Source organism: Sabethes cyaneus, chromosome 2 (assembly GCF_943734655.1).
Source record: "Sabethes cyaneus chromosome 2, idSabCyanKW18_F2, whole genome shotgun sequence".
In the NCBI taxonomy this organism is placed as follows: Eukaryota; Metazoa; Arthropoda; class Insecta; order Diptera; family Culicidae; genus Sabethes; species Sabethes cyaneus.
The window spans coordinates 105,137,084-105,281,262 of NC_071354.1; the positions used below are offsets into that span (position 1 = coordinate 105,137,084).

Sequence of the window (144,179 nt, forward strand, 5' to 3'; positions counted from 1 at the left end):
ATTCAAGCACATATTTTGAAGATATGCTGTTTAAGCTAGCGGAAGACGAAATTCATTCTGTACCTTGGTGACAAAGGAATGCATCTCTTTTGTTTACTGTTGTTCTTTGCCTCATTTTCAAGCACCAATACACACATAACTGTAAAACTCTATAGTGTATAGTCTGTTAATTCATGACAGACTTAAATGAAGATAGAATTAACAAAAGGGCGAATGTCGCAAGCGTAAACAAACCGAGTGAGGGTTGATTTTCCTATGCTGGTCCAGCAAAAAGTAACTCTCACCCGTTTTGTTTACATTTGCGACATTCGCCCTTTTGTTAATTCTATCTAGAAATATCATGACTCATCACCCCATTGACATCTCTATATCGAGCTGCAGTGAACGTCAGCGACAGCATGTTCGGGGCTCAAAATTTGACAGCGGGCCCAAATCAGACTGCTGGCAGTTGAGTGAAACGCAGTGCTGACATGGTATCTCATTTTCGCACACACGAGATGTTGGCAGCGAAAACATGGTTGCCTGCCTACGGGGTGTGACTCATCAAACTTAGCTTGGTGTCATTCAAATATTACATAACGAAGCAAGGGGTTGGGGATTAGAAATACTCACAGTAAGAGATACGCGGAAACTAAAGCCAACGATTTGGCATCAGTGTACAAAAACTGCCAGCATTTGCTGCGGAGCAATCCAGCTTTCCCAGGGGCTTGCGATGGGTGCCATGTTTTTGTTGCCAACATCTCAGCACATCTCGACAAGGTTGGCAGCAAATCTACCTGTCAGACGGGCGCTATTTCTTGCATTTCTTGAAATAGCGCCCTTCGTTAAGTCGACTGTCAAACACCGTTCGTTAAGATAGGGATAGCACCCCGCTGAGCTTTCCACGAGCGATAATGGCGGATATTGAGCACCAGTGGGCACAATCTTTTGACATTCATTGGAGGAGGAGCGTCGAGTTCGCCCTGACGGAGTTACTATGGATACATTCATGATTGTTTGTTGTTCGAATGTAAAAATGTAAACATTGTTCAATTTTGCAGAATGCCAGTGTCGCTGCGGTGCGCGTGGTAAACATCATACCCCAGATAACACAAAATCGTAATAGAAAGTTCACATTAAATCGTTTTCATGTCAATTTCACATTGGAATTGCATAATGATTAGATTATGTAAAACCGAAGTGAATATTTAGTTGTTTTACAGTCGTGCGTGTCTTCATATATAATTCATGACTGTGAATTATAAAGCAGTATAGACGATTGCAATATTTGATTATATCTTAATCATATATTCAGAAGTATTTAGTTGCGTGTTATAAAAACTACGCAAAATAGAATTACAAATAGTTATCAAAATTTTCGCACGTATATCGCCTCCACATTGGTACATATACGTTCTTATATGGCGTGAAATATAACTTTTTCGTTCAGATATGATTTCGTATATCTCAGTTGCAATCGAGATATACAAACAAAATGGTTTACTGGGACATGTTCAGATAATGTATTTACATTATATATGCATATGTGTGTGCCTGAGATTCATCAAAAGAGGAATCTCATTGTCAAACTTTGACAACTAGTTTAAAATCTCAAATATGGCTGCCAAGTAATATGATTGGAAACTTCGCTTGCGTCAAATTTCTGAAAAAAAATCGGTGCAAAAGGACGCAGTTGTAGGATTCAATTCATCCGCACGAAAAGAAAAAGAACGTTTAAAAACATTTCATTGGCATGAAAACAGCGATGAGCGCACTGATGACAGCACCAACCAGCGCACAGATGAAGAACAGATAAATAACAATGAGCAACTTTGACAATGAAGTTCCCGATTCACAGACAGATGTTAGCATCATGTTTACCACAATAAGTCCTGTAGAAAAACAGCGACACTGGCATTCTATATACATTGATTCTACTAGTGTGACTTGATTGTTTTCAACATGATCCATTTCAGTTTTATTTACATCAATTTTGCACAATAGAGCGATATATCTTTCAACTTAATCAGTGTAAAATGCATTGCAAAGTTTTACTGTGTCCGAGTATAATATTCAAGGTGCGTGACAATAGCTTAAGTAGATTTCATAACTATATCAATACTTGTTAATCAAACATTTAAGCAAACAGTATGTGGGTTCGATTGGCTCCCTTTTGACAATTCTCGCTGCTCGATTGGCTTCCAAGATGGCTGCTTCCGCGTATCTCTAACCTCTGAGTATTTCCACAGAGAACAGACATCCAAGCGAAAGGTCCCCACTTGTATAAAACTTATGTCAAATTAGTTGGGAAACTATCCAGCTGTCCACGAGCGATAATGGCGGTTATTGGGCACAAGTGGGCACAATCTTTTGACATTCATTGGAGGAGCGTCGAGTTCGCCCTAACGGAGTTACTATGGAAACATCCATGATTGTTTGTTGTTCGAGTGTAAAAATATAAACATTGTTTCATTTTGCAGATCAGCTGAAGTGGAACATAATTGAACGGATTCAAACTTTTGTAGTGGTTTGTGGCCATAATTTCCTGAAAGCACCGGCTCAGGATACTTTCTACAATCATGCGAATTAAACATTCGAATGCACTCAGAGGCAAACGTGAACATTGAACTTCATATTAGTCGAACCGTTGCCAAGTTTGCTCTCGAACAGCGTCTCGTTTTGATAAGAAACTTTCCGCTGCGTATTTGGCCATTCTCCCTGAAATATCCGAAAACTGCGAAGCCACAATTCATAAAACTTGTCCGTTCAATTATGTTCCTCTTTAGCTAATCTGCAAAATTGAACAATGTTTACATTTTTACATTCGAACCTTGATTCGAACAACAAACAATCATGGATGTTTCCATAGTAACTCCGTCAGGGCGAACTCGACACTCCTCCAATGAATGTCAAAAGATTGTGCCCACTTGTGCTCAATAACCGCCATTATCGCTCGTGGAAAGCTGGATAGTGATGATGTCGCTAAAGGCGCATAAAATTCTAGACTAAACTCACAACAGCTAGCTTCTGGCACTAGCATAACGCATACAGTCCATATATACTAGCGCCAGAGGAGCCAAAGGTTGTCAGTGTGCAAATTAAAAGAATCATTTAGTTGGGAAACTATAGCGATGGTGACGCTAGCATATTAAGTAATTTTAATTTGAAATTTTATCCAAGAATTCGCGAAAAATTTGTTCCTGAATGGATGTCTGTTCTTAGTGGCTAAGCTGCTCATTCTAAATGTGAAATTGGCCTTGCCAGCGTTGCTGATATTGTTCAGGGTTTTGCGTGAGAAAAAAAGAAAAGGAAGTATTTTTACTTTGTCAGCACTCACGCGTTGACAGTTCGGCACGCGATTTCCTGAAAGTGCGAGCAGCCTACAAAATCTCTTTCAACGCTGGCAAGGCCAAATAGCGTTTTTTTGCTTTACGTAATATTTAACGGCTCCTTTGCCAGATTTTTTTAACCAACAAATTCGAGCAGCCGGACTCCAATCCAAGATCCAACTCTTTCTGGTTTTCGAGTAGCTGCAACAGTTGCATCTGGCATCTCTGCCGTCAACGCGAAGAAAATTTCCAAGGCGTCATTTTGCTGCTGTCGTTTGTCTATCGTGGTGGTTTGGAAGTAGAAGTTTTTCATTTATTTCGGCCGCTGTAATCTAGATATTTTATATTCCCAATTAATTATGTCCTCCCATGGTCGCAACGAGTGTCGAATCTATGTCGGCAATTTACCTCCAGATATACGCACTAAGGACATTCAAGATTTGTTTCACAAGTTTGGAAAAGTTACATTCGTTGATTTAAAAAACCGCCGCGGGCCGCCATTTGCTTTTGTGGAATTTGAAGATAATCGGTAAATTATAGAATTAATAAAAAGGTTAGTGTCAAGCTTACAAAATTTTCGTTATATTTTTGTAGAGATGCGGATGACGCAGTAAAAGCACGCGATGGCTACGATTATGACGGGTATAGACTTCGAGTGGAGTTTCCGCGTGGCGGAGGTCCCGGTAGTTATCGCGGAAGCCGTGGTGGAACCAGTGACCGAGGTAGTGGCAGGGATAGAAATAATCGTGGTCCACCGGCCAGACGGTCGCAGTTCCGAGTTATGGTGACAGGTCTGCCGGCATCCGGCTCGTGGCAGGATCTCAAGGACCATATGAGAGAGGCCGGCGACGTTTGTTTTGCCGATGTATATAAAGACGGAACTGGAGTTGTAGAATTCTTACGCCATGAAGATATGAAGTATGCCATAAAAAAACTTGACGATTCCCGGTTCCGTTCTCATGAGGTAAGCAATAAATCGGAAATAGTGGTGGCAGAATAAGGGTTTATTTCTTAGCAGATATCATATTAATTCGAGTGTTCGGTGAGCAAATGGTTGTGGGTAAAAATCGTTATTCAATAACACGTTCTATGTTTCGCAGTTTCGCTTACAAATGACTTGGTCGGATCCGGCTAATTTTAAGCTCTGAGACTGAGAGTCTAATTATGCTATACTGACTCGTAGTCTACTTACTACCATTTGAATGTTTTATACAAGTTGGCTCAATTAAGTTTAATTTATGTTTGTTTATTATTTTACAGGGAGAAGTAGCATACATCCGTGTGCGTGAAGATTCCTCCGACGATCGACGTGGCGGCGAACATCGTGATCGGTACGATACGTTAGTATGAATTGAAACGTTTTTTATGTCCTGCTTTGCATTTTTAGGTCTTACTCACCTCGCAGACGCCGTGGCACACCAACTTATTCTCCAGTTCAACGAAGCTTTTCACGGTCCCGTTCTCGCTCTTTCAATTACTAGAGCTTGTGAGACAATGCTACACCAGTCATTCGAATCCTGCTGGATGGATTCCAAGTAAATTGACGATTTTTCTGATTATTTCAAAATTAAGAAATTATAAAATATCTATCTACTACGCATATTCCGCCACCATGCGACAAGTGTGTCACTGTAATAACTTGAAATACTAATTGAGCGCAATTTTTGAAAACTCAGGCAAGCTAGCTTCAAGGAATATTTTAATCATTTTAGTACATTCCTAAGTTACGACAATTCAGTTTAAGTTCATTAAAAAATTATCTTCTATTTGAAAATCAAGTATCTGCACGTATAACTATTATCAATCATTCAGACTGAGGCGGAAGCTGCGGCATATTTTCGTAGATTGTAAAATATCTTAAATGGGAAAAGGAGAAAATTGATCCTATGAATCATTGAATAATATCTGTGTTCTGATCTCTCCTTCTAGCCTGTGAAATGCGACACGAGATCTCTATCGAAAACTGGATTGGATGATTTATTTCTTTTATCCTTATTCTATCTTCGTACTTGCCTTGTTTTCACGTTACATTCTAAAACCTGTTTCTTCTTTTTTTAAACAGGAAAATGGAAACTTCTTGCTTATTTTTTGTCTGACATGACGCGAATGTTTCCTGCTAGGAATTTGGATCAGGAACCAAGGAATTTCTAAGATCTGTAAAAGTCGGATGCCCCTTTACTCGTTTACTATGCAGGATGCATTTATTTCGTCTTATGGAATACTGGACCCGAACAGGATAGGATTCAGGTTTAGCAACCCAAGCGGTCGTACATATTCGTCTTTTCACTATCTGGAGGAATCGGAATTTGGGATTACAGGATAACTGAAGCAGGACTTTCCGTTTTTTTATAACTGAGTCATTTTCTGATTTGCACACAACTTCGCGCTGTTTCTTCTGGTTTTTTCCTATTTATTAAACTGTAGAGTGGAGTAACTACGCTTGTATTTGTAAATATGTTTTATCGTCATAAACATTACGCACGTAATTGATTGTTATTACGATAAAACATCATTCTTCTTGAGAGCGAATTACTTTATTCTATAGTAAGTTTTCGCCTATAGAATCATTGTTGAGTATGTTAGTTCAGTGTCTGTTTTAAGTGAAACATAGAGGAAGATTTGCACAATCCGCATAAATTTAAAACAATGGTGGTAACAGTATATTATGCACGCTAAAGTTGCGAATGAATATTCATGAGAATAATTTAGAAACCGTGGTATAAGGTGTCGAATTTGAGAAACGTGCAAAACAAAATCAAGATGGAGTTGCTGTACAATCACAAAGGATCTATATTGGAAATGGATGGAAGGATGGACAGTTAAAAGCAGGATTCATTTAAAACTAAGCATTAAACTCTTTGGAATAATGGAACATCAGCACGAGATTACAGATGGATTATAAACATGCAACTAATAAAAACTCAAACAATGGTTCTATAGGTGAAAAGTGGCTAATTCTTAGCGATTTTAAAGCTTGGAATTGTTGAATTAGTTTTGTATAAACAAGCTTCGATTTGCAAGTTACGGATGGTGGTCTAAGGAATTTGCCAATGATAGGATTTTGCTCTCGTGGACTACGTGGGATACCGTCTTTTGGGACTTGTCTTCAGGAATGGAAATTAACAATTTTGCCTCACACTTATTCGTTAAGTCATTATGGACACCGCGGGAAAAGAGATCTTGTGTTCGTTCGCATTTTGGCAGTACCAAGGAAATGTTGGAAAGGAACGTTGCCAGAGGAGAAAGGAAGGAGCAACTGGTGTGTATTAGCTTTATTTCTTATTTTTCCTCTTTATTTAGCATTTTTAATCTCTCTTAAATTTTTTACCTAAATCTTTGATTTCAACATTTGGCATTTTAACATTCCGCTGTTTGCAAAAAGCGATATTTGTTGGGAAAATCGCTTTTGTAAACAATAGCGGCTAGACTTGGTTTGAACGTTTTCTACTGCAAGGCACCTTGTTTTTATTTTTTACAAAAACTAAATTACACTTGCTAATTGATCTTTTAAAAGTAGAGGCGAGCATGTAAATTTTGTTTATATAAAATCATACATCCATACATCATTTTTGTCCATTTTTACCGTACAGTCGATCTAACTGTATGAAAGCGTTTTTCACCGTGAGGAATGTAACGACAGATTTTAGAGTAATAGTTATTTTCAAGGGCAAGGATTTCAGGATTAAAACTTTATGGGTGTGGCCGTTACAATCACAGATTTGTCCGGTCTTGAAGTTTATAATTTCAACAGATCCGAAATTAACTTCCTATATCCCATGTATGTATGGCTGATTTTTCGTTTTTGGTTATCTACGAAGTTTACCATAAAACAATTCGTTAAGCGTAACTATGCAGCCTTTAGAGCAATTCTGTCACTACGTTCTAAAACAAAAATATACATAGTCAATTGTCTTAAAACGATTAGCTGTTGATTTTAGTATCGAAAATTATGTATCAGCTATGCTGCCGCTCTCCGCATAACAGTCCCATTTATATAGGAAACTCCATAGAAAATGCGACGGTTATGCAAATAGCGGCAGTATGCTACCATGGGATAGAAAGAGTTAAAAATGAGGACCAAGAAATATCGTCGCTGCTCGTCAGATTAAAACTGCCTGTTTGCTCTTGAGAATAACTAAATGAAGCATACTTTTCAACAACTAGAAACTACGAAAAACTTCTCGGTGGTTGCTCATGGTAACATTGAGAATAAAGAGATTTCAAAAATAATTCTACACGTTTGTTAATAAAGAAATATCACATCCAGAATGGCCCTCCCTTGGGTGGGTGGTTCATCGAGTCCTTCATCAACCGCTTATATGTTAGTTCTATGTGTAGAATACTATGTAGATAAACTCATCTTAGTTGTAGAATGTAGTTTTGTGCGATCTAACTCCATGTGTAGTTGTGTCAATCAAAGCGGAGTTGAGGAGGAGGTCTGACCAGCTCAATTTGAAGGCACCGGGAGGGTCCACTAAATTTTCTGGGGGTTGCTGGCCGTGCTTACATGGCGCGCCCGCCTCAGGTATCTTATAGGTACGTTCAGTGGGTTCACAGTAAAATCGAAGCTAAAGCCTACCCACTTCATTTCCCAAAAGAACTGTCAAATTCATCTATGAGCATTTGACAACTCGTAGAGGGATGAAGTTCGTATAGAGGTGGTAGGGGCAATATGGGCCACCTAAGTAAAACACGTCATAAAACATGTAGCGCGTAATCAAAATTCTGGTAATTGCCATAAACTTACGATTTGATATGTCTTTGATAAATTAACAATGTTAGAATAATGATTAACTATAAACATCCATCAAATTTGAATGTTTAAAAAATGATACTTTTTGCTTCGTTCAAAAATCATACGGGGCATAATGGGCCACTCTACGGGGCAATATGGGCACTTTAGTTGAAGTTACCATTTTAGCCAGTTTTTACTAGAAAATAACTTAAAAGATTATATCAATACAAAGAAAAGAGAAATGGTGACTATTTTCATTTCATTTAGCGGTTGTTTTAGGATTGTTTTTATTTACCGATTTTTTTTTCAGTTGTACAACATAGACAACATGGCGGTTTAAGTGGCAGGTAGATGAAAGACACCACTTTTGCTCTGTAACCGCTATTTTCGAGTTGATTGTTGCGTGCAATCACGCAGCATTATACTTGACTGTGTCATTTTAATGTTTCCAGCGTTTATTGGTTATGTACAAATACATTGCCATGTTCATTATGCCCCTTATAGCTATGCTAATCAAAAATAATTATAATAATGCGATAAAACAAAAAAATATCTCAATTATACAAAGCGATTGTTCATATATGGTAATAGTAACCATATATGGAGCGGAGAAGTCCAGAGCACGCAACAAATAGCTATAGAGATTATTTTGTGGGTTGCAATTCTTATAGTATTTTTACAATCCTGAGTCGGCTTAAAGTAGTTATGGGCAATACAGCGATAAAAAATATGCACACACAAGTATGTGTTCAGGCGTAGAAATACGCATGTGTGGGTGCGCATATGTGTATAGGTATGGACGAGATATGTGTTAGTAAGCATAGTGATAAGCCAATACTTTCTTCAAGCCTGTTCTCTATTCATATTAGAATTTGACTTAACATCTACTTTTACAATCACTACCGTTGTTAACGCTTCTGTTACTATCACCAGTAATGTTTTGCCTTTCATCATCACTATTAGTAACATTTCCTGTAATATTGGAATTACTCAATGGTTATTATACAACCAAACTTCATTGATTGCGCTAAGTTTAGCGTAGGTTCTAGTTCTTTTTTTTCTTTTTTGATAGTTTTTGACAAAGTAAACTAGGGTATGTTGCTGCTTCGTCGTAATTGCCTATTCCCGTCCTATCCAACACAAATTATTAAAAATATCAGCGATTTTTATGACACATAATGCAAAATTAGTTATTCCCTAATATTTTAGTTTGTTGACTCAACCACACCAAAGTGAGCTGAGATCTATTTAAATGCTTTTGACGTAGGACTACGTCTTACGGCAAGTTTTGAGATAGGGTGTCATTCCAAAAAATCGAAAAATACGAGCGTCACGAAAAATGAAAGGTTTTGAGCGCTAATAGCTTAGCGGTTTTCCGATCGATTTTCAATATTTTTACACCAATCGATCGGAAAATCTTCTAAGAATTGACCCAAATGAAGAAAAGTATGGATTCTTGATGTTGAACTATTGAAAAATTGAAAATAATGAACCTATGTTGTACCAGAATTCTCGCTTCGTGATTGGTTGGAAGATTCTTTGCGATGATCTAAACCTATACCAATTTAATATCTGTGCTTGGGAAGTAAACCAAAACAAGTGACAAAGTTCTCTCATTTCAACAAGATTTCTTAACACCGCGGTTAAATCTAGACCATTTTGATGTCCTTGCTTGGGAAGTATGCCAGAAAGAGTGACAAAGCCACCTCGTACCAACAAATTTCTTACGAACGCGATTAAACCTAGTCCAATTTGATGTCTGTGTTAGGGAAGTGTGCCAGAAAAAATGACACAAGTTCGTCGTCCCAACAGATCGCAAATTCTTTACTGCGAGACGATTAAACCTCAGCTAATTTGATATCTGTGTTGGAAAAATGTACTACAGCTGTAGTGTTCGGTTATAACACGACACTGTATGAATACGCATACTTGCCGTTCCATTAGAAGTGTAGTGAAAAGATGTGCTGTTGATAAAATAGGATTAAATTGGTAAAATCCCTTCAACGTGGGGAACCATGGGTAGTAAAAACAATCTTTAATTTCAGTAAGGTAGCAGGAAAGCAATAGTTTGTGTTCTTGATTTTGTTAAATTGTTTTCAAATGTACAATCTTTTGAGAATTGAACGTATGCAATGTTACTACTTTGATAAATGTTACATACAACGCATGTAGCATGTATATATGTTGCATATAGCATGTATACATGAAGAATCGAATGATTACAAGCATGAATACATGCCACTATCACTACAAAGACACTTACGTAGTCCTGCGTCACCTATATATGCGGTCGTGTCTTGTACACAACCCCTGATTTTTTTTATTAAAGAATTCCTAGCAGCCAAATTGACGAAGAAGAAAATGTCGACTAATCGTTTCAATTTCCGTCATTCATAAAATGAAAATAACCCACACAACTTGCATGACCCGTAGAAATTTCGCAGAATAACATTTGTGATAATTACAATAGATCAATAATGTTGTGGTCAAAGTGATAAGCCCATATGAAAAAAAAAACACATTTGTGATGCCGTCCTACACAAATACATGCGCGCTAGCTTCGTAAACATTATTGTGATTTTTAGTTCGGACGATGATAAAGTTTGAAGGACGGATTTTAAAACGGTACGACGAATTTAAGATATAAAGTCAGTTGCGTAATTTCAATAAAATGCTTTAATAATCGTTTTTTAGTGAATTCAAAGAATTGAAAGTTAGAGTGGCTTTCCTTACTACGACGGGAATTAGAAATGAACCCTTGATAGAAATTCGGAGAGAATTACACTGGACGCACACGTCATTCAATACCTTGCACGCACGGGGAAGAAACTACCACCACCCAACCAAGGATAGTTACAGCAGAATGGCTCAGGACACACTACTAAGGCAAGGCACAAATGTCTATACTTGATGGAAGCAAGGCAATGATAAAGCGGTCATTGGGGATGGGAATAGGAACTCCTATTTGATCAAGGTAAAATCCATCATAAAAAGGTAAGAGGAACGGAATATGAATACCCGAACAACAGGTATGAAAAACATATATCTTTATCTCTTAGCTTCAAACGTTTGCCATTTTATAGAACATTGATAACTAGACTACGTGACTATTTGACCATTCACTTGAGACTTGACATTGTCTGATCTTGGAATCTCCAGAGTCAATTCGCTACTGCGTTTTATTGGCTGCCGTAAGCTGCCTCGGCAGGCAGAAATGACTTGGAGACTCCGATATAAGATCACCCCTCGGGCCTGGTATAGAAGTAATGCGCTCATCAGCGTCCAACTAGTAAACCCCCCACAGATTACAGATTACAGAATGTTAAACACGTTTTGAACATTTTAAAAAACCTATTTAAAAAAAAAATTTTTGCCCAGATAATCGAGTCCGACCACCACTTACAAATACAATAAAAATAAGCCTCACCGTGGATTCTTATCAAATATTCTTATCGTAGTTCTTATCACCCTTCATTCATCGTCATCGAAAACTCGCACTAAATCGTTTATCGTTGCTGGGTATTTAGACACAGCGCACTGCTTCTTTTGTTGTACATAGGTTATGATACATTGGTAGCAGTATACGTACCTTGAAATAATATATATGTGTAAATACATAACATAAATTAGAAACAATTATTATAATAAGGTACATTACCCAGAGACCGATACTGCTGTCGGTACTATCCATTTTTGAAGACACAGAGGACAAATGTTCTTATATCTTTCACTATTTAAGTCTGTTTCCGGTGCTTCTGGAACAGGTAACCTAGATAAATCACCCATATTGGCTTCGTTTTGCCACCACTCGATAAATTGCAGGAAAAAAGCAGATAGTTCAAGTGACTTCAACAGGAATATGCTCCAGATTGTTGCTAATCTGGAATAATTAAACAATTTGCTCTCAAAACGCGTTTTCTCAAACGATGCTTACTTTACTTGTCCCGATAAAACATCCTTGAGCGTCCAGGATTCTTCTTCTTCCGTTAGATAAGTAAGAGTCAATCCCAACCACCACAGGACCGGCGAGTGTGTTGAGCTCTTCCCGGCTAAATATAATACGCAATGATAGAGCTTAATAGCTTCAAATAAAGCCTTTCCGTATGGAATAAGTTGAAGAAATTTTCGCTTTTCATCCGATATGGTTTTCCCATTGTCATAATCATTTTTCCATTCCTGTAACATTTGCTTAATTTTGTTGTAAAAATATGGTGCTATGACTAAGCATACTAAAGACCACCGCTCCCTATTTTGATTGAAACTCAATGTTCTCTTTGAAATCCGCGTTAAACCGTAAAATATTTCTGCCAATGAACCGCCCTTGTTTCGCAGGTAATAACTTTGTACGATGCAATTAAACAATGCATATATTTCATCGTAATACCTCAGTAAATAGCCGAAGGTATTGGGCTTGATAGTTGCTAGAAACTAAAATAAATAACACTTTTGTTTATTTTATGGCAGTTTAAGATATAACATCTCACATTTGCTACTTTTTTTAGAGCTGGATAAAAAGTTGCATTCAGTGAATCTGCAGCTACAACTTCAAATATCGACGGACGTGTTTCAATATTTTGCGTTATATGCGCGCCTTTTGCAGCCATCGAATTGATTTTTAAACTTACTGTTTCAATATTTATATTCCTTGTATTATATATAAGCGAGTCTGACAAGTATACCGTATATTATTTACATCACGTTAGGCTGTGAACAAGGTTTGGGTTTTTCCCTTTTTTCCAGGGGCTTGCGATGGGTGCCATGTTTTTGTTGCCAACATCATCAGCATATCTTGACAAGGTTGGCAGCAAATTTACCTGTCCGACGGGCGCTATTTCCTGCATTTCATGCAAATAGCGCCCTTCGTTAAGTCGACTGTCAAACACCGTTCGTTAAGATAAGGATAGCACCCCGCTGCTTTTTTCCGTCTCGGTTGTTTACTACCCCGTAACAAAGTGACAGTTATTAACAGTTTCCCATAACACCCGCCAGTGTCAAAAATGTCGCGACGATCGTTTTTACGTGTCGTTCAAAATTGACGCACTTTCGATTTCCAAAGGAAATGTTAATTTTTGTTACGTTAAATGTGAACGCAAAAAGCTGTCTGGACAACAATTTGAAAAGTGCGTATTGATTATTTCATGTTTTCGGTAAAACTGCTTGAATTCTTGGTGGGTTGTATGATTGCTTTGTTTACAAGATAAAAAGCGATATTTATTACAAGATTGTCACTCTTGTGTACGAGTTGTCTGGTGTAAAGTATTTAAATATTGCGTGTTTCATTGAAAGTTATCCGCTGCGCAATTCGAAATAAAATGCTCTTTCATGATTGCTGGATCGATTTTGTCGTTAACAGAACAAGTTAAGCAAAATTCAAGAGTCAATCCAAGCAATAGAGATCGTTGCAGTTGTACAAAAAACACTCTGTTACATGAGAGAACCAAATAGAGCATGTTATTATGACAGAAGAACCAGTTATGCTGCTATTGTCATTACCACCGAAACGTTTTGATACTTGACATAATGTTGTCAGTTCGTAAAATACTCTATTGAAATAATAAACCAATTCAAATCTTATATGCACAAGGGATTTTTTGCCAAAACAAATGATAATAAACTCTTTCTTCGATATTTACGCCGCTTTCAAACATCTGTCGTGAACCATGAACCAGCCGTTTTAGGTACACGCTAAGAATCGGTTACTTTTTAATGGGTAAAATTTGACCCATTTCGCACTTCATGTTCTTCCCCCCAAAACTAAGTACTGTGGTGAATACCCACCGGCTGGTTAATAAAAGCTGTTCTTAAAAAAAGGTAATTTTTACTCATAATAAGATGCATTCACAGTTCTCAAAAATGAGAATTTTTTGCGCATTACCAGTTGCACTGCCAGTTCTTAAAAATAGGTATGTTTTGCGCATTAAAAGATGAATTAACAGTTCTTAAAAATGGGTATTTTTTGCGCAATTTTAAATTTTATTAAAGAAACTCGAAATTAGGTACTTTTTCCGCAGTTTTAAGTAAAGCAATTTTAGGAATGAAGAAACCAGTATTTTTATTTAGAATTTTATAAATAATTAAATTAAATTATAGTTAAAATATTTATCGATTAAATCCGCTGGTTTATGGACAAAGTTATAGAGTATTTCCGCTTCACCGAATAAATGTTGTCGAAGGAATTTCTTTGCACTGCTCCGCGATAAAGCTACGTGGCTATAGGTTGAAGCTTTTCCAGGGTCGCTGCATATTGTAGACTGGACCAATGTTGCTTGATAATGATGGTGGCTCCGGTTGGGTACCGTTAGTTTGGTGTTTTGTATCTACAAAATGATAACATTAGATGTGATGGAACAAAATAGTAAAAGTTCCAAAAGAAAAGAAACTTACACATGATGGTGATAGATTTGACTTGCTTCGGATCGGTTGACTTCGGTGGTATGCGGACGATGTCTGGCTCAGGGTCGCACGTCGCACCTTTCGCTTGAAGTTCACACAAGTGAAGCAGAAGATCACCGCGTGTAACGTCGGTAATTGAAGCGATGCTAGTCTGGCAGTTCAGCGCTCAACAGACTTGCATGGACCGCTGTACTGCCGGTGAATGAATCACGGGGGAGATCGTTGTCGTACTTCCGTCCATCATTTTCCTGAATCCATACGGGTGGGCGATTTCAGATGGTCACGTGCACGTAGCTGTATTTTGGCGCTGCAGCTAGAGACATTAAAAATATGCAAAAAAAACGTCAAAATACATTAAGCAAAAAGGAATGAAGACAAGTTATTAATTTTCAGCTGCTTGATGGAAATTTTGGTGTACAGATTTGAAATGTAACCATTTATTTACAGCCCTAAACGTTTTCTCTATTATCGATACTTGTATTCACAGTACCGTTGAATCGAACGTGTCTATAAAACATTGGACCACAAGACATCTATTGTCATCTATTTTAGACCGCGGGTTGCCCCCAGCACGGCTAGTTTCGTCCCTGAGGCTAAACGATAACCAAAAATAAATAATCACCTAACAAAAATAGTTATTTCCATGCATTTTTGTCAGTGCCAAAAAATAATTATTTAGTTGAAATTAGATGTTTGATATAGCATGCCGGATTATTGTATTTTGCATGAAAACTTCTGAAACATAGACTTTTGACGTAGGACTACGTCTTTGTTTACTATACTGGGACTGGGTAGCACTTTGTGAAAACGAAAATAGAAATGTAACATTTGAATGAAAGATTTCAAATGCTAATAACTGCTAAACTACTGAACGAAACTGAACAATTTATACGTCGTTGGACAGATAAAATAAACAGCAATTTTATGGAGGGGGTAAAAGAGCAATTTTATGGAAGGCGTAAGAGGGGGGGGGGTCACCGTCCAGTTAGCTTCGAGGTACGATGCTGGTCTAACAAGTCAGTCATCGTATGTTCGAAACTCGGTAAGGCGGTTCTTGCTAGATAGTCAGTAGGATCGTTGCACTTGCTCCGTAACCCAAGGCTTTGCTTTGCTAAGAAGGAGGGCTCCTATACAAATGAAACACAAATATCCTCAAAACTCGAGAACTAATCAAGCAAAAGAAACCAAATTTGGCATGTGAGGGTTTCAAAAGGCAAGAAATTTTTCTATGGTGAATTGAGACCCGTTCCCACTCTAGGAGGGGGGCTCCCATACAAATAATATACAAATTTCTTTATAACTCGAGAATTAATCAAGCAAATGGAACCAAATTTGGCATGTGGGGGTTTTTGGAGGTAAGAATTTTTTCTATGGTGTACTGAGACCCCTTACCCATCTAAGAGGGGAGGCTCCTATACCAATGAAATACAAATTTTCTCATAACTCGAGAACTAATTAAGCAAATGGAACCAAATTTGGCATGAGGGGGCTTTTGGAAGCAGGGGTGAGACCCCTCACCTGAAGGAAAGTAATAGAGGTCAGTAGATCTAGGAAAATAAATAAACCTAGATAGAGGTGATCTCTACCCCCCCCCCTCCCGCTGTGGCCGGCTACACTCGCGGCCTGTGTCCGTCTCGCCCTGAATCATCTTATGTTACTATTGATAGTTTCTGGTGGTCTTGTAATTGACTAATGTTTTACGAAAGAGTCTAAAATTTCTCGAGTTCGATTAGTTTTTGAGTTACGCAAAAATTTCTGTTTTATATGTATGAGAGTACTTATCCCCCTACCTCAGGGATGAGGGGTCTCAAACCATCATTAAAAAAATCCTGTCTGCAAAATCCCCCACATGCTAAATTTCATTCCATTTGCTTGATTAGTTCTCGAGTTATGCAGAAATTTGTGTTTCATTTGTATGGGAGACCCCCCCCCACCCACCACCCCCTCACCCCTTAGTGGAAGGAGGAGTCTCTAACCATCATAAGAACTTTCCCTGGCCCCAAAACCACTACATGCAAATTTTCACCCCCCTTGGTTCAGTAGTTTTCGATTCTATAAGGAACATCCCGACAGACAGAAATTCTTTTTTATAGGTATAGATTTCGGAAAAAGGGGGCTGTCAATGGTTAAAAATCAATGTTGGATGTTATTTTAAAATCCAAGATGGCAGATGACTATTCAAAATATTCTGGCTACTTTGCATGAAAACCTATCAATATGGACTTTTTGGAATAGGATAGACAGTCAGAGGTCAAAAATCAATATTCGACATATAGATGGCGGATCCAAACTTTAAAATTTTGAGCACAAGTTTGACGTGATCGGCTCCCAGCCGGCATAATAAGCCACGCAATGAACAAAATTGGCACGAATAAGGTGCATAGTGTTCTAAGCGACTTACCCCTGGCCGTGAGGCAAGTGCAATACTTTGGGGCGACGCGGCATATATTGGCGATGGCGATCCCAATGTTTCTTCTAAAACAAATTCGGAAAACGAGTATGAAGGAATGGAATTTTATTTTATCTTACTCGCTTGTAGGTAAAGCTATAGGCTATGTTTGCTTGAATGAAAAGGATAGTAGGATAATTTTGAATTGGGAAAGTAGGTAAAACATTGGTCTTATCTCTCTTTTTATTAAATATTCCGTTAGATAACAAAATGACATTTTTCACGATAATTTTTTAAATATTGGTTAAAAAACGGACATCTACACTGGGTAAAGTAGACCCAGATCCTTAATAACATTGGCGGCCTCGCGGGGAAAGTAGCCTTCTGAAACTCAACACATTGCTAACATTTTGGTTATTACTTGTTTCATCGTGACTTTAGTATAAAAATAGACAATATTTGCATTACTTAACTGTTCTAACCACTAATGTTCAACGTATGTGTTGTTTAGTTTTGTGGATAGTATAATTGTTGCTGTTCCAAGTTGCGTATATAGATTGTGCTGTCTAAATCATTCAGATAATGCATTGACTAACTCTCTTATTGTTTGAATGTGACATGTTTTATTTATTACTCCTCCTTTGCTATTTTCTGCAAATTGTTATTCAAAAAAAAACAAAACTGGTTACTTATTTGCCTTTTGATATAAATTGCTGCTTATTTTTTATTGTTTCTGACGACCAAAAGCTTGGATCGCAGTAATAACTATTAATTGTTGCTGTATATGGTTTATCGAACTCACTTTTAACAGAGGAAAAATAACAATCTACTCCCGGTATAATAGTAATAGAGCGGTCATTTGAATTTGTGTCGCATTCTACAGTAAGGTAAATGTGTGTTTGGGTCTGTTAAGTGCGAGAAGATGGCACAGAATCATTTGAAATTATTTTCAAATTTTGTTTTTAGATACCGTGCAAGCACCATATTCAAAACAGTGCCTAATTCTGAACAGTTGCAAATTTTTCATAAATATTGACAAAATTGCAGCCATTTAAACAATTTAATCACTACATCTGATTATTTCCTGTTATTAAAATGGTTTAAATAGCTACTGTGTTACCTGACTCACTGCGAATATGCGTTGTGTTCGTGGGATCGTGTTGGTTCGAAAGTTTTCGAAAAATAGCGCCCTTGTATCGAAAATAACGTTAATTTTGATCACTTCAACGTACTTCAACGTTATATTTCATGTGCCAGTAGTACGCAATAATTGTATTGTAAAACTGAATTGTTATTTATGCAACTTTTTACAAATTAAATGCAATAACAGAAGCACAACTTATAAAAAATCGTTTGTTATCGATATTAACTGCATATGCGTTATAAACGAATAAAACGTATGGTTACGTTTTATTTCAATAATACGCATATTCGCAGTGAGACAGGTAAAATAGTAGTTTTGTCAATATTTAAGAAAAATTTGCAACTGTTCAGAATTAGGCACTGTTTTGAATATGGTGCTTGCACGGTATTCAATTAATAATATCGTTGTTGCCGTTGTTCTGATTTGAGCACTCGATTCGATTCTCGCTCGCTGTCTAAACTGGTTTGTTTCATTTTCATTTTCATTTTTTAGCGCATAAGGGGGTCTATAGGAGACCAAGTCGCCAGTAAGAAATATCTATACTTTCCATGCTGCGGTAAGGTAGAGGGAGCGGTTTGGCATCTCAGAATAATCTTGCTGATCGAGTGAATCCTGGTGCCCGATGCCAGATAGGAAGTTAATAGATAGGAGAGTAGTGGATAGCTGAGAAAAGTGTTGAATATAAAAACAGAATGAGATTGCAGCGTAAAGATGATGCAAACGCCGTGTAGTTCTCTGATCGAAATGCTGTTGGGGGCACATACCCTACCTTGTACCTACATACCTGCTATACAGGGCACCTGGAGAGGCCGTCGCTACCAACCTCCGTTTGCCGGTCCTATTTTGTATCTGTTGCGGTTAATCTTCCTTCCTGTCTATCTTTTCCGTTCCAGTTCAAGGGGGGGTTGGCTACTTTGGCGCGTCCTCGGTACCTGTTATGACTCGACAATTCTCATCGTTATTGAAAAAGAAAGTAAAATGGTGTGAGCAAAAAAAACAGTTTTATACACATAGTGATAGTCTTACATAAAGAACAAAAGGAGGAAACTAAATTGTGCAATAATACATATTACACAGATTACTAAATTATGCTAGTAATATTCTGCACACTAAAATCTAAGCGGCTGTTGAAAGACTCATCGAACCACTTATTCATACGAGGGGTTCTGTCTAAACTGGTTTGTTTTGATTAACAATAAATTGTTGTCTCTCAATGGCAAAAGTGTTTGTTTAGATGATCTACATACAGGTGTTAAAAACAGAAGCTCCGATACCAGTAACTATCTCTACCATAGCACGGGCGGGGAAAGGGGAACACATGTTGCTGCAGCTGTTTTTCATTTTTCTATTGTCCATCTGCTGTGGTATACACAGCCGGCGGCGTATAGTCTCTATTTACACTGGCTACCGAGGATTAGTTTTAAAATTTACCTAAATTCATAGATCCATGTATGTCCGTTATGTTTTGATCCGGTACCAAAAAGTGCTCCTTCCATCTCATAAAAACGCAGTAACTTTTCTTTCACAGCATCGTAGTCAAATACGCTGCAACTGCTACTGCAGCAACTATACCACCAGAGGTGTTCGGTTTACCGTCGAAATATGTCGCTTTTAGTTCCGCTGCCGCTACCTCGATTGGTGGAGAACTTTCCGCGACTAAGTCAGCTCTCTCCGCAAGAAACTACATCGTCGTTTTCTACCACCGGTAGCAGCAAACCTATTTGTTGTTATTGCCATAGACATGGCAGAGCACCGCTTCCGTCCGCTCTTCCGCCTGCTGCTGATTCTGTGCTGCATTGCGCATTCTGCTTGCTTAACTTCGACGGCTTTCCCGGAACGAAGTTTGCTGAAAGGTACTCTGCGCGACCGGCGTAAACACTGCGGCTATTTTTTGAAAACTTTACCGCATTACCACGAATTTTGCAGCGAGGAAAACACACACATCACAAAAAACACTTATTTGGTGGCTGCTGCTGCGCTTCTCTTCAAAATATTCAAAAAAATCAAAAAAGTCAACATGACAATAGCACCAAACCACCATTCAATGCGCAAAAAACTGACAACTGTTAGGAAAGTAGGAAACGAAAAAAAAGAGAAAAAAAAGAGTTGCCAAATTACCCATAATAAAGTTCATGTGTAACTCCTTATTTTTTGGGGTGCGGCCATATTGAAAAAAGTACCCATTTTTGAGATCGCGGCAGCAACTTTTGAGTTGCGGCTTTTTTAGTCAAGCGATGGGTAATGCAGTTTCTCCGTGTACGTTTGATTAGTATGGGAGCTGTCACATTGTTACCGGGTTGGTTGTTTTAGAGTGACTATATACAGAGTGGCGACAAGTCATCCCAAATGTATGCAATGCGGTTTTTTCAAGGTTTTTCTTTCTCTTTCCTGCATACGCGTTGGATAGGTCGTCTGCTCGATTGGAATGACACTGACAGATAATTATCATTCCAATTTTGACATTGTCGCCACTCTGTATAAAGTCACTCTAGGTTGTTTAACTCAGAGCTCAAGCGGGGTACGCTGCTGAAAAGTAATGAGTAAAAAGATAGGACAAGAAATGCTCAAGAAATCGATTTCGTTTACGATTTCTTAAGCAGTACGCACTTCATAAGAAATATTATTTCACGTTCAGATGGCGCAGTTTTACATGCAGGTGAATTAAAACGTCACTTTTCCGTACGGAATAATATCCGGCGCAATTATTACCACAAGAAAAAATGACAGGTGGTTGCTTGCATTGGAGTTGTCAAAATTTCTTCGGTAAAGCGGGGTACGCTGCTGAAAAGAAAACAGCTCAAGAAAAAATCTTGCTATTTACCGAAGAAATTTTGACAACTCCAATGCAAGCAACCACCTGTCATTTTTTCTTGTGGTAATAATTGCGCCGGATATTATTCCGTACGGAAAAGTGACGTTTTAATTCACCTGCATGTAAAACTGCGCCATCTGAACGTGAAATAATATTTCTTATGAAGTGCGTGTGGGAGATAAGAATAATAATAATAATTAATGATGAATAAACATCATGAACTAGAAAAAAAATAATAAAGCGATTCACATCGGTCTGCTCTGACAACACTGTCAATGCAACGTATTATAGTCCAATATGGCAACGGTGCGTCAGCTGCCGAGCGATGCTATATAAACGGACGTCATCCATGTGAATCCTCATTCTTGTGACGGATTTCGGAGAGGAAGGATCTCACCCTCATGGACCAGCAGCAGGCAGCGAAACCAGTGGCCCCTTTGAGGGTAAGACCACTGCTCAACCGAAGGAGGCAGAACCACACCGGCGGCGCGGTACTCTGGAGTGAGCAGCAAATCTGTCTCGGAGCACGACAATGGCACAGCAGCTCCCTCGTAAGTCAAAAGCGGTAACTATGAGTAGAGCGCTAACCGACGGAAGGGCGGTATAGTGCATTAATTTATTTTGCTAGCCGACGGAAGGGCGGTTAGCAACATAATGAATAATACCTTACCCGACGGAAGGGCGGTGTAATGGTTTTGATAACTATCCGACGGAAGGGCGGTTAGTAACATTATAAACAATACCTTACCCGACGGAAGGGCGGCGTAATGGTGAAATTTATCTTGATAACTATCCGACGGAAGGGCGGTTAGTAACATTGTGAATAATACCTTACCCGACGGAAGGGCGGTGTAATGGTTTTGATAACTATCCGACGGAAGGGCGGTTAGTAACATCATAAATAATACCTTACCCGACGGAAGGGCGGTGTAATGGCGAAATTTATCTTGATAACTATCCGACGGAAGGGCGGTTAGTAACATTGTGAACAATACCTTACCCGACGGAAGGGCGGTGTAATGGTTTTGATAACTATTCGACGGAAGGGCGGTTAGTAACATTATAAACAATAGCTTACCCGACGGAAGGGCGGCGTAATGGTGAAATTTATCTTGATAACTATCCGACGGAAGGGCGGTTAGTAACATTGTGAATAATACCTTACCCGACGGAAGGACGGTGTAATGGTTTTGATAACTATCCGACGGAAGGGCGGTTAGTAACATTATAAATAATACCTTACCCGACGGAAGGGCGGTGTAATGGCGAAATTTATCTTGATAACTATCCGACGGAAGGGCGGTTAGTAACATTGTGAACAATACCTTACCCGACGGCAGGGCGGTGTTATGGTGAAATTCATCTTGATAACTATCCGACGGAAGGGCGGTTAGTTAAGTTTTCTAAGAGTATGAATATTTCCACTATCCGACGAAAGGGCGGTTAGTATATTTTTTGAGTGTACCAATACGGTTAATGCATTGCTAATGGTTAATGGTGAAAAATTGTGTAATGATGGTATTAATAGTCAAAACTGTTAACTGACGAAGAACAGTCTAATCTACAAGTTTAGATTCGCGTCACCTAATGGAATGTGGGAATAGGTGAGATATTAACTACCCGGCTAAAGAGTGGTCAGTTAAATTTTCTTCAAAGTAGTTAGGAAGTCATGCCCTCTTAGCAAGTAGCTGGTAGGAACCATGTTTTCAATGTTAGCGTTTGCATAATAGAGATATCAATATTATCTCTTTGCTTCACACAAGTTAGCTCTTCGGCTGTCAGTGGAGATCATGTCAGTGAGCCCATGAGCGATGTTATTTTCTAAAGCAATTAAGAGAACGGTGTCAGGTATCTGGTTTTTATAACACTAGTGGCTGGTTGCGAAGCCTGTCGAATAGGGACAGAGAGCCAAACTCCAAACACGCAATGTAGCTGCGAAACTTTAGAAGACACTAATATTTCAGAAAGGAGCAAGAAGTCCAGAAAGATCTAATATCAGACAAAATCAATAATAAAACGTGAGAGGAATTGACAAACAAGTAAGAAACACACGCTTTGAAAAAAATCATGTCAATTTACATGCACATAAATGGAGCATTGCAAATAATCATAAAATTACATGTTATTTCACCTAACGGCTGATTTATTATATTTGGATTGATGTAAAAATACATCTTTAAAAACGGATTAGGCTATTTACGTCCAATGTGAGATTCATTTTTTCGTTATGTGCAGTGAAACAGCAGTTTATAAATTGAAGGTTAGTTGCCGATTCCCTTCTTCTTTTGTTGCGAAAACGATTTTAAATCCAATATTGAAGGTGTAAAAGAGCATTAGAAAAATAACACTTTTCCACATTGATCCATCGCACACAATTTTCGTTAAGAGTAGTGAAGTAGGAGAATGTGGGAGATAAGAATAATAATAATAATTAATGATGAATAAACATCATGAACTAGAAAAAAAATAATAAAGCGATTCACATCGGTCTGCTCTGACAACACTGTCAATGCAACGTATTATAGTCCAATATGGCAACGGTGCGTCAGCTGCCGAGCGATGCTATATAAACGGACGTCATCCATGTGAATCCTCATTCTTGTGACGGATTTCGGAGAGGAAGGATCTCACCCTCATGGACCAGCAGCAGGCAGCGAAACCAGTGGCCCCTTTGAGGGTAAGACCACTGCTCAACCGAAGGAGGCAGAACCACACCGGCGGCGCGGTACTCTGGAGTGAGCAGCAAATCTGTCTCGGAGCACGACAGTGCGTACTGCTTAAGAAATCGTAAACGAAATCGATTTCTTGAGCATTTCTTGTCCTATCTTTTTACCCATTACTTTTCAGCAGCGTACCCCGCTTAAATAGCAAGATTTTTTCTTGAGCTGTTTTCTTTTCAGCAGCGTACCCCGCTTCAGACTAGAAATACTCAGAGGTGCGTGAGAGATACGCGGAAGCAGAGTTGCCACAAATACAGATATTTGTGCATGCTTAAATTTGGGACTCCTCAATTATTTCAGCTGCTGTGATTTCCGGCTCTGCTAATGCTCCTGAATTTTAAAGTACTCCATAAACTATTTATGTTATTTAAAGGATTAGATCGAGAAAATAACACACTCCGGAGAAAACGTTAAGGTGCCAAATTTATGCATGCACAAATGTCTGTATTTATGGGCATGGGCAGCTCTGCGCGGAAGCAGCCGTCTTGGGAGCCAATCGAGCAGCGAGAATTGTCAAAAGGAAGCCAATCGAAAACGCATACTGTTTGCTTAAATGTTTGATTAACAAGTATTGAAATAGTTATGAAATCTACTTAAGCTATTGTCACGCACCTTGAATATTATATTCGAAGACAGTGTGTATAAAGCTTTGCAATGCATTTTACACTGATTAAGTTGAAAGATATATCGCTCTATTATGCAAAAATTGATGTAAACAAAACAGAAGCGGATCATGTTGAAAACAATCAAGTCACACTGCTACAGCTTTTGCTCCGCAGCAAGTGCTAGCAGTTTTTGTACACTGATGCCAAATCATTGGCTTTAGTTTCCGCGTATATCTTTTAAGGCCCGCGCAGAATTGGTACTTTATGGTAGCGGTTGCGTAGATTTGACAGATTATCTGTCAAACTGTATGGGCGAATTGTCAAATTAACGCAAACGCAACCGTAAAGTACCAATTCTGCGCGGGCCTTTACTGTGAGTATTTCTTATAGCTCAGACTTACCCGCTTAGGAAAAATTCGGATGCCTGGCAGAAATCGGACAGAATCAATATGGCGCCGGCAAAATTTGACATTCAGAACCGCCCAGGTAACCAATAAGCATTTCCAATGCAATTTAAATGCAAACCAATAAGCATTTAAGTTGCCTTAAATGCTACCCAAATGCTATTTTGGCAAAATATGCGGCTACTTTACTGCTAGCCCGCTTATAGTGCTGACAATGCTTATTTGCAGCTTGTTACCGACAAGAAGAATTTAAATAGAATTGTGGATGCCAATTTACAAGTTATGCAATCAAAATGCTGATAAACAGCAACCTGCATTATAAAACGCCAGGGATGCTAATAAACGATTGATTTACTGCTTATACTAATGCTTATTGGTTACCTGGGCGGTTCGTCTTCTTCGTTTTTCACTCGCTCTTCTGTATGTCAAAAATGACATTTTAAAACGGGAGATACGTGCTTCACACGATGCTGCCTAATGTTGCAGTTCCGGATTACAGGTAAGAAAATAATATTTAACCTGTTTCTGCGGGATTTAGTTCCTGTTTTTAAAGCCTCACGAAACATTTTAAATGGTCGATTCCAATAACGTGCGTGCTCCGTCCATTCTTTTTGTTTGCAGATCGAAGGTCCCGCTCATCTGGTTTCAGCTTCTGAAATGCACCGAAAACTAACAAAAATAAGCTGAACGTAAGAATGAACAATAAAGTAGTGTAAAATGCGCAGATGTATGTATGTATTGTATTTATTTTTGATGACAGCTTTTTTTAATCAAAAAGTTACGCAAAAAACACAAACCGGTTGAATCGGTTCTGTTCGACATGGCTGACAGAAATCGAACAGAAATCTGGCAGACAAAACCGTTAGGCGAAATTTCTGCCAGAATCGGTTGTTGCATTTCTGCTAGTTTTCACGGGTTAAGCGGGGCACGCTGCTGAAAAGTAGTGGGTAAAAATATAGGACAAGAAATGCTCAAGAAATCGATTTCTTTTACGATTTCTTAAGCAGTACGCACCTCATAAGAAATATTATTTCACGTCCAGATGGCGCAGTTTTACACGCAAGTGAATTAAAACGTCACTTTTCCGTACGGAATAATATCCGGCACAATTTTTACCACAAGAAAAAATGACAGGTGGTTGCTTTGTATAGGAGTTGTCAAAATTTCTTCGGTAAATAGCAAGATTATTTCTTGAGTTGTTTTCTTTTCAGCAGCGTACCCCGCTTTACGGCGGCCAGAAATCCGGCAGAATGCCTGGCAGAAAAAGTTTTTCGCTGCCAGATTTTTGTTCGATTTCTACCGGACGCGCCTAAGCGGGTACCCGCATAGTCAAATACCATACGCCAACGATTTTCCCTATAATTTTCTAACCATCTGCTGTATAATCAGATAACCATATGCGGATTATACCCAGCAATGGTTTGGACTATGTGGTAAATGGTAAACTGAGAAATAACCATTGTATGAACTAGTCGTTAGGTTTGGTTACCATACAAAAATGCTGATTTTTGCGAACAATTTTTTTGCCATACCATACTTGGACAATAGGACATATAGTTAATGAAATTGTACTAAAACGGTTACATATATGGTATTGATATGTTATTTCGAAAACAAACGATTTACATTGAATGATAGAGACAATGATACACATATTGTCGTCAATGGTGCAAGTAACATTAGTGTAATGGTTTTGATATGGTTAAGCGATTATACAGTGAATCGTTTGCTTACACTGTTTTATGTTAAAAATATTGTTTCAATAGTAAGAAATATAGTAAGAAATTAGTAAGCATCACATAAATACTATTTATTTTCTTTTATAACAGCCTATTTTATAATGAACGTTCCACGGCCAATATCATATCTGAAAAATCTTGTGCGTCGGAGTGGCGACTGCCTGGTTGTGTTTCGATGAAGTTTAAAGCGTTTAACCATTTTCGCACTAGCCGCTAGATTTGACATCTGTTGGTTAGAATACTAATGTGAATTATTAATTAAAACAATTCATAATGCTTTACCTGCAATATTAATAGTGTTTTCGCCATCTACAATTAAAAGTTATGGATGCACAACTTCCCACACCAAGAGTGTATAACAAAATGGCTGTTACTTGCGTTGCTGCCAAATAGCATACCACGAATAGCAACCGTTGAAAATATGGTCAGAATTTCGTTCTTACTATTTGTTTAGTACTAACTGTATACAATATCGTACCCCAATGGTTAAACCTATATGAACTTCAATGGTAGCAAATAATATGCAACTTTATCATGAACAGTAACTATTGCTCATACAATACATTTATAATACCCAACGTTTCATCAATAGTTTTCGATTATGCGGGTAGGACAGGACATGACACGTTGTAGCGCAAAGTAGCCAACTTGCTGTCAAAAAAGAGCCAGCTTCCTGATTGTCTGATTTCATGGGCGCAACTGTAGAAACAAAAATTCACAAGGGAAGCGGAAAAGTGTTGCTGGAAACCACAGCAAACCCTGAAACAATCAAGTTTTTCACGTTACTATGCGTTTAAAGAGTTTGTTTATCGTGGCGTGTTAACATAAAACAAACTAAATCGAAATGTAAGTATTATTCGATCGGATTGGATCTATTTTTGTGTAATTAGTGATTGTAGTGTCCTGTTGTCTACTCTTGAATACTGCTTGAAGTAAAGTGACTGTTTATTATTTCCATATGGTAACGGTGCCATATTCGCCGCCTACTCACATGCTTCAAATACTACACTATATCTCTCTCTTGTTTTATTTTAATTAAATTGATTAGATTAATGCATTATTTATTTAAGGTTTTCACAACTTTTAACATTCGATATCGACTATGCAGATCCAGTTTCAATCAATATTTATTTCTCTCAGTTCTTTTTTTTTTCTTTTTTTTTTTGAATTGTAAAAACGTCTTGTGTTACCTGCTTTTCACGTTCTATCCACCTTTTCGCGTGCTTAATGGCGGCTGGTGGGCACAACTTTTGGAAAATATTTAAATGCTTTTGGCAACTTTGCTAACGTACACTTGACAGTTTTCCAAGGAGGAAAATGTCAACTTGACGTAAGCAGAGTTGCCAAAAGCATGTCATTTTTCCGAAAGTTGTGCCCACTACTGTTTTACCTGACTCACTGCGAATATGCGTATTATTAAAATAAAACGTAAACATACGTTTTATTCGTTTATAACGCATATTCAGTCAATATCGATAACAAACGATTTTTAATAAGTTGTGCTTTTGTTATTGCATTTAATTTGTAAAAAGTTGCATGAAGAACAATTCAGTTTCACAATACAATTATTGCGTACTACTGGCACATGAAATATAATGTTTAAGTACGTTATTTTTAGTGATCAAAATTAACGATATTTTCGATACAAGGGCGATATTTTTCGAAACCTTTCGAACCAACACGATCCCGCGAATACAACGCATTTCGCAGTGAGTCAGGTAACACAGTAGCCGTGAAGCCCTACACACTTAGTTTTTATTCAGATCTTCGGTAATTTATTTTGCGGATTTGATCAGCATATTTGGAAAAATGCTGAGCAATTCTGTAATTTTTCAAGGAATGCTGAGTATCGTCACTACTTGACATTTCTTAATACAGATCTTCATCAACCGGTGGCGAGTTCGTTAATATTTTTTGCTGTATTTTTTCGCAAAGCGATTCCATTTCGTAACTGTCAATAATTCAGCAATTGTTTAATGAACTATCAGTATTTATTACGGGATAGCCCGCAAAAGCTATGCTGAGATCAGAAAAAATTGCGGGAGTTGTCATCAAGCATTTGTTAGCTGTCAAAATGAAGCGCAATCAAGAAAATACTTTATTGCGTGTTTAAAGTGTGTGGAAATTGTTCAAAATATGAACAATTATAATTCTTCTTAAGAGTTAAGTGGCGCATAGCAGAGCTTCGCTACGTTATTTAACCTTCTTTATATAAGGTATGCCAATTTATTATGTAATTTGTGTTTTAAATATATATCCCTGCATATCTCTCATTCAGTTAATATTGATTTAAATTGTAAATCTTCATTTCCCTTCTCATTCAAAATTTTGTCATCATAAAACAAAGCAGCAAATGCTACTTAGTGCTTCGGTGCAGACTTCGCAGGTAGCTGCAGAGCTACAGGACGATTGCGGGGCTGGTGCTACAGATAGGTTAACTCGGAACAACCTCTTTTAGTCCAGATTCCAACATGCGGCGGCTGGCAGAGCCATATCTCGAGGCCAAGTTAGAACCATATCTGTGCATCATAGATCCTATATAATTAATTGTATTTATTTTTAAGACATGATTTCAATAAAAATATTTTTTTAATTTATGACGACAATTCAGTACACATTACCGAAGTATCAGCACTATAATTACGGCTTTCAGCAATAATTTTTGCTGAGAGATTTGTTAATTTATACTGAACAGTCCGCAATTTTTGACATTTCATAAAAATATTTTCATTGCCGAGTGTTCGTCAAGCAAATTAATTACCGAACTGACCACCGAACGTTCAGCAGTTCTAATTTCGTCAAAAAATTACGGTGTTCGGTAAAAAAATTTAAGTGTGTATGTATATTTTTATAGAGCTTTAACTAACCGCCATTAGGCACCCGCGAAGGTTACACTCAACCAAAAGACCACATACATTTTACGTGTAAGTGCACATACTTTTAAAATATCAGCATTCATATGAGTTTTATCATGACCATCTATTATTCAAATAGTAAAATATTAATATTCAAGCAGACAACATATACATTTTATATACATATACTTCATAGTCATATGCCTTTCACATAACTGTCACGTGATTGTCAGGTGTGCAAAATAAATAGTTGATATAAAGTAATTTTCATGTGCCGTTCACATAGTTTTCACGTGACCTTCAGGTATGCAAAATAGATAGATGATGTAACATATTTTTCATATGCCGTGCACATTGATGTCATGTGATAGTCAGGTATGCAATACAGATTATGTAACTTGATTTTCATGTGCCATTCATATAACTGTCACATGACTGTCAGATATGCAAAGTAAATAGATGATTAACGTATTTTCTATGTGCCGTTCATATCCAGCTTTTTACGCGCTATAATGGCGGACGCTATAAATTGTGTTCGTAATATTTTAACAATCTTTTTGACAACTCTGCATCCATCAAAACTGGGCACTCTTCTCATGTACGGCAGTGTTGCTTTTTCTTTCGTTTACGCAAAAAAGGAGAGCAATAGTTTTGTTTACATTTCGCACAATTTTGCTCTCCTTCTTTGACGTAAACGAAAGAAAGAGCACGGTAGTGTTGCAAGAGAAAAGTGTCAGATTTGATGTATGCAGAGTTGTCAAAAAGATTGTTCGCATATTACGAACACAATTTATAGCGGCCATTATTATAGCGCGTAAAAAGCTGGATAGTTATCACGTGATTGTCATGTATGCAGAATAAACAGCGACGAGAAAAACATTTAAGATGGCGTCAAGTGATAGTGAGGCAAATGAATTGTCTTTAAATTGGTGTTTCGCAGGCAACTTACTGCACTTTTTCAAAGGTAAATATAAATTATTATTCACATAAGCAATAAAATACATTTATATCAATGATTTCAGGATTTCGTTTATCTTGTTGGAGTTGTCGCACAATATTATTTGGAGCCAGGAAAGAAGGTAGACAGCGAATTTCTGTAGGTACTTGTGATCACAGTCCCGACACTCTTTAGGCTTTAGGAAAAAGGTAACTGTTCCTCATATTTCAATAATCAATTTATAAAATAATTACCTTTTTAGGAAAAAACAATATTTTATTACAAGGCGGAAATCCGCCCCGTAGAAGGATATTCATTTCTGCTTTCTTGGCGATGATAATTAATTGCTAAGCTGCGACGTTTGCAGCTAAAAAGCGATTGGAGCTGCTGATTTGTTGAAAAGTTTCAACACAAGGAATACAAGCCAAGGTATAAATTCATCAACAATTTAAAGATATTATGTTACATATTGTTTTGTATTTTCCAGATACGAAACTTTGTATCGCGTTACTTCTCCTGCTTCTCCTAAGCACCGTATTACCACCAACGCTTGCAGCGTCCAGATCGAATCCAGATACAAAGTATTCACCTGTAGAACAGGTGGTTTCAGACTAATGCTGAGGCAAAAATTAGGAATAAAACAATGACAATGTAAACATGAAATGTAGGTATATCGTTTTTATATATACAATTTTAAATAAACTTTATATCATCAGAAAAAATCCGTTTTTTTAATATTCGACAAAACAACTTTTAATGTCATTATTTATGGAATTGTCCGTTTCGCATGAGGCAGATAAGATGTATGTGACGTTCAACTAAAAGTTAAATGAAGTTCTGACACAAGGTATCTGCATTTCACGTAACTTATATGTGCACCCATAGATCATATTAATGTAATTATTTACGTGAAAAACAGATGATATTTAGGTGAAAAGTATTATGGAAAATATTTATATAGTTTTGCACTTGAAACGTAAGTGATTATTTTTTTGAGTGTATAATTCATCGCGGATGGGAAATTGATAATATACCGTGTGCCCCCGTTGGTATGACCTTCTTTAATCTGAACATTTTTAATCTGTACCCCGGTGGTATGAATGCGTTCAGATTAAAAACCGATCAAGCGTCACACACAATTGACGTTAAAGTTGACCGGTAAATTAAAAAAGTATAAGGGTCCATGCCTACTGTGTTACCTGACTCACTGCGAAATGCGTTGTATTCGCGGGATCGTGTTGGTTCGAAAGGTTTCGAAAAATATCGCCCTTGTATCGAAAATATCGTTAATTTTGATCACTAAAAATAACGTACTTAAACATTATATTTCATGTGCCAGTAGTACGCAATAATTGTATTGTGAGACTGAATTGTTCTTCATGCAACTTTTTACAAATTAAATGCAATAACAAAAGCACAACTTATTAAAAATCGTTTGTTATCGATATTGACTGAATATGCGTTATAAACGAATAAAACGTATGTTTACGTTTTATTTTAATAATACGCATATTCGCAGTGAGTCAGGTAAAACAGTAGTGGCACGGGCGCAGGCTTGAAGTAGGACTACGAATGTAGAGCAATTCGTCTCCCAATGCCAAATCCGGTGATTTTTGTACGAATTTCATATAATAGATTCCCCAGTTGCGCAGTAACGGAAGGTTTACTTGCGCTGTTGTATTTTGTATAACACCTGTGAACCGTTGACTTTATCTCGGTATATCTCGGGAATCTACTGTGTTACCTGACTCACTGCGAAATGCGTTGTATTCGCGGTATCGTGTTGGTTCGAAAGGTTTCGAAAAATATCGCCCTTGTATCGAAAATATCGTTAATTTTGATCACTAAAAATAACGTACTTAAACGTTATATAACATGTGCCAGTAGTACGCAATAATTGTATTGTGAAACTGAATTGTTATTTATGCAACTTTTTACAAATTAAATGCAATAACAAAAGCACAACTTACAAAAAATCGTTTGTTATCGATATTAACTGCATATGCGTTATAAACGAATAAAGCGCATGGTTACGTTTTATTTCAATAATACGCATATTCGCAGTGAGTCAGGTAAAACAGTAGCAATAAATAAAATTACTGTTTTCAGTAAGGTTGATCCGCAGACAAATGGTGGAAATACAACCTTTAAAATTGCCAATTTGCCACCGATGTGTCTCGAAAACTGGCTGTCCGAAGCGTCGCAAGCTAGCTGCTGCTGGCTGAAGTTTCGCCAACGAAAGTCGGCGACCGACTGATGACGCACACCGAGGCAAAGGCAAACAATGTTTCAAATACAAGATACAACCCTTAAAATTGCCAATTTGCCACCGATGTGTCTCGAAAACTAGCTGTCCGAAGCGTCGCAAGCTAGCTGCTGCTGGCTGATGTTTCGCCAACGAAAGCCGGCGACCGACTGATGACGCACACCGAGGCAAAGGTAAATAAAGTTTCAAATACAAGATACAACCTTTAAAATTGCCACCGATGTGTTCCGAAAACTAGCTGTCCGATGCGTCGCAAGCTAGCTGCTGCTGGCTGATGGTTCGCCAACGAAAGTCGGCGACCGACTGATGACGCACACCGAGGCAAAAGCAAACAATGTTTCAAATACAAGATACAACCTTTAAAATTGCCAATTTGCCACCGATGTGTCTCGAAAACTAGCTGTCCGAAGCGTCGCAAGCTAGCTGCTGCTGGCTGATGTTTCGCCAACGAAAGCCGGCGACAGACTGATGACGCACACCGAGGCAAAGGCAAACAAAGTTTCAAATACAAGATACAACCTTTAAAATTGCCAATTTGCCACCGATGTGTCTCGAAAACTAGCTGTCCGATGCGTCGCAAGCTAGCTGCTGCTGGCTGATGTTTCGCCAACGAAAGTCGGCGACCGACTGATGACGCACACCGAGGCAAAGGCAAACAATGTTTCAAATACAAGATACAACCTTTAAAATTGCCAATTTGTCACCGATGTGTCTTGAAAACTAGCTGTCCGAAGCGTCGCAAGCTACTGTGTTACCTGACTCACTGCGAAATGCGTTGTATTCGCGGTATCGTGTTGGTTCGAAAGGTTTCGAAAAATATCGCCCTTGTATCGAAAATATCGTTAATTTTGATCACTAAAAATAACGTACTTAAACGTTATATTTCATGTGCCAGTAGTACGCAATAATTGTATTGTGAAACTGAATTGTTATTTATGCAACTTTTTACAAATTAAATGCAATAACAAAAGCACAACTTACAAAAAATCGTTTGTTATCGATATTAACTGCATATGCGTTATAAACGAATAAAGCGTATGATTACGTTTTATTTCAATAATACGCATATTCGCAGTGAGTCAGGTAAAACAGTAGCTGCTGCTGGCTGATGTTTCGCCAACGAAAGCCGGCGACCGACTGATGACGCACACCGAGGCAAAGGCAAACAATGTTTCAAATACAAGATACAACCTTTAAAATTGCCAATTTGCCACCGATGTGTCTCGAAAACTAACTGTCCGAAGCGTCGCAAGCTAGCTGCTGCTGGCTGATGTTTCGCCAACGAAAGTCGGCGACCGACTGATGACGCACATCGAGGCAAAGGCAAACAAAGTTTCAAATACAGTAGACTCTCAGAAAAGTTAACTCTCTGAAAAGTTAATTGTTCAGAAAAGTTAAGCGTATATCAGCTCTCATGCAACGCTCTAAAAAGTTAATTTTTGCCTTAACTTTTCTGAGAGTTTGAATTTATTGGTTGTCCAAGCGTTTCTTCACACACGTGTGTTTACCCTCTATCTTTATTTCTCATTTTTCGGCTTATTGTCACCTTTCCACAGTTTCATACAGAGTCGCATCATAACTGGGATTAAATTAAACTCTATCGGACAGTTGCAACAATAGTTCAATACGGGCATATAGTTACTTCAGGATTTTTGGAAATATACTGGAAAAGCGCAAACTCAGATTGAATTTTAAATGCAAAAGAAGGAACAGCAAGGAACTAAAAATTAGCGCGAACGCTTATTTTTAATCAAAACGTAGACTACGAAAAAACAAAAGTAAACTAGTGTAACCGACTGTTTTAAACTTAGTGAAAGGTATTATTTTATAAAAAACTATGAAACTATAATTTCATAAAGATATTGCTACATATTTCTTTCCATCACAACTTCCAGGTACATAAAAATATGTATCCTATATCCCGGAATGCATTTTTAGCTTTTGTATTCATCATTTTCAATGACTTTTAGGACTACTCAGAAAAGTTAATAGTTCGGAAAAGTTAATCGACCGATTCCCCAATCGATCAACTTTTCCGAGAGTCTACTGTACAACTTTTAAAATTGCCAATTTGCCGCCGATGTGTCTCGAAAACTAGCTGTCCGGTGCGTCGAAAGCTAGCTGCTGCTGGCAGATGTTTCGCCAACGAAAGCCGGTGACCGAAGAAAGTAAGGAAAGGAAGTTTAACCCATAGCTCATCTCGTATATATTTCTGTCATCCGTGCTAGGGAAGCACTGACGCGGGAAGGCAAAAAAATGCAAATAATGAAATATTAAATATTCGACTCATATTTTCTCAATTATTAAACGTCTGTTAGGGAAACATGTAATCTACTGTGTTGTAATGGATTTTTTGAAAAATTTCCAATCGATTGATACCAATATCTCTAGAATCTGTTGACGGATGACTGAGTTATAAGCGTGCAAACCATAACCACTTTTCGTTACATGTTCCCTTTTCGTTTTTCTAAAGTGCACCCCAATATAGAAATCAAAGAAGTAGTCCTACTTCAAAAAAGCAAAAAATCTTAATGGGTTTCCTCTTGCTCAGGAGCTTTGACAATATAGCTCATATGCAACTTACCTCTCTCCAGCACTCAAAATAGACCATTTTAGTCAAAGCCGCTGAGCCAATTTCGTCTTCTACAAACTGAACCTTTAGAATTCGCGCTTGTTTGAAATGTTTTCAAAACGTTTGTTTTCGTCAAATCAAAACAACAAGTTCATAGGGTGCGCGTCTTGCGCGTGTGTGAAAATGAATAGAGTTACCAAATATTCAGATTAAAAATGAACTCGCCCAATCTGAACGACCTGTTTTTCATATCAGCGGGGGTTGAGTGTAACCGACGCGGGCGAAACCATCGCCAGAATCGTCGCGGGGACAAATATCATTTATTTTGTCAAGTAAATCAATATCTTACGTGTTAGACAAGCATAATATATACTTACAACTTACATACAGCCAAGCAGATTCTTTCTGCGACGGTTTCAAGCTATCAAAAAAGTGAGCAGCGCGTTTTGTTACCAAAGAAACGGTCTACTTTGCCCACGTTCCATATCATACTTCATATTGGAAAATATATAAAAAAAAGACTTATTGGCAACCCGGGTCACATCCGTATCAGCTAGTTGTCGTGGATAGAGTGACTGTATACAGAGTGGCGACAATGTCAAAATTGGAATGATAATTATCTGTCAGTGTCATTCCAATCGAGCAGACGACCTATCCAACGCGTATGCAGGAAAGAGAAAGAAAAACCTTGGAAAAACCGCATTGCATACATTTGGGATGACTTGTCGCCACTCTGTATATAGTCACTCTAACCGCCGCAACAGGATGAAAATTAATGTAAATAACCGCAATAGTGTTACTCGATTAGAAATATTCGAATATTTTTTTCATTTATTCGATTAATCGAACGATTATGAACGATTAGCGGGCATTATTCGGGGATTATTCGCATTCATATTATTTCCTTTGAACTATTCGATTAATTCAACTACTCGTGCTGGCAATATTCGATTAAAAATTATTCGAATATTTTTATAGTTATTCGATTAGCTGAATTAATCGAACGATTAACGGACATCACTAGTCGTGGATCGTGGACCACGATTCGTGGTATCAGCGGCGCAGCGGTATCAGCAGTGCTCGGTCACCGGCGTCAGCAAGGTCTGTTTTTATACGATTTGCGCAGTTTCAAGCAGCAAACGAGCAAACAGTGACTGGCAAATTTGATTTGATATTTTCAGTTATTATTCGATTTATCTCAGTCGTTTTTGGACCAGTGAGGCAGTGAGTGATAATGAATGACACAGCAGGAAAGGTAATTTTGCTTTAAATGTTTTAGCGTCGATTTGTTCGCTCGGTACTTTGCACCAAGTAATTACTTTGAAGGGTAAAGCTGCTTAAGATTACCTTTTATTTGTAATCCATGTAGGTTATTTCGTGCAAAGCTGCGGTTGCATGGGAACCCAAAAAACCACTGTCAATTGAGAATATTGAAGTGGCTCCACCGAAGCAAAGCGAAGTTCGGATAAAGATAGTCGCTTCTGGAGTCTGCCATACAGACGCTTACACGTTGGACGGCCATGATTCGGAAGGAGTTTTTCCTGTTATTCTTGGTCACGAGGGAGCTGGAATTGTAGAAAGCGTCGGAGTTGGTGTAACTAAATTTAAACCAGGCGATCATGTAATTCCCCTGTACATTCCGCAATGCTTTGAATGCAAGTTCTGTAAAAGCCCAAAAACTAATCTGTGCCCGAAAATTCGTGCCACGCAGGGAAAAGGAGTACTTCCAGATGGCACAACACGTTTCACCTGCAAAGGTAAACAAGTTTATCATTTTATGGGAACTTCGACATTTGCCGAATATACAGTCGTAGCTGATATTTCACTATGCAAGGTTAATGAAACAGCGCCACTCAACAAGATTTGCTTGCTAGGCTGTGGAATTCCTACGGGATACGGAGCTGCGTTGAATACAGCGAAAGTTGAAAAAGGAAGCAGTTGTGCAATTTGGGGACTTGGAGCTGTCGGATTAGCAGTAGCAATGGGTTGCAAAGCTGCAGGAGCCACACGAATTATAGGAGTTGATATCAATTCTGACAAGTTTAAATTAGGAGAACAGTTCGGTTGCACTGAATTCGTTAACCCAAAGGATTATGACAGATCGATACAAGAAGTTCTTATTGAGATGACAGACGGTGGGCTCGACTATACGTTTGAATGTGTGGGCAATGTGCTGACAATGCGTGCTGCGTTGGAGTCATGTTGTCGAGGATGGGGAGTGTCAACCATAATCGGTGTTGCTGAATCCGGACGAGAAATTTCTACACGCCCTTTTCAGTTGGTCACTGGAAGAACTTGGAAGGGAACTGCTTTTGGGGGTTGGAAAAGTGTCGAAAGTGTACCTAAGTTGGTGAATTCTTATTTAAATAAGGAGCTAATGGTGAATGAATTTATCACACATACAATGAGAATCGATGAAATTAACGATGCATTTACTCTAATGCATGGAGGGAATAGCATTAGATCTGTAGTTGAGTTCTGAAGAAAAAAAACGGATCAAATTTTGCTGATATATATAAATACATAACGTTGCGCACAACCATTAACATTTACATTATATAACCTCATTTTTGAAGTCGGTAAATTTTTCGTTTTTGTCTTGATATATGCTGATCTGGTGATGGTGAGCTAAAGCATTTTGAGTTGATATAATGATATGGGAGGCCAGTTAAAAGTGGAGAAAAGGATACGGATGTCTTTACAAATATTAGTCAGGATGCCTACATTCGAATTTTATTATTACTATACAAACCTCTGTAAACAGCTTCGGTGGCGCCCCTAGCTTAGGAAGAAATTGTACTTTGCACTCACATATCTATACTACTTAACTCTGAGATTTCGGGCATTTTGTACGAAAAATTAGCTTATTTAAAAAAAAATCAGACGAACTAGCTTCTGACTAAAAGCGTCAATAAAAAAGAAAATTGTATAGCTTCAAAAAAAATTTTGGATTCGTAAAATTAGTTTTTCTTTTTCAGATGTTTTATGTGTATGCGTATCTTAAATATGTGTATTTTTAAGGAAATGTCGAATATACCACTTCCAAATAGTAAGCAGAAAATTTTACGTCCTCAAAACGATATCAAGAGCAAGACGTCTTGGAGAAATGTCCTTATATCAATTTCCTGCGAGTAGTAAAACCAAAAAGAAATGCTTTAAAATGCTCGGCTATGATTGTTCAATAAGCAACACGAGCCACCTTTTTATCTATCCGCAATATTTTTCGTTTGATTTCTTAGACTTTTAAAATGTTGACAATCTATTTTAGTAGTACCCAGCCTTTTTTGGTTCGCGAACCCCCTGGTGGCTTTCCGTATAGGGTAATTGATCTTGAATGGACCTATTTAGCGCTTTTTAACACCACCACTCGCACTCCTGCTCAATTTACTCGTCATTTATAAATAATATGCAGTGATGTTACTATTTGTTGGAAAGTACCACCTTTTTTCTACATTGTTGTATCTTGCGAACAGGCAGCGGACGTGATATTAGCCGAACATCAACTAGTTATGCTAACGCGAATAATCGAATTAAAACTATAACGTATATTTAGTAAAAGATATGATTTATCACGCTAACAGCAACTTTTTTATGTAAGTCGTTTGACGGCTGATCGGCTTCTGTCGCAGTGACAGCGTAGCTGTCAGGAAGAGCCCAGTGATGAAACAGGGAACGAGCAATGACGTGCTCCCAGTTCTGCTCCAGTTGCCTCCAACATCTCCCCTTTAAGAGCGATGGTAAACGTTCAAGCGCGGGGGTGCTCTTCTAGTCCTCAGAGAACGTCGTGGTTGGTGTACCAAAGGAGTGCTAGCGATAGTAGGTTGATGAGTGGTAGGAACGGTTGTGGAATGAAGTTCGCCCAAATCTGCGGGGCGCACCTGGCTTATCGGAACCGTTGGTGGTGGTGGTGATATGGACGGGATGTGCCGATCTACTTCCGCACTCTTCGTAACTGCAGACGCAATTTCAGACGTAGTGGGTTGCACTGACGCAGCTGTACTTGGCAACTTCCAAGCTTCCAGCAATACATCCAAAGGAAGCTGGTATTTAGGTTTATTAAATGCACTTCCACTACGTGGCGATGAACGGCTCCTTAACTGGTTCACATGTGATCGCACTAAGCGACGCTTTTCTGTCTCCACGTTATACATGACTTTCCCAATTCGTTCTACGATGGTACCAGGAACCCACGACCAAGTATTTCGACTGTAAATCTACGTACACAGCATCCCTTTTGTTGAAGGATCGACTGCTTTCGTGTTGGTCTTCTTCCTTGAATAGTTGCTGGCGATCTGCTGGTGGTCGTAGCAAATCGAGATGGGTTCGGATTCGACGTCCAAACAAAGCTTCTGATGGCGATACTCCATTCGGTGCATACGGATTTGGAGTACTTCGGTACGTCAGCAAAAACAAATCTAATGCTTCTTGTAGTGGGCCTTTCCCTTCTTGAATCTTTTTAATTCCTCTTTTGAACGTATCGACAAACCGTTCCACCATCCCGTTAGACTCCGGCATGCCTAGCCGTGCGAAAAGACTTCGCAAAATCTTGATGGTAGCTGTAGTTGTGATACGGTTTGTTTGCACTATCTCGGGCCACTTGGAGAAAGAGTCCACTACCAGTAGAAAATAGTCCCCGTCGACTGGTCCAGCGTAATCAATATGCACTCGCTGCCATGGGCGTTGCGGCTTTGGCCAAGGTACAGGTGAAACACGAGGTGATGACTTTGCAGCAAGTGTGCATTGCGAACACGCTTTCACCATTTGTTCAATTTCAGCGTCTATCGCCGGCCAGTAGACATAACTTCGAGCGATGGCCTTCATTCTTCCCACTCCAGGATGACCGATATGCAGTTGGTTTAGACAGCGCATACGTAACTGAGTTGGAAGGACAAGTCTCTCCGAAAAGTACACATCCTTGTACGGTCGTGAGCGATTCTCGACGGTTATAGAATTGCTGTAACTCACGATTGGATGTGATGGCCTGCTTGGCTGGCCAGCCTTGATGGATGTACTGGACCACCTTGCTGAGTATCGGATTGCTCCGCGTACCATGCTGAACTTCTCTGAAATGGAGCGGAAAGACGTTGAGGGAATCGAAAGCTACTAACCCAACATCCTTTTCGAGGGTGACAGCTGCGATGACATAATCCTCATCCAACCGAACATGTTGGTTTATAAGCCGAGACAGCACATCGACGTGACCGAACTTCTCTGTGGCCACGTATTCGATCGTAAAGTCATACATGAGCAGCATCAAGGCCCACCGTTGCAATCTATTGGCGGTATACACGGGAATACCTTTCTTTGACCCAAAAATACGAAGCAACGGTGCGTGGTCAGTTTGTAACCGGAATTTGCGGCCGAAAATCATGCGATGAAACTTCGTGACCGCAAATATTATGGCTAAGCCCTCTCGATCAGGTTGACTATAATTCCGTTCTGCTGGGGCGAGGGATCTGGACGCATGTTGGATAACTCGCATTGACCCATCGGGAAAACGGTGACTAATCGTGGCTCCCAAGCCAACGGAGGACGCATCGGCAGCAACGATAATTTCCAACTCCGGGTTATAATGCGTTAAGAGCAGGTCCGACGAAAGGATTTCTTTAAATTTGTCGAACGCTGATTGACACGCCGATGTCCACTTAAACTTTGTGCCTGCCTTCAGTAGCTCGTCCAACGGGAACCGTAGAGCGCGCATGTTAGGCACAAACTTGCCGTAATAGTTAACGGCCCCTAGAAAAGCACGAACGCCGGACACGTCGACAGAAGGAGGCATTTGCCTAATAGCGGCAACCTTAGCAGGGTCCGGCCGAACACCATGTTGATCCATCAGATGCCCCAGATACTTAATCTGACGAGAGCCAAACGAGCACTTCTCCAACCGGATGGTAAACCCAAACTCTTGTAGACGCTCGAATAGTGCTTTCAGATTCTCCCAGTGCTCTTCTTCATTGCGGCCGCCTACGATGATGTCATCGAGGTAACCGCTCGTGTGCTGCAGACCTGCTAGCATTGCATCGACGACTTGCTGAAACGCTCCCGGTGCTGCTTTCACTCCAGGCGCCAAACGATTTACCTTGAAGATGCCCCTGTGGGTATTAATAGCCAGGAGTTTACTGGTGGCTTCGTCGACTTCCAGCTGAAGGTAGGACTCGGACATATCAACAATGCTAAACACCTTGCAATGAGCCAGTTTCACAAAAATGTCCTGGGGAAGCGGTAGCGGATACTGATGTGGTTGTAAAGCCTCATTTAAACCAGTGGAGTAGTCTCCGCAAATTCGTATGCTGCCGTTTGCTTTCCGGACCACTACTATCGGAGCTGCCCACTCAGAGTAATCTACTGGTGTTATTATATTCATGCTCTCCAACCGATGCAACTCATCGTCTACTGCGCTGTACATAGCGTACGCCACCGGACGTTTAGGACGAAAAACTGGCATTTGATCTGGCTTTAATACGAGCTTCACTGTAGTTTTTATACATTTACCTAGCTCGGTACTGAAAACTTGTGGATACTGAGCCTTAAGACGATCCGCTAAGGATGGAGAAACGGAAACTACGTTGCAAAATGCATTCATCGGAACCGAATCTAGATGGAATGCCTCGATTAAGTCAAGTCCTAAGATATGTAAATCTTTTTCCGCGACGAAAATCGTGCCTACGTGTGTTACCCCGTTAACACTTATTGAACAGTCGAACTGTGACACCAGCTTGAGTGGGTCACCCGAGGCTGCTTTGGCATTCACTGACGGTGGCTTTACTTGCGGTCGTCCTAGCTGCTTCCATGTTTGTACGGATATGACACTAATGTCTGAAGCGGTATCAAACTGCATCCGAACGGACACACCATTTAACATAACGGGAATAAACTTTCTTCTACCCCGCACCATGTCAACTGATACTCGGACGGTCTTCGTATCTACCGTCACGCGCTGGAACTTCCGTTTGTAGTTCGGACGACTCTTCCGTGCACTTCCACAATAGCCTTCTTTGTGGCCGAAACGCTTGCAATCGGAACACTGATGACTTCTGTATGTACAGTCCCGACTAAAATGCATTAACCCGCATGTCCAACATGGACCGGTTGGCCTTTTCTCCATACTGGACGAATACTGCTTCGGCGAATTGTCCTTATTCGCTACCGACTGTTTCCGGAACTTATGGAATTTCTGCTGTCTTCCGCTGATGACGTTGACCGCGTTCGAACTGCCCTCGATCATAGCCGTATCATGACGTAGATTCATTAACCGTTGGCATTCGGTTGACAACTGCTCCAAGGTGACATCTCCTCTTTCTTCGATCTTGCTAAGTAAACGGGTGCGAATCTCAGCATCACTTTCAGCTTTCAACCCGCACACGAACATCAAAGACTTAAATTCCTCCTCTGACAGTTTCGCCAATTCGAATTGTACGCAGCTCTTATTAACACGACAAGCGTAAGACAGGTAGTCCTCTGTTGGAGCCTTTGCGGTCTGCAAACACCGGTAACGCTTACTAACCATTGATTCCGCTGCTCCAAACAAAGCTTTCAGCTTTTCCACAACCTGGCTGAAGTTAAAATCCTTGGGAGCCTTTGGCAGAATAAAACTAACGAAGCGTTCATGCTCGGCTGCTCCCAACTTCCGGACCAATAACCTCACTTTTGTTGCGTCATCTAACCTTGCAGCATCCTTTGCGAACAACTCATCATACCGCGAGAACCATGCCGCGAACGTTACACCTTCCTCAATGTCATATCGAAATTCCTTGATATTAGCAGCGACCGAATCAAGGATCGTTTCCGGGCTCTCCGGAACCTGCAGTCTGATATTCTGAATCGCCTCTCTATTCTGCTGCATGAACAATCGCTGATGTTCCTGTGCTTCACGTTGGCTAGCAATAAGCTGATTCGTGACACTTTGCTGCTGCTGGAGCTGCTGAAGAACCTGCAGAATAAGTGTTTCCACCGGAATCTGCTGTTGCTGATCCATGCCTTTTGTAGGTTATAATACCGCGTGGGAAACCGTGATTTTTTTCCTTGCGATTTTTTTCACTACGCGAGCGAACTGAAACCACGAACCCGAGTCGCCACTGTTGTATCTTGCGAACAGGCAGCGGACGTGATATTAGCCGAACATCAACTAGTTATGCTAACGCGAATAATCGAATTAAAACTATAACGTATATTTAGTAAAAGATATGATTTATCACGCTAACAGCAACTTTTTTATGTAAGTCGTTTGACGGCTGATCGGCTTCTGTCGCAGTGACAGCGTAGCTGTCAGGAAGAGCCCAGTGATGAAACAGGGAACGAGCAATGACGTGCTCCCAGTTCTGCTCCAGTTGCCTCCAACATACATTATCAGTACTTTAAAAATGTATAATTGATGAAACTTTTATTAAATATATCGTTTTTTGCCAAAGCCATTTTTTGATCTTGAATTGAAACGATTTTTGATTTTGAAATGGACCTAAATTAGGATTGTCATAGTTTCTTCCATGAAAATGAACAAAATAATAACAATGAATTTTTTTTGATAGTACAACTATACTACTGTTATTTATTAATAGGACACAAGGTTGAACAGCTTTTACCTTTCTTATACTCTGTTAGAAAGGTATGAAAGTCGGTTGAAAAATTTGAAATCGGTCACAGTCACCGAGGGTCTTGTTTTTATGTCAGCCCAACAATTGAACAATGTTTCAGTGACTTGATATCGATGTGAAGTAGTAGAGGTGTGGAACAACGTACCGTTTGTTTGTGTTAGCAGCGCAAATAATGTAAACAGCAAGGGTGACGTCAATCTCGCCCTATTCTTCTACGGGCATAAAAAAAACATAAACAGCAGCCGTACAACGATGACACTAACACACCTATACTTTTTAGCGTATTACGAACACAAACATGCTGCGTTTGCCGTACCTAAGTAATAGTGTACATAGACTTGATATGCGTTGTGTATGTATCTGTGTGTGACATTTGTATATTGGGAATTTATTATTACCTGTTGTTCAGATATGGTTGAAACGATTTCCACGTCACATAAAAATTATGTCGCCTATTAGTTTCAAAAATTTAATCCATTCATTAAAAATATGTAATATAACTTGTATTAAACGTAGTTTATCAAGTACAGTGGGGTTCGAGTTTTTATTTAGTGACTACATATTTCGAAAGGTCAGACTTTTACTGACGTAGGACCAGGGATGGTTCGATCACTTTGACTCAATTTTGATTCATTTGACAGTACCGTCTTAAGGGGGCCAAATATGACAAAGTTATATATGGGATATTTTTAGAACAGCTTAATATCTATAATTTTGCTGAATAAAGTTGTTGTATCTTTTGTAGTTACGGCGCTACAATGCTAGTATCTTATCAGTGACTAAATGAACGTTCATTTAGTCACTGATGAGTTACTAGCGTTGTAGTACCGTAACTACAAACGATACAGCAAAGCTTTGTTCAGAAAAATTGTAGATTAAAACTTGTTCTACAAATGTCCCATATATAATATTGTCATATTTGGCTCGGCTGAAACGATACTGTAAAATGAATCAAGATTGAGTCAAAGTGATCGAACCATCCCTGCGTACCTGTAAGTTTTGGCAGGTGAACATTGACAATATTTGAAACATTTTTTTTAAATCATCAAGCATCAGGAAAGGGATCATTCAATAATGACGTCCACTGCTTATGGGGTGGAGGGGGGTGTCAATTTTGTGACAGGTTGTGACAGAGGGGGGGAGGGGGTCTAGGCAAATGTGACATCCATTGTTATTGTTAGAGTAAAATGTGACATCCGCCGAAGAAAATTTATTCTCAGAAAAAGGCTACAAAAACTCATCGATTTATTTCGATTTTCGAATTTATCTTACTTCAGAAGATCGCAAGAGGACCCGACATCGTCGAAACAAATAAATAAAGCTGATTCTCTCCTATCTTCTCTTCACTCAAAAAGCAACTTGTTTCATTTGTTGTACAGAATCTTTCAAGCAAGCTTCAATTGATGCTGGTAATTGTTTCAGTTGACGGCGCCGAAAGTCGGGCACGATTTACCTATGTTACACTAGATTAATTATACCATGCGTTACATTAAAGGGTACATGTAAATCATTTTCAGTTCATTTGCAATCAAAGTTTCTAGCCTTTTATTGTCAATTGCAAGGAAAATTGTACCATCCAAAGTACGATATCGCTCATAAAAGTGCTATTTTGCATTAAATCGTTTCGGCATCTTCGGCGCACTTTTTCGTTATCTTCCAAGCAATAATCCAATAGTTATAATCCAAGATGAATTTTATAGCACCTTGCGTCAGAGGTCGCTCATTAGTTGGCAAACATCATGGAACATAGACGAGTTGGGACGATGGCTACATTCCATCATTCCTAAGGTATCGACGAAAGCATGGTTCAAGGGATTGAATGTAAGTAGAGATTTCATTCGCGTGATGTCTATCCAGCTTTTTACGCGCTATAATGGCGGACGCTATAAATTGTGTTCGTAATATGCGAACAATCTTTTTGACAACTCTGCATACATCAAATCTTACACTCTTCTCTTGCAACACTACCGTGCTCTTTCTTTCGTTTACGCCAAAGAAGGAAAGCAAAAATGTGCGAAATGAAAACAAAATTATTGCTCTCCTTTTGCGTAAACGAAAGAAAGAGTAACACTGCCGTACAGGAGAAGAGTGCCCAGTTTTGATGGATGCAGAGTTGTCAAAAAGATTGTTCGCATATTACGAACACAATTTATAGCGTCCGCCATTATAGCGCGTAAAAAGCTGGATACAGAGTGGCGACAAGTCATCCCAAATGTATGCAATGCGGGTTTTCCAAGGTGTTTCTTTCTCTTTCCTGCATACGCGTTGGATAAGTCGTCTGCTCGATTGGAACGACACTGACAGATAATTGAAGATAGAATTAACAAAAGGGCGAATGTCGCAAGCGTAAACAAACCGAGTGAGGGTTGATTTTCCTATGCTGGTCCAGCAAAAAGTTACTCTCACCCAAGGGGTCGGACACTCAGCACATAGTGCCCCGGCACTGCAGAAATATCAAACGGCACACCTCTAAAGCCTTATAAAAATAACATTTATAGGGCTTTACACACCTCCGGTTCAATTTTACATATGAAATGGGAGCACTGCCAGTTGTCAAAATCATCTCGCATGGTTGCCAGGTCTATCAGATTTTAACAAATTTAACAAATCTTGCAGTTCGGCACTTTCGGTACAGCACCGGCACAGTTCGGTTCGTTTCAAGTCGCCTAACATAAAAACGGCTGTGCCGAGTGTCCGACCCCATGCTCTCACCTGGTTTGTTTACATTTGCGATATTCGCCCTTTTGTTAATTCTATCTAGAATTATGATTCCAATTTTGACATTGTCGCCACTCTGTATATAGTCCCCCTAGTATAGTGAATTCGGGACTTCGAAAATAAAAGAGAGTTTTAGGCCTGTTCGCACTTACACGAAATCCCGTTCCGAATTGTCAAAACTTGCATGAAAACAAAAGCAAAAATACTTCCTTCTCTTTTTTTCTCACACAAAAACCAAACAAATATCAGCAACACCGTCATAGCGAATAGAGCCCTTGGAGCCCTTGCTTAAAGAGCTAGCTAGCCTAATTTATTTAGTAAGTATCAAAATATCGCTACATATTTGTTGCATAAAAATGTCTGCAGTTCAATGCGATTATGAGCTTGATATTGATTTGAACCATGTATGTCGCATATGCGTTTCGCAAACGGATACCAACGAGCATATGTTTAACATATTCTCGAACATCATTGTTGATGGTTTTCTAGCAAAACTTCCAGATATCATATTGTTCTGCGTGGATATTAAGGTATGCAATATTAATTTATATAGGTAGAATATATTTAAACAGAACTATATTTTAGGTTGTTCGAAAAAATGGAATTTCTTGCAAAATATGTCAAAATTGCCGAGAAACACTGCTGAAATTTTACGTTTTTAAACAGAAGTGCCAACGTACAGAACAATTACTGCAACAGGCTATTCCAACTAGTGATGGTAATAATCGTATAGCAGTTAATTCTGCAGAGGCTTCAGATGAAACACAAGTTGGACTCCCACTCAAATTGGATGAAGAAATAGTTGAATTTTTAGACGAAGCAAATTTCTATCATACGCAGGCGACAAGTGATGAATCGAATTCTGAGACTAACCAACATCGTCAGTCGGATGAGAATTTTGAGAGCTCAAGTGGTAACCCGGATCAGTATTCAGGGAAACATTGCGAAACTGAATCGCTTTCTATAAGTATAGCTAATAATGATCAAGATAATAGAGAACGCGAACCAGAATTACAGTTAAACGATAAAATGATGGTTCGTTTAAACGCAGATGAAGCTCACACTATAGATGCGCATAGTTCTGCGTTTAGTAAACATTGTGATACAAAAGAATATCTCCAAGAAGTATCTTCAAAGGATCACGAAAAACTCAATAATAATTTATTGATTTGTACAACATGTGGTAGAAAGATTAATGGAAAAATGCGCCTTTTGCGGCATATGAGACAACATGAGGGTAGTGCTAACATTATTGATGTTTTTATGTACTATATCTGTGAGATTTGTAAGATGGTCTTTTTAAAACGTGATAAACTAAGTGATCATTTGCGCCTGAATGAACATCCCATGTTAACGAAGGACAACAATAATGATAAACCATACAACTGCAGTGTTTGCTCTGAGAAACATTGTAGGTTGGATGACATGAAGCAACATATTCTGTCCCATTTAAAACACTTTTCTTGCCCTTTCGATGGTTGTGGTTGCGAGTACAGTTCATCTGCTCGACTAGCAAACCACATTAATAGTAAGCATATAGAGTATGAGTCATACAAATGCTGCCATTGTGGTTCAGACAAATTCGAGTCTATGTTTGAATTACAAGAACACCTCCGTAAAAAATGTACGGAGAAGAAGTTTCACTGTCACCATTGTGGTACGGTATTCGAATTTTGTGTAATTCTATAATATAATAAATTTTTTCCTTACAGATAAAAAATTTTCAACATCTAGATCATTAGCACAACATCTGAGGTGTTTGGAGAAACGACACTGCTGCATCGAATGTGGAAAATTTTTTGCCCAACCTGGTGAACTTACATTACATTTGCGAACACATAATGGGGATCGACCATTCTAGTGTACCGTTTGTGGCAAGAATTATCGTACTGCTTCATTTAGGACTGCTCATATGGACTCTCATATTAATGGCAAGACGTTTGAAGTAAGTATCGAGAAAAAAATGTATAAAGCAATTTCATAAACTATAATTTTAGTGTCATTTATGTGGCAAAAAATTGCAATCACGTACCTGCTACCGTAATCATGTGAAGCGTCATTCGGAAGAGAAAAAACACGCTTGTGATGTTTGCGAAAAAAAATTTTACACAAAATATAATGTAAAAGTGCATAAAGCGAAAGTGCATAAATTAAGTACGGCTAAACCATAAAAATTACATATACATAAGTATTTTGGTTATTGGTTAAGGCATATTTGAAGAGGTATTTTGTACTTTTTCGATGTAAAACTAGTAATTATTATGCTGCCGGCAGCTGAGCGCGGTACACTCTAGAATAACTTTAACTCGCAGAAAAAATTCAGCCAGGACTTCGCGAATCAAAAAAGGTTGGGAACCACTGCTCCAGAAAGCAGTTCCTTTTCCTTGCTGACCGGGAACGAACGAAGTATCGAATAACAGATATATGCAAAATTAAATGAGATCGTACATTCGTAACTACGCAAACATATTGCTCACCCTAGCAAACTCACTCAAGGCGTACAGCAATGCGGATTTAACGTTTGAATTGAAAATTCGGGATTTGGTATGTAGAGTTGTTTAATAATTCTCGACTGATTCGTGTTAAGGATAGTGATACATATTCATTAAATAGCTTTTATGATTGTCACTATGAAATCGATTTGTACTTTATATTACGTAATTCCAGTTCAACATCATAATAGACAATTTATCACCTTTTTGAATATTGAAAATACCCATACCTTTTCTTTAAACATATAATAATTAATTATAATTCAGTAAAGAAACTTAGCAGCGAATCTGGGAAGAGTAAATGCACTGCGGTGAATTTCTGTCGTATAGTATCGAAGTTTCATCCGATCAATCTCTTCATCCGTGAATGTTTTAGTGGGTTCATTTAGTTTCGTATCCTGTAAAAAACATATTTATTTACATTTGTACAATTGTACAATTGTACAGCAACCTACTTCATTCAAGCTAGCAATGAAATATCCAATTTGTCCGGACGGATAGGACGGTACTGATGCTAAAGCGTAACCAGTAACAGGGAAATGTTTTCGGATGTGGTTCAATGTGTCCTTGACGAGCGTCTTATCCACCCAAAATGAACCACCTTGTGAACAAATAATTCCATTTGGTTTTAAAGCTTTTTTGGCAAGTCCGAAATAAGATTCATTAAAAAGAGATTCGGCTGGTCCAATCGGATCACTACTGTCGGTAATAATGACGTCGAATTCACCTTCTCGCTGTTTCATATATTCGAATCCATCGCCGATTGTTAACTTTAGTTTAGGCGAATCAAATCCACATGCCATAAATGGAAGATATGTTTTAGATAACTCCACCACTCGATTATCGATCTCAACCTGATGAACCTCATCTACCATTGGGTGTTTAACGACTTCACGAGCTACACCTCCATCTCCTCCACCCACGATAAGTACTTTCTTAGGGTTTGGATGACAGCAAAGTGGAAGAAATGCTATCATCTCCTGGTAAGCAAATTCGTCTCGTTCAGTACATTGAATAATTCCATCTAACACCAATACAGTTCCGTATGTATAGCTGTAATAAGAAATTTCTATGATTTGTCGGAATATATTACGTTACAAAAACGCAAGAGAGGGTATGCATTTACAAATATAACCGTCATTTAACATATGTTCAATATTGAACACATAAAAATAATGAACACTCCATAGCATCACATTCGTTAGAATAATGTCTACATGTTTTCCGGAACTTTTAGGAATTCAAGAAATATCTTTACACGCGTTTCAGTTTTAATTTATAGACACGCCTGTGCGTGAATACATTGTTTTAGTCTTTCGTGTTAATTGAAACTGCAATACATAAAAAAAGATATAATTTAAAAAGGTAAGCAATAGATCACATTTTAAAGCCCTAATTTAAACTATTATTTTAACTAGTGCGTGCCTGACTGGACCATGCGCTAAATAACTGCTAAGTACTTATTATCAGCGCAATAGACAATTGAACATGTGTTTCTAAGCTAATCTCAACAAGTGTCAAGAACTCTTAACCTTATAAACTTACGTATCAAGTATCTTGATGTCCTGGTATTTTGACCGTTCTTCATGAAGTACTTTTTTGACTTTCAGTGAAAAGCACTGACCTGGCCATAGTTGATCGGAAATTTCACTGAACCATTCTGAGGAATCCATCGTCGCCACTCTTCTGAAATATGTATCATGTTTTTATTACGCTATTTAATACTACAAACTTCCTGTGAATTTTTTTTATATTGTTAACATTACACAAAACGCGATTATAATTTAAGAGGTCTAAACCTTCAAATTTATCGAATTTTTTCTATTTGTATCATCAGATACTCACAAACTACAGCGGTGTCTCTAAAGTCTTAACCGATTGAAGCGAAAAGTAACACTACCTTTCGTTGGTTACTGTTCTGTAATGCGATCCCGATAACTAACACCACGAACACCACCGAATCGAACACAAATATTGATAACGACACTGACACACACGGCTTGAGAAAAGTCAAGATTGTATATACCGTATATAGCTGGAATCACACTGACCGTCAGCGAACATCATCGGCAACGTATCGTAACGGAACGTCAGTGATGGTCGCATGCATTTTCAATGAGCGCATCGCATTCACACGAGTGCCTTGACGTTCCGTTATGTGACGTTCCGGACGCGTGTGAATTCGTACATTGAAAATCTTGAAAATGCATGCGACCATCACTGACGTTCCGTTACGATACGTTGCCGATGATGTTCGCTGACGGTCAGTGTGATTCCAGCTTATATACCGTTATAAGCTGGAATCGCACTGACAGTCATCATCATCAACGGCAACGCCACGGAACGGAACGTTTTTTTTTTCTTCTGTCCCAGATGTCAATATCATTCTGGTGTGTTTTGGGCACCCCATCGGCAGGCAACCATGTTTTCGCTGCCAACATCTCGTGTGTGCGAAAATGAGATAGCATGTCAGCACTGCGTTTCACTCAACTGCTAGCAGTCTGATTTGGGCCCGCTGTCAAATTTTGAGCCCAGGACATCCTGTCGCTGACGTTCACTGCAGCTCGTTATAGAGATGTCGATGGGGTGGTTTTGGGCCAGTTTCTATGACTATAGACACTTAGATTTTATCACCGAGCACGGTAAAATAAATTGCCGAGATCCCAACAGCTGAGATCTCGGTGAAAATCTCGGTAAAACATTGAAACACCGAGATCTTGGAAATCCAAAACATCAAACAACTATCAAACTTTACCGACAATCTCGGTATTATTTTTCCAAGATATCCGGTAATCAATACTGAAACTCGGCTGAAATTGCCGAATATTCGTAAAGCGTAAGCGACCCAAACTGTCGAATTTTAACGAGATTTTCTGTAAAACACTAGCTGAAAATGCCGAACTACGGTATTAATATGCTGAAAACTCGGTATTTTTAAAGTTTATGAAAATCAATAAAATTTTGAATAAAACTATTATAATCAACCAATATGCGCATTTTCTTATTTTAAACAATTATTGTTTAACAGTTTAACGGTGTAATAGTATTATAGTTAATAGTATAAACTTTTGAAATATAAAGGCAAAGTTAAAAGAAATATAAAGGCAAAGTTAATGGTAGAACCACGTAGAACGAGCAAATTTTTCACCTGTAGTGGTTAATTTGCCTATTGAAAAAATTGTTGCTCTGTTAAACACAAAGAATTGCTTGTCGTTGGGCATGCAGTTGGTGGCAAATACATCGTAACATTCGCATAGTCTAAGAAAGCCTACTACTGCATGGCAACAGCCAACGGGAATGTTTTATTCTTTCCATGAGATGACGCATTGGCCTCCACACTGCAACATCTCACCACGAATTATTAGCGCTGGATTCACGTTATGGGTTGGGAGGGAATCGTCAACCTAGAGAAATGTTATTCATATTTTATCTTCCAAAATTCAGTACAGTAATAAAAAAAACTTACTCCAATCCATTGCATTGGTTCAAAGGTGTTGCGGTTGCATCACGCGTGCGCTTACAGCCTCTGGTAGGGTTCTTAGACCGGATGATAGCCATTTTAACTTTACCGGTAACAAAACTGCTGTCCATCGCGCACAGTTAATTTTTGACATTGCTTTCCGAAATCTCGGTAACACAGTTTGTGGCTTTTTTCAGTAGCATTTAACGAAATTTCGTTAAAACGATATTGAAGTACCTAGATTCGGCACTTTATTTTACTGAGCTCGGGGGTTTACTGTTTTACTGATCTTCTCGGCAAATAAGATTGCAGTATCTCGGTAAATAAGCTTCATTTCCGATATCTCAGTAAAATAATTTTCCAAGTTACGGATTACGGTAAAACGAGAAATGTTTACCAATATCACGGGAAAACAGGCCTATTTTTGTGTAGTTCGGTATTTTACTTTACCGAGACTTTATTTTGGAATTAAGTGTGTATGCCCTGTTGTATATAAGGTATCGGTTGCTTACGGTCTTTTATATTTCTAGACCGGTTTCTTTTACAAAGTCTGTAATTTCTTTATATAAACTTGTGTTTTTTGTTTTAAATACATCTATTAGTTTTTTGTATTTTATGAATGAGTATTTTATGCGTATGTTGTTGAATTTTGTACAGTGTAAAATAAGATGTTCGGCCGTCTCGCTTTCTTCACATATTTCGCAATTTGGGTTCTCCGTTATTTTCATTTTGTGTTTCCAATACTTGGACCAATCATGTCCTGCCATTAAACGATTTAGTAATCGAACTTGTTGTCCATTCAGTGTAAGACCAATAAACCAAGGTTTCGCTTTGATCTCTGGTTGCAACTGGAAAAATGTTTGTCCTTTCTCTTTGGCGTAGTCATTGTACCATGTATTAGTTTTTAGTGTTTTACGACTTTTTAATATCCAGTAAGCATCTTTGTAAGAAATTTTATTTTCTAAGATTTGACCATCTATTGTACCTCTTTTTGCTAATTTGTCTGCTATGTCATTGCCGATCACTCCAATGTGACTAGGTATCCATTGTAATGAGATGTTCCACTTATCTGCTGTTTCCAATATTTCATCTACTATTTCTTCGCGTTCGTCCTGTTCTTTTGCCAACTTCAAGATTTCACAGGCTGCTCGTGAATCTGTATATATCACAGCTTCCTGCAGATTGCTTTCTGCTATAGTGTATAGTGCTACTTTGATCGCAATAAGCTCTGCTTCCGTAATGCTCACTTCGTTCGCAAGATGGTAAGTTATGCTTTTATTTATTCCTTCTACGTAAATTCCAATTCCACATGAGTGCCCTTCTTTTGATGCATCGGTGAACATGAACACTTTTGTGCGTCCTTTATAGGTTCCATAGGGTGTTTGCAGAGTGCATTTGTATTGGAGATCTGTTGGGCAGGCAAAAGTGACAGCTCCATATAAAACACACGGGCTGGGAAGAGCAAAATTTCTTAAATGATTTGTTTTCTTAATTTAAAACAGAAATTACAAATTGCTTCATACATATGGCAAGGTAATATATCTGTTTACTAAATCAAAAAATTATTTTCAACAAATAAGCTAAGACGCGGTAGCAATGATCAAAAATGTAACTATGACCTATGTTAGCGGGATAAAATTAAACAAATATCAATAGCCAGCAGTTGCTTTCGGCTAAGAAAGCAATTTATTATGCTAAAACCAATTTTATATTCCGTTACTTTCAACTTGGCCTATGCCGTATTTGCTTCAAACAACAGTATATTTGGGACACCAATTTAACGCGAATTCACCGAAATCCTAGTTACCAAAAGTCAGCATATATTTCAGGGAACATTTGTCGGTTACTTTGACTTTTAGTTGCTTTAAAATGATAAATAAATAATTTTAGAAAAAATGATAATTTTATCCAGCACGTTTTTGCTGCTTCGAATAGGAAAATATGCAATGTGTGCCCTACAGATGTCTTGCATGTGTGTGTAGCAAAAGCCCTATTTCTCACCATTGAGTATTTATTTCTATTGCCATCCAACAGACCTCATAGTCCACAGACAAGTGAAGATAGAATTAACAAGTATATACTTAGTATTGGCGCTGGCATTGCGGGTTATTTACAGGTTATGTTCTGTTTTGCTATGTACTGTACTACAAATGTCAAACTTGTTTACATTTAACTTGTGCAGATCAATAATAATCATACAGCGTTGGTAGGTTAAACACACTTGATTCTTGCGAAAAATGGTGCGGAAATACTACGTACCCAAGTAACAACGGTAGCTGAATTGCAAGAGCAATGGCTGTTTACGGGTCGGTTTAAGGCGATCAAAGCTGCATAAAGTAAGCACTTAAATGGTGTTTAAATAAGCGATGTTTAAGCTACTTTAAGTTTTTCAAATCAGTTCTCTCCCAAAAGCTGATAAACAAGCTTAATAGCGGATTTTTCTGCTAAACAATCTGCTTCTCAACAGCCATAAACATCAAACCGTTTTACGGCTGCTTAAAGGTGTTAAAATGTAGAGTGGAAGCTTTCATTAGGCTCACAGCTTTCAAACTACTTTAGGGCTGCTTAAAGGTGTTAAAGTGGCTTTACATACTTCTACAGCCTGAATTCGTTAATTGGGCCACGACTGCACTCCAGCTGATTCGCTAATTGGGCCGACTGACAGTTGTTAGAAAATTCTAAACTCGAAAATTCCATACAATTTTGACATTCAAGTTGTCACATAGCCCAATTAGCGAACGCCCAATTAACGAACCGCCCAATTAACGAACCACCAATTAACGAAACTTTGCTGTACCAAGTTTTTTTTTCGGCTCACAGTACACTTATTGTCAGATCATAGAATTTCGCAATTCGGCTGACAGCAAAAGCTTATCCGTTATCGACATTATCGACTGCTTCACGCTAGGCGGGTTAGGCTTCAGGTGTAAAGATATTCTCACTGTCTGTTCTGCAGATGCAAATGGGGCGGATCATACGGTGAGTGCTTATGGATCAAAAGATGGCTTGTTCAATTCCCGGAAAAAAGACATGCATTTTTAATTAGCTAGCTTACTTATACGAATTAAAGTTATTCGAAATTGAAAATATCGCGTTCGAAACATGTTTACAGCAAAATAAAAAAAAGGCCGCGTTTCATTTGTTAAATTTAGAGTTTTTTTTGGCTGCATAAAGGTTGATTAAGCGACTGGAAAAGCAGATTGCAAAACTATTTCTCGTTCTAAAAATAGAATTGACAGCATTGCGCAAATTGGCTATTTAAAAGCGCAAAAAAGTTTCTATTAACCCTAGAGCGGTCGCGCTAGTGTACTGAGTACACGCGTTTTCGAAAAACGCGAAAAAATCATCGAAATTGTAATCAAATCACTCCAGGTTTTGGTTGTATTCGAAGATCTACTCTTCCTCTTTCTAATGATGCCAAAATATAGAAAAAAGAAATAAAAAAAGTGGTCGAAAGATGCTTGTAAAAATGGTGTGTCCGCGCGCGTGTACTCAGTACACCAGCGCGACCACTAACGTAACTTTTTTGAAATGAAAAAAGTTACGCAAGCGGTCGCGTCGTGTACTGAGTACACGGCGGGCAATAACTCAAGTTTGTGAATAGTTAGAAGGTTGCGACTTTCGACAAAGTTGCTTATCTAGTTAAGACACATCCCGTGATATACAACAAAATTCGGAACTGATTCGCTAGATGGCGCTAGATGAAGCAATTAAATTCATTTAAGAATATTTTAAAACCGTAATGAGCTAAAAGGTTACTATTTACTACAAAGTTGTTTGTAAAGCCAAGACGCATTTGGTAACGACCTCTGAAGTTTGGAACTAGTCCGCTAGATGGAGTATACGGTGAAATTTAATTCATTTGGCGATATTTCCGAACCATGACGAGATAGAAGGTTGATGTTTTCGACAAAGTTGTTTATCATGTCAATATGCTTCCGATGAAGGTGAATTAAATTCGGAATGAAGTAGTAGTAGGTGGAGATGATGAGAAAATCAAATTATTTTCGGAATATTGCGGAACCATGATGGCATAGAACACTGCTGTTCGCTACAAAGTGGTTTCTGTAGTCAAAACACGTTAGATAACGTATCGTTGTCCTTTTCATCATCGATTGCGTTGTCAATTCCAGTCAATCAACAGCTATTTTTATGGTTTCCTGAAAGAAGCAATTGATACGTATTGCTTCAACTTTTATCAAAAGACAAGATGAAGAGCACAGACTGATCAAAATGCTTTTGACGAAGTAATTTCGTCGTCTACATCGTCTATATAGAAATATCACCAGAACAAGATTCCTGGAAACCCGTGCTGCGTTTCCATCACATTCTTAAAAAAATATTTTAGAGTGTTTGAGTCCCTATTCTTCCCAGGGTCGCTAATAGGTTTATTCGAAAACCTGGCAAACACGAATAAATGTCAAAATCTGGCGATCAATTTGACCGATGGGGAGGACTTTTTCGGGAAATGTCTTGCCAGTTTTGATCAACGCCGGTACAAAATGTTGTCTGAAATTAGGAGCGATGACTCCTTTGCAGAACGGAGAAACAAAAATCTGGCAAAAATCTGGGGCATTACCAAATATCTGGAAGATTTAGAACTTTGTCTGGCATGCAATAAAAAATCTGGTAAAATCTAGATTTATCAGCAAAGCAAAACCATGCATGGATATAAACGTCCTTCAGAACTTGATCCTTCTTTATCGATAGATATCGCTGCCGGTTATTAGAGTACAGGAAAATCACTGGGCTAGTGCAAAGATCCTATTAACTCTGAAGCGGCACCGCTCAGTCGAGACTCGAACATACGACGAGTGGCTTGTTGGGCCAGCAACGTATCCCGGAGTTAACTTGGCAGACAGGCATAATGGCAACGTTGATGCTTGCAATTATTAACGTGTGCGTGATGATAAAATCAAAGCTATTTGTTTTGCTAACGCGACAACACGACTAAAGTGCACTCTCTTGATACTCATTTCAAAACAGCTTGCTTTTTTCATTGGGCTCGAATTCTTTACTCTTTCCTTGTATTACGTGTGTGTTATTTCCTGTATGATATAAGTGACCGTAATAAGAATATTATAGAATTGTTAGGAATCTAATGTACATTTTTCATTCTCATTATCATAGCAGGAAATAAAACAAACAAATGCTCGTTTTGTATTGTTTTATGGTAAGTGTCAACATAATTCTAACATTCTAATGTTTAAAGCATTACCTCAACATACCATAGCAAGCTTCCCTAATAACATACTCATTATAAAACTGTACAACTAATTGTTATACAACTAATGTGAGTCATTAATAAATTGATTTAAATAAAAGTATCGTAAGTTTGCTACTTGGGTAAGTTGAATAAGTATCATGTATCCCTAGGTGATATGTGCATTATTCAGTTTGTCAACATTGTCGATGATTCACAAACTCTGTTTTGGGAAAATCGTCAAAAGAATACTATTTACAAACATTTTGGTGTTCTTTTCCAGACCAGATAAGCCATTTTACCGTTTATTCGACATAAGCTGAGATATCGCAAAAAGAAATATGATTTTACCAACTGCGACATCTAGTGGGACAGTTCTGAATTTGACCGATCATTTTCAAATTCGTCTTGTCTAGACACACAACTTTGTCAAAAACCGCCACTTTCTATCGTATCATGGTCATGAGATATCATCATAAGATTATAATTTGACCACGCGCGCCACCTACTGAGACAGTTTCAAACTTTGTTATGAATTTCCAAATGTGTCTTGTTCGAACAAATAACTTTGTAGAACACAATAACAGTCTATCTCGTCACGACTCTGATATATTAGTCAGCTGCAGACGTGGCTGCTGATTATCTAAACGGTAAGCGGTTCCGGCGGCATCGTTTTATAAGTCTGTTAGAAACGGATTGAGTCCCGAATGGATGCGGACAAACTGCCGGTGCTTTCAATTGTCGAGTTGATAACGTCCTGCACGACAATTTGCAGCAGATTTTTACCGGTTAGTTGATACATAATTTCAAATATACGCCAAATAATGTGGACTACCGCTAGCTTCATGCGCTGTTGTTTTTTTCCATCAAGGGAATTGGTGAAACTTTCCACAATTGAGCGCTGGATCGTACTTTCATTTAACCGCAACCCAATAAACTGACTGAGGCAGATATTCGACAACTTCTCGGTAGTAAACATAATCACAAAGTAGTAAACATTAGCACGAAAATATCCTAAATGAAAATAACTGCTGCTTTAGCGACCTATTTCGGCGTGATAACCGGTAACTCTGCGGGCGGCGGCACAGACTGTACTTATTCCAACACAACACCAGCAGCTGCTCCAGGCACCCTCAGCGATTTCGAAATAGATAGAAATTAAATTTAAGCACGGTCGAGTGTTTGATAAAAGGAATCCGATTATACGATTTACACTATTCCGCAAACACCGACACCGAACAGCTGTTTTTGGTAAACGTAAACATACTTTTGACACTTGTCGCTCAGAAAGTGCTGGCTGCAGGTAGAGTGACTATATACAGAGTGGCGACAATGTCAAAATTGGAATGATAATTATCTGTCAGTGTCATTCCAATCGAGCAGACGACCTATCCAACGCGTATGCAGGAAAGAGAAAGAAAAACCTTGGAAAAACCGCATTGCATACATTTGGGATGACTTGTCGCCACTCTGATGTATATAGTCACTCTAGCTGCAGGCAATGAGGTTTAAAAAGGTGTGGCAACTTAAGACATTTGATGGTATTAGTAGCGAAAAATCAGAAAACAACGTCAAACTACTAAAACAAACCGCGTCGGACGATGGGGTTTGTTTTTGGAGTTTGACGTCACGCTTCATCGTGATTGGTCGATTTACGATTCCACCCACACCATGATGAAATTTCTTCATTGCACTAACACCACTTAACTAACATTGCCACACCTGTATATATCACATTGGGCTGCAGGGGCTTGCGATGGGTGCCATGTTTTTGTTGCCAACATCTCAGCACATCTCGACAAGGTTGGCAGCAAATCTACCTGTCAGACGGGCGCTATTTCTTGGATTTCTTGCATTTCTTGCAATAGCGCCCTTCGTTAAGTGGACTGTCAAACACCGTTCGTTAAGATAGGGATAGCACTCCGCTGGCTGGCTGCTTGCTGAAGACCTGAAGATGATTTCCCAGGAAAACAATGGGCACGCTAGCGCCACTACTTGTCTAGAGGCCATCCCGACGGGATGATCCCGTTGCTGTCTGATATCTTTTTTGCCTACCTACCTAAAATGAAACATTTCAATATTGGTAGTTCCGTAGTTGGGTACGCAAATTCACAGGTTCACATTCATCACAGTAGTTGCGGTAGTTGCTCGCGGTAGAGTGACTATATACAGAGTGGCGACAAGTCATCCCAAATGTATATGCATTGCGGTTTTTCCAAGGGCATGGTGTGTTGCTATCTCTTTTTCATGTAGGAGTGAAGAGAGTAACTTTCAAATGGTTCTCGGTAAAGGGGAAATCCCAGCAAATTTTTTGGTACCTATCAAAATTAACAGTTTGGTACCTATGCGTGAGACATCGAAAATGTTTGAATTTGACAGCCACTTCACCCCGTAGGGTTTTTCCGGTTTTTCTTTCTCTTTCCTGCATACGCGTTGGATAGGTCGTCTGCTCGATTGGAATAACACTGACAGATAAATATCATTCCAATTTTGACATTGTCGCCACTCGCCACTCTGTATATAGTCACTCTAGCTCGCGGTAGCTCGTGCTAGTGCGGTTAATTTTTTTTTATGTTTACGAACTGAATTTTGAATTTCAACTTACTTGTTTAGATCGTAATTATTAAATATTGCGGTTATTTACATAAATTTTCATCCTGTTGCGGCGGTAACCCGCATCGTCAATCACCGCAACGAGAACAAGGAAAGGTGGCCAAATATTTTTTGGTTTATATGTGCAATTGTTACTGATGCTTTAGCAACTAAAACTACATAAAAAAAATGTCTTTTAGCATCTTACATTCAAAAATATGTATTATATAAATTCATTGAATATCATAAGTATAAAAATATGTGTAAATATAGTAACAAAATTTAAGAAGTACGGAATGGGGTTGCAAATATCTAAACAATAGAAATTAATCTATTTGTATGGCAGCTCTGGACAAAAGCACATCCTTCAATATTTGGCGAGGTCAGCATTGGGCGATAATGTATCGATATAACTGGTACCGATATTCGTGGACGAAATCTCGATAGTTTTTTTTCGAAATAGTTAATTGCGGCATGCATATAACAGCTTTGTAAATGTTAACACGTTATAAAACAAGTCAAACGGAGTGTTATAAAACAAATGTAAAATGCAGATCGTCACGTGATGCGAGCATTTTTGCTGATTATGCTCTCAGCTGAGTATACGTATCGATATGTGAAAAATATCGATATTCAATTAACGAAAATTCGTCAGCTTCGCTCAATACAGAATTATTTTGACAGCTTGCTATGAACTTTCCGAGAATGAAAAGATTTCTTGCAAAGCACAATATACTAGTTAGTACAAAATGCAAATCGAAGAAAAACGCAAACCGGTATGTTTGATAGTTCTCGGGATGGCCGGCTCTGGAAAAACGACATTCGTTCGAAAGCTCGCCCAATATAAACATGCAGAGCACAATCCATATCTTATTAACCTGGATCCGGCATGTCGAGAGGTTCCTTACCCAGCGAACGTTGGTAAGAATGACCATAAAATTAGACATGGGATGGTTTGATTTACATTCTCGCTTTTTTGCACAGATATACGCGACACTATCAACTATAAGGAAGTTATGAAACAGTACAATCTCGGACCGAATGGTGGAATTGTTACGGCTCTGAACTTATTCTCAACAAAGTTTGGCAAAGTGATTGAATTGGTCGAGCGCACTGAAGATAAACATAAGTTTTGTGTTATTGATACGCCTGGACAAATTGAAGTGTTTACATGGTCAGCTTCTGGGACAATCATCACTGAAGCATTGGCCACAGCTTTTCCCACTATTGTTGTATACGTCATGGATATTGTTCGTTCTACGAGCCCCACTACCTTTATGTCGAACATGCTATATGCTTGTTCTATTCTTTACAAAGCCCGGTTACCATTTATAATTGTGATGAATAAAATTGACGTTCAGGAGTTTGGCTTTGCAATCGAGTGGATGCAAGATTTCGAAGCATTCCAAGAGGCTTTGGAAAGCGAAACGACTTATGTGAGCAACCTGACGCGAACTATGTCCTTAACATTGGATGAATTCTATCGAGATCTGAAGGCTTGTGGGGTATCATCCAAAACAGGAATTGGATTTGGAAAATTTTTTGAATTGGTGGACGAAGCAGCGAATGAATACGCAAATGATTACAAAGTGGAGTACGATAAGTTACGGATAGAAAGGAGTTTGGAACAGAAACGGCAGGAAGAGGAACAGCTTAACAAATTTTCTCATCAAGAAAAAGGACAGGAAGTTTCGTTGATCAGCGAAATCAGCAGCGGGCGGGAACGAGCAGAGCTTTATTTGAAGCATCCCGGCAATGAAAGTTCAGAGGACGAAGAAGGACATGAAGATGAAGCGGCGGCAATTGGTCCAGGTTAGGAATTTTCATTAGTTAATTCCGGAATATGATTAACATTATATTTTTCATTCATAGGCGACGACGAAGTAGAAGAAGCCAACTTCACCTCGTTTGTACAAAAACATAAAGAGCAGTATGCAGAGAAAGTACGGAAACAAAATGAAAAATAAAGCCAATTTTTAAACTAAATAAACTTTATTTCAATGTTCAATAACACAGAGCAACACGTACGCAACATAGATAGTAACGATATCAACGGACTATACGAGCGTTTAGAAACTAATCTTTGTAATTGGATACACCGTTAGATTATTCGTAAAGCTGTCAATGTCCGTGACGTAGTTTTGTTGAGGACCATCTGTCGTTACATAATGTATATGGAAATCTCTGTTTAAATCTTCATCATTGCTAATATTGCCATCGTTTTTAACATCAGTTTTATCGCTGCATCCCACTACTTGAACTGACAGCTTTCTTCTGTGTTTGTTATTAAACAACAGCGTTTTGTAGAATTCGATTATTTCGGGTTTCGTAAGTTTTTCGATATGCTCTATTTCTAGCTTGTTGCGATCAAATATATATTCCTCTGTGGTAATTTCTGCCCAATTACGAATCATCTCACTTTTCAATTCAGTATCGACAATTTGCTTGCGTTTCAACAGAGAAGATTTCATCAGCTGGAAATCAGAATCTTTCATATTTTCCAATATTTGTATAAATTTACTATTAAAATATTCAATTCGCTCGTCGATATACTTGAAAGAGAATTTATTCTCCTGTGAGTGGACAGTAATAGAATATCCTAAAATACCGAAATTATCTCGCATAGTGGTGGATATGTCATAACCGAGTTGCTCTTTGGTGCGTAGGATATCGAACAGTGGCTCCTCGATTAGCATTACTAGCATCTGTAATTGGGCATAAAGCGTTGGTGTAACAGGTCCTGCTTGATAGAAGTTAGTTGTAGCGGTGTTGACATCGTCTTTTCGAAACGATTTTACCGTTAGGTAATTGTTACCTAGTGGTATCTCACGAGCTTTTGATTCAATCAGAGAAAGCTGTAACGATATTTACCGTATTATAAGTATTATATGATAACAATTCAAAAATATTACATTTCGTATTTCTCCAATCTCGAGACTTGCCAGCATATTCGTCATTACGTCCAATGCATCCTGTTTACGAGCGTTTCCTTGTATCAGTGCTTGAATCCTGATCTTGTTGTAAAAACTTTGTGAATATTCCTTCAGCTCTTCTATTGTAAGAGTTTTTAGTGCATCGAATCGCTCCACCGTGGTCCAGAATGTTTTCTGTACAACTTTCAGTCGAATGTCTCTGAAAATATTAGAAAAATATTAGGAATATTATTTTCAAAAAATTGTAAAAAACAGCAGAAAAGTTAAGGATATTAAGTGGATCGAGACATAAAGGTTTTTTGGCTTCTAAAAAAATATTTTTTCTATTGATTACTTGAAAAGTTTAATATTTGTTATAATATTTGCCCAGGGTGTTACACTGCCGGAACTCGCATAACAATCTCATTTATATAGAAAACCGCACTGTCCTGTATTCTAACAGCTGGTTGCGAAGTCTGTCGTATGAAAAAAAGAAGGTCAAATTTCGAAACGGAATTAGCACCCAGGCTTTGCTTTATATAGAAAACTCCATAGAAAATGGGACTTATGCGAGTAGCAGCAGCACAGCTGTTTGGTGTGAGCTCTAATACAGCGAATGAAAACTCTCTCGAAATCGTGTTTTCATATCTTAAAAACGGCTTAACCTTCCGATACTCGCGCCAACTTCGATTTATAGGCATGCTAAAACCTCACTCGAATACTAATGCCACTTGGTGAAAAACTTATGAAACTTTTTCCACCGTTTAAAAGATCTTGGTCTGTGGATCAGCTTTGCTGAAAAGAGTCATTTTCTTTACTGCTGGAATCCCGAGATATACGGAGATAAAGTTAACGGTTCACAGGCGTTGTACAAAATACAACATTTTGTATTCCAGGTTTCCAGGCGCCTGCTTATGCATCTTTTTTCGTTTCGGAAATAATGCAACAAAACTTTGTTCCTCCTTTGCTTTCCTTCTTATTCAGCCAATTGAATAACTGTTATTGGTTCAAATGCAAGAGAAATGCACCCCTATACTTATTTATACCCTTATCCCTTCTTAAAGGGATAATCTCTCCTTTTGTCAAACTTCCTATGCTAATCTCTAATGTCAAGGAACATGTGCACTAAGCTTGATGAAGAACCGGCCAGGTGTTCCGGAGTAATGGCGGAACATGCATACAAATCTACTCACGTTTTCCTTTAATTATTTAAAAGATTAAACCCATTTTGTGATGATTTATCTACTGAAAAGAACATCTGAGGTCTGCAGCAAGTTTTTGGATGATGAATGACCAACTGGTTAAAACCACATTAAAATAAAAATAAAAAAGTTTTTGGAATATGAAGCAACCGTAACTGCAATGTTTAATAAACCAATTTCGAAGTCGACTGTTGTTGAGCAAGAGCAAGAGCATGTACTACAAAAGCAAAGGTAAAGGACGTCGACATATAGCCCTCATCAAAAAGGTGTGGCGCATGTGAGGCTTCTCTAGCATGTGGGCCTTCTCTATTCCTGGTGCCAGTGGGGTTCTTGAAAAGAACGGAGTTTACGGTTCAACAGGATATTGACTAAAAAGGTTCGCGAATTTTTCATTGAATGCTGGTTGCCAAGAAGCTAGTGGTTCGAAGCAGTATTAGCGACGGTTTATCTTTTGAATAAAAGTCCGACGTAGGTGATACCAGCTAAACAATGCCATAAAGCAATGCAATCAATGCTATGCCATTAACTTGAAACGATTGGTCAAAAATACATGAAAAAATGTCATTACGACTTTTATAGATAGATGAACAACGGGAAGCAAGACAGGAAACAATATATTACGGAATATCGAAGCTATTTTAGGTTTGGTATCTTCAATTCACTTTCAACTGGATGCGTAGTAACGCACGCATGGTGCAGCTACTTCGCTATACCTATACCTAAGAGCATAGCCGTGTGTTGCCTGCGATTGATCTAAATCAACTGAATCACAAACCATTAAAATGATGCTTGGAAATAGCAAATCATTGTCAGTGTGCATTTTCTGGTCAAAAAAAGCTATAGTGATAATGTTTTGATCTGTATCCAACGAGCTATGTAACAATGAATCAACAGGGTCAAAAGTCAAAAAATTTCTCGAAATTTGAGTCCTCGTGAGATACTTTATACCATCTAATTACGATGTCAGAAAGCTTCCAAAAAGTTATTATAGCTTACCTGTTTAGTTTATTTGTTTTAAGTATATCGTTGTTGTAAGATTTAGCCAGTTCTTTTTTCATTACTTCAAACACATCCACTTTTAGTCTCTGATTGAAAAGTCGCATCGCTCTGGCAATTTCATTGACAATAATTGGTGTTTTTTCATTGTAACCGTAAACCTAGACAATATACGACAGTGAATTGTTTGGTAATGATAAAAAATACGTAATTCGTAGTATTACCTTCAAAACTATTCCTTTTTCTGAAGCGTAAATTTCATAAACCAACCCTGCAACAGTTGCAGGATAGAGATCTTCAGCTATTTGGAATTTCAATATTAATGTGAACAAACTGGATAGCGTTGCACTGAAAAGGATACATTAAATTTATTGAGTGAAATAATGATCCCTTCTAACGCTAACCTTTTAGCATCCTGTAAATTCAGCGGAGAAATCAAATAGAAATACATCATAGACATTGGTAGATTGAATTTGCTGTCTTGTCTGAACCACAGCTCACATACGCTGTTTTCCATAATTTTTTCCGGGAATGGAGCAATTAAAGATGTTTCATTTTGTTGTGCAAAGATTGTAAAGTCTGTGCTAATATATGGATTGCGATCCTGCAATTGCAATTCTGGTATGACCTCTATGTTATTCCATAGTTTAGTCCATTCTTGCGGTATATCTGAAAAAAAAAAAACTAAATTCTAAGTGTGTTTATTAAAAATCGATTTATAATCGATTACATAAAATAATTCTCAAGATGAATCTCGACAATTGTAAGAAATTTAAAGCAGTTTGTTTGTAACTTTGCCGTAACTGGTCGGCGCTACGGTTCCAGTCTTGAATCTATTTTTAATGTACTTACATGGAAAAATGAGTATTAATTTTGTTGCATCGTTATTTCAACTTCTCAAAATAAATAATTTTTCGTGTAAATAGTATGAATGTTTCGTAGGATGCCCATTTAGTATAACGACATTTGGCATAATCATGGTCAGAAGTCGTAAAACACATTCGACCTAGTCGAGCCATCTTGCACGTTTTTGGTTTCGCAGGGGTTGTTGAGTTACACTGTCGTCCGGCATCCTTGCGACCTGTCTAGCTCACCGTAGCTTACCGACTCATGCCAGATGTACGATGGGAATATCTTCAAGCAGTGCCTGTACGTAGCTCGTGATTCACACACCCATCCCTCTTCGCTTTCAGTTTGTAATTACACGAATTGATCTACCACTTCTAGTTCGTCGCCGTCAATTGTTACCGTCCGTGGGAGGTGCGCGATTGTTTCTTTTGAGCCTCTTCTTTGCACGTATGTGGTGAATTTGGTGGCTGGCTATCCTTGGTGAAAATCGTGCCTCTCGTTTCGATGCGCGCTCGTCGGATCACCCCCTCAAGAACGATGTTGAACAGCACGCAGGATAAGCCATCAACTTATCCCTCGCTGCGTCTCAAAGGGACTCGGGAGCAGGCTTGATTTTGCTCATCTTAAGCATAGAGATACAGAGTAATCTGCTTCTCACAACGACCAAGAGCTTTCGTTTTCTATTCAACCGTTTGCTTTCCCTCCGAATGATGCCTGAATACTGTTTTCTCTTATAACCACTTATCATGTGCAGGAAGAGCACAACCACAAGCAAAGCTTTCTTCGTACAAAAGACTAGGGTGAATCATATATTTTGGACAGGTTACGTATATTACCAATTATTACTCGGTATTTAACATATGAAATCCTGGTCTAATTATCCAAAACGACTAGGCCACTATAAGTCTCAAGTTTATATAACTGTTCAAGGCGAATTACTTTGCAATTGTTGATATTTTTTCGAAACCAAAACTTGTCGCCGCTTGCTGTTACTTTTCAACGTGGATCAAGAAGAGTCGCAGTAAACCGACTTCACCTAAATTTATCATAAATTACGATATCAACCATATTTCACAAAACTTATTGTGTTCGTTACTAACCCTTAAAAATCATTTAAAATTCAAAAGGGCGTGTTGTCCAAAATATATTTTGAAGAAAAAGCAAACATTCATTTTGGACATCATCTGGGCTTTTGAGGAATGAAAAGCAGATTTGATGTCATTTACTGACCGCAAGCAGAAGCGCGAATTATTTTGGTATATCATTACGTGAATGCACCATAATTCTTCAAATCATTATAACATCAATCCTCCTTGCAGTAGCACTATTGTCTTTTTAATGATTTTCAAAAAATTTTCAAGCGTAAAAATTTTTTACGCTCAAATATCTCTGAAACGATATGATATAGATATGGCATGGCAATCCAAAATCACGTATACACAGTAGAGTGTCTCAAAATAGCACTACGTCAGAAAACCCGGGGGCTCACCCCTCAAATGATAGCTTAGGGTGTCACAACAAAACTTTTATATGACGTCAACATTGGTTGCCGCGATTTAGGGGTCGCACATTTGAGTTTTATGAAAAAAATGGCATTTTCAGGAGTAAATTCAAAAAAATATTTTTAGAAATGTTAAAGTAGGTGAAAAAAGGTATTTAACTATTTTTTTCACAATCATTGGGATCTGATACATTCATAAAAAAGTTATGGTGGCATGTCTGGAGTCATATTTGGTTACAAAAATTTATTGAATTCGGCAAAAATTTAAAATTTTCGAAATTTCATTTAAATAAGCATCAAAACAGGGTATCGAACAGTATTTCAGAGTAACGTAGCTATACTGTTAGATGGAAAATTTTATGACGAACAACTTTGCCGAAGAAAGTATGGACGTATGTTCAAATCTCGCTGACGTATTCACGTTTTTCTGAAGGCGGGACCAAACATATTTTCGCAATTTTCAAATTTTAGTAGTTCCACGTGAAAAAGGTAAATGATAAAACTTGAAGTATTTATTCTAAACGTTACCTACGTGTTTGATAGGAAGAAATATGCATCTTCCACAAAGTTTAGCACCATTAAGGCTTAAGAATCACTTTAAAAAAGGGCATATTTATTTTAATAGCCACTATATTTGAAAAATCGTATTTCCCGAAACTAGGGTTGCTCCAAAACTATGCTTAAGCGTGAGTTGTAGAAAATTGATTTTTAAACCTGAAAAAATAAACACTGAAATTTTTTTTGACCCTTTTTGTAATATCAGTAGATGGTAGAATCAGCAAGGTGTATTCAGACAAATTGAAAGGTATTATTTATTCTAGTTGCTAACATGGTAATATAACACGGATAACATTTGAAAGGGGCACATTTAAAATAAAAAAATAAAATATATTAAACTTTTTTTTCAAATATCTTACATACGGCTGCATTTAGAAGCTAATTATTATTTTGAACACGTGTTGTCAAGCAGAAACGAGAAATATAAGAATAATAATAAGAAATATAAGTAATAATAATCTTAGGTTACAAAATATTCATAAAAGTCGTTGTTCTACAAAATCCTTTGATAAATGCAGGTGCATAAATAAATGGTGCAAACCATTTCAGAAAAAGTCTCAAAATGCTTCAAATCACCACTATTTTTCCAAAAAAATCGAAGTTACCATTTCCTGTATATTTTATTTTACATTTATCCTGACTTTAGAACATAGTGAATTTTTTTTCAGTGTTTATTTTTTCATGTGGAAAACTCAATTTTCAAAAACTAACGCTTAGGCTTCATTATGGAGCAAACCTAGTTTCAGGATATACAATTTCTCAAACATAGTACCTATTAAAATAAATACGCCCTTTTTAAAAGTAATTCTTGAGCCTAAATGGTACTAAATTCTTTGGAAGGTACACGTTTCCTCTTATCAAAAACGTGAGTGACGTTTAGAGTAAATAGTTCAAGTTTTTTCATTTACATCTTTCACATGAAACTGCTAAAATTTGAAAATTACAGAAATGTGTTTTGTTCCGCCTTCAGAAAACGGTAAATATCTCAGCGAGATTTAAAGATACGTCCTTACTTTCTTCGGCAAAGTTGTTCGTCATAAAATTTCCCATCTATACAGTATAGCTACGTGGCTCGGAGACACCGTTCGATACCCTGTTTTGACGTTTATTTAAATGAAATTTCGAAAATTTTAGATTTTTGCCGAATTCAATAAATTTTTGTAACCAAATATGACTCCAGACATGCCACCATAACTCAAATCCCAATGATTGTGAAAAAATAGTTAAGTACCTTGTTTCATCTATTATAACATTAATAAAAATATTTTTTTGAATTTACTCCTGAAAAATGCCATTTTTTCATAAAACTCAAATGTGCGACCCCTAAATCGCTGCAACCAATGTTGGCGTCATATAAAAGTTTTGTTGTGACACCCTAAGCTATCATTTGAGGGGTGAGCCCCCGGGTTTTCTGACATAGTGCTATTTTGGGACACTCTAATACACAGTGACAGCCTTACTAGAGTCAACGTAGATTATGGAAATTGTCCTAATTTGTTCCTAATTGAAAAAAAACCCGTGCTGCTGAACTGAATAGAAGTATGGTGTCTTCGGCAAAAATGTTCAGTAGATCAAAACTTTCTGGTTGAAAAAAAGTAGTTTTTAATTTTCTCTCTACGTTGCGCTAGTCCATACATAATATTCTTGTAGCTTGTAGACATTACATCTTGTAAATCTGACTATGGAAAACAGTTTTGGGTTGCCTCACTATGTATGCTACGCTGGTGTATATGTGAGCTTCTTGTAAACGCTATATCTTGTGTTGTTGAGAAACTAGTCAGCTACTGTTTTCAATAAAGCTGTTTATTGCTGTTTATATACATTATAATGTTACTGTTTAAGTAATGGAGTGATGCGCAGTGAACAGTGGTAAGCCATAAGCATTTATAAAAAATCACATGTGCTGCGTAGTGAATAAATTTTGAAATAATTTTCCCACCATTCGCCTCAGTCCCATGAACAAGTTTCTCAAAGATATCAATCGGGAGTTAAACATCAAACCAAGATGCCAATTGATTGGCCATGATCACGAGAAAAGTACATGCAAAATAGTCGCTTATATACTAGCGCCGCGTAGTGAAAAAACTTCAATCAATTTTCATACCATTTGGATGACAGCAACCATTTGAACAGCACCCATATAGCTCTAGCTGTGCTGGCTGCCGGTCAAATGAAATAAAATAAAAAAATTTGAACGGCATTCTTAAAAATAGAATCATCTCTAAGGTTCATCACAGACAAACAGACGAGACACTCGCGTGAATTCCATCGTCCAATCAAAAACCACTCATTTTTTAAAAAAGCATGTTTCGCAACATGGCCACACCGCGGCGCGCGAGTGTTGCTTCGAGTTTTCAGTATAAAACCATACAAATGTATAAACCCTACATCATAAAACCCTGCAAATGCAAGTTACTCCGCAACATGCAGAACAGAGGGTGCTAGTGTGCAAGCAAAACGTGTAGGACGATGGTTTTTAAAGGATTTTCTTCTATGTGTCATGTCAGTTCGTCAGTGGGTTCAATATCATTTCTTATGGCAAATACAAGTAGGTCCGTGTAAATCAGCGTTGCATTAAGAAAATTTCTATCTAATTGCTATATTATCTGGAGGGCCGCACATACCTGAATAACCTTTTCAAAGACAGCAGCATCTTAAGCTACCGGCATCGCGAGAAATACAATGTATATAAAAAACGCACTATGTACTCTATCATCGCATAATAGGGAATTCCTAAAATATTTATTACACCATCTGATGTGGTGCAACTATTTGAAAGTATATTCTAAATATAGCAACTTGCTAGATGGCTATCATCACGATATATAGTGTTTACAAGAAGCTCATATATACGCGAGCACCACATGGTAAGACAACACGGCACTGTTTTCCATACCATCCGGAAGGGTCAAGTCACTTGAACAATTGTCCCGAGAACGGCATTTCTCTATATACCATCACAAGATACAGCATATTCAACCATATTACATATACACCAGCGCCACGCGGCGAGAAAATTCTAATCTACTGTCTTCCATCCAGTAGATCTTGATATACTGGAAAACTTTGCCGAAGACACCATATTTTGCGAAATATTATTGTATGAATTGTATTCTAATGCGAATTCTATGTTGAAATAAAGGTAACAAATCTCCATGGTGAGGTAGAAAAGAACGTATAATATTCCAAAACGATGAATAACAAATTCTTTGTATGTGTCCACTACCAGGGGGTTCTCATTATGAGCTCTTTGGTGTGGGGGTCAGAGGAGGGTAATTTAATAAAAAGTTGTTTTTGAATGGTGGCTGGGGTGATAAAATCAAGTCATTACTGTATTAAATAAGTCAAATCAAATAGTTCAAATAGTAAGGATAGGTGTTGAATCCTTCCTATTTGAAAATATTAACAAATTTTCATTTCGGGCATTTTATCAGATGTCCAAAATAAATGTATGGCTATGTATGATGTCCAAAATATATTTTGAACAATGTCCAAAATATATATTGAATGTCCAAAATAATGGAATGCAAAGGTTCAAAAAATCATTTTTTTTGGAAATCTATCTGTATTTGTGTCTTATCGGTACACCCTCATTGGACAGAGAGGGTTGCAACTTGCAATCTAGTACCTACTGTCAAACATTTCACTTTTATGTTTATTTCAAAGAGATATTTCCTATTCTATCGAAATGATTCCTTAGGCTGTCCAAAAAAATCAGAGGGGTTGTGTACAAGACACGACCGCATATATAGGTGACGCAGGACTACGTAAGTGTCTTTGTAGTGATAGTGGCATGTATTCATGCTTGTAATCATTCGATTCTTCATGTATACATGCTATATGCAACATATATACATGCTACATGCGTTGTATGTAACATTTATCAAAGTAGTAACATTGCATACGTTCAATTCTCAAAAGATTGTACATTTGAAAACAATTTAACAAAATCAAGAACACAAACTATTGCTTTCCTGCTACCTTACTGAAATTAAAGATTGTTTTTACTACCCATGGTTCCCCACGTTGAAGGGATTTTACCAATTTAATCCTATTTTATCAACAGCACATCTTTTCACTACACTTCTAATGGAACGGCAAGTATGCGTATTCATACAGTGTCGTATTATAACCGAACACTACAGCTGTAGTACATTTTTCCAACACAGATATCAAATTAGCCGAGGTTTAATCGTTTCGCAGTAAAGAATTTGCGATCTGTTGGGACGACGAACTTGTGTCATTTTTTCTGGCACACTTCCCTAACACAGACATCAAATTGGACTAGGTTTAATCGCGTTCGTAAGAAATTTGTTGGTACGAGGTGGCTTTGTCACTCTTTCTGGCATACTTTCCAAGCAAGGACATCAAAATGGTCTAGGTTTAACCGCGGTGTTAAGAAATCTTGTTGAAATGAGAGAACTTTGTCACTTGTTTTGGTTTACTTCCCAAGCACAGATATTAAATTGGTATAGGTTTAGATCATCGCAAAGAATCTTCCAACTAATCACGAAGCGAGAATTCTGGTACAACATAGGTTCATTATTTTCAATTTTTCAATAGTTCAACATCAAGAATCCATACTTTTCTTCATTTGGGTCAATTCTTAGAAGATTTTCCGATCGATTGGTGTAAAAATATTGAAAATCGATCGGAAAACCGCTAAGCTATTAGCGCTCAAAACCTTTCATTTTTCGTGACGCTCGCATTTTTCGATTTTTTGGAATGACACCCTATCTCAAAACTTGCCGTAAGACGTAGTCCTACGTCAATACATAAATCGCAACCTATTTGCTCCTTATCTCAAAGAGTACAGGCAATTTTATGGACTGAAACGATTTGCTCCGTGACCTTGAGAGCATGTATTCGGTAGTGCTCCGGCAGAAAAAGAAAGATGAACAAAACTGATGCTCATTCAGAGCAGAGAAGAGCAAAGCAGCAAAGCACTGCAAGAGCAAAACAAACAGGGAAGCTAACATCCAAATGAGAGAGAGCCAGGGATGGCACAATCACTTTGACTCAATTCACATTCATTTAACAGTACCGTCTCAGTCAAGCAGAATTTAAAAAAGTTATATAGGGGACGATTGAAGAACTAGTTATTGTCTGCAACTTTTTGAATAAAGCTGGGCTGTAACTTTTGTATTTACGGTGGTACAATGCTAGTAGCTCATTAGTAGCCAAGTGAAGGTTCAATTAGCTACTAATGAGCTGCTAGCATTGTAGCACTGTAACTACAAAAGATACAGAAAAACTTTTTTCAGCAAAATTGTAAATAACTAATTCTACAAATGTCCCATATAAAACTTTGTCAAATTGTGCTTGGCTGAGACGGTACTGTCAAATGAATATGAATTGAGTCAGAGTGGTCGTGCCATCCCGCCGCCGAGAATTGAGATTTTCTTCAGAGATGCGCACGAAATTCAATGTACCACTAATCAATCGCGTCAGTTTATCCGGAAAATCGTGTTCGTGCATTATCTGCCATGGCTGGTCTCGATTGACTGTATCGTATGCTGCTTTGAAATCAATAAAGATATGATGCTTGGGCACGTTGCAATGAGGTATATACAGTTGTGTTAGTGAAATGAAGAAATTTCTTTATGCTGTGGAATCGAAAATCACGATCAAGCGTGAGGTCAAACTCCAAAAACAAACCCCATTGTTCGGCACGATTTGTTTTTGTAGTTTGACGTCCTTCCCTAATTTTCCGCTATAGTATTACCATCAAATGTTTTCTTCTTCCACACCTTTTTAAACCTCATTGGGCACGTAGTACTCTCAACATTTCTGCAAGATCTTTCGGATCTCAGAAATTCGACCACAGTAGCGCGAGTTTTGATGAAATCCGTCTGATAATTTCCTACAAATCCTTATGCTATCGGTGCCAGCTGGTGTGACAGGATCTAGCAAAGTACCATGTAGGCGGCATTTACCAGCATTACGCCGCGGTAGTTGCAGCAATCGAGCCGATCATCCTTTTGTAGATGGGACAGACCACTCCTATCCATTCCTCCGGTAGCTTCTCCTCTTCCCAAATCTTGGAAATTACGCAGTGTAGACCCGATTTTTTAGCAGCTGAGAGCCGGGTTTGCTCTTGCCGTATCAGGAATTCCTCTCCATTGTACTCGGTCCTGGGCTACTCGTCGCCAATTCGTTGCGCTCGACACACGCAAGTCGGCTTCAAGCTGGACGTTGGACATCTCTGCTCTTGGTGCCGGTCGAGTTCTTGAGGAGAACGGATTTCACTGCACAGTCATACGGCATCCTTGCGACGTGGCCGGCCCACCGTAGTCTCCCAACTTGCGCCAGGTGATGCGATGAGAATCTCTCCAAGCAGTGCCTGTATCTCGTGATTCATACACCTCTGCCACACTCCGCTTTCCGTTTGTACTCCGCCAAAAATAGTTTGCAACACCTTTCGTTCAAATACGGCTAGTGTACGCATGTCTTCCGTAATCAAAGTTACTGTCTCAAGTCCGTAGAGGACTATGACCGGTCTGATTAGCGTTTTGTGCATCGTCAGCTTTGTTGCGGCGGTCTGTGCTCCTAGATCGAAGCTTCTTGAGAAGGGAAAAGTGGGCTCGATTTCCAGCTTGAATGCGTCGTTGGATCTCCTTAATCGTATTATTGTCGACGGTGACCAGAGATCCCAAATACACGAACTCATCAACCACTTCCAGTTCATCGCCGTCAATAGTCACCATCCGTGGGAGGTAAACGTTGCTTTCTCTGAAGCCTCTTCCTACCATATATTTGGTTTTCGACGCGTCGATTTGTAACCCTGTCCCAAGGTTTCTAGTAATGAAGTCGAGGTCGTCTGCGAAGGCTAGGAGTTGGTGTAAACCAGTGACCCAGACCCAGTGTAGACCCGTTACCAGCGTTTCTCGGTCAGCGACTTTATTGATCTACAGCAATCCGATTTCTCGTTTGACTTCTTGGAGAACAGGTGCTGGGACATTATTGTCTTCTATGGGCACTTTCGTGTCGCCTCCTTGTGCAACTTCGCCATTGAGGTGATCATCGAAGAATTGAGGATCAGGGTAAAGGTAAACTGGTTTCTAGTTCGACGCCATATGTGGGATCCTCAAACAAATAGTCTCTCATAGGTGAAAGCTCTGAAGTTAAAGCTAAACACTTAACACTAACGATAGTGTCAGTATCGCTAGTGTTTCAAGACTGCTGCGTCTTGCCCAACATCGTCTTCTGCTTAGTCGGTTCGCGGTTTTCACAACACTGGCGAGTAATGTGGTCTTAGGAGATGGTACGCCGTATTGCCAAATTGCCGTATACTTCACAGAAAATGGAAATTGTGGATGATAACCAGTAGCGAACTTTGCGAGGCACAATCGTTCAGCTGTGATAATATTTTCAGAATGCGGGTGTAGATCCACTGGGATTCGGGTACGTTCCGTTAAGTAAACTGGAGACCCAATGTATACAGTCATCTCGCCTAATTTTTTAAATGAGAACACAATTTGCGAGTGTGAAAGTTACCTGGGCGACTCAGGTCACATTTCCAAACATTGAAAACTAAATTTGTGCTTATGGTAAGAAAAGATTGTATATTTACCTCCATATGTATATTCTGTACCGAACCACTTTTCCTTCTTATCATAAACGATGCCTTTGAACGGTTTAGATGAAGAGATCATTATATTGAAATTCGGCAGATTAAGATTATTTATAACTGCTTGAATTTCATCTGCATCATATCGGAAGTACAGCTCAGATCCTGTAATAATATCCTTTGATGGGTAGTATCGCATATTTACTACCAATTCTTCCACATTGTCGCTAGCATCTTTCTCTTTGCGATAGCGAAACGAAGTACCTTCTATTTTTTTCAGTTCTTCGTAAAGCCACTCTACAGGACCTGTCTTTTTTAGTAGCCTAATGTAGGAATAGATCGCTCTCAAAATTTCTTCTACATTATCTAATCCCTTATCAGTCATAGTCACAGACACAGAGAAAAGTGTAAACAGAGAATTCTTCTCAAATCCGTAACTCGCACCAGTCTGTACTTCAGAGGCTAATGTTCTGGAATTTGCTTATTTAATTTGATATATTATTTTAATATGATTGCAAAGGTTATACCTATTCCTCAAATAGCTGGTTAAACTATTTTTGCCTTCATATCCTAAAAGGTAAGATAAATAGTCTACTGGTTTTACTTCGTAGTCCTGTTGGAAAAACATATATTCATATACGAAATCACTCGAAATGTTGATAAAGTTACCCTTATACTTGCCGGTAAACACCACGTAACATCCAACTTACATATGTTAGACTTTGGTTTCATGAAAAACACTTTATTATAAAAATCCGGTTTGAACGCATTACGTTCATTGAATGCTGAAAAATCTTCTCCTGGAAGGTTGTTATTTGGAATATTCGAGAAGTACTTCACAGTTAATTCTTCAAGACTATCCAAGCTCATTCTTGCTTGAATGGCAAAATGCATTCTATGCGCTGAGTAATGGCGTTGCTGAAACTTGTGTAGAATTTCGCGCAGTTCGTCTTCCGTTATATTTTCTTTTAAAGTGCGTAAGTTTCCCCACGAAAATAAACTACTGGGATGATCGTCCATTCCCAGCGAGCCTAGCAGCTGCTCTCGCATAGAAGAAAAGCTATTAATGTTAGTTTGAAACTCAGATTCAACCGCGTCACTTTCCCGACAGATAGAATCACGCAACATTAATGGAGATGCGAATAGATTTGAAAATCTGTCCAATGCACCGTCCAGGTACATTTCGTCAATCTCAAAATAGAAGGTCGTCTCTTCCAAGTCAGTTATTGCGTTATCAAAGCCTCCACATTTCTTAAAGTTGAAAGGCAGGTCATATTGTATTCATAACATAGTAATAATATACTTACGCTAATGTAAGAATCATACTCGTTTTCAGTAGGGTATTTGCTGCTGCCCATGAAAATCATGTGCTCTAGAAAGTGTGCTAATCCCTGTACGGCACGTGGATCACTAAAGGATCCTACGCCGATTGACAAAGCTGCAGCAGCAAGCTTTTCTCCTTCTTGATCGCTGTTGGTCTCTCCAAAGCTTTCGTTCAACGTGTTTCCATTTGATGATTGACTGCTGCTTTCATCATCGCTCTCTTGTTGAGTGTCTGTATCGCTCTCTACCGCTGTACTGTTTTCGGTCAATCGTGAAGGTCCTACCGGATCTGAGATCAATAAAGCGTGAAATCCATTCGGCAGGACAATAGACCTGCAGAGAAATAAAAGAAATAAAAATTAAAATAATAACGGATGAATAAACTTTTTAAAGAAGAAAAGATTGGAATTGTTGTTTGTTGATCATGTAAGTAACGTGTTTCTTATTGTTGTTGTTCTTGTGTTATGAATATATGCCAAGCTAAGTATGGTACGTGCAAATTTGTATAAAAAGTAGTAATTGTTTATGCTATGATAAAGTTTTTTTATTCTTATTAATACCATCACACCCACAATAAATGGCTCATGGAAATAATTTGAATTATTTCTATTCATAAAAATATTTTAAATTATTTTTTTCTCCGTATTAACATTTGCAAAATGTTAGAGATATCTATTGCAAATGTTGAATCGACTAGGTACTGTTCCAGAAAGTGGAGCATGAACCAGTACTCTACAGGATAGTGTAGGATTCATTCTTATGAAATAGATAACAGCGTAGCCTTAATTGGTTTAATCAGCTTTTCGGAACAGCCGTTGCCGCCCACCGCCCTTTACGGTCGATGGTATCATACGCAGCTTTGAAATCACTGCAATAATTATGCGTGGAAACTATGTATTTATGGATTCTGATGATCTGCAGTAGCGTAAATATTTTATCAGTTACTGATCGTCCTCCAACGAACTCGGGAAAGCACTTTATCAGCGGCATTGAGGTTCTCGCAGTCCAGCTTGTTGCCTTTCTCTTAACGTTTGGGTAGACAACTCCATCGCTCCACGCTGATGCAGACCAGTGGCCAGTTCTCCCGAGCTATCTTTTTTTCCTGTGTGTACTCATTACTGCGACCAGTATAGTTGATCTATTGTGATATCGCCCGGGTGTTTGCTGTATGACCTGCACTGCATTTCTTTTTGTTATAATCGCTATTGAATGAGCGATATGCTTATTAAATTTTATGCGTGTTTGTGTGTATTGGAGTTTACCCTTCCTTCAAAGCTTGATCTACTTTACCCACTTATTCCTCACTGCACTGCACACCTATGCTAAAGCCATTTGACATCGAATGGCTTGATTCTACTAAGATTCGAACCCACGACCACTCGCTTGTCAAAGCAGACTCGGTAACCTTGCGGCTACGGAGCCCCCTCGAGCTATCTTAGTAAGCTTCTCTCTGGAGCTCGACAGCTGCTTGATGGCCTCCTTAACAAGTTTGCGGTACTGTCGAAATTGTTTTCCCCGCTACCATGGTTCTCTGCTTGAGAGCAATTAAGGTGTTTATCGAAAGGCTTCTTTCTCCTTTCGGTCACCCCATATTGTCCAATCAGATACTGCCATTCATATCCTCACAGCTGTTCTAACTCCACACACTTTTGCTCTTCCAGGGAAGTTTTGGGTTAAATGCATCTCCTTTTGCCTGTCTCTTTCCACACTCTGACGACTGCTATTGCATATCATTGTATGCAGCTTTTTCTTCATTGACCCTTATGACCCTCCTACATCATTAAAATGTTTAAGCTAGATGATTAAGTACTTGTGAATGTTCATATATCAAATAAGATGGTTTAATAACAGTTCGATTTTTATGAGCGGCCTGAACAGAAATTTTACTTAACAATTCGCTAGCATTCATCCTGCTTATATTTATTTGTTTATTGATTATAATTTATCTGATTTATTAATTATGATTTATCTGAAAGTATAGCAACACAATATATAATATTCTAAACGATACACAATAATATTTTTTACAAAAATTTATGAGACGGCGACACGCCAAAGTCGAATAAATCCTCCACTCTGCAAAAGGTACGCACGCTGGAGGCCAACGGTTCGTTAAATCCAACGTCGTTCGATGGAAGCTGAGCTGAAGCAAACCAGTAGATCGAAGGGTGCGTTGCACGGCACGGAAGTTCAGCTGCGATAGAATTCTCGGGCTGTCGATTTCACCATTAATCACTGTTAGCATAAGTTTGATTAATCGTGTTTACCTTGTTAAAATTTAGAGTGTAAGCAGTAGCTAAGAGAATAAAATTAGAAGTTAGTGAACAGCGTACGCGTGTGGGTGATCTTTTATTTCGTCTCGTGAAGTAATACAGTCCATTCAGAACGTATTCACCAAAACAATCACCTTAGCTACAAAAATCGCTTGCTCGATCTTTCTGTGTCGTTCAAGAGCCAAGAAGGCGGCAGCGGTCGGGATACGGGGGCAAATTCACTGGATCACGCCAAGGTAGATTTCGTTGTGCGAACCGGATAAACCGTTTTTGTACCCGTTCAATTCTCAAGTTCCATACAAGTTGTTGAGGACACCACACTAAACTAGCGTATTCGAGTAGCGGAGGAACCAGCGAACAATATAAGGCCTTCAGGCAATAAGGATCGTTGAAATTCCGAGCAATTTTCGAAATAAAGCCGAGCTGACGTGTTACAGTAGTGATCACATTTGTGCGATGTAAATTGAAGAAGAGCTTGGCATCCAGCAAAACACCTAGGTCGCTAACGTGATCTACTCTTGCTAGTTGCTGGTTATCAATTTGACACTGGAACACTATTGGGTTCACTGTACGGTGAAACGTAATAACATGGCATTTAGCGATACTAACAAGTAACCAGTTCTACGACACCAGCATACGAATACGTTCAGCAGCTCTCATAATCAGTGACAGTCTTCAATGGATCGTACGGGCAGATAAAGTTTCAAATCATCGGCATAGACAAGTTTTACGCGAACGCCAAACAACAAAGTAACATCGTTGAAAAATAGTGCAAATAACAGAGGCCCCATGTTACTGCCTTGTGGGCCACCAGACTTGTTGGTAAACTCAGCAGAGCAACATTTGTTGAGTTTTACACGCAGAACTCTATTGCGCAAGTACGAACTCAGCAATATGAGCATTAATGGAGCTAGAGATCCCGACAATTCAATATTTATGAGTAGTAAAATGACTAGATAAAACACAAATTTTACCTTTAAATTCGCATAGGACAAGCAGCTCATATCAGACTTTCGGAATGGAGGCCGCAACAGTTCAATTTCAAGTTGCAAAAATAATATCTCAATTTTTAATTTTCAAATTAAATGATTTCATAAATAACGGGACCCCCACAATTTAATAATTATATGTACTAGAATAAGTTCGACTGAAATAGAAATTTTGATTTAAAATCCGTGGCCCCGACCGTCCAATTTTAAGCTGCAGAGCGGGGCTGTAGCGGCAAGGTTACCGAGTCTGCCTAGACAAGCGAGTGGTCGTGGTTTCGAATCTTAGTAGAACCAGGCCATTTGATGTTAAGTAACTTAAGTATGGGTTTATTCTCAGGCCCCTCCACATCCTTCCTACTACATTCTGCATTTACTAACAATGATGAAGCCTCTTGTCAGGGTAAGTTTTAAGAGTGGTACTTGCTTGAGGTGCGAATGAAGCCTCTTGTTCAAGGGCAAATTATAACTTGTTCCATTACCGGGTTCTAGGCACAAGATTGGTAATGCAAAAAGTAACAAGAACCACATACAGAGATACACACATACTTTCGAATGAAGCCATTTTCCAAGGACAAATTATAACTAGTCTCCGCACTTCCTGGCTCTAGAGCTCTATTTGAAAAGTAGTAAGAAGCGTAAAAGGAAAAAAGGGGTGGAAACACCGACACTTTAACCACGGATAATAAGCAGTTAGCTCACTCTATAGCGATACTATTTATTTATACGTTATAGGCGTATATATTATAGGCATTTAGGCATTATAGGCATAGTTTGGACACATTTGGATTTGATTTTGCCGTGAATGTCCTATGTTTAGGGTACGGTAGCACGGTAGCACGGGGCACGGTAAGACATTTTCAGCCCATTAAGCGATGGCATTTATTTTTCGACCTATGGCCTAGTTCTAGTGGAAGAACAGGTGGTTTTGACGTTCTTTGAATGAAAATAGTAGATTACTTACAGTCTTGAGAAAATAGCTATAACATATTAAAATTGTGTGTCGGCAAAGTATTTTTATTGGTGAAAGAAAAGGCAAATAGGCTGAATTTAGAAACCTGCTGAAAATACCCTCCCGTACCCTACGTGACGTAGATTATAAACAAAATAATTATAATGATTTTGTGTAACAACAAAATGTTCTGGCAGTATTGAAAAATAAGCTTGAAGTTTTTGTTGATCGTAATAGTATTTATAGTTGCACAAGAATTATGCATATTTTGATCAATAACGTCCTTTATTGAGAAAGCTTTCTAACTGTCCTAAGCAGATAATTTGGAGATTGATATTGAACAAGAGTTTCGATTCTCCATTTTTTTTAAATAAAAGTAAGGGAATCGACCTATTTATGACAGTGCGTTACGTGAGTTTATTTGGGATACTTCCATTTTATTTTGTTGTAACTTTTCAAAACATTCATCTTATTTTCATAATGCTTCTAAACAATTGCGAGTGACTCAATTCTTTTATTGCAATACCAATATTTTATCGATCTGGTTGTATAAAAAACAAAGAGTAAAATTTATTAAAAGCATCACGTTTTATGTGTTTTTTTCACGTGGAAACATTCTTTAACGCTGTGTAGCAGCGTGCCTGTGAATATGTGTGAATATACAGTCCAAATAACACTAGTTAACAAAATAAAACAAAAAGCGTAAACTCAGTAAGCTGAAGGTGATTTTTCATGTAAAATTGGCCATTGAATCCGAAAATGAGGTCAGAAAAATTTAAAATAGGATAGTTTTTGAGATATGCACTAAAGTTGAAATTTTGCTTAAAGAAAGAAAGTACATGCACATAAATACAAATTTCTCCGACTGCGATGCACCAATTTCAAATTTCTTTTTTCCATATTAAAGAGGAGAAAATTTGCTATCGATTAGTTGAACTTCACTTTTCTCTAAGAATAAGAGTACTGTAGATATTTGAGAATTGGATCACAACAAAACAAAAAAGAACGCATTTTTTTGGAATAATTTCAACTTTATCAAAAGTTTTAGACCAGATTAAAGAATTTTAAAAATTTTGTTTTATGTAGGTCTTAAAGTCCGATAAAAAAACAAAGAAATCATGGGGTTAATGATAACAATCGGTTGAAAATAGTAGAAGTTATGACTATTTTACTAAAACAGTGATATTTGCATATTTGAATATCATGCTCATGCATACACTCTCTTACTTGTTCACATGTAACAAATACTTAATCTCTCTCTCTCTCTCTCTCATTCATACTCACATACAATAATTGTGTATTTATTATGTTTTCTTAACTATCTCGAAAAAAATTTGGAAGCGAGTGATTGAATTTAATAGTAACAATTGTGAAAATAGTAAGAACAGTAAAAAAAATGAGCGTAAAAAAGCATGTGTTTAAACGTGAAAATAATCCATAGAAACTCTGTTACACCTGGAAACTATATTTTTACAACCCCGGTTAATTTCACTGCTTCATTGCAAACTGCGTTTCGTATGTGCTTTAAAGTTGATCCTGAGAATCTTGATGAAGGTGTCCATTTATAAAGATCATGACAAGCAATTCGATAAATGTTATGCCAATTAAGACAAAGCTTGTTAGTGTTTGGATATAAAGGGGCTATTGATCAGCCGTATGATCCAGCTGAATGGCGTTTGTTCATAGATAGCATTAAGCAGATTTTGAATGTATAGGACACCGCCTCTAGTTTTTGAAGATAAAAAAAACAGAAGTTGGCGCTAGTGTTTCATCATGCGTCATGTGTGAGAATATGCTTGAAACTATCAATGTTTCCCTGTTGAATACAGTAGATGTCATTGCTTGGTAACGCATATTGTACATATTGAAAACAACCCAATTTTGCGCAACAAAAAATTTACTCAGCTTGGCAACAGCACTCTCTCTTTCATCTCAGTTTCTTTTGTGTTTACCGTTAAAGGCGGTATTACCTTTGACATTTTTGAATCAACAAATAGTTGGTAAATTGGTATATTGTTTTTGTTTATCGCGTCCATATCACGGTATTTAATTTCTTTGAATTGAAGTGTCGCAAAAGTATTCAGCTCCGGTATCAAAATCACCTTCCCGGGCTCACTGAAAAATGATAGTAAGATGCAATGGAGATGTATAGGAAAAGTTTGTTTTTTATCACAGTTAGGCAGAAGTTATAAAAATTAAGCATAACAGAGTAACTGTACAACAAATAGGCAGGTAAACATAAATAACTGAGAAATTTTGACAAATAATTCTCGATTTCCGTAGCCCATGCTACAAGAATGTGAATTAATAAATACAAAAAATACTAAACATGAGTCAAATGGCTCTCTAAAATACAGTTAAACATAATTGGAAAATTTGCTCCAACCTTAATGTTGATGCGTGTGTTTGAAAAATAAAGAGAGGAAAGATAGAGAGACTAGAGAGAGAGAGAGAGAGAGAGAGAGAGAGAGAGAGCGAGAAAGATAGATAGAGATAGATAGAGATAGATAGAGATAGATAGAGATAGATAGAGATAGATAGAGATAGATAGAGATAGATAGAGATAGATAGAGATAGATAGAGATAGATAGAGATAGATAGAGATAGATAGAGATAGATAGAGATAGATAGAGATAGATAGAGATAGATAGAGATAGATAGAGATAGATAGAGATAGATAGAGATAGATAGAGATAGATAGAGATAGATAGAGATAGATAGAGATAGATAGAGATAGATAGAGATAGATAGAGATAGATAGAGATAGATAGAGATAGATAGAGATAGATAGAGATAGATAGAGATAGATAGAGATAGATAGAGATAGATAGAGATAGATAGAGATAGATAGAGATAGATAGAGATAGATAGAGATAGATAGAGATAGATAGAGATAGATAGAGATAGATAGAGATAGATAGAGATAGATAGAGATAGATAGAGATAGATAGAGATAGATAGAGATAGATAGAGATAGATAGAGATAGATAGAGATAGATAGAGATAGATAGAGATAGATAGAGATAGATAGAGATAGATAGAGATAGATAGAGATAGATAGAGATAGATAGAGATAGATAGAGATAGATAGAGATAGATAGAGATAGATAGAGATAGATAGAGATAGATAGAGATAGATAGATAGATAGATAGATAGATAGATAGATAGATAGATAGATAGATAGATAGATAGATAGATAGATAGATAGATAGATAGATAGATAGATAGATAGATAGATAGATAGATAGATAGATAGATAGATAGATAGATAGATAGATAGATAGATAGATAGATAGATAGATAGATAGATAGATAGATAGATAGATAGATAGATAGATAGATAGATAGATAGATAGATAGATAGATAGATAGATAGATAGATAGATAGATAAATAAATAGATAGATAGATAGATAGATAGATAGATAGATAGATAGATAGATAGATAGATAGATAGATAGATAGATAGATAGATAGATAGATAGATAGATAGATAGATAGATAGATAGATAGATAGATAGATAGATAGATAGATAGATAGATAGATAGATAGATAGATAGAGAGAGAGAGAGAGAGAGAGAGAGAGAGAGAGAGGTATATTTGTGGCATGTGGACAAGTAAGAGGGCAAAAGCTTAAAGTAAGGCGGTGTCATGCGACCATGATATTCAAATGCGCAAACATTACTGTTTCAGTAAAATAGTCATAACTTCTACAATTTTCAACCGATGGTTATCATTAAGCCCATGATTTCTTTGCTTTTTATCGACCTTTATGACTCACATAAAATAAAATTTTTCAAATGCGTTAATCTTGTCTAAAATCTTTGATAAAGTTGAAATTATTCCAAAAAATGCGTTCTTTTTTGTTTTGTTGTGAATAAATTCTCAAATATCTACAGTACTATTATTCTTAGAGAAAAGTGAAGTTCAACTAATCGATAGTAAATTTTCTCCTCTTTAATATGGAAAAAAGAGATTTGAAATTGGTGCACCGCAGTCGGAGAAATTGGTATTTAAGTACATGTACTTTCTTTCTTTAAACAAAATTTGACGTTTTGTGCATATCTCAAAAACTATTCTACTTTTATTTTTTCTGACCTCATTTTCGGATTCAACGGCCAATTTTACATGAAAAATCACCTTCAGCTTACTGAGTTCATAAATGCTTTAACTAGCGTAATTTTCACGTCGAAATTATAGGAAAAGTTATGTGAATATTTTTCAACCAGGTTTTGTTGTATTATTTATGTACTAATGCGTTTACGTAAAATCAGATAGATGTTCTGATTTTTCCAATGACAATCAACTGAAAATCACGTATCTTCCTGTAGAGAAGTTTACGAGATTTTCACTTAGAAAGGACGTGTGGATTAATCCAAGTGTACTCAAATGTTTTTTGTACATACCTGTATTCCTTATTGTCGGAGAAAGATTTATCTGGCGTATCCAGATAACGGATACCGATCTCCTTGGTCACCCCATTCGCAACATCTCTGGAAGGCATCTTCAGCAGTGCGTTCGGAACTAGTTTTGAGTCAGGTGATAGAGCTCGCTTGCGTGTCATTACCGGTCTAAGTTGAGCTGAGCGAACGCAACCGTATCTCGCCAGAACAATAAAGCATGCTATCATAACCAAGAGCACATTACCTGTGCATTTTGTTGTGACGCCACGGGAATATGCCATAATTTGTCGGAACCAGGTTGAGAGCGGAAAAAAAAGAAAAACAGACGCGGATGTAAATAGACGACGAAATATGTTTACACTATGATTTAGCAAGCGAAAAAATTAAGCGGTATAAATTGAACTGTTGCTGTCAATCGTTACATGATAATGACCGCATTTTGGACCGAGCAATAACACTTTCCACAAGCTTTGGGACGTGTCTACACCACGCGCGAGTCTTTGGCGGACTGAGTTCTAGTTTAGTAACTAATACTGACGAAGCCGCTGAATACCATCATTGGGTTTATTCTATTTCTGCCTCCGTTGAAGCTAAATTATTCATTCACAATAAACCGATCAATCAGCAGCGGTGGCTCGCCACTAAAAACATATCTATTGTTGCTTCCCCCGGAAAATCTATTAAATAGTGTTGCACAGAAGATCTCTAAATACCATAGCCGCATAGTAGTAACAACAAAGTTTTACTTTTATGTAGATGGCTGCTACACTGTTCAAGCCACAAGTAAATACATTGAACTTGACTGATTTTGCCTTTCTTATTGACGAAAGTTGAGTTTTGCTGCAAAAAATTATTTAACTAAACAGTATGGAATAAATAGATTCGTTTTTAAAGCGTGGTTATGGAATAAACAAATTAACAAATCGAGCAAATATAGGTAACCTGTAATACAATATAGCAATATAACCAAATATGTAATACGCTGGATAAATTTATAAAATAGAATAAAAAAATAAAAGGAAAATATTATTTATAACAGATATAAAAAAACGAAAGTGAAAAAATTGATCAATTCAATGCGAAAAAACTGCAGATGCTTGGTAGTGCACATTTACTGGCAGGTGGATCGAGTTTTTTTCGGTGCGCGCTAAGGCTTTCTCGTAACTGCACGTGAAGAATATGTAACGGTTATGATGAACCGAAGCTGACCGATTAATCGGACCAATAATTTTAAACTGAGCACGTAATTGCGGTTCATGGCACAGTAATGATAAAATAAATTATTTATTATCAAAAGTAAAAAGACTGTACAACGAAACAGTATAAAACTAATGTTCAGCTGTATACAGTTGAATTTGATTCGACGAGGTTGATGAGCGCACAACTTTATCGTATACACACAATTCCTCCGAATAGTGATAAGGGGGTGGGAATCGACAATACATGTCTAAAGCATAGTTAAATATAACCTCTTAAAAAATACTTACAAACGGACTGCTGCAAAAAAGAAATCACAATACTTTTTTAGATAACCACCCTAATTTATTTATTAAATTAAATTGATACTGTTCATTGATTGTCAAATAATTTATCGATTTGTTGATCTTAGTGGGGCTTACAGTTATAACTAGTGAGTTCGCCTTAAAACCTAAATTAATTTGTGTTGATCTAAGATCTAATCTTGGATTAACAAACCAATTTAATAGGACATAGGGATGATATTTTTATGCCATTTAACGACACTCTGTGATTTTGTGTTTTACCGGCCTGAAAAACACCAATCCATCATCTGAAAAGGTATATACATATAGGGTAGATGATCCATTAGTTGCGCCACTAAGCACAATATAACTTCATTTTGCTTGTTTATTGAGGTATATGCTTCAATTAATGCTTGTGGGATATAAATTTATCAAATACAAGGTATTTGTCATAAGGCAAGACAATTGCTTTCGCTGTACGAGAATTTTTATAAAGAAAAAATGAATTATCCGATTCAATTATATTGTACCAACAGTTGCGCTAATGTTTCCTTAATTAAGTTTGATGTTCCTTTAATTGTGCTATTCCATATACATTGCTAGGTTGCTAAGTGAAAAAACATCGTAGCAAAACTATAAATGAGCGCCTATAGTTGTGCGCTCCAACTGCGCGTTAGATTGTGGAAAATTGGCATTTTAGCAAATAATGCTTTAATTTTAAATGGTGTAGTCTAACTATCAATACTTCTAAAAACCTGTTTTATATAATGAATGTAATTGTTTTATCTAAAATGCTACGGTGACGAAAATATGCATTAATAATGAATAGTAGCGCAACTATTGGTACTACCACAACTATTGGATCAACTACCCTAAACAAAATAATATTTATTGACAAGAAATAGTGCTAGATTTTTCCGTCTATAGCAATAGAATATGAACTACAGAGGAGTAGCCGCAGAATACAAGTTGGTCTCGGACCTTACCTAACTACCTAGCTAAATTAATTATGATTTATTTGCGAATTTGTAGGGGACGAAGAGGAAACGCATCCAATGGTAGGTATAAATCTTATGGAAATTCTCAAATAAACGTCTTATGTTATCCAAAGAAAGCATAGACGATATGTTTACGTTCCCAAGCCATGTTATTGATAAAGCTGAGAATCGGTATTAGTCATGCAAAATACTCAATGTAGTATGATTTATCTGCATCTATCTATCTATTTATCTAAATATCTATCTGTATTTTATTATTTTAATATCATTAAATTATGATGATTGGGCTGTGCTGAGTGAAGCTGCTATCTGCCGCTTATAGCGCTAGCTACCCATGATTCTAGTATGTGCTGTTGGTAGTGCTGCTAGTGTAAGCATCCGAGGATTCTCTGATCCGTTATTTTGAATTTTTCAGTAGTGCAACCTTGCTCTTTTCGAAAAAGATTTCATGGAAGGACACACTATCAAACCAAACCTCAATTAGGAAATTTTATTGAAAGGGTAAAAATTTTAGGACAATCAAGCCTAATAATGCGTTATTAGGCTATTACTAATACTAACTATCTGGTTGAACTAATTGATTTAATACCGAGGCAGACTATCAGGTCGAGGTGTTAATTTAACAGAACTTGCGAAATGTTACTGTAAATCAAGTATTAAAAAGAAGATCTCGGGCAGGCTCTGATAACTTTTGATTTTTGATTAAATCTTATTCGGTGTAGACGAGCATCACATCTTGAGACAACCAAAAGAATGAACTAGAACTTTTTATTAAATGATGTTCAATATAATATTTATTTATTTGCAGTCAATCGTGTGTAGACCGTGATACAATAATTAACCTAACCTTACACTAATGTTACATTTACACAGTTTTTGAATGTGATTATTATGAATTAAAACTGCGTGTTGCCTCAAAATATTGCTTCAATTTTATTTTGTTCATCGAGATGTCAATAAAATTACAATGCTGATTGTATAACACCTTTTCTGGGCCTAAATTTAGCATAACTGGTTCGATAACAATCATTAGCAAATAGTTTTCGAACTCGGAAGTTTCTAGAAGGCGTGTAAAAATTTAGTTTTGATAATAGTTCGGCGGCGTCAATACGTTGTGAAACTAGGTACGTCGTTAACAAATGAAACCATTGCAAATTCACGATGCGCCTTTAATGTTTCGTTATTTATAAGCTTGCAGCGGTCCTCATAAGACGGAAGAGGGAACAGGGAAGTCGTCCAATTCTAATTACGGAGTGCATACAATGCAAGAATTGTTTTTGTAGTGATTCTATTCTGTTTAAGTGTGCATTGGAAAGTGGAGACCATACCACGCTACAATACGCAAGAATTGACCGAACGTAGTGAATGTAACATGTCTTTTTGGCGTATACGGGTCTCGAAAATTATAGCTAAACCGCTTTGATTTGATTTTGATTGCACACTAGACATATTAACAGAAATGACCGGATGAAGATTATTGTAAATAGCCATTATTCGATACATGGGCCCGTTCCGGGCGTAAATCTGCGGCATAACCCTTCTTAGGTTGGTTTTGCCTTCATAGCTCGTCACCTGGCTACAAAAATATGGAGCTTGTTGCTCGCTTTACTAACAATTGTATTATAGTGATCTATAAACGTTAATTTTGAGTCTAGAATAACTCCTAAATGTCTAACTCGTTCGCATATTTGGTCTCCAACGGAGAAGGCGGTGTTAGTTTTATTGCGTTTGCTACTGAATGTAATTAGGTTGCATTTGTTCACGTTTAGTTGAAGTAAGCTCTTTTTACACCAGTTATAAAAGATTTGAATTTCATTACAAAATATATTAACGTCTGTATCATTTTTAATCTCTAAGTAAAACTTTATATTGTGCTTTGCAGCTGTACCTGGATTAATCCAGATTATTTTCTCTAATGCCAATGTATATGACAAAACAAAACAGCAACATTGCAGTTGTCACTCTTTCTCTTTCTCACTCACAGCATTTGCATTGTCGCACTTTTTGTGCCAGTCGCACTTTTAGACTGCGGTGTCCAGTAAGGTGCAAAATGCGGGATATCATCGGCATAAATAAGAATTTTTATATTCTTGAAAATGCATGAAATATGGTTAACGAATAAAATAAATAGTAGTGGTCCTAGATGAGACCCTTGTGGGACTCTAGAAGTAACTCGAATTGAGGTAGATGTCCTTCTTTTAGATTTAACTGTTTGTTGGCGGTTTGTGATTAGGGCTGTCGGTATTGGGCACTTTTGGTAAAAACCGGTATTTCGGTATTGGCGTAGAAAATACCGGTAATACCGGTAAAATACCGGTATTGGCAGATTATTCGAAATCAATAGAAATATTGATGTTTTTCAGTAAATCTTTTTATTTTGAAACATTAGCATCAGTATTGTTGCTTAGCAAAATAGAATTGAAGCAGATATAATACACTTAGCGATTTAATTCCCTTACTATAGAACGAATTTTATTGCCAACACTTCCAACAATTGAAAAAACTTCCGCTTTCATTGATGTCTAGCAAACGGCTCTAAGCACATCACGAACTTTCCTTTCATTTCTTCAAATTTGTAGTAGGGAGACCCGCCTTTAATTATTTACAAAATATCTTGTATTGTTGCTTCCAGCATAATTAATGCCCCGGTCTCCTACAGCCTCTCAACAATTTTTCTCCATCCCCAAACTGGAACTCCTGCATAACGTCATCCTCTTCATCATCGTTCATAAATACCTTCTCTTCTCTGTTATCAACCCCACTATTCCAAGATAGTGGGATGCAGATTTCATCTCCTTGTGTAATCAATGTATCACTCGAAAGACTTGAAAAATATTCCAAATTCTTTCCTGGCAAATCCTTTATTGGCAAGAATGCTCAAAACGCGCAAAGATCCCCGTATTCTGATCAGAGCCCTGCATCGTCGAAACAAACAAATGAAGCTAACTTTCCCTTACATTCGCTTCATATATGAAGTGACTTGTTTCATTTGTTGAACTGAACGTTTCGAGCAAGCTTCAGCTAAAGCTACTGACTGTGTCAAATGATGACGATTGACAGTCATGCTCGATTTGTCGATGTTGAGTAGATTAATGTAGGAAATGTTACTCAAAATCAATTCAATTGCATTTAAAGTCTAGGCTGACCTTTTTCTGAATATTTGATAGAGAAATACAAATGAAACTTTAAAACCGGTCGTCATGATGAAGTGAAAATCGTTTCAGTGACGCTGATTGAAGCCAGTTTTGAAACGAAGCGGCGTTGCTTCTGTTAAAACTGAAGCTTCATTACTTCATTGTTGAATAACAATTTACTAGTGTTGGGTACCGCTAATTCGCTAACCGAGCAATCGCGAAACGTTAATTAGGCTTCATAATTTATACTCAGACAAGACTAGCCGAATTGTTGCTGATCCGTAATACCAAATGAAGTGCCGCTATTAATTTTGAAATTAATAAACTGTAGAGCATTTTATCCATTATTATAGGGTTTGATCTTAATTTTATTAAGAAAGTAATAATTTGTACAGTGACAGATTACAATGCAAGTTGTTGTGATATGATCAAAAATAAACTGTGACTGTTAATTTGCAGTTTGCGATTAGTGATTAGCGAAATTTCCTCGATTATCGAGCAAATTGAATTAGTTAACGAATTAGCGAATTAGCGGTGCCCAGCACTGCAATTTATTATTGTAAGTGTTGTTTCTGGGCCCTGATCTTGTTTCCTAAATTCGTTATGTGAGAGCTTTGAATAATTTGGTGGCTTTTGAATATCAAGTTGTTCCAAAATAAATTGAAACGCGACGTCTGGCTTATACAATGAAACATTTTTACAGCAAAGTTACTCTACTGTGCCTTAAACGGGTTCAAGAGCTAGAATAATTTGACCCACAATTTCACTCCCTTCATTGTTAGTAGTCGAAGAATCTCGTCGGCATTAACACCAAGTTGTTTTTCTAAGAGTTTTATAATCTTTTATCAAATTTAGTTCTTATTCGAATAAGGAGTTGGAAAAAACAAGCAGATTAGAAAATACCGGTTTTTTGCCTTTCCAAAACCGGTATTTCGGTATCCAAAAATTGGCCGGTATTACCGGTACTACCGGTTAGACAGCCCTATTTGTGATATATGATTCAATCCATCATAGAAGTTCCTGATGTATATACATTTTTTGCAATTTGAAGAGAAGCATTGGTATATCGATACGATCAAAAGCCTTACTAAAGTCGGTATACAAGGCCTCAACGAGGTTACCATTATCCATTGCATTAACCGAGAAGTTAATAAACTAACCACTCCACTGTAAATTGGTTGTGTTTCATCGCCCTTTGTAAAAACTAGTTGCGTATGGGTAATTCTATTTTTTATTTGAGAGAATGCCCCCTTATTAACAATTGTTTCAATTTTTTTTTGAATACTAGAGATAATTGCAATACCTCGATAATTACAGATGTCTTATCAGCTTTGAATGCCGGCACTAAGAAAAATCTTTTCCACATGATTGAGAAATTTCCAGATTGAAGAGATATATTAAAAAGCCAAAACAGTGGAGTAGTTAGCACTGAAGCTAGTTTTTTTATGAATGCTGGAGGTGAACCGTCTGGTCCTGGGCCCTTGTCTAATTTTTTTTTTGAGGCGTCTAAAATTTCCAATACACTAGTTAGACTAACATGTAAATCATTTGGGATTTCTGGATTTCAAAGATTTCTCGGAAAAAAGTGGCAAAAAGGTGCTTGTTTTTTTGCTGTTAGTAGTTTTTTCATCCAAATGCATTCTAGATGGAAAGTTTTCCGATTTTCATTTCGATTTTGCATAGTCGAAAAGATTTTTTGGTTGATATCTTATCTCAAGCTCAGTTTTCAGTGTATTCTTTTCAAAGGCGACATTTAATGCTAGGTTTACCTGATCGCAAAGGGTCAGATAATTTGCTAAGTTATTGTTATTTTTATAGTTTTCATATATTTTGTGTGCCGTTTGCTTACGATTTTTTATATTTCTTATTTGATTGTTATACCATATTTGATGCTTTAAATGAGCCGGACGTCTTCTTTTCTTCATAGGCAGAGATGGAAAAAATCGCTTCTAGAGAGCAAGAACATGGGAGCGACTAGATTCAGATTTATTGACATCACTACTTGTAAACGACAAATACTTTGTCGCGATCTGTACAGATTATGACAAACCTCACATCAGATCAAGTCCGTAGCTTGATTGCGATGAGAAATATAACAGATGCAGATGATTGTTTGTGTCCTATGCGTGAATCTCAACACAAACAACATACGTAACCTTTTATCTAGCAGCTAGGTAAAATTTAACACTGTGATCGACTGTTAAGAAGTGGCAAGAGAAGAAAATCTTGTGATTAAAGCTAAAGATACACGGTTTGTCATGAACTGTACAGATCGTGTGCGTGTGCGTGTGGCGATAACTCATAGGTTTGATCAAAATCACTGATTTTCTAACCCTGTTCATAGGCACTTCGTCTTATAGAAAACTTCGACTGCCATTTCTACATTATCTACATCTTTTTGCAACCGATTTTGCCAATTAATATTATTAAGCCTAAATTTTAAGTTATCATAATTTGCGAACTGAAAATCATATATCTGTTCATAAGGTCACAGATTTTCATGTATAAATAACGAGTATTTAATGACAATATAAAACGCCTCATTTTTCCATAATGGGATTTGCGATTCAGTTACACAGAAGTCTTCGCCTATATTAGTAAACAACAGGTCTAGGTAGCAACCTTGCTTATTCTTTATGTGGTTAATTTGATGAATGCCCAAATTAGCAGATTTGTCAATTAATTGCAAGGTTTTGTTTTGTCCAATGACTAGGAGAAGAATGCTCCTAGCATTCAATGTCTCGATGAAATTATCGTTATCAATGTCTGCGATGAAATCAATATTGCGTTGAATGAAATCTTCGTATACGTGAAGCTTTATTTCAGAAAGGAGTTCAGATAAGACATTCGCCGTTACATTGAAGCCCAATTTAGTGCTGGCGACACAATATTGTATTAAGAATCCGTGCAGCATAGTTATCCAACAGAATTGATGCTCAAAATCGGCAAGTATCTATTTTATTAAGTTATTGGTTTTGTAGAACAGTATATTCTTATAAGCATAAATAATCTCGAATTCACTGCATTTGTTCGTTACTGTGTTCTATAATGGTGTAAATTGGAATAGATTCCTCTTGTTGAAGTGTTTTGAAAAACGAATAGTTATCCGAACAGGTACCGAACCAAAGCGATAAACATAACTAAAATGGATGCTCTTGCACAAGCTCTTGTTGAGTTTCAATTAATAACCATATTATTGACAATGATTCTGCAGCTACTATTGAATTGGGCATACCTGCTAGAGTTTAGACGTGATGTTTCTTTAATACGTGGATGGGTTTCAGTACCGATAGAACAACATACCGGCAGTTATTTCTCAGCAACGCGCTTTGCTAATATGTTTAGCGACTGATTGGAATGAACTTGATATTCAACTGGAGGTTGGTTTTGTTGATAGTGTTGAAATAGTTGGCATCCTTCATACGCGAATGGTTTTCGCCTATAAATTAACGTATTATTTGTTTCGCATGTCTATTCGACTTAGTTTGGGAAGCGTAGAATTTCATAACATAGCTGAAAATCTCACACTCTTCAGTTCTTTATCTATGTTTGCGATGCTACTGAAAACGATCACGATTTATGTGTTAAGTGTTTTAATTGACTTAAGAGTAAATGTGTTTCTTCCTCACTTGATCATATGATAGACACAGAGAACCCACCGACCCGCAAATAAAAATCCTATCTTTTACCGGTCGAAATAAGATCCGGGGGTATCTATCGTTTTCAGCTTTACCGTTTAACCCCTCTAAGGACTCCATCATTTTTAACACCGAAAAAAACACCGTGATCATACGGTTAGTTTCAAATCCCGGACAAGTTCCTTTGAGTTCAGTTTCGGACTGATTGGCTGCTTTTCGTAAAATTGTGGAAGCTTTACAGAAGAACACATAAAACTTTTGTTACCGTGTTTTAGCTAATTTTATTTATAGGTTTTTATAAATATTTTTAATTATATTAATTCGCAACGTTAAGGACGAATTGATTCGAGATTTATCTGAATGTCGATTATGCCAAAAATAAAATTTCCTGACTTTTCCAAGTTTTTTAGATGTATTTCGAATAAATAAATAACATAGCAACATAAATATGTTGTAAATTTTTAATTTCAAAGTGTTTATTTGTTGAAATTTTTATCTTCAATTATTCAATTAGCATTGCAAAACACGAAACATAAAAATTAGTTTTTCTGGTAAAAAAATGTTTTAATTCTTCTCCAAAATCTATGGTTATTAATTATTATATTACTAATCATATTAAATTATTAATTATTAAAATATTAATAATTAATATAAATATAGTAAATAAATAAAACCAAGTAGGTGCGTTTGTTTGTAAGAGATAAACTCAAGAACGGCTGGACGGAATTGCATGGTTCTTTTTTCAGTTGTTGTGTTTTGGTCTGCGTCAGGTTTATACGTAAAAAAATAATGAAAACTCACGCGAAAAGTTGGAAAATAGTAAAAAACCGATATTTAACTTTTCCCGCCATTTATCGTACAGACAATGTTTTAGATTGCTACGATTACTATCGGTGCAAATCAGCCTACACCACCAATATCAAGCGGCGTCGTTGCTGGGCAAACAAACACGTTGTTGAAGTTAACTTTGATGGAATGGTTGATTTCGTCGGATTTTCTCAGAACATCTGTTCGTTACAACTGTGCACCATTAGTTAAGAATGGTAATCTTTTTGAAACCCCAAAACTTATTGCCAAAATTCCATTGGAAACATGCGGAAAGGGTTGATTTTTCAATTCTTAGCAGTTTAGCACTCATCAGTTAAGCGGTCTGTCAATTAATCTTTGTAAAGGTAAACTCGATAGATTTAGATAACGCCCAATTTCGTCTACAGCAATTGACCGTCAAAATGATATGCAGTATATATTCAAACGAAGTCTTTCTTCTTGCTAATAAACAATTTTATGGACTTGCAAGAAAATAATAAACTTTGTATAAAGTGTTGTGGGTTCAATTTATTAAAGAGCATAGCAGCCTAAAGCTAATTCTTTCACCTCTTTATGCATGTCGTAATGCATGTTTACAAATGCTTTGATAAATCTATCTGCGTGAATTGATAAATATATTTTATGTGCTGAAAAATGTAATTAAAATTTGTACTTGAAAAGAATATTGGCTGAAATTAATTATACAAAATTTTTGTCCCGATGTTCACTGAAGGGGGGGGGGGGACAAAGATTTTCTTAACGAGCAAAAGTATTAAGCGTTTTTAATATTTTTACTTGAAGTGTAAACGTTAAACCAAATCTGTTCTTGCTTTTTATCTATACGTTATTATTTTCCATGCAAAAGTCTACCAAAAGATCTAAAACAGACAAAATCGAAGGAAAATTGCTTTTCCGATTTTTGGAAATTCCATCGTTTGAAGTTCCACTTCTGTTTCGTGCTAGAAGCGTTGAGACTCACAGACAATTGATTTAATAGAATTTTTGACTTATATTTAAGACTGGCAGTATTCTGACGGACGATCGTGAGGTGACGGATAGGTGGAAGCAGCACTTCGACGAACACCTGAATGGCGCCCAGGCGGAAAACCATGGCGGCGAGGAAAGCGATTTCGACGGTGCAGCAAACGGGGAAGAGGTGCCAGCCCCAACGATAGGCGAAGTTAAGGAGGCCATCATGCAGCTAAAGAACAACAAGTCAGCTGGAAAAGATGGCATCGGAGCGGAGCTTATTAAAATGGGACCAGAAAAGCTGGCCGTTTGTCTGCACTGACTAATTGTTAGAATTTGGGATACGGAACAGCTACCGGAGGAGTGAAAAGATGGGGTTATCTGCCCGATCTACAAAAAGGGCGACAAGTTGGACTGTGAGAACTATCGAGCGATCACCGTTCTCAATGCCGCTTATAAAGTGCTGTCCCAAATCATTTTCCGCCGTCTATCACCAATTGCGAATAGATTTGTGGGAACTTATCAAGCCGGCTTCGTCGAAGGTCGATCTACAACGGATCAAATATTTACACTGCGGCAAATCCTCCAAAAGGGCCGTGAATACAGAGTTCCCACGCATCATTTATTCGTTGACTTCAAAGCCGCATATGATACCATCGACCGGAAGAGGCGAACCAGCCGCAGGCTGAAAACCTCTCTAATATAGAATTAAAAAAAAAATCATCGACCGGAAAGAGCTATGGAAAATCATGGACGAGAACAGCTTCCCCAGGAAGCTCATCAAACTGATTAAATCTACGATGGATGGTACACAGTGCTGTGTTCGGATTTCGGGTGGATTGTCAAGTTCATTCGAATCACACAGAGGGCTTCGTCAAGGTGATGGTCTTTCATGCCTGCTGTTCAACATAGCGCTACAAGGTGTTATGAACCGAGCGGATATCAACACGCGGGGCACGATATTCAACAAATCTAGTCAATTCGTCTGCTTTGCCGATGACATGGATATTATCGACAGAACATCTGTGGCGGTGGCTGAACAGTACACCAGACTAAAGCGCGAAGCAGAAAAGATTGGGTTAAAGGTAAATACGTCTAAAACAAAGTACATGCTGGCCAGCGGAACAGAGGCCGAACGACACCGCTTGGGCAGTAGTATATTGATCGACGGCGATGAGTTTGAGGTAGTCGATGAATTTGTCTACCTTGGCTCACTGGTAACGGCGGACAATGATACCAGCCGTGAGATTCGGAGGCGTATTATCAGCGGAAGTCGTGCTTACTATGGGCTCCACAAGCAATTGCGGTCGAGCAAACTAAGTCCCCGTACAAAGTGCACCCTGTACAAGACGCTTATTAGACCGGTTGTTCTCTACGGGCATGAAACATGGACAATGCTCGAGGAGGACCTGCGAGTGCTCGGAGTCTTCGAACGACGAGTGCTAAGAACGATCTTCGGCGGCGTACAGGAGAACGGAGTAAGGTAGCTAAAGCTGGACGGATACGATGGGCAGGGCATGTTGCAAGAATGCCGGACAACTACCCTGCAAAGATGGTGTTCACCTCAAATCCGGTAGGAACAAGACGACCAGGAGCGCAGCGAGCAAGATGGTTAGACCAGGTGGAGCGAGATCTGGCGGAGAGTACTCGGTGTCCGAGGAATTGGAGAGCGGTAGCCCTCAACCGAGTTACATGGAGAAATTTTGTTCAACAGGCTTTGTCTTAGGACGGCAAGCCACCTAAGTAAGTAAAACTTATATTCCACAATTTTTTTACCCTCAGATTTTTTAAGGCAATTTCATTAGTGCATTGGCTTAGGAGTAAAAGTGTTAAAAAAGTATTGCAAAAATGGTAACCCATTAGTATAAATCGTATTCTAATAACGTTGATAATTGTTTGTTTTACCTTTGTTATACTATATAACAAAGGTTTAGGAATTGGTCGAAAAACACGAACTTGATCTAAGGCCCGGAGGGCCGAGTCACATATACCAATCGATAGGGTTCGACGAATTGAGCAATGTCTGTGTGTGTGTGTGTGTGTGTGTGTGTATGTGTGTGTGTGCGCTGCTTATTTTCTATCGCCTATTTCTCGGAGATGGCTGAACCGATTTGTCTGCTATTACTTTTGTTTGAAAGGTATTATAGTGGAGAATATTGCTGTGCTATCTGTTTCGTGGTCCGACGTTTCGCTTAAAAGTTATAAGCAAGAATGTGAAAACTACGTGACACGATTTTCTCCGGAACCACACAATCAATTTCAACGGTCTTAGTACCAAATGAAAGATCTTACTATTGCTAAACATTGTGCCTAGTTTTATTGAAAACAAACAAGTGGTTTAAAAGTTAGCCTTAAAAAACCAGTTTTGACAAGGTTCAAATGATCGCCTGTTTCTCAGAGATGGCCAAACCGATTTATGCGCTATTAGTTTCATTTGGCAGGTAATATAGCCGGATAGATCACTATTGAATGGTCTTTTGATTGGACGTTTAATTTGAAAGTTATGAGCAATCGTATACACCACACCAAAATTAACAATTATTTATAATGATTTTAACCAAGATAATTTACCTAATTTCAATTATTTTTATATCAAACGAGAGGTTTTGACACTACGAATATATATACAAAATTTCATAAGAATTGGTTTTACCGGTCAAAAGATATTAACACTCGCGCCAACTTTTGTAACACGGTTACTCGCGCGCACAATAGCCCAAACCAAAGAAAACGTGCGTATTAGACTTTTGACTAGGAAAACTTGGTTTAAAGTTTATCAAACCTTTGGGAGAGTTTCTTGAAATTGAATGCTCTATCGTCTGATAGAATTTAAATTTTGATTAATCCCCCTAAAAGTGAAATAAAAAAAGTAAAGTTTCAATATAACACATTGATATGCTCTGCAAAGTTTTAGAGCATATCATTACAAGAAATTTTGCTGAAGACAGTAATCTTCTATCTCTTCAGCGAAGTTAGAGAAATTTTATTTATGGTGTATGTATTTGTAAAATCAGTTTATCTATTTTAGCTCTTTTTGTAATTGTTATATGACTTTTTTGTGTATTACAAAGCTGTGCAAACAGTAAAAATACACAACTTTGCTAAACATAGGATCCCTCTACTTTGAACTTTGATCATAAAAGATACTCTGATTTTGACCCCGAATTTCTCGACTACCAACAGATGGATACATTTTATACATTTTACATTTGCTGATAGTTTTGCTGCATACAGACACCATTTTTCCATATGAAGAAACGAGAGAAAATTTCAGTTGGGGCCAATTGCGGTACACCTTAATGCTGCTAGCTTCGTTTCTGTAATGTCGATTTATGCTGATCTATTTTCCCAACAATTTAACGTATTAATGCATTGAATAATTATGACATTTTTCTTATAACAAGTTTATTGAAAAATATACGTTAGATAAACAACGATTTGTAGCTTTATAACACTATGGCGTTCAAAAACCTACAGTGTAGGTGTTGATGAAATTTATTCAAGAAAACTTTATTAGGGTAATTGATCTTGAATGGACCTATTTAGCGCTTTTAAACACCACCACTCGCACTCCTGCTCAATTTACTCGTCATTTATAAATAATATGTGGTGATGTTACTATTTGTTGGAAAGTACCACCTTTTTTCTACATTATCAGTACTTTAAAAATGTATAATTGATGAAACTTTTATTAAATATATCGTTTTTTGCCAAAGCCTTTTTTTGATCTTGAATGGACCCAACATGATCTTGAATTGGACCTATTTTTGATTTTGAAATGGACCTAAATTTGGATTGTCATAGTTTCTTCCATGTAAATGAACAAAATAATAACAAAGAATTTTTTTTAATAGTACAACTACACTACTGTTATTTATTAATAGGACACAAGGTTGAACAGCTTTTACCTTTCTTATACTCTGTTAGAAAGGTATGAAAGTCGGTTGAAAAATTTGAAATCGGTCACAGTCACCGAGGATCTTGTTTTTATGTCAGCCCAACAATTGAACAATGTTTCAGTGACTTGATCTGTGTATGTATCTGTGTGTGACATTTGTATATTGGGAATTTATTATTACCTGTTGCTCAGATATGATTGAAACGATTTCCACGTCATAAGAAAATTATGTCGCCTATTAGTTTCAAAAATTTAAACCATTCATTAAAAATATGTAATATAACTTGTATTAAACGTAGTTTATCAAGTACAGTGGGGTTCGAGCTTTTATTTAGTGAATACATATTTCGAAAGGTCAGACTTTTACTGACGCAGGACTACGTCTTACTGCAAAGCATCTAAAGGTTTGCGACAGCCCCTGTCGAACATTTTGAATATAAAACCGTTGCAATCGTGAAAAATTCGTTAATTAGTGGTAATTATTCAATTTTTGACACATTTATATGCAATTTTTTTAGTTAAAAAATGGTCTAGATTTTGCCACGGTTTTGATTTTGGCAACATAGGCGACACGCATTTGTTGTCAAATTCGAAATCATACTGTAAATGGTGCTTGAAAAAATTAGACTTGGTAATTCTACTAGGTTTAAGGGTAAGCTTAGATACTAGGTTTTAATTTTAAATGATAGTCGATGAAGAACTGTACCAGATAGAAAATAGGAAGTTTCAAAAATGAATATTGTAGATCTCAGTCACTCAATTTTGGTGGACAAGGAGGTATTAATTTTGTCACAAGTCAGAGGGGAGAGGTGCTTAAAGAAAACTTTACATCCCCCAAGAAAAAAATCAGAGGGGTTGTGTATAAGATACGACCACGGATGACGTAGTACAACGTTAGTCCGATTGCATTGTCCGGTTGAATTTTATTGGCCTTAGGGTTTTCTGTCAGCGCGCTAAAGGTGTTTTGAAGCTTTGGTATATGCTTGATTAACGTGTTTAAACTATTTCTCATCTGAGTTTTGTCAAAACTTAAACTTACAGCAAAACTTTTTGCTGTATTTATATGGAAAATACAGGACGTTATTTGTCCATGAAAAAATTTTTAATTCAAACCATTTTTACGATGTTGCCTGTAGACAGTTAAGCAGGGATGACTAGTTGAAATAGAGTTTGGAATATTAGCTTCGTAACTCAATTCGAAGTTCCAATATTAGAGTTTCCTATACAATAAAGCTATATATAAATCATCAGAATTGTATTCTCAAATAACTTGTTTCATTCTTCTGTGCATTACTTTTAATGATACAAGAATTGTCCCGTTTAGCATAATTTGGGAATTTTTTTACATAGGGCGAATAAATTGGGAAAATTTTGCTCTACTTATATAGATTATATAGATTACACTTTTGCTTCGTGCTAAAACAAATACGTAAAATCCAATTGAAAAATTTAAGTGTAACTGGTTTTGTGCTAAATGCAAATGAAGCAAAAATAGCTCTTTTTTAAGGGGCATAGTACCTTTTACACCATATTTTTTGCCTAATTTCAAATAATTTTTTCTCGATAACGCGAAAGGCAAATTGAATCTGGTTTTTTGCATTCGAAACATTGCATTTTATACTAATATTTGCAATTTTGTTTTCATAAGGGAACCTCTTCCCCTTGCCCCTACGGCTCCTTGAAGATAGTCGTTCAAAAAAACCATGAATTGCGGTACCATGGATTGGCGCTGGGGGGCTTATCCGAATTGAAAAATTCCAAAACGACATGAAAGAACATTAAATTATCTCGTGTTTGATCCATCCTTTTTTAGAATTCGAACACATAACAAAATGGCGGACATTGAAACATAAAAGTATGGTTTTTAAGCGAAAAAATTGACTTTAAACATTTCTAAAAAAATCAAAAATTACAATATCAAGAAAAGGATGGGTCAAACACTAGACAATTTTGTTGGCTTTCAAACAAAAAAAGAATCATAAGAATTGCTTGAGCCGTTCTTGAGATATTTATGGTACCGACTTTCAAGAGAAAAACGACGTTGAAGTTTTTACTCGTTGTTTAATCGCTCCAGACATGCGCGGTACAAATAGCTGTAATTTTGTCAATATTTGGAATTCATGCAAACGACTTCAAACACATATGGTCAAAATGGTAATCTTTCGAAATAATCAATAAAAAAATTTAGGTTTTAAAAAATTGATAAGGTACTATGCCCCCTTAACAGAAGGCAATTAGTATCCCTCTTATCTTTTGATCCATCTTATCTTTTAATCAATGATGGTTAAAATTTTTGTACAATACTGAGAATAAATTAAGTTTATATTGTTTTAAGCATAAAATGACATATGTTAGCTAACTAATTAGGAAGACTTTTTAGTTTCAAAACTAGAGGCTACAATGTATAAACACTATGAAGCAACTACGAAAAAGGATGAGTGATAGTTAGTTTTATCAATATAATTAAGTTTTTATTTAGGCTATAAATCAAGCCTACTTTCAATATCCCGTGCTTATAGATTAATTATAAACGGAGATACTATAGTGACAACAAGCAGTTTTATGGAATATACAACGGCGTGTTCGTTAGTGGTAGGCAATGATAGCTACCGCCAGTGATGTCTCGGAGCGCAAAACTAGGTCCATTCTAAAATCAATACTAGGTCCATTCAAGATCAAAAAAGGGGGTTAACATTTTTAAGGAATTTGAAGATTTTACTGGTTTTACTGAACTTTTAAATACCTAAATTGAAATTACACATATTTTAGCATCATTTTAAGAGTATTGTTTTATTTCAAACCAGAAGGGTTCCGGGTAGTAACAGTTTGAAAATACTCTATGGTGACTGCCAAAACGCTGAAAAACAGCTACTTTTAAATAAGCGGCAATAAAGTGGTTTTGGCTATAATTTTAATTTAATTTTAGCATATTTACGTTCAGAAATGATTAAAGATAAACATAAAAGCTAAATACAGTACAAAGACTTGATAATTATATCCTAAAATTCTTATTTAAAAATAGGTCCATTCAAGATCAGAATTCGACTAGGTCCATTTCAAAATCATTTACCCTATTGTGAATCAGATAGAATGGCATGACAGGAAATTATGCATAGTTCAAAAACTCATAAACTAGACCTTTACTACGCAATGTATATGTTAAAGAATATTATTTCTTCTTACAACTTACTTTTACTTGCATTTACCCACATTAGTAACAACTTACTCAGCAATTTCATAAGAAAAGGTACTATCAAAATTTATAAGTGCCGTAAAACGGACTAACATTGATCACCGGGGTAACATTGATCAAATGGACCATTCGCATAAATAAGTGAAATAAACCACTACTGCCAACTTTCCTGAACTGATCAATGTTTCCCCGTTTTACAGTACTTCTATTTCGTTCAAAGTTTGTAAACTTATTCAGTTTCCAAAAATTTTATGTAAACAAACGCACCACGCAATCTTAACCAATAGATGATTTATTTTCCGAGGACTTGTCGATTTCTATCTAATAGCAAGTAAGACCGTATAACAAAGGTTCCTTTCACCACTAGGTGGATTAAATCAGGTTTTTTCACTTCTAATTGGACTTCTTAAACGATACCGTTGAACGCGAACAGCTATCAGCAGATAATGCACGAGTACGGTTTTCCGGACAAACTGACGCGGCTGATCAAAGCTACTCTGGAACGAGTGACTTGTTACGTGCGCGTTTCGGGGACACTCTCAAGTCCTTTCGAATCGCGCAGAGGGTTACGGCAAGGCGATGGACTGTCCTGTATGTTATTCACAATCGCTATTGAAGGTGTGATCCGGCGAGCGGGCATCGAAACGAGAGGAACGATCTTCAGCAAGAGTAGCCAACTCCTAGCCTTTGCAGACGACCTCGACATCATTACTAGAAACCGTGGGACGGCGGAGGCAATCTACGCCAGACTAAAAACGGAGGCTAGGAGGATAGGATTACAAATTAATGCGTCGAAAACCAAATATATGTTAGGAAGAGGCTCCCGAGAAAGTAACGTCTCCCACGGACAGTGACTATTGACGGCGATGAACTGGAAGTGGTTGATGAGTTCGTATATTTGGGATCTCTTATCACCGCCGACAATAATACGAGTAAGGAGATCCAACGATCATTCAAGCTGGAAATCGAGCCTACTTTTCCCTCCGCAAGACGTTTCGATCTAGGAGCATACGCCGCCGCACAAAGCTGACGATGTATAAAACGCTAATAAGATCGGTAGTCATCTACGGACTTGAAACGGTAACTTTGCTTACGGAAGACATACGTTCACTTGCCGTTTATGAACGAAAGGTGTTGCGGACTATTTTTGGCGGAGTGCAAACGGAAAGCGGAGAGTGGCGGAGACGTATGAATCACAAGCTACAGGCACTGCTTGGAGAGATTCCCATCGTACACCTGGCGAAAGTTGGGAGACAACGGTGGGCCGACCATGTCGCAAGGATGCCGGACGACTGTGTAGTGAAATCCGTTCTCTTCAAGAACCCCACCGGCACCAGGAATAGAGAGGCTCAACGTGCACGATGGCTCGACCAGGTTGAAGCCGACTTGCGTGTGTCGAGACGCGCAACGAACTGACGACGATTAGCCCAGGACCGAGTACAATGGAGAGGAATTCTTGATACGGCAAGAGCCACCCCAGCTCTCGGCTGAATAAGTGAAGTGGACTTCTTAAAAGAGCAAAAGGGCTCATAAAATTATAATGCATTTTGAGAAATAATGAAACCTTTCGCATTGGTATAATATACTAACACAGCTAATGGTTTGAAAATAAGTTATTGAAATTCAGCGGTGCAATTCATTCGACAAGCTCTTACTGGTCGATTGATAAATCAAGTAAAATCGAAGATCTAAATAATATTGACATCGGATACATATCAGAATACCAAATTTTGATTTTAAAATTATCGTGGAAATTAAAACAAATCTCTGATTATGATAGAGGAAATGTGCTCGAAAGTGTCAAAAAACCAAAAAAAGTATCAAAATATGCAAAAATGATATCGGCAGTAATGAAAATAAAGTTGGTGGTGCAATGATTCGGTTCTCAAAAAGTTTTAAATATATATTGCATATCATTAGACGGTTAACTACAGCAGACGGAATTGAGTGTTATTTAACGCCATCGAATTTGCTGTTACAAAAAATAAATTGACACCCAGCACAATGGTTGAGTACTGGGAATTGAAAAAGTAACGTTTTCCACATGTTTTCAACGGAAATTCTAACTAATAGTTTAGCACAGTTGTAAGAAATAGACGTTCTATAAAAATCTGGTAGTCAATTAACAATTCTCTCAAAGACTAAATTTCTCTAAAACAAAGTACAAAACTTAACCTATGCTTTGAGTACATCCGAAATTCACAACTTACTTAATTTAATTCAATTGGTAGCAATACGAAGTCTGCCGGGTCAGATAGTTAAATATAAATTAAGGTTTTGAAAAAAAGTAAGCTGCAAAGTTTTTCGAAATAATCAATAAAAGAAAAATCGATTTTTTGAGGTTACAAAACTCGTCTCTAAAAGCACTTACTGTAAAATTTTGCTAAATCGAGTTGAAATAGTTGAACAAATAGTTGAGTTCTAAGCTTACACTGAAAAAGAGCCAAATGCCCAAGAAATTGTGATGTGACTTTCGCGTACGGGAATCACTCACTATATATAAACTGATTCTCGAAATGTCAGAGATTTTAAGAAAACTTGTTTTGAATAGATTTGCTGCTTCAGCAAAACAATCAGGCTGATATTACTTATCAACAATAACTAATAACATTTAACGTAAATATTGTTTTTCCAACCCACGCCACCAAGACAACGGCTAAAAGAATTTTGTTCGCCTGCCCAATAAGCATTTATTTTTCCCGCTACTGCTGCCTCACTGATTTACATATACAGTCCAGGCTCGATTAACCGGAGATTTGATTACCCGGACGAAAAAAATATGAAAGGTGAACAAAACAAAAATAAATCCTGCGAAATTGAAATCAACTTTTTTACTTAAAAATCATCATCGTCATCATCATCAGTAAAAAAAATCGAAGAAAAAAAGGAATTTTCCGACTTTAGGGGAGATTGATCGATAATAAAAAAACATTTATACAGATCGGACTCGATTATCCGGGGATTCGATTATCCGGGTTTTTAAACTCAATTATCCGGGTGAAATAAAAAACATTTTTTTATTTTAAACAAAAATGTCATAGTTTTCAAGTTAGATGATTCTAGCATGACAAATACTGATTCACCTTCCTAAAGGTACACACTTAAAAAACTCAGCAAAATTTGCCGAGATTTGGACAGCCGAGCGTTCGGTAAAAATTTCAGTTTTGCAAATCGACGTTTACGGATCTTTACTAACGTTTGGCATCATAAAAAATTTTACCGAACGCTCGGCTTCCAAATCTCGGCAAAATTTTGCTGACTTCGGCTTTTTTTTAGTGTGTAAAAGGTAAAATTCCTTTCTTATATATTTTTATCAGCGTTACTCGATAATGGTATCATCATCATCAAAATTATAATCATGGTGAACATCATCAAAATAATCATCAAAATAATGATCAGCAGCACAACCATCATATTAATGATCATCATTATCAAAATCATTATCATCACCATCGTCACGGTCAACCATCATCAGTAAAATAAATTAAAGAAAGGAATTTTCTAACTTTAGGGTAAATTATTTAATATAGGAAACATTTATAATACCTAAAAGTAAAATAACATGGCATACAAAAAAAAATTGTACTAAAAATAAAATTCATCAGTGAAAAAAATCGTAAGAAAGGAATTTTCTAACTTTAGGGGAGATTAATCAATACCAGAAATATATTTATGACACCTATACAAGTCACAAAACATGACACACGAAAAAATTTTTTAGTAAAATATGATTCGATTATCCGGGCTGAAAATAAAAGTGAACACCCGGATAATCGAGTCCGCGCTGTAATACCTAAATATTGGAAATAATAACATAAAAACCCGAATTAATTCCCCTAGCGTCGTGACCTAGCCTTTCTACTGCCACAATAATCATTATTTAATTTCTCAGGAACATCTGTAACGTTCGTGTTTTGCACACAACGCACAGCAGCTTAAGCGCCACTCCGGTTTAGGAGGCTGCTGACGCTTTTGAAAGTCCGGCTATGAGACTCTGTAAAACGGGCGGGTTAAAAGTGGCTAAATCACACCGTTCATCTGACTTTTCCTAACAGGGGTTAAACCAATAATATTCGTACAGACTGATCAATTAATATCTACAAAATCTCCAAAACAAACGAACTAAAAGGATCGAGACTATACGCGAATCTAAATGAGAAAAGATCTCACCATTCATTAATTCGAAAAAAAACAAACAAAAGTTCGATATCTTTCAGGTGGTTTTCAAACTTACAGGCTGTTTATTGAACGCATCAGCCTACTGGTCCCGGGACAGGGTAAAGCTACTCAACTTAAGGCTAACAATGGCAAACAGTCTTATTTGCTAGCACTTGCGGTTTTTTGTTTTGGTTCTTCCACACAGTTCGACAGCACAGGCCGAACGGTCCTGATAACACAGGCAGCAGCGATCAATCAGCTGATCCAGGCAGTCAAGCTGATCCAGATGTAAATGAAGAGCGTATAGCGTTTGCCACCTTAGGGTGAGTGGCAGGCGCCGGTCCGTAGCACGTTCTGAGTGCGCTGAGTGGAGCAGTCAATCCTATGACTGATGACAGCGTGTTCGATGGGGTCGCTTAGCAGATTGGTCTTCTGCCCTAGCCGGAATAAACACCCCACGTTGAATGGGGAACCCTGTTCAACGTGTACATTCGTTATGCGTATGCCTGATAAGTTATTTTCACCGTAGCACGCAGCTTACCTGCTAGTTGTAAGTTTTACGGGCACGAGTCACTTTTTTTGGTAACTCCTATCCTAGCAGTCGGTCTAAAACTTTAAAAGTTACTTATAAGGCCTAATCTCGCTACTCTAGCTTCTTCTCACCTTAAGCACGGGTGGATTTTACTAGCAAAGTCCTTGACTTTGTCAACCACCTTGGAATGCACCTTTAGAAAATCGCGAACTTTGATTACGGAAGAAAAGTTAAGTTTGAAGATCTCCACTCAATTAGCAATGGAGTTGGTCGGATCCCTTATTTATAGCATTTTCGGCATAATAGCAATCGAAATGCTATTATATTTCGCGACAAAGATTAATTCTATCAACCTGTACGATTTATTTCTTGTACATCATTCGCGATTGTTTGAAGAACAATCTCGAGCGCACACCAGTGATTTAAATCACTCAGCCATTGGGCAAAGCGAGATGACCAATTTGAGTGACGCCAATAGTGAGTATGTATCGGCGCGAGCGACAGTAACTCTTCTAGTAACCGACAGGTGGCTATGTTCTTAAGTTGCGGTGAGCTTTTTACTACTAGTGTGCAATTTTTGTGCGGTTACGTGCAATCTTCACAGGGATGAATTCATGGCTTACATTCTCGCTAACACTTATTAAATAAAAATTTTGAAATTAAAAAATTTCAAAATTTTTATAGCGCTAAACCTGACTACTCTAAACAAACAAAGAACAAGAAGACTAAACAAAAACATACTGACAATTTTTAAGTTTCATTAACCGTCACTATCTATTCTGAGCTCCCAAAATTGCTAAAAAAAAACTTCTAACTTACCTTTTTACTTGACTTACTCATTGCATTAACAACTCCCTCAGACATATCTGAGTCAAAATTCCTACCTAATTGCCTAACTAACATCCTAAAATCACCTCAGAAACCTCTGGGCAAAAATATTTCCTATTTAACCTCAGAAACATCTGAGCAAATTGTACTCCTAACCAATTTTACCTCAGACAAATCTGAGCAATTGATTCTCATTTCCGATTTTACCTCAGACAATTCTGAGCATCTTATATTCCTTACTTATTCTAAATATCTAAGCAATCGTACTTCATATCAGAAATTTCTGATCAATTCAATTTTACCGAATTTCACCTCAGAAAATTCTGAGCCATAATTGAAATCTAATTGACTTTCTTTTTAAAGTTCGTGATTAAAATCTAATTTAACTTCAGCAATTTCTGAGCAAATTCATTTAAATCCTCGCTACTGAAAATTCACATTTGCAATTTTTTTGGTACCGACACGTTTACTTCGAAAAGACAGACTAAAATTATTTTGGGTAATATTTGGTAAACCTTAATCGCACTACTAGGGTAGGTACGGAATATTCGTACAATTATTATTTATTATCACAGCATTAGGCTTGTGATCGCGGTTTGGTAAATCTACTTTGCTTTCGTGTTAGCTGTTTGAGGAATAACCGTATATTATTTTGAATGTCATTACTTTATCTGAAGCGTGCTATCGAGTATTTCTAGGGTCGGTATCTCCAAGCTCTTATCCAGTTCTTATTCCATAGTATTTAGTACAGGAGTTAGGTCACAAGGCTGTAATTGAAAACATATATCTTTTCCCGGTTCTCCGAAATAGGTTTCCACGCGAAATAGGTCCAGCAGATTGATGGATTCCGTACTTTTCGAAATTCCGGCTGGAAGCATATCGTTTGTCGGCGACATTAACCGAAACCCCAAATTTATCGAGAAAATCAATTCCCAAGATTAAACGTTTGGTTACTTCGGGTACAACAACAGTTGGCACAATATGTGTGGCGGTTTTGAAAGAATACGGCACATTAACATATCCCAGACATCGGTATTCAGTCCCATCTGCCGTAGATATCTTCATCGGAAGCGGGTGTATTTGAAGACCTAATTTGCGTATTAAGTCTATGCAGCTAATCACGGAAATACTGGCACCAGTATCTACGAGAGCGTCTATTTCTTCTCCTAAAATATTTACGGTGAAATGTGGGCATCGATGAGCTGAAGTACGAATCTGGTGTATTTTATGAAATGGGGAATAGGGTGTAGTGGGAATCGCTGCAGATTGACGGTGAGGAAAAGGATTCCCTATATTTTCCTCCTTTAGTCGTTTTTTTGTTTCTCCTCTTCTCCTTTTCTTAGGTTGTGCTGGTTGGGACATCTGTATGTTGTCGTATCAAGATGACCGCAAACGTGGCAAAATATTCTTTTATGCTGATCGCATTCTCTCCACATATGACCTGACCGTTGGCAATTCCAGCATTTAACTGGTTCCTTTTCTGGATTTTCCTCTTTCGGTTGTCCTTGACTTTTTCCGCGAAGGGTTGGGAATGACTTTGGTCCTCTTGATTGCACGGCGCAAACTAATCCTTCGTTCTCTTGGTCGGATTGTACATCATCGTCTTCGTCGCAATTTATTTGATTAATGCTGGGTCTTGATTGACTGGCGTATAAGTTCGTTTCCAGTGCATCAAAACGAAAACATAACTGGGCTAGATGTTCAATTGAATTAATCTGTTCTAATGCCAATCGTCGCCGGTATGACAGTTTCATATTTTCGACGATGATTTCAAATTTTTCTCTTTCGGTCATTTTTCTCATTAGCCGTTGCGCCAGCATTTCCATGTCGGTCAAGAATGCGCTGAAGAGTTCATTTGGACGCTGCTTTCTATACTTCATTTCTTCACGAATGATTCGATCTCTATTTGGGTTGTCATATCGCATCTTTAGGAAGTGTTCGAGAGTTTCCCAACTGTCGAATTTCTCCTCATAGGTTGTATACCATACATACGCACTGTCTTTGAATAACAAGTGCGCATGCATTCGCAGCTCCTGATGACTGATCGCATATGAGCGACACAAAATATCTAACTGACGAAGAAAATCAGTAACTGGAACCGCATTCGTATCGCCCGAGAATTTTGGCCATTTTTCTATAATCGCACACTGTTGGTGAGGCAGTCGCCTTGGATAGCCTTGGTACGGGGATCGCTCAAAACCCGAGCCTCGGTTACGAGCAGTATTAACCATTGGGCCTTCCTGAAAATGAATGTTTTCTCGACCAGTTCGTGGTGGCGAAATTCCAAAGCACGTATCTCTGGCGTTATTTCGTTCATTACCAGCTACAACTGGACTACGACGATCAGACACTCGACCGGACAACTGCAGCGGTTGCTCGACCTCCATCTGCCGGGGCTGCAACATTGTTGACTGTCGTGGAATTACTTCGAATACTTCTTCATCATTTAAATGTACATTCGCAATTTTATCCGCTAGATGATTTATCGCTCTCTCATCCATCGCAGGACGTTGCAGACCTTTATTGAAGAGTTTATTCATATAGGAACGAATGTACGATTCGATTTCTGATACATGCACGTATTCATCCTGTTGGCCGAAATTTGCAGGTACAATCGGTTCCTCCCTCGGGTTACTCGGACTCGCTGGACGATCATGTGCTTGAAAGGCAATCACTGGCTTCGGTGGCAACATGCTCGTTTTGAACATGTTCACATTTGTTTCGTTACGGACTGGCGAATTTTTAATTTCAACCGGCCGTCTCTCTTCGTTTTGCATGCTGAAAATTTCCGGTCTAGGCGGAACATTCATAATGTCAACGCCCCTCGACTGCGGTAAATTTTGTCCAATCTCATTAGGAAATAGTGGTAACTGTGTAACATCCGGTACAGGACCTGTCGTTTTTGCAATTGGTTGAGGATATTGGTTCGGGAGTAATAACGATGTTGTAGCAGACGGCGGCTGGCTAAGTGCACCCGGTTGCGGTGGACCTGTAGGTCGACGAACTGCACCTAGAGATGCTGGCCGTGGAATTGGTCCAATTACACTTTCCCATTTTTTTCCAATACCGGTGCTCAACGCTGGAGACAAAGAAATTAGCGGGGGACTCATTAAACCTCTACCTACACCTTCCATGTTTACACTTGCACCTCCTACGGTTTCCTCCTGCGTAAGGAGATCTTCTCTTCCCGTCGTATTTAGGACGGGAGCATTCAACGTTGACGATGCGAAAGGAATATCAATTTGCTGTCGGCTGCTTTGAATCGGGATAGCAGACGGTACGTTAGCATTTGATGAGGTAACGGTGATCGACTCCGGACGAATTGCAGGTTCAGGAAACTCCACCTGATAATACCGTTTCACCATTCGGTTTACAACATCTAATAGCACTTTCTTCTTTTCTTGCCAAACAGGCTCTTCAGGATAATAACGAGACACTCGGAGATAGTAATGCACTAATCTTGAAAAACAATACGGGTTGTGACCGTTGACAAGCATTCGCTCAATTAAATGCAATTGTATCGGAATATGACTGAAATCGTCAGCCAGGTTCTGAGGGGACCACACAACTTGAATATTTTCATCGGAACTCCGCAGCAAGTTGCGAAGAGTTCTACGACGAGCTTCGAGTGTGCCCTCTATAGGATATCCTCGAATAACTAACTCGTAATTAATTTCCTCTTCGGCGAGGTCACTCGCGTTTATACGATACAAATCCATTTGGCACTAATGTCCAAAATAAAAACTGTTTTTGCTTAACTTTAAATATATAAGTATAAAAACGAAATAAATTTTTACCAAATACCCAAAAAAGAAAAACAATCAATAATCGCAAAAAATGCAAATATAAATTTAAATATAAATAAAAAAAAATTTTTCACCTATCACCAAATATAGAAATTGCTTATTCTCTAAATCTAACAGTACTACTAAAGCTCAGAATCAGATATGTAACGTAGCGAAAAAACGAACTAAATTTACTAACTTATTACTTTGCTATGATCAATTGAATCTATCTCTTAAGACACTTTCAGTCGTGGCCCCACGTTGGGCGCCAAAATGTAACGTTCGTGTTGCGCACACAACGCACAGCAGCTTAAGCGCCACTCCGGTTTAGGAGGCTGCTGACGCTTTTGAAAGTCCGGCTATGAGACTCTGTAAAACGGGCGGGTTAAAAGTGGCTAAATCACACCGTTCATCTGACTTTTCCTAACAGGGGTTAAACCAATAATATTCGTACAGACTGATCAATTAATATCTACAAAATCTCCAAAACAAACGAACTAAAAGGATCGAGACTATACGCGAATCTAAATGAGAAAAGATCTCACCATTCATTAATTCGAAAAAAAACAAACAAAAGTTCGATATCTTTCAGGTGGTTTTCAAACTTACAGGCTGTTTATTGAACGCATCAGCCTACTGGTCCCGGGACAGGGTAAAGCTACTCAACTTAAGGCTAACAATGGCAAACAGTCTTATTTGCTAGCACTTGCGGTTTTTTGTTTTGGTTCTTCCACACAGTTCGACAGCACAGGCCGAACGGTCCTGATAACACAGGCAGCAGCGATCAATCAGCTGATCCAGGCAGTCAAGCTGATCCAGATGTAAATGAAGAGCGTATAGCGTTTGCCACCTTAGGGTGAGTGGCAGGCGCCGGTCCGTAGCACGTTCTGAGTGCGCTGAGTGGAGCAGTCAATCCTATGACTGATGACAGCGTGTTCGATGGGGTCGCTTAGCAGATAATTAACTTGACTATATTTTTAAATATCCTTTCCGTATTCCTCAAAATCCTTATTTGCCAGTAATATTCACAACGTATTGCGTACAATAATTATATTTTCTTTCCTTGGATGCGTAAATACTTTTAGGCGTCATTTATGTTACTTGATGAACACCTTATTTAGTTTTATAATATTTACGTGGTTTATAGAAATATAATGAATATAATGAAATATATGAATATATATAGAAAACTAGCTGACCCGACAAACTTCGTATTGCCACAAATTAAACTGTGTTGTACATAAATCGTGAATCTCGGATCACTTTTGTCACAATCTTGAGTTTTGCAAGTTTCTGGGGAGTTCATGGGTGTTTTAATATACAAATTTTCCTCACAGTAAAGTAGAAAACAACTCCCCCCATTGCTTAGCCTGATAAAATAAAATGCTTTGCTTTTTCATTGTTTTAAGTTTCTGTTGGGCTCCCCACTTATTCGGTAACCGAGACGGATTCGCCGTACAGTACAGTGGTCACTATTCAGTTTTTTCGCCAAAGCACAATCCGTGATGCTGAGATCAGCCTTGAATTTCCGAATGACCCTCAACCGCAGTTGACGATCAAAAGTTCAACTTCAAACGTCTGGCCTGCGCCTTGCGGACAGCCCTGAGTTTCTTTGCACGACTCAATTACTCACACCACAGCTTTTTTAGGATAATCCGTCAGTCCCGCCTGCTCCCGAGCCGACGCTGATGGATCTTGCAGGTGACCTCACACAATTACTTTCATTTCTCCTCCTGCATGATGAATATCTCGAAACCACGTTACCTTTAAACTACGAAAATTATGCAGAACTGTTTATAAATAACGGGGTGCAAATAACACAACGCTACTAAAAACTAGCATCGACGGCCACTGGGAGCGCCACTATCGCCAATATGTAGTGCCCAATTTCTAAATGATCTCATCTTTACTACCAAACCGATTTAGCAAATAAGCCATTCAATATGTCCCACATTCATAAAAAATCTAATTTCCCACAACTTATACGTTGACGCAATTTTGATCAAATAAGTAGTTTTAATTTTAAGATATAATTTAAAAAAATATATTATTTTTTAATACGTCCTTTTGAAAAGTTATTCTTGGCGAAAAAAATATGTTTTAGGCTTCATACACAAATTACGTAACGCTTGGAGGGGAGGGAGGGGGGTCAAGTTTGCGTTACTTTTTGTTACATAGGGGGGAGGGGGAGTCTGAAGAATAGTTACGTAACAAAATTATGAATACCAAAAAACAGCTGCAAAACGAAGAAAGGACGTGTTGACAGAGTTGCCATTTTGAAATCTGTGTTTCTAGTTTAAAAATCTGTGAAAATCTGTAAAACTATTGGAAAAAATCTGTTACTAAATCTGTGTTACATAATTATGCTCCCATGAAGAAAAATTAACATTTTAATGTTTTTGAACAATATGGTTCATTCAATATCATCCAAACGCTTCGTAAATTTTGATTTTGATGTGCAGTAATTTCGGTTTTGTAACTTTACGTCCCGATTTTTTGTGCCATTTCGCTCCCAGTCATAAAATTGATAAACTTTTCTTCAACACGTAGCATATCTGTGAAAATCTGTGATTTTCAAAAATATCTGTCATCTGTGATCACAGATTCTGTGCTTTAAAATGACGAAAAAATCTGTGAAAATGGTAACTCTGCGTGTTGATGCTTGATGGTGTGAAACAGTGAGTTGATTTAGACTGATGGAGATTCAAATTCAAAATTCCAGTTTGTAGCTGATGAAGACGATCCTACTACATTTCCAAATATTGTGTATTCAGGACAAAATTGAACTTCTGAAAAAACGGCAAACGATTTTTCTTCCGTACCGTACATTAAACCTAGTGTCGGAAGTAGTGTGCTGTATATAGAGATGGCCGGGTTTCATATTTTCTAAGCCCGAATCCGACCCGGGCCCGAAAATTTTTTTGCTGTCAAACCCGGACCCGACCCGAACCCGAATTTTTATTTTCTGTCAAACCCGAGCCCGACCCGAACCCGAAATTTTATTTTCAGCAAACTCGAACCCGACCCGAACCCGGATTTATTTTTTTCGCAAAAACCCAAACCCGGCCCGAAACCGAATTTTTTTTTCGGCCAAACCAAAACACGATCCGAACCCGAATTTTTATATTATGTTAAATTTGATCCCGCCCTGAACTTGAATTTTATATTAATTTTCATAAAACTCACACCTCGATTTAAATCTCGGCTTCTTTTCGTATTCTCTATAACGTTCGAGCTCTAAAATTCATTTGAAATATTAGGTTTTTTTAACCCTTCTATTTCTTTTGCAAAAAATTAAAGTATGCACTAGAATCGTTTCTTTTACTTTTCGCGGGAATATGTATCTCTTAAGTTCTCTATGAAACCTGTAAAATGCGAAAAGAAAAATTTACATGAAAAATTATTTTGAAATGCTTGGATCGAAAAATTCAAATTCTTTTCGGCCTTTTTTGGCGATAATTTTGAAAAAATGCGGGGGGTTGTCGCAGCATATAGAGCTGACAGCTCAACCACCCACACTAGCGAACACGAAATACGCGTGTATATACATGATGTTTACCTCATTTTGGGGAACAGATGATGCTGGAGGAACAAACCGACAAAAAGCTATTACTAGTTGTGTTTCTCCGTTTGCCACACTGCAGAGTACATATTTCGGTCAAATTTTCCATCCTGTTCCAAATTCAAGCACATATTTTGAAAATATACTGGTATTTGAGCCAGCGGAAGACGAAATTCATTGTGTACCTTGGTGACAAAGGAATGCATCTCTTTTGTTTACTGTTGTTGTTTGCCTCATTTTCAAGCACCAATATACACATAACTGGAAAGCTCTATTAGCACATTAGAGGATTTGCCTGGAATGTGCGTTATTGACATATTATTTGGGTAGTGGCCGGAATCGAAACCACAACGAACATTAATTAATTTAACAAATCCGGCAAAAAGTACCAATGCGGCTTCATACGTCAGAAAACTGGCCTTTTTGCAGGATTGACCGGCCACCGGCTTTGCAGGTGAAAAACCGGTCGGGCCGGCCACTTGGCAACCCTACGTTGCTGATATTTCAACTCTGCAGCTTTATTACACAGTTACATTGCTATCTTTATTTCAGAGGTTCTCAGGCTGCGGCTCAGGTGCCATGTTTTCTATGCCACATAAGGAAGCCTATATTAGTGTTTATAGTCAAATTCTTTTGAAATATACCACCAGCGATAATCTTTAATGCGAAATATTAAGAAAAAAGGACATGAGCAATATTCAGAAATGGACTAACTTTACTCACCATATTCGCTAGCGTGGAAACACGCAATCCTTTCAAATCAACAGGGCATGTGCAATGTTTAGATTCCAGATAATAAATGATTCGGTTACAAATAGCTCACTGTTGATTTTCTCGACTAATGTTTGTTAAACTGTTTCTCGGGAATTCTAAGCGACTTGCTGCCACATGGCAAACAAATATATGGAATATAAATAATATGTAAACACATTTATATAAAACACACTTTAAAATTGAATTTTTTTTTAAACATAATATATTATATTATAATATTCTTACTATTCCCCAATAAAAGTAAAATCCGCGTAATCAGACCATCAGACCGCAACGTAATGTGTTTTGACATTAGAGATTAGACATAGACATTAAGATTAATCATTAATTTGAAATAATAAATAATAATGTTATTATTCACTTTGACAGTACGACAGGATCAGAGTTCAGAGATGCCAATTTTTTTTGCAAAAATGTCTGCAACTACTCGAAAACTGGTGCTCGATTGCTCAAAACCCGAGTAAAAAGATTGTCATTTTCAGTGAATACCGTAAACACTCGCTAATGTGGACTTTCTTAAACAAATAAAAAAATGAAAATTCAATATCAAACGGCCTTCGCTATGATATTTTCAGGTTTTTGTGTAAAAAAAAGAAGGGAAATATTTTTGTATGTGCATTCACGTACACGTCGATAGTTTGGCATGGGATTTTATTTAAGTGGGAAAAGCGCCATATCACAGAACAGAAGTGGAAGACCGAACGATTCGGCGATCAAAACTGGTAACAAAATCTTTTTTGCTTTTATTTTTCTTTTGGGAAGGTTTTCGCACAGAAGCGAATAACAGCAATGTAAGCAGAACACTCGCTACCTATCGCATAGCAGCTTTCATATGTTTTCGTAAGCGTTCACACTTAATCGGTTCGGTAAAATTTTACCGAAATCTAAACAGCAGAACGTTCGGTAAAATTTTATAGCACCACACACTTAAAATTTTTTACCGAACTCTGAGCAGCCGAACGTTCGGTAAAATTCGATGGCGCCAATCGACGTTTACGGATCATTAGTAATGTTTGGCATCATAAAAATTTTTTACCGAACGTTCTGCAGGGATGGCCAGCACCTCAACTTGCAGCGGATGCGAAGAGTGATTCACACAGTTCTCTCAGCGAATAGCAAGGATGCAGAGGTATAATCATTAGTTCACTGGCTCCTAGATGCAGTTAAAGGTACCAGTACACTGTTTGCTTTATCGTCAAATTTTCTTCCTGTCAGAATTTGGGCAAATTTTGGTATTTGACAGACATATTTGTCTTGCCCAGTACACTGATTGTCAAATTAGATGACAAAAATTCGATCTGAGACGTTACCCGTGTTACAAAATCAAATAAATTTTGACATATTTTGTGAGGCCAGTACACTGTTTGCAAAACAGCATGAAATTCGTGAGATTATCAAATACATTCGGCCCGAAAATGTTTGCACCAGCAGATTTCTGTGCAGATCAAACAGATCAAATACGCAAAAAAGTACGCTCGGAAAGTGAGGCTATTCATTTAACAGGAAGCTGAAAGGCATTTTAATTTTTTTAAACGCGTTTTAATACAGTCATTATTATTAATTCAAAATAATTAATACAAATTACTGCGGTATGAAAAAATGCAATTTATATACACTGAAGTCGCTTTTTACGCGACTATTTTTAAGCGGTTTTCGGAATTTATGCGGTTTTTTGCGCGCTTTTCGAAATTTACGCGGTTTTCGGACCAGACCCCAGCTATTGCGTCCAAAAACTGCTTCCGAAATTGAGCTCTCCGACGAAAAGTTAATGACTGCTAATTTCCCGTTAAACAAATCATGTTCGAAAAACAGGTCTATAAAGTGATTTCCTCATTATTCATAATCTTTTTAACTTTTCACTATTGATTTAATAATGTCCTGATTTATTCCAGTGTCATTTCCTTTGCAAAACTTTCTTTCTGCACGATTTTTCCTGTACCAAATTCGGTTTTGACAGCAGTTCAAATAATACACATTGTGAGCTTTTTTGATAAGTTTCAAGCAAAGAAACCGGCAAACAGCGCAAAATGTTACGAAAACAAATTTAATTTGATTGGCATATTACACTGTTTTACAAACCGCCAAATTTTATTGGAAAAGCTCGGCGACATTTTGAAAAATAAAATTTGTTCGAATATTTGGTTGGGTCAGTACACGAGTTTTCAAATTTATTTGATGAAATAGATCAAATATTGGATGATACAGCAAACAGTGTACTGGTACCTTAATAAGTGGCAATGGAACTGACGACAGCGTCTTTTCTTCTCCGAAACACCGCACAAAGCGGACATGAAAACAACTACACTGCCACTGTGAAGGCCCCAAGTGTGGCTTCACTGTGAGATACAAGTGTGACTTGGCTGTGCGATCCTTACTGTGAATTCACACTTCATAGAAATGTATAGTTCACCAGCGCGCTGCAGCGGTAAAGATACTGAGAAGTCACTTGGAAGCAGTTTATTGGGGAGTTCGCTTTGTGTTGTTTCCATTTCGATGAGCTACACAGAAATTGAAATGCTTCTATGATGCATGTCAATGAATGATTTTTTCGCGTGGAGCTGGCGGTAATAAGATATTTCGAAGATATTTCATATTTTTATTGCCGTAGGACTACGTCTTACCGCAGATTGCCAAAAACTTACTTGCACCGGACAAATAGCTCTAAGCGGACTTTTTAAAGATAAAATAGTTGCAATCGTTGATTAATAATATTTAGTCTATTTCCAACGCATTTATATTCAATTTTTTCATTTCAAAAAAGGGACTCGATTTTAGCACGGTTTCGATTTTGGCAACATAGGCGATACGCCGTTGTTGCCTAATTCGAAATCTTACTGTATTACAAATCACACCTGGTTGTTCGCGCTCTTAGAATACCATTCTGGCCCGATTTTCGAATAGGTTCTATTGTTGCCATCAACGTAAAAACCGCGTGGGTTATTCCAAACTACCATATAAGGAAACAAACTCTCGCTTCTTTATTTTTGTTTACAGGACTTAATTAAAAATCAGGCTAGCAGTTTTGCTCTATTTCATTATCGCTAAGAACTTTAGTCACTATGCAAATTTATTGTAATTGTAATATATATAATTGTCTCGATATTGGTGTTTATGACATATACGAAATAATTTTTGATTTGATTTTTAACGGCTAAACATTTAATTATGAATAAAATACACCAATGTTGCATGTTGTAGTATAATCGACACATTTAGTTAATAATCGAGTCCGACGTGATTTTGTACAGCTATTTTCGCGGTATTAGGAAGTAGGTACTATCCAAAAACTGACATGTAGCATGTAACTTGTTTTTATAATTTTCCCAACATTAATGTTGCCCGATGTTTCCAAGAAACTTTGGCCACACCCCACAAATATTAGGATGGCAACAGAAGTAATATTGATCAAAAATGAACAAGTCGCACCTTAATTAACATTGACATTATTCTAACAGTAGGCGAGAGTAGTCAACAGTGAGTCAACGGGAATAGCTAAGTCATAAAACAAGATCCATGATATTTACATGGAAAGTGAAGTTTGTGAACCTACATCGTATAATGCAGTTTGAGAAAAAAATGTTGATTTTTAAATATATTTTTCAACAAAAATCAATTTTAGGAGGTCAACATAAATTTTTTTGCAATCATTTTTAAGTGATGTTCAACAACAAATACATATTAAATTAAAACTAAAATTACTGCACGGCATCACATAGTAATAATAGTTAATATTAAAAAAAATATTGTCCGCTAGTTCACTATTTTTTATAAAACATTCCTATTAGCAACGGTGACACACAGAGACGCGGGGGACACTTAGACATAGCTTTCACCATGCATATTTTTTTGATTTTTTTTGTGTTCAATTGCATTAATCCATAGGGATAACCTGTAAATAAATGTGTTAGTTAACACTCCATTAGTCGCGCAGCTAAGCACAATGTAATTTCTTTTTTCTTGTTCATTCAGGTATATGCTTCAACTAATGCTTGTGGGATATTAATTTATCAAACATAAGGTGTTTGTCACAAGACAAGTCAATTGCATACGTTGTGTAATTTCTGAGAAAAAGGTACATAAAGTTTGAAAATCGTGTTTTTCCAGGAGCGGCGTTTTATTCGCGAAGGTTGTTTTACGCCGCACTGTAATGCTTATGTGTATGACTTTATGTATGATTTTTTTCAAATTAGGCCATTGTAAATAATTTCAAAAGTTTTTGTCCCCCCCCCTTGGAAATTGGCTTGAAAAATCGTGGGGCAAAAATAATTTGTAGGGTATGAGTTAATTTTTTTCATAAAATCAATTGTCAATCAATTGATATGATATTGGCCGTGAAACGTTCATTATAAAATAGGCAGTATGTATGCAGAGTTGTCAAAAAGATTGTTCGCATATTACGAACACAATTTATAGCGTCCGCCATTATAGCGCGTAAAAAGCTGGATATGAACTTCAATGGTAGCTAATAATATGCAACTTTATCATGAACAGTAACTATTGCTCATACAATACATGTGGGACGAGAGGGTTATCCCTCGGATCTTGTGAAAAGAGAAAAACTTTTAACCGTGTACTTGTTACTCATTCTTGTTCAACCGATCCTTGACGCGCGCACGCGTATTTTATATCTCTTGTTATTAATTAAAATAAACCGATTTAATAGTATTTTCGCGTTATTTCTCATACTCCTACCCTATCCGTTTTACATGGGGGCTCAACCAGGATGGAGTTTTTGTAAAATATGCGTGAAATACTAAATTTCGAGAGTTAAACGTCGCGAATAAGTTGATACGTAAAACAAAATGGCGGATCCGGTGGTGGAATTGTGTGCCACTTTTACGAAAGTTGGTCTACAACGCGAGTGCCAAAAACGACGCCTTCCCACAAGTGGTAGTAAAGCGGAGATGGCAAAACGAATTGCCAACTACAATACGAATACAGCTGCAAACGACGAACAGCGTACTGATGTGGAGTACGACGTATACAACGATGATAACGTGGACGCACAGTCTGCTGAAACGAAGGACGATGCTAACGACGGAGTGAACGACGCTCATGCTAACGATGATAGCAACGGCGATGATTCATCAAATGGCGCTGATGGACAACACAACGACGATGAAGATTATTACGAGCAAAACAGCAGTGAAAACGATGATTCAAGATTCCTTACGGCTGTAGAATCAACTCCGCAACGTGCGAAAGCTTCTCGAAAAATTCTGCGCCCTTACTCTTTCCGTGATATCGAGGACAGCATTGAATCTTTCGGTGCTGATGAGGGTCAAGACGTCAAACTATGGATGGATCAGTTCGAGCAAATGTGTGCCGCTGCATACTGGAGTGACGAACAAAAGGTCATTATGCTACGCAAGAAATTAACAGGAACCGCGAGACGATTTGTATTCACTTTGCGTAACGCTAGTACCTTCGCTAAATTGAAGAAAGCCCTAATTAAAGAGTTTGCCCCATTCGTTCGTGCGAGCGACGTGCATAGAAAATTGGCAGCACGTAAGAAGAAGACGGATGAACCGATTCGAGACTATATCTACGAAATGCAAAAAATTGCTTCTGCTGTTGACCTTGACGAGCCGAGCGTATGCGAATACATCGTTGACGGCGTCACAGACGACGAGTACCACCGTTCCATGTTGTACGAAGCGTGTACCATCACGAAGCTAAAAGAAAAGTTGCTAACGTTTGAGAAAGCTCAGGCTAAAACCGTTAAAAAGTCGCATACCGACGCCCGTTCGTTCCCGAAAAGAGATCGTCGTGAGAAAGGAGATGAAAGGCCAAAGGAAAAAACCGATGTAAACACGAAGCGACATTGTTACAACTGCGGAGATCTGACACACGTTGCAAATAACTGCCCGCAAAAGACAGACGGCCCGAAGTGTTTTTCTTGTAACGGTTTCGGACATTTATCGAAAGATTGCGCGAAGAAAAACGAAGAGCGTAGTTCGAAAAGGAAGAATGCAAAAGTGAACACGATCGGGAAAGTAAGCATTCCGCAACCAGGTATCAGTGTAAATGTGAACGATCGCGAGATTCTTGCTATAGTCGACACGGGAAGTGAAATCTGCTTGATACGAGAGGACCTGTGGCTGCATATTGAGAACGGTAACACAAAGTTAAATCGATCGGATATGAAAATTCGCGGATACGGCGGTGAAGTGCAAAATGTTTGTGGTACAGTAACGCTTGCTTCAGTAATCGATGAAGATGATTACGTAATCCAATTTTATGTTGTGCATTGTAACGCATAGGTATGCTGATAGGTATGGATTTCCTCAGTTGTGTGAATTTCTCGATTACTCCCGATGGTGTACGAATAAAAAAGTTTCCAGCGATCAAATCCGAAGAAGATTGTGATACACAATGGATCCGACGAATCGAGGAGTACAGTGATGAGATAACAGTGCCGTACAAGTACCGTTTCGATGTGATGAAAATAATCGAAAATTACGAGCCGAAATTTTCCGTGACCGCTAAGAATCCTTTAGTGATCAAATTAGTCGACAACGAAGTTGTGCGTGGTAATCCCCGGCGTCTTGCACCGTTAGAAAAAGAGGTGGTAAGAAACCAAATAAGTGATTGGCTCGAAGATGGCATAATCCAACCGTCAGATAGTGAATATGCTAGCGCGTTGGTAGTCGTACCAAAGAAGGATGGGTCACGTCGCGTCTGTGTGGATTTTCGTGAAATTAACAAGAAGGTGATCCGTGACAATTTTCCCATGCCCAACGTTGAAGAGCAAATAGACCAGCTTTGTAATGCTCGAGTGTACACGACGCTGGATCTAAAGAATTCCTATTTTCACGTGCCAATAGAAGAGAGTAGTAGGAAATATACTGCTTTTGTTACCAGTGATGGGCAGTACGAATTTTTGCGTGCCCCGTTCGGTCTGTGCACCAGTAGTAGTGCATTCGGCAGATTTATCAGCACGGTGTTGAACGATTTGATAAACAACGGTACAATAATAGTGTTTGTGGACGATGTGATCATACCTTCCAAAACGGAGGAAGAAGGACTCGAGTTACTGAAAACTGTGTTGAATGTGGCAGAACAGAGTGGACTAGTTTTCAACTGGAAGAAGTGTGCTTTCCTACAACGTCGAGTTGAATTTTTGGGTTACACAGTATACGATGGTCGGGTGGAACCCGCACCGGGAAAAATAGAGAAAGTGAAGAAATTTCCTCAACCAACGACCGCTAAACAGCTGCAACGCTTCTACGGATTGGCAAGCTATTTTAGGAAGTTTGTGCCTTCTTTCGCAGATATCGCCAGACCGCTCTCAAATCTGTTAAAGCGGGAAAGTTCTTTTGTGTTTGATGAAAAAGCCATTGCTGCGTTCGACCGTATTAAAAGTGTACTAGCAAGTTACCCAGTTCTGCGAATTTTTCAGCCAAATGAAGAAACACAGATTCATACTGACGCCAGTAAGATGGCATTAGCTGGAATTCTAATGCAACGTGCAGATGACGACGGTAAGTTTCATCCTTGCTACTATTACAGCCGTTTGACGAACTCTGCTGAACAAAACTATCATTCCTACGATTTGGAAGCATTGGCCGTAGTTGAATCGATTAGAAAGTTCCGTTGCTATTTGTTGGGATGTAAATTCAAAATAGTCACCGATTGTATGGCATTCAAGGAATCCATGAATAAGAAAAGGATCAACGCTCGTGTAGCTCGTTGGGCTTTAGCTTTGGCGGAATTCGAATTTGAAGTAGAACACCGAGCTGGAAATAAAATGCCTCATGTCGACGCGTTGTCATGTGCTACAGTTTTAGCTCTCTCTGCTGTTGTCAGTGCTAGAATGCGTTCTGCACAGGATAATGATGATAGGGTGAAAGCGATTAGGCTAGCAGTAGAGCAAAGCGGAACAGTCGATGGTTTTTCCGTATCCAATGGTGTCCTGTACAAAGATTGCGACGGAAAGCGACGAATTTACGTTCCAGAAATGATGGAAATGGAAATAATTCGTGCAGCTCACGAGAAGGGTCACTTCGGTGACCAGGGAAAGAATTGATGCTGATTATTACATTCCGGGAATCGAAAAGAAGATACAACAGTGCATCGCTGCTTGCGTTCCGTGTATTGTCGGCGAGAAAAAGAGAGGCAAACCGGAGGGAGAACTTCAGCCGATTCCGAAAGGCGATATACCGATGGATACTTTGCACATTGACCATCTCGGTCCAATGCCGTCTACCGGGAAGACGTATAATTACGTTTTGACTGTAGTTGATGGTTTTACAAAGTTCGTTTGGTTGTTTGCGACAAAGTCCACGTCTGCCGATGAAGCGATCAAGAAGCTACGGATCATAACCGATATTTTTGGGAATCCACGACGAATCATTTGTGACAAAGGTGCTGCGTTTACGTCAAACCAGTTCAATAAGTTTTGCGAAGAAGAAGGCGTAGAATTGCACACGATCGTTACGGGTGTACCCAGAGGAAACGGACAAGTCGAAAGGGTCCATCGCGTCATTATCCCGATGCTGACTAAACTTTCGGTGGAGAAACCCGAAGAATGGTTTAAACATGTTGCTGCTGTTCAAAAATGTCTTAACAATAGCTGGCAACGAGCGATACAGACGACACCGTTCCAGTTACTGCTTGGTGTAAAAATGCGTACGAAACAGGACGAAATTCTTCACGAACTACTTTCCGAGGAAACTCGAGAGCTATTCGAAAGAGAAAGATGGGGACTACGGCAGATGGCACATGAGAGTATTCAAAGAATGCAGCAAGAGAACCAGAAAAATTACAATTCGCATCGAAGACCGTCGAAAGCGTACCGTGTAGGAGATGTTGTCGCAATTCCGAAAACGCAGTTTGGAGTAGGACAGAAAGTGAAACATCGTTATTTGGGTCCGTACGAGATTATCAACGTTTTGCCGAACGACCGATATGAAGTTCGGAAGCTGGACGACGAAGTGGATGGCCCAAAGAAGACCTCAACAGCCGGAGACCTTCTGAAGCCATGGTCACTTCCGGGTCGTAAGTGAAGTCAGGAAAGGCCGTGTGGGACGAGAGGGTTATCCCTCGGATCTTGTGAAAAGAGAAAAACTTTTAACCGTGTACTTGTTACTCATTCTTGTTCAACCGATCCTTGACGCGCGCACGCGTATTTTATATCTCTTGTTATTAATTAAAATAAACCGATTTAATAGTATTTTCGCGTTATTTCTCATACTCCTACCCTATCCGTTTTACATACATTCATAATACCCACCGTTTCATCAATAGTTTTCGATTATGCGGGTGGTCATACCATCTACCAGAGCTGCTGCAATACACACGATCTGGGCACAGCTTTTATAGTGATGGGCGAGATGCAGAAGCGGGTGATCGGGTGGTGGCCGGTCAACCCCCGAATGTGCAGATTAAGAATCAAGGGCCGATTCTTCCATATAAGCATAATTAACGTGCACAGCCCTCACCTCGGAAGTACCGATGATGACAAAGAAGAATTCAACGCGCAGTTGGAGCGTGAATACGACCGCTGCCCAAGACATGATGTCAAAATTACCATCGGGGACTGTAATGCTCAGGTTGGTCAGGAGGAGGAATTCAAACTGGTGATTGGACGGTTCAGCGCCCACCCGCAAACGAACCAAAACGGCCTAAGACTTGTCGACTTCGCCGCCTCCAAGGACATGGCCATACATAGTACCTTCTTCCAGCATAACCTCTACCATCGGTACACCTGGAGATCACCCAACCAGACAGAATCACAAATCGACCACGTTCTGATAGATGGTCGACACTTTTCAGACATTATCGACGTCAGAACCTATCCGGGCGCAAACATTGATTCGGATCACTACCTAATGATGGTAAGGATACGCCAAAAACTATCTGTTGTGAACAACATACGATACCGCCGCCCGCCACGGTATAATCTAGCGCGACTGAAGCAACTGGAGGTCGCCGAAAACTACGCGTTATCTCTCGAAACCGCGCTGCCGGTAGAGGGTGAGCTGGATGAAGCCCCTCTTGAGGACTGTTGGAATGCCGTGAAAACAGCCGTGTCGGACCCATTCGAATCTCGCAGGGGACTTCGACAAGGAGATGGTCTTTCCTGCCTGGTATTCAACATTGCGCTTGAAGGTGTTATAAGACGAGCGGCGATCGAAATGCGGGGCAAGATTTTCAATAAATCCAGTCAATTTATCTGCTTTGCTGACGACGTGGATGCTGTCGGCAGAACATTTGAGGCGGTGGAAGATCAGTACGCCAGACTGAAATGCGAAGCAGAGAAAATTGGATTGAAGATAAATACGTCTAAAACGAAGTATATGCTGGCAGACGGGACCGAGCGCGACAGGGCCCGCTTGGGCAGTACCGTGGTAATCGACGGGAATGAGTTCGAGGTAGTCGACGAGTTCGTATACCTTAGCTCGCTGGCAACAGAGGACAACAATACCAGCCGTGAGATTAAAAGACGTATTATCAGCGGAAGTCGGGCCTACTACGGACTCCACAAACACTTGCGGTCGAACAATTTGAGCCTCTGTACAAAGTGCACACTGTACAAAACGCTAATTAGACCGGTTGTCACGACACGTCACGACACGAAACGTGGACACTGCCAGAAGAGGACCTACGAGCAGTCGGAGTTTTCGAACGGCGGGTGCTAAGAACCGTCTTTGGCGGAGTGCAAGAGAACGGTGTATGGAGGCGAAGAATGAACCACGAGCTCGCGCGTCTCTACGGCGAACCAAGTATTCAAAAAGTGGTTAAAGCTGGACGGATAAGTTGGGTAGGACATGTTGCTAGAATGCCGGACAACTATCCTGCAAAAATGGTTTTCGCATCAAATCCGGTATACTCAAAATAATCCACACGTCCTTTCAACGTGAAAAATCACGTAAATTTCTCTACAGGGATTTACGTGACTTTCAGCTGATTGTTATTGGAAAAAATAATAACATTTATCTGATTTTCACGTTAACGCATTAGTATGCGTGCAAACTACCTGAAAATCACGTAAATAGTACAGGAAAAGCTGGATGGAAAATATTCACATAATTTTTCCTATGATTTCGACGTGAAGTTTATTTTGAGTGTAGGAACAAGTGTAAAGATATACCCACTATCTGTTCTGCAGATCTGCGTAGTCAAATACCATACGCCAACGATTTTCTGTATAGTGTTCTAACCATCTGCTGTATAATCATATAACCATATGCAGACTATATCCAGCAATGGTTTTGACTATATGTGCCAAATGGTAAACTGAGAAATAATTATTGTACGAACTAGTCGTTAGGGTCGGTTACCATACAAAAATGCTGATTTTCGCGAACAAATTTTTCGCGATACCATACTTGGCATGGTGGACATACAGTCGAAGAAATTGTACTAAAACTGTTATATATATATTACTAGCTGACCCGACAAACTTCGTATTGCCACAAATTAAACTGTGTTGTACATAAATCGTGAATCTCGGATGACCTTTGTCATAATCTCGAGTTTTTCGTCCATAAACAAAGGTCCACTGCTAACAATACGTAAGAGTTAGAAATTTGGAATGTTTAGAAAAGTTACGTGAAATTAATCTATATATAATGTTTTGAAACTAAAAACTGGCAAACAAACTTATTTAAAAAATTATTACTTGAATTGTTGTTACGGTATCATCTGAACATTGGACGACCCTTTCAAAAGATGCATCATGTTTTCATTCAAAAAGTTGCCGAAGATTTCATTGAGCTGGAATATTCCGTTTAGGCGCAATCATTTTTGTCCGTCTAAAATCGCTTTCTGGACCATAGTGCAATGGTGGACGTGGACGAGGGTTCATAAGTACAACGCCTGCAACACATTGAGACATAGATTTCTTTTAAAAATCACTTGTGTGCATCATAAAGGTTGAAATAGTAATGAATGACCAGCCCTCAGATTATTGTATTAAATATGATTATACGTAGCTTGACATGTTTCAATAATCTTACTTTTACTCGCTTGTGACCTTTAAAAAGGCCATTGGTTATAAATAACATTAAAGCCAAAACACGTTCATCGCAAATATGACGTACCATTCGAATGTCCTTCTCTTTTTACATGAATGGCAATAGGCACGTAAGTTAGCGGCGTCGATTCACTGTCTTTTGCTCCGAGAAGGTTTTACTAGTTTACTTTCACAGCTTACCGCTTGTTACATCCCCCTACCAAGGGGGTGGGGGTCTCAAACCATCATGAAATAAATTCATGCCTCCATAAACCCCCACATGCCACATTTGGTTCCATTTGCTTAATTAGTTCTCGAGTTATGAGAAAATTTGTGTTTCATTTGTATAGGAGCCCCCCCCCCTCTTAGAAGGGGAAGAGGTCTCAGTACCCCATAGAAAAAATTGTTACCTCCAAAAAACCCCCACATGCGAAGTTTGGTTCCTTTTGATTGATTAATTCTCGAGTTATGAGGAAATTTGTATATTATTTGTATGGGAGCCCCCTCCCCTCTCCTAAATAGGGGAGGGGTTCAATTCAATTCAGGCATGGGTAAAACACCGAACCGAGCTTACACGTGGGCACCATTGCTCAAAACCACTCAACAAACTTAATTTCGTTTTGCACGCCGTTCCCGTACATGCAAACAAACACGGAGTGTAAGAAGCATTACACCGGTGGCGTTAGGTTTAAAAAATGTTCAGTCTGTTTTCAACGTTTTCAATTACACACGGTTTCCGAGTGTTACCGATATCGGAATCCACCGTAGGCGAGTACTTTCAAGCTTGCAAAAACACGCATGGAGGCGCTTCATACTTATTCCAATTGGCCGTGTGAGTGAAAGAAATAGAAAAGTAAAAAGACACGAGTTCACGCTGGTCGTCCAGCATATATCCGAGAAACTTTTACGAAGTAGAAATACACGCCATCCCGAGTGTTTCCGAAGTGTTAAAACCCGGTGTGCAAAAAACAACACTGAAAAGGCTAGCGGTTGCTTTTTCACAGCGTACGGGTTGTTTTATCAGGCACGGCAACTGCGTACCGTCTCAAATAAACTTCGTGGTAGGTTTCAAATGCGGCACGCAGTTTGGTTCAGTTTTTAGACATGCCTGATTCAATTCACCATAGAAAAAAATCTTCCCTTCTGAAACCCCCACATGTCAAATTTGGTTCCATTTCTAGACATTAGTTCTAGAGTTATGAAGAAATTTGTGTTTTATTTGCATGGAAACCGCTCCGTTTAGAAGGGGAAGAGGTCTCAGTACACCATAGAAAAATTCTTACCTCCAAAAACCCCCACATGCCAAATTTGTTTCCCTTTGTCTTTGATTGATTAATTCTCGAGTTATGAGGAAATTTGTATATTATTTGTATGAGGGCGCCCTCTCCAAAGGGGGGTGGGGTCTCAATTCACCATAGAAAAAATTCTTGCCTTCTGAAACCCGCACATGCCGAATTTGGTTCCATTTGCTTGATTAGTTAAAGATTTATGAAGAAATTTGTGTTTCATTTGTATAGGAGCCTTCCCTCTTACGCAGTCCGTAAAATTGCATTTTATCTTTCCAACGACATATAAATTGTTCAGTTTCGTTCAGTAGTTTACTAGTTATTAGCATTTGAAATCTTTCATTCCAACGTTATAGTTCTATTTTCGTTTTCACAAAGTGCTACCCAGTCCCAGGTAGTAAACAAAGACGTAGTCCTACGTCAAAATCAAAACCTTGGGCTATAAATGTTTTTAAGACTTGACCCTTCTTAATCGACATACTTCGCAACCAGTCATTAGAGTACACGACAATTATGGGGCTAATGCAAGAAACCTACTGACTCTAGCAGCACCACCGAGATTTGAACATACGACGACTGGTTTGTTAGATCAGCATCGTACCTCGAAGCTAACTGGGTGGCTAGTTAGTTGTTTTCGAGGAACATTTCGTGATTTTCTGAAACAAAATCTTATAAAAACCGACTTTTGACTGAGCTCGTTTGTTTCAATGTGGCGTAAAGATATTTGTTATCTTGCAAATTTTCAAAAATCTTGATATTTGACTTTTCTCTTCTTTCACGTCCGGAATTCGGCTGCTGCTGAACCCAAGAAGTTCGTCAGCATGAATGCAGAAAAGTTACACAATGTGCATTTAGTTTTAAACTCTTTGTTTCAGCAGATCATCTTTTTTCAAATGCAAGCCTTACTAGGATAAATAATCTTTATTCTTCATTCTGAACCAGAAATGATAAAATAATATAACTTTTTATTCAGCGGGATTTCTAGCGGGAAATAGACTCTAGACAGCGGGATTTTAGTGGGAAATCAACCTCTGGGCAGCGGGAAAATGGTCTATCGACCTAGTAACACTGAATTAGGTGGTTAAACCACCGACCGAGAAGTTTAATCTAACTCGTTTTACTGACGGGACGACGAAACTGTGCAAAGCAAAGCATTGTAAATCAATTTATTATAATACTGAAATATTCGAACAGAATATCTGTAAACAAAATTGCCATCAGAGTTCGAAAATAAGATTTTGAATGGTTTACCACAGTGTGTAATACATTATAAAATTGGCTCCATCCGCAGCAAATTCAACTATGTTGCGCTTATAGGGAATTTCATCTTTGGAAAATTGATTAATTATCGCTGTGTAAATCGTTACTGCGTCTGATACTACCGCTTCAATGGCGCAAAAAAATCGCGTAAAAGAAATTTCTCATTTGTCCAAGAATTCGTACGCACAACCGATTCCAGGTTTTTTTTGGTAGCCAAACTAAATGTATTTTTTTTTCATAATGATTATCAACTCGGCGTGATGTGTTGCACCTAATATATTGGATATTATTGCAGACATTTTTGTTCGGGCTATCCAAATTTTCTTAATACTGGAGTCGGAGAAAACTGATTTTGAGAATTTGATGAAATCCTACATCTACATCTTGTGCTGACCGGTTTTGCTCGGCAGCCCAACTACAAATTTGAATTTCCGTATCTTTTTCCCTTTACACCGGTATGATGGATTTCTTGAGTATAGTACATAGTACGGGAGGGTATTTCCAGCACGCTACTAAATTCGCTATACATGACCTTTTTGGCTGCGCTTTCCCAAATAAAAACCTTGTCGCTATATAAACGAATGTAGCGAACCGAATATAAACGAAACGAATTTAGCACTCATAGGCTTTCATGTTTTATAATTATTTTCATAAAAATGTAAGTAATTTGCTAAATTTTATTCGATAAACATCAAAACCACTGTTTTTCCACTAGCACGTAATTAGGCTGAAAAAACAGAAGCAATCGCTCACGCGTATTCGCTCTTGATGATGGTTTGGAAAACACACAATTATGATCACGTTTACTTTACGTTTACTAGAACCTAAACAACTGTGAATAAGGTATCACAGAACAAATCTACTTCTTTTTATCACGGAAGTTTGACCGTTGTTTGCTCAAAAATTATATTACTATGAGACTAGACGATGGTAGTAACTTGACAGCACTAGGATAATAAAAACGTTAAAAATTACGGGTATTTCACAACAGGGGACAATCCCCTAAAAGTACGACGTTTAGAGAGGAAACGAAAAATTTTTGAAAGTAGTCCCACCTACACAATTGTGTGGGCTCGGGCTTAAAGGACAATATTTTTTTTTTGAAACGATGATTCTACAATTGATGAAGGGACGGTAATGGAAAATAATGAAGAAGGGGGGAAGGTGGGAATGAAGGGGAAGGGTGGAAAGGAAGGGGTGGGGGGGGGGGGGGGTGGGGCTAATAGGTAGCTATGCTTAACAAGTTGTCGTTGTGACTCCTATCTTTTGTCCAATGCTGGAAGGTGCATGGGTCCAACCAAGCTGTAATCAGAGATTATAACCGGATTTGAACCCACAACACCTGCCAGGGCGTATCGCTCACTGGTACCCGTGTACCTTTGAACCACAGAGGCGCTGGACAAAAGAAGTCTGCACAACCCCCCTTATTAACCATAGCGACATGAGTTGGTCTATTTTTAGACACAAATTGTGCCTCTTCCTCCACCTACTGTAGAAACCACCGACCGAGAAGTTTTAATCTAACGTGTTTTTACTTTCAGGACGACGACACTATGCAGGCCCTTACGACTTGCAAGGTACTGCGTGTGACGCAAGTCGTAAGGGCCTTCGTCCGAAAGCGTGTTAGTCCGCGTTTCTCAGCGCGGACAAAAGATAGGAGTCACAACGACAACTTGTTAAGCATTGCTACCTATAACCCCCCCCCCTACCTTTCCACCCTTCCCCTTCATTCCCGGAAAAAAATCCTTCTTCATTACTTTTCTTTACCGTCCCTTCATCAATTGTAGAATCATCGTTTTAAAAAAAAATATTAATATATGCCTGACCGCATTTCAAGGTCATCACTAAAGTCGCGAGTTTGGTCAAGGGATATACAATGTTTAATGACGAGTGCCTACTTAAAAATGAGACCGGAATCCGACAAATTTGCTGCAGTGTCGTTCTGTCGACGATTTTTTTTATTGTATACTAGGATAATTAGAAGGCTAAGGACACTAAGCAAATCACCAACAGGATCAAAAGCTGCAACCGGATCGTCAAACGGTCAAGTTCCAATGTTATGACTAAGTTACGCCACCACGGCGGAGCACGGGCCGTATGTTAATATTCACTAACCTCAAATTATCATATATCAGTATTTGTGGCTCGAGCAGCACGTTTCTTGAAGTTACCCTTTGTATGAAATAAATCAGTTTGATCACTTCTCTGGTGTTTTGTTCCCGACCAACTCTTTTCATTTTTATTTTTTAGCAAACACCCGTTATGCATCATTAAGATTTTTGCAGGCATGCATACTTGTAAGCTTATTTGTTTGAAATTTTGAATTTCATGTTATTTTTTCTTAAAAATACATTGATCTTAAAAATCAGAGGGGTTGTGTTCAAGACACGACCGCATATATAGGTGACGTAGGACTACGTAAGTCTCTTTTAGTGATAGTAGCATGTATCCATGCTTGTAATCATTCGATTCTTCATGTATACATGCTTTATGCAACATATATACATGCTCCATGCGTTGTATGTAACATTTATCAAAGTAGTAACATTGCATACGTTCAATCCTCAAGAGATTTCAGAGTTATTTCTATGTGCATTTGGAAACAATTTAAAAAATCAGAGGGGTTGTGTACAAGACACGACCGCATATATAGGTGACGCAGGACTACGTAAGTCTCTTTATAATGATAGTAGCATGTATTCATGCTTGTAATCATTCGATTCTTCATGTATACATGCTATATGCAACATATATACATGCTACATGCGTTGTATGTAACATTTATCAAAGTAGTAACATTGCATACGTTCAATTCTCAAAAGATTGTGCATTTGAAAACAATTTAACAAAATCAAGAACACAAACTATTGCTTTCCTGCTACCTTACTGAAATTAAAGATTGTTTTTATTACCCATGGTTCCCACGTTAAAGGGATTTTACCAATACAATCCTATTTTATCAACAGCACATCTTTTCACTGCACTTCTAATGAAACGGCAAGCATGCGTATTCACAGAGTCGTATTATAACCGAACACTACAGCTGTAGCACATTTTTCCAACACAGGTATCAAATTCACCGAGGTTTAATCGTCTCGCAGTAAAGAATTTGCGTTCTGTTGCGACAACGAAATTGTGTCATTTTTTTTGGTACACTTCCCTAACACAGACATCAAATTGGACTAGGTTTAATCACGTTCGTAGGAAATCTGTTGGCACGAGGGGGTTTTGTCACTCTTTCTGGCGTACTTCCCAAGCAAGGACATCAAAATGGTCTAGGTTTAATCGCGGTGTTAAGAAATCTTGTTGAAATGAGGAAACTTGGTCACTTGTTTTGGCTTACTTCCCAAGCACAGATATCAAATTGGTATAGGTTTAGATCATCACAAAGAATCTTCCAACCAATCACAAAGTGAGAATTCTGGTAAAACATAGGTTCATTATTTTCAATTTTTCAATAGTTCAACATCAAGAATCCATACTTTTCTTCATTTGGGTCAATTCTTAGAAGATTTTCCGATCGATTGGTGTAAGAATATTGAAAATCGATCGGAAAACCGCTGAGCTATTAGCGCTCAAAACCTTTCATTTTTCGTGACGCTCGCATTTTTCGATTTTTTGGAATGACACCCATCTCAAAACTTGCCGTAAGACGTAGTCCTACGTCAAAAACAAGAACACAAACTATTGCTTTCCTGCTACCTTACATTTCGCCCATTTGTGCTCATTATGCCCCTAATCCCCCTACATCTGAAAATAAATACGCCCTTTTTAAAAATGTGTCTTGAATCAAAATGGCGCCAAAACCTGTGAAAGGTGCATATTTCCTCCTATCAAACACGTTTATAAAGTTTCACCTAAATCAGAAAGGTTCAAATTTTGTCATTTAACTATTTTACGTGGAACTGCTCTTTTGTGTCCGATTCCGGTGTGAAGTAAAACTACAAGCTCGACTTAGTTCAAAACTAATTATATTGTTCAAAGTGAAATTAACTTTCGAATTCAATTGCATGTTCAATTTTACGCCCATTCAATCAAGTCTAATTAACCGTTATGTGTGCGACAAAAAAAACACCTTTAGCAGGGCGACAAGGGTACCCGGGTACCCAAAATTGATATTGTTATAACATCAACAATTTTAAACCGATTTCGACGAAATAGGTGTCATTTGATTCGTTTATTTATCTAGTTTTGAATCATTTGGCCGTTTGGCCACTAAAAGACATACGGGGCTCGAAAATCCGGAATTCCGACAGAGTGTCCCCTGTGAGGAAGAGAAATGATTGTATTGCAGGAAAATCAGTCATGCGGATATAAAAACTATAAAAATTCATACAATGTACTATTTCATATAATGAGATGAATCAGGTTGGCCATTCCGGAGTAGGTTCCTGTGGGGTCATGGGTGGCCAGTCCAGGATTGGAGGTAAAACGTAGCAATATGGGTATCAAAGTTCTTGGAATTAGTTCGGTAGGTGATATTTTTTACATTTCGATGTATTTTGATTGGTTATTTCGAAAATGGTTTCTACGGGGTCATAGATGATACCGCAGGATTCAAGATAATGCTTAGCGTTATCAGAACCGTTCAAAACGTAGAACCATCCGTTATACATTTGGAACCAGTTCCGAAATTATCAATCAGTACTAAACTGACCATTTCAGTTCAAAACATCTAAAAGATCCGCTAAACCAATTCTAATATTGGATTAGGCACTCAACTCGCCATCTGTATCCCTACAGGAACCAAATTCTGGAGTGACCAATGCGATCTAAAGTCACCAATTTATATAATTAAATGAAAAAAGGGTCCACAGTGTCAAGTTCAAAGCTAATAGGTTTACTGAAAGCTGATATTTTTTCAAAACATGCGGCTTCCCACGTTTTACCGGATGTTGCACCGGAATTACCGATTCCCGGGAACTACTTGTCATTTGATGGCCAATCGCTTTATCTAATCAAAACTAGATAAATGTACGAATCAAATGCCACCGGTTTCATCCAAATCGGTTCAACATAACTAAAGTTATGAAGATAGCAAATTATGGGTACCCGGGTACCCTTGTCGCCCTCCTACGTAATAAAAAAATTCAAGTGACTCTCATTGCTAAACCCCTTTATGGATATGCACCAAAACACCTCAATTACTTAAGATCAACGAGTTTTACGATGTCGCAAAATTTCAATGACGTATGTTTTAAATTGAATGAGTTATAACAATTTTAAAACTGAAAAGGTACCCGGGTACCCTGTCGCACACATAACGGTTAAATTTCAATTTTAGGTTAAATTTCGAGCTTAATTGCAAACCCAATTTCTTTTCAAATTCAATTCCAATTTAAAATAAAAACTTCAAATTCTGTTTAAAGTCTGCTTTCATGTCTAAAATAAGCAAAACCTTGGATTTAAACGTCTTTCTAAGACTTGAACCTTATTTAACGACAGACTTCGCAACCTACTGTTAGAGTACAGGACAATTACGGGGCTAGTACAACGATCCTGCTGACTTTAGCAGTACCGCGCAGCCGAGATTCGAACATACGACGTCTAGTTTGTTAGGTCAGCATCGTACCTCAGCTTGAGTGAAAAGTACCTATAGTGTAAAACATGAAGGAAAAAAGATGAAAACTCCGATCTTTCAAGCATGGATAACAAGCAGTTTTCCTTCTCAATAGCAACAATAGCAGCGATACTGCAAAAAACGGCGGAATATGTACCAAAAAAGATGCTTAGCCCGACCTCGCACAAAAGAGACGAACGTCACTGGCCTGTCGCAGTCATACCTAAAGCCTGATCGGAAATCAGACTATACTGCAAATATTAAAGGGGTGATAGATGACTACATTTGATGAAAAAACTACAAGTTATACAGCCCTACGGGTTGTACGAATGGGTGACGTAGGCCTATATCAGATCATTAGATTAAAGACTAATGTAAATTGCATTTCTGGCATATGTATGTTTATAAGAATCTTTGAGTGCCATTGTCTAAGTGAATGTTTAAAAGAGACGAGCGATATATTCAGATTCAATTCTTCATTGAATGCAATGGTGACTTTGAAAATACGCGAAAAAAGTGCGAAGCTCGAATCCATGAAATTAGCACAGCAGTAGCTAACAAAACCATGTTGTCGTTAATCTGTGGTATGTTTCGGTAAGGAATATTCTCAATCTACACCTTTCCTATTTTGCGCTGGTGTATTGCAGCCACCGTTAGATCGAAACTTTCCCAAACGTTTGTTTTTTGTTTCATCAGCGGAAAAACATTGTTTTCCATCGACCAACATCTGTAGAGCACAGTTTTCTGCAGATCTTCCATTTCTAGTATCTGTAATATAGTGCCAAAAGCTGTATATAAGCTATACATTTTTGCCTCGTCCGCAGTGGTTGGAGAATTCGCGAAAAAGTGATCGTTTGAATCGATGAACATCCCTCATGAACACACACTATTCGCCTGCCTCGCCGATAATGCACGCATCAGCTTTGAATTTTATCACGAACAGAACCTCAATGTGAACATCAGAATACGGTCAAAAATTGAGTATTGAACACTGAGTGTGTTCGATTTATCGGATATAGAATGCCCGGGGACGCCAAAATAATATTACCACGAAAAGGGAATAGTTTAAAGTAGTGTTAGTGGCTTTACAAGCAGCAGAAAGCAGTAATTTGCACTTTTGCGTTGCTCACGATAGTCGTATTCAGCGATGCTATGAAGCGTGAGTGTATGTTGCTCATTGTTATAAGCGAATTGAACCACTCGCGTAGCTGTTTTATCATGATAAAAACCGTTTGCCGATGCTCGGCGCATCTATTCATTTTGCGAGTTTTCCAACCTCTGCTCGTCCGTGAATCGCAATTTTGCCCCGTCCGTGAATCGCACCTTTACTCCACTAGGCGCTTGACGGGGTTTGATTAAATTATGGAAAAGCGAATTATATTTTGTAAACTCTTTTCATCGTATTTTCAAAACAGATATGCGAGTGATGTAAAACACTGCTACAAATTTTCAACAAGTAATATCCTCCTGTTGATATCGTATTACCCGTATTACAAAAAATCACATCACAACCGCCCTAAAATAACATTTGCACATAACTCAGCAACTATGCTAAGCAACCAAAGTTTACGTTAGATTCAAGCAGTCAAAGTAGTAAGCCATTAATGGCAATGTAGTCAATTTACTCGGAATCTGCACCGATAAATCATTAAATCGCATCCTTACTTTACAACAAAGGTAAAAATGAGGTTTCAACCACATTTATGATTGTTTTACGCACAAACAGAAATTTCATTTCGTTTCAAACGGATATGTATGATTGAAATGAAAATATTTATTGTTATTTCGAAAACTCAATTTGACAATACTTTATTTTTAATTCAAAACTGTTATTTTCTTGATTCAAATAGAATTTCGTTTTGAAACAAAAATATTTTTAGGTTGTTATAAAAATTTCGTTTGAAACAAACAGGAATTTTTTCGCTCTGTGATAGAAACGAAACCTTTCCCCCGAACAACCCCGTTGAGAATCGCGGCTATAACACTGACGGACGAACAGCGTCGCGCGCAGTACCTTACAAGTCGCTAGGACTTGCATAGTGTCGTCGTCCCGTCAGTAAAATGAGTTAGATTCTCGATCCATGAATCGAACTTTTACCCCGTCAATAAACTGAACTTTTGCCCCGCTAGGCGCTTGACGGGGTTTGATTAAATTATGGAAAAGCAAAATATATTTTGTAAATTCCGCAATTTCAAGAGCAATTTCAAGAGAGATATCTGAGTGATGTAAAACGCTGCTACAATTTGTCAATAAGTAATATCCTCCTGTTGATATCGTATTTGCCGTACAACGAAATATTACATCAAAACCGATCTAAAATAACATTTACCCATAACTCAGTAACTATGATTCGTAAACAACAAATGTTTATGATAGATTTAAGCTGTCAAAGTACTTACCCATCCATACCAATGTAGTCAATTTACTCGGAATCCGCACTGATAAATAATTGAATCGCATTTTTACCCGCATCGCACTTTTACCCCTCCTTCCTCTATACATGCTACATGCGTTGTATGTAACATTTATCAAAGTAGTAACATTGCATACGTTCAATTCTCAAAAGATTGTGCATTTGAAAACAATTTAACAAAATCAAGAACACAAACTATTGCTTTCCTGCTACCTTACTGAAATTAAAGATTGTTTTTATTATCCATGGTATCCCACGTTGAAGGGATTTTACCAATTCAATCCTATTTTATCAGCAGCACATCTTTCCACTACACTTCTAATGAAACGGCAAGCATGCGTATTCGTACAGAATCGTATTATAACTGAGCACTACAGCTGTAGCACATTTTTCCAACACGGATATCAAGTTCGCCGAGGTTTAATCGTCTCGCAGTAAAGAATTTGCGATCTGTTGGGATAACGAACTTGTGTCATTTTTTCTGGCACACTTTCCTAACACAGACATCAAATTGGACTAGGGTTAATCGCGTTCGTTAGAAATCTGTTGGCACGAGGGGGCTTTGTCACTCTCTCTGGCGTACTTCCCAAGCAAGGGCATCAAAATGGTCTAGGTTGAACCGTGGTGTTAAGAAATCTTGTTGAAATGAGGGAACTTGGTCACTTGTTTTGGCTTACTTCCCAAGCACAGATATCAATTTGGTATAGATTTGGATACATCGTAAAGAATCTTCCAACCAATCACGAAGCGAGAATTCTGGTAAAACATAGGTTCATTATTTTTAATTTTTCAATAGTTCAACATCAAGAATCCATACTTTTCTTCATTTGGGTCAATTCTTAGAAGATTTTCTGATCGATTGGTGTAAGAATATTGAAAATCGATCGGAAAACCGCTGAGCTATTAGCGCTCAAAACCTTTCATTTTTCGTGACGCTCGCATTTTTTGATTTTTTGGAATGACACCTTATCTCAAAACTTGCCGTAAGACGTAGTCCTACGTCAAAATTCTTGTCTCCTGAAACCCTCACATGCCAAATTTGGTTCCATTTGCTTGATTAGTTTTAGAGTTATGAGGAAATTTGTATTGCATTTATATGGGAGACCCCCCCCCACTTAGAAGCGGAAGGGGTCTCAGTACACCATGGAAAATATCCTGTCTTCTGAAATTCCCATATGCTAAATTTGGCTCCATTTGCTTGTTTAGTTCTCGAGTTTTGAGGAAATTTGTGTCTCATTTGTATAGGAGCCCCCCTCTTACGCCCTCCTTAAAATTGCTCTCTTATCCCCCCAAAAATTGCTGATCATTTTATCTATCCAACGACATATAAATTGCACAGTTTCGTTCAGTAGTTTAGTAATTATTAGCATTTGAAATCTTTCATTCAAACGTTACACTTGTATTTTCGTTTTCACAAAGTGCTACCCAGTCCCAGTATAGTAAACAAAGACGTAGTCCTAAGTCAAAAATCCTACGCACATGGTCATATCTTAATCGTTACAGAGTTATAAAACATTTTTAGTTTTCGGTTGTTTTCCATTAAAAATAGTTCTAATAGTGCAAAGGTATGCCAGCTAACTCGATTATGCTGCTTTCATACGAAAACTGGGAAAAAATTACACTGAAAATTACCATTAAACCTCATACTTCATAAAATTTAGAAACTTTTTAAAGGCAAAAAGCTTCGAAATAAGTGTTTCTCAAGACGCTTTCATTAAATTTCTCATAAAAAGTGCGATAAAGTTGATTGCTTTTATCTACCAATTCGAAGCTCTGGTACCTACTGTTCTACAATTCGTTTTTTGACGTGAAACACCTATCTCTTTTAGTTTCGTTGCAATGTAATTTTAAACGCAACGTGTTGAGTGTTAAATTAGTATCTCAAAATCACACGAATTCATACATCTTCGAAAAAATTTGTAGACAGTCACCTTTGCTATTGCTTCGTTAATTGTGCAATAACGACAGCCCAGTAGGAGAATGGTTGTAAATTTTCCGAAAGTCGGCTGCCTAATGCAGGTGAGTAAACACCTTGGTAAACACACATCCCGAAGTGCTCGTTTTGTTCACAATAATTTCACTTCAGGGACATTCACGACAACGCATCGTCGCTTCCGAGAAGGAGCGTTATTCTTAATTTTCATGAAGTAAAATGGCATGAAGTAGGAGATTTAACGGCAATTTTCAGTGTAAATTTTTCTCAGCTTTGGAATGAAAGCAACAGAATTGAGCTAGCTAGCATACTTTTTGTACTAAAGCTAATTTAATGGAACACAGCTGAAAGCTAAAAATGTTTAATAACTTTGTAACGATTCAGATTTGACCACATGCGTAGGATTTTTTTTCGTCAAATGTGATCGTCCATCATCCTCTGAAATATTTGAACTAAGCTGGCTAACACTCTGTACATAAAATATCATTACCTCATGACTTTTTATAGCTATTCAAGACCGAAACTTAAGAATGAGTCTTGTTTGGTCTAAAGCTGTTTGACAGTATACTACCCAAATTAGCCGTACGGATTATCTTGCTATTCTGTATTCAATATTGAATAATGCAATATATTCAAGTAGCGGATATTCTTGGCCATTGCGTACCTTCCACATACCTACCTATTTACCATTCTGACTTGTATCGCAAGTAACCTGTAAAGGAAAGCATTCATACATTGTGCAATATTGCAGGCATAATCATTTCCAACAGAAATGATAGGATTTGAGCATACATATCCGCCGGCATCATGCTGAAATTAAAACATGTTTTGTAGTTATTATAAATGATAGAGTACAATCCATTAACATGGTGAATGCAATATGATATAGAATGAAATAGACAAAACGGGTAGTAGTTGTAAACATTTTGGAAATATTCTTTGCTTATTGGGATAATCTCTCTGGTTTACCTTGCTAAAACTAAATGTTACAATAATCCTTCTACGCTAGCTCGACTACATAGGTATTAGTGCTAAATACTTTTGAATAATATTCTAAAGCTTGAATCTCCCTTTTCGACATTAACGCCTAGAAATATGATTCTACATTCACATATGGCTGAAGCGGGCAAAGCTAAAACCAAATAAGCAAACTCATTGGGGCACGTATATTATTTTATGAAGCTATATTACTACAAGTGTATATACATCCTCATCACGTTCAGGAAACGAGTAACTTTTATTTCGATTGCTAAAAATTCAAACACTTGTGAATTATGTACATAGGAACGGATTCCTCGATCAAAAACTTTCAGGGGGCTCTGAAATACTGGAAGCAATTCGATAGCCTAATCCAAGCCTCGAAGTATATAGAAATTAACGCATGGTTACTTTGGGAAGACCAAAAGGGGAATTCCTAACGCAAACAAAGATTATGCCTGAGTCTGTACTATGTATGACAGCTACATGTATCCATTGTTCCTTTTTATATTTTCATTTTTTCTTATCCATGCGCCGGTTATTGTTGTTACGGCGGTGAGGATTATTCCCACTTCCCCCTCCTCCAGAGTTGTTCCATCGATCATTTCCCCTGAAGGAGTTCCCTGGAGGCCTATTATTGCTTCTTATGAGATTGTTACGCACGTTTCCAAAGTTTCTTTCATAATTTGGAGTGAATCCACTTCCCCCAAGGCCTCCAAGCCCATCGTCGTAGTCATCGTTCCATTCTTCCAACAGAGGGGGAGGAGTATTGTTTTTATTAACTTGTCCCATTGCTAAAAATTGTTCGAATGGCATGTTTGGTACTACACCAAGTAAACCGGGTCGAACTTCTGGCGGGCAATTAAACCGCGGAAGATCGAACAACGATGGTGGTTTCGCGTTTGGAGGTGGTAATCCTACATGTGACAACATCCCAATCTGCGGCATTGCAATGCTTGGAGGAGGAACGGACATTAGTGGTGGAGGTTGCGTTGGAGGAACCAACGGTACTTCGCAAAATGCAACCGTATCATCGACATAGACATTTAGATTGGTTAAAATGAATTGCAGCATTTGATTTCCTGCTAAAACCTGCATAAAGTCAGCCAGATTTTCGGTGGATTTGTCTGAACTATGGTATTTTTTCATGTCCGTTGTAAGGATTGCCAATTGTTGATTGACCATGATCTTATGTTTTGAGCTGAGATCCGTATACCAGGCAGATCGCTGCAAAATAGTTTGTACATCTAAATGCGTAGAGTTCGCTGGTCGACCGGGTGCATTGGTTGGTGTTTGGGTTTTGTTCTCCTGATTACGTTTGGTCCGTGGATCTACACGTGGTACTATCGGGCCTGTTGGCGACATCGGCGTCCGAGATGACGCTGACGGTGGAGATCGTATGCTTGGCAAGAATGGATCGCACTTGGAAGAATTTTCCGCTTCGTCATCTGTAAATATGCCAAATATTCTTCGCAACCGCGGATCTTTGGTTCGCTCCGGGCGGGGTGTATTCCGTCGTATATCTTTGTAATTGGGGCTAGGTATATCCACCTCGCTAACCTATGAAAGAG

At 38.1% G+C, this 144,179-nt stretch overlaps 10 protein-coding genes across 18 annotated transcripts in view; 4 read left to right on the forward strand and 6 right to left on the reverse strand.

Moving 5' to 3' along the window:
• The first annotated feature begins 3,573 nt into the window (after positions 1-3,573).
• Positions 3,574-7,547, forward strand: LOC128733863 (serine/arginine-rich splicing factor 1A). 2 transcript variants are annotated; one of them, XR_008411950.1, is made up of 5 exons: positions 3,574-3,837; positions 3,903-4,272; positions 4,569-4,639; positions 4,696-4,843; positions 5,371-7,547. XR_008411950.1 is itself a non-coding variant. In XM_053827703.1 (4 exons), the coding sequence occupies exons 1-4, from the start codon at positions 3,668-3,670 to the stop codon at positions 4,787-4,789; spliced, it is 705 nt and encodes a 234-aa protein (XP_053683678.1). In that variant the 5' UTR covers positions 3,574-3,667; the 3' UTR covers positions 4,790-7,547. The 2 variants fall into 2 exon arrangements, 1 of the variants encoding a protein (XP_053683678.1); XM_053827703.1 differs by having other exon boundaries at positions 4,696-7,547.
• On the reverse strand, positions 4,305-12,726 carry LOC128733860 (peroxisome assembly protein 12-A). Of its 3 annotated transcripts, XM_053827697.1 has the most exons (5): positions 12,528-12,726; positions 11,978-12,471; positions 11,702-11,923; positions 11,471-11,632; positions 4,305-4,825 (listed from the first exon to the last, which is right to left on the reverse strand). In XM_053827697.1, exons 1-4 carry the CDS (start codon positions 12,645-12,647, stop codon positions 11,515-11,517), a joined length of 954 nt encoding a protein of 317 aa, XP_053683672.1. In that variant the 5' UTR covers positions 12,648-12,726; the 3' UTR covers positions 4,305-4,825; positions 11,471-11,514. The 3 variants fall into 3 exon arrangements, with proteins under 3 accessions (XP_053683672.1, XP_053683673.1, XP_053683670.1); XM_053827698.1 differs by lacking the exon at positions 4,305-4,825 and having other exon boundaries at positions 10,187-11,632; positions 12,537-12,726; XM_053827695.1 differs by lacking the exon at positions 4,305-4,825 and having other exon boundaries at positions 10,187-11,632.
• A 22,923-nt stretch (positions 12,727-35,649) lies between these two features.
• On the forward strand, positions 35,650-37,932 carry LOC128733856 (alcohol dehydrogenase class-3). Of its 2 annotated transcripts, XM_053827691.1 has the most exons (3): positions 35,650-35,980; positions 36,061-36,134; positions 36,249-37,932. In XM_053827691.1, exons 2-3 carry the CDS (start codon positions 36,114-36,116, stop codon positions 37,359-37,361), a joined length of 1,134 nt encoding a protein of 377 aa, XP_053683666.1. In that variant the 5' UTR covers positions 35,650-35,980; positions 36,061-36,113; the 3' UTR covers positions 37,362-37,932. The 2 variants fall into 2 exon arrangements, with proteins under 2 accessions (XP_053683666.1, XP_053683667.1); XM_053827692.1 differs by lacking the exon at positions 35,650-35,980 and having other exon boundaries at positions 35,989-36,134.
• A 672-nt stretch (positions 37,933-38,604) lies between these two features.
• On the reverse strand, positions 38,605-42,854 carry LOC128735812 (uncharacterized protein K02A2.6-like). Its single transcript, XM_053830297.1, has 4 exons — positions 39,988-42,854; positions 39,801-39,942; positions 39,102-39,754; positions 38,605-38,950 (listed from the first exon to the last, which is right to left on the reverse strand). The coding sequence occupies exons 1-4, from the start codon at positions 42,852-42,854 to the stop codon at positions 38,605-38,607; spliced, it is 4,008 nt and encodes a 1,335-aa protein (XP_053686272.1).
• Positions 42,855-46,478: 3,624 nt separating this feature from the next.
• On the forward strand, positions 46,479-48,917 carry LOC128733855 (zinc finger protein 37 homolog). Its single transcript, XM_053827690.1, has 4 exons — positions 46,479-46,718; positions 46,774-47,845; positions 47,901-48,133; positions 48,186-48,917. The coding sequence occupies exons 1-3, from the start codon at positions 46,545-46,547 to the stop codon at positions 48,047-48,049; spliced, it is 1,395 nt and encodes a 464-aa protein (XP_053683665.1). The 5' UTR covers positions 46,479-46,544; the 3' UTR covers positions 48,050-48,133; positions 48,186-48,917.
• Positions 48,819-58,562, reverse strand: LOC128733862 (spermidine synthase). Of its 3 annotated transcripts, none has more exons than XM_053827702.1 (5): positions 58,388-58,562; positions 50,581-50,715; positions 50,226-50,366; positions 49,136-49,733; positions 48,819-49,078 (listed from the first exon to the last, which is right to left on the reverse strand). In XM_053827702.1, exons 3-5 carry the CDS (start codon positions 50,351-50,353, stop codon positions 48,944-48,946), a joined length of 861 nt encoding a protein of 286 aa, XP_053683677.1. In that variant the 5' UTR covers positions 50,354-50,366; positions 50,581-50,715; positions 58,388-58,562; the 3' UTR covers positions 48,819-48,943. The 3 variants fall into 3 exon arrangements, with proteins under 3 accessions (XP_053683677.1, XP_053683675.1, XP_053683676.1); XM_053827700.1 differs by having other exon boundaries at positions 50,526-50,715; XM_053827701.1 differs by lacking the exon at positions 50,581-50,715.
• On the reverse strand, positions 51,767-54,712 carry LOC128733859 (uncharacterized). Of its 2 annotated transcripts, XR_008411949.1 has the most exons (3): positions 54,142-54,712; positions 52,147-53,592; positions 51,767-52,084 (listed from the first exon to the last, which is right to left on the reverse strand). XR_008411949.1 is itself a non-coding variant. In XM_053827694.1 (2 exons), the coding sequence occupies exons 1-2, from the start codon at positions 54,165-54,167 to the stop codon at positions 52,659-52,661; spliced, it is 960 nt and encodes a 319-aa protein (XP_053683669.1). In that variant the 5' UTR covers positions 54,168-54,712; the 3' UTR covers positions 51,767-52,658. The 2 variants fall into 2 exon arrangements, 1 of the variants encoding a protein (XP_053683669.1); XM_053827694.1 differs by having other exon boundaries at positions 51,767-53,592.
• Positions 58,563-60,341: 1,779 nt separating the features above from the next.
• On the forward strand, positions 60,342-61,902 carry LOC128733858 (GPN-loop GTPase 1). Its single transcript, XM_053827693.1, has 3 exons — positions 60,342-60,856; positions 60,920-61,747; positions 61,808-61,902. The coding sequence occupies exons 1-3, from the start codon at positions 60,685-60,687 to the stop codon at positions 61,900-61,902; spliced, it is 1,095 nt and encodes a 364-aa protein (XP_053683668.1). The 5' UTR covers positions 60,342-60,684.
• Positions 61,903-61,915: 13 nt separating this feature from the next.
• On the reverse strand, positions 61,916-117,559 carry LOC128733854 (nardilysin-like). Of its 2 annotated transcripts, XM_053827687.1 has the most exons (12): positions 117,444-117,559; positions 117,168-117,325; positions 85,465-85,705; positions 76,831-77,179; positions 76,193-76,774; positions 76,051-76,136; positions 75,527-75,993; positions 65,450-65,714; positions 65,270-65,393; positions 65,046-65,206; positions 62,848-63,067; positions 61,916-62,790 (listed from the first exon to the last, which is right to left on the reverse strand). In XM_053827687.1, exons 3-12 carry the CDS (start codon positions 85,686-85,688, stop codon positions 62,005-62,007), a joined length of 3,264 nt encoding a protein of 1,087 aa, XP_053683662.1. In that variant the 5' UTR covers positions 85,689-85,705; positions 117,168-117,325; positions 117,444-117,559; the 3' UTR covers positions 61,916-62,004. The 2 variants fall into 2 exon arrangements, with proteins under 2 accessions (XP_053683662.1, XP_053683664.1); XM_053827689.1 differs by lacking the exon at positions 117,444-117,559 and having other exon boundaries at positions 117,168-117,409.
• A 24,994-nt stretch (positions 117,560-142,553) lies between these two features.
• LOC128733882 (protein suppressor of sable-like) overlaps positions 142,554-144,179 on the reverse strand; it is a 9,247-nt gene continuing 7,621 nt past the window's right edge. Inside the window, exon 6 of the mRNA XM_053827731.1 lies at positions 142,554-144,168. Within this exon, the coding sequence (XP_053683706.1) occupies positions 143,122-144,168 (1,047 nt within the window). The 3' untranslated portion in view covers positions 142,554-143,121. The remainder of the gene's footprint in view (positions 144,169-144,179) is intronic.

What these genes read in the sequence shown, in the direction of transcription:
- LOC128733858 (XM_053827693.1), top strand. Translation starts at nt 60,685, where the DNA reads ATGCAAATCGAAGAAAAACGCAAACCGGTATGTTTGATAGTTCTCGGG. An exon ending in TCCTTACCCAGCGAACGTTG is followed by an intron (nt 60,857 to 60,919) that starts GTAAGAATGACC and finishes TTTTTTGCACAG; the next exon opens with ATATACGCGACACTATCAAC. An exon ending in AGCGGCGGCAATTGGTCCAG is followed by an intron (nt 61,748 to 61,807) that starts GTTAGGAATTTT and finishes TTTCATTCATAG; the next exon opens with GCGACGACGAAGTAGAAGAA.
- LOC128733855 (XM_053827690.1), top strand. Translation starts at nt 46,545, where the DNA reads ATGTCTGCAGTTCAATGCGATTATGAGCTTGATATTGATTTGAACCAT. An exon ending in TGTTCTGCGTGGATATTAAG is followed by an intron (nt 46,719 to 46,773) that starts GTATGCAATATT and finishes ACTATATTTTAG; the next exon opens with GTTGTTCGAAAAAATGGAAT. An exon ending in GTTTCACTGTCACCATTGTG is followed by an intron (nt 47,846 to 47,900) that starts GTACGGTATTCG and finishes TTTTCCTTACAG; the next exon opens with ATAAAAAATTTTCAACATCT.
- LOC128735812 (XM_053830297.1), bottom strand. Translation starts at nt 42,854, where the DNA reads ATGGATCAGCAACAGCAGATTCCGGTGGAAACACTTATTCTGCAGGTT. An exon ending in ACCCTCGAAAAGGATGTTGG is followed by an intron (nt 39,943 to 39,987) that starts GTTAGTAGCTTT and finishes GCTCCATTTCAG; the next exon opens with AGAAGTTCAGCATGGTACGC. An exon ending in GTCGAGAATCGCTCACGACC is followed by an intron (nt 39,755 to 39,800) that starts GTACAAGGATGT and finishes CTTCCAACTCAG; the next exon opens with TTACGTATGCGCTGTCTAAA.
- LOC128733860 (XM_053827697.1), bottom strand. Translation starts at nt 12,647, where the DNA reads ATGGCTGCAAAAGGCGCGCATATAACGCAAAATATTGAAACACGTCCG. An exon ending in CTCTAAAAAAAGTAGCAAAT is followed by an intron (nt 12,472 to 12,527) that starts GTGAGATGTTAT and finishes TATTTATTTTAG; the next exon opens with TTTCTAGCAACTATCAAGCC. An exon ending in GTTTTATCGGGACAAGTAAA is followed by an intron (nt 11,924 to 11,977) that starts GTAAGCATCGTT and finishes TAATTATTCCAG; the next exon opens with ATTAGCAACAATCTGGAGCA.
- LOC128733856 (XM_053827691.1), top strand. Translation starts at nt 36,114, where the DNA reads ATGAATGACACAGCAGGAAAG. An exon ending in TGAATGACACAGCAGGAAAG is followed by an intron (nt 36,135 to 36,248) that starts GTAATTTTGCTT and finishes TAATCCATGTAG; the next exon opens with GTTATTTCGTGCAAAGCTGC.
- LOC128733863 (XM_053827703.1), top strand. Translation starts at nt 3,668, where the DNA reads ATGTCCTCCCATGGTCGCAACGAGTGTCGAATCTATGTCGGCAATTTA. An exon ending in GTGGAATTTGAAGATAATCG is followed by an intron (nt 3,838 to 3,902) that starts GTAAATTATAGA and finishes ATATTTTTGTAG; the next exon opens with AGATGCGGATGACGCAGTAA. An exon ending in GGCGGCGAACATCGTGATCG is followed by an intron (nt 4,640 to 4,695) that starts GTACGATACGTT and finishes TTGCATTTTTAG; the next exon opens with GTCTTACTCACCTCGCAGAC.
- LOC128733859 (XM_053827694.1), bottom strand. Translation starts at nt 54,167, where the DNA reads ATGGCAATAGAAATAAATACTCAATG. An exon ending in ATAGAAATAAATACTCAATG is followed by an intron (nt 53,593 to 54,141) that starts GTGAGAAATAGG and finishes TGCTCTTCCCAG; the next exon opens with CCCGTGTGTTTTATATGGAG.
- LOC128733862 (XM_053827701.1), bottom strand. Translation starts at nt 50,353, where the DNA reads ATGGATTCCTCAGAATGGTTCAGTGAAATTTCCGATCAACTATGGCCA. An exon ending in GACATCAAGATACTTGATAC is followed by an intron (nt 49,734 to 50,225) that starts GTAAGTTTATAA and finishes TTCTTATTACAG; the next exon opens with CTATACATACGGAACTGTAT. An exon ending in TCATTGCTAGCTTGAATGAA is followed by an intron (nt 49,079 to 49,135) that starts GTAGGTTGCTGT and finishes TGTTTTTTACAG; the next exon opens with GATACGAAACTAAATGAACC.
- LOC128733854 (XM_053827687.1), bottom strand. Translation starts at nt 85,688, where the DNA reads ATGATAGCATGCTTTATTGTTCTGGCGAGATACGGTTGCGTTCGCTCA. An exon ending in ACCAGCTATTTGAGGAATAG is followed by an intron (nt 75,994 to 76,050) that starts GTATAACCTTTG and finishes AGCAAATTCCAG; the next exon opens with AACATTAGCCTCTGAAGTAC. An exon ending in AGATTGGAGAAATACGAAAT is followed by an intron (nt 62,791 to 62,847) that starts GTAATATTTTTG and finishes ATATCGTTACAG; the next exon opens with CTTTCTCTGATTGAATCAAA.